Source organism: Ruditapes philippinarum, unplaced genomic scaffold, assembly GCF_026571515.1.
Source record: "Ruditapes philippinarum isolate M1 unplaced genomic scaffold, ASM2657151v2 ctg3926_1_1_1_1, whole genome shotgun sequence".
Lineage (NCBI taxonomy): Eukaryota > Metazoa > Mollusca > Bivalvia > Venerida > Veneridae > Ruditapes > Ruditapes philippinarum.
In genome coordinates, this window is record NW_026851937.1 from 5,158 (window position 1) to 142,448 (window position 137,291).

A 137,291-nucleotide genomic window follows, 5' to 3' on the forward strand; every position below is an offset into this window, starting at 1 on the left:
AACCACCAAAAAATCTTTAATAAATCTATCCATCTTTAAATATGGACAAAACCATTTATCATTTTTGACAAAATTTCAAAATAAGTACTGATTAAGATTTGTTACCGCCTTCCGACCAAAGGTTAATATATATGATTTCAATGTACGTGCACATTTGTTATTTTGATTTCTAAATACCATTTAAAAACTTGGTCGTATATCAGTGAAGAAAATTGCGGTTAAAAAAGCAATTTTTCTAAAACGACAAAAACACGTGAGTATTAATTATCAATTATACACCGTCTGACAAAATATGTCATTTACCTTGAGGCCTTATTGATATACAGAACATGTCCGAATCTAGCTAAGGGAAGCTATTATACATTATAAATGCAAGGTAAGTATATAAGTAATAAAATTACATACACTTAACAACATTTATGTCCTTTGTGAGAAAAAATATGCTAATATGACGTTATGTTGCATGAATAACAAGTTTATCGTAACATTAGATATAGATATAATGGTAAAACGCTTCACTACAATAAACTTTAAACTCCGCTTATAACAAAAACGCTTATATCGATATACCGCTTATAACGATGCTTTTGCCCCAGTTTCAGATTGGTTGTTTCTCGGATATAACGATATCCGGGTATGACAATAAAAATTCGGCGGTGTCCTGACTATCATTATAAGCGGAGTTTTAATGTGTGTACTATGTATTATTGAAATTCTAAAACATTAATGATATTTTATACTTAGTAAATATAACATACATTATTTTAAATTCTAATTTTTTATTATGAAAATGAAAGGCTATTCTGAAAAATGAAATGCACATCTATTAGCTATATGAAAATCAGTAAAGATGTATTGACTCTGTTGACACCGAATCTTAATGATATTTTAAATAATGACGTGTTAAAATTTGACCTTTGGAAACCATTTCTGATTTATTGTCCTAATATATAAACACATTAATTACCTTTTGAGAATTATATAAAGATATAATTTTGTTTACGATCTTGGTTAATGTTTTAAAGTCAATTGATATATAAAGGAAGGTCTGTAATACCTGAAATAATTATGTTGATATTATTTAGTATCATGCGTGAGAATGTATGTGTGTAGTTTATGCTTATTGAGGGTCCATCCGCCCTTTTGGGCACAAAATGCATCTTTCGCTGTCGAGCACGGACCCCGGACATGTCACCAGTTATGCCCTTTAAGAGTTACTTTTGAAGCATAAAGTGGTGATAATTTACCTCCATGCAATTTCCACGGAGTATTAGCCAAACATATGAATGTTCAGTGACCTACTTTTGGCTTAAAATTCATATATTTGGCTAATACTCAAAACCACGAAATAATTATATATCGAAGTCCTTATGACAATTCTTACTACCTTCTCGAAGTGTGATAAAAGGCTGTCTTTGTAAACAAAAGAATTGAGCTGAACATAACCACATTAAGGTGAATTGATCAATAATAGAAAATCTGTAATAACATAAATGATTATGTTGATAATGTTAAGTATCATACGTGAAAACCAACCCACGAATTATATATATGGATGTTGTTTGTAAATATTAGATACATGACCCGATATGAAATACCTTTATATAGCAGATAATAAAGTGCTCTAGAACAAAATATTATTTTTTCATCATATTGAAGTCTATCAACATTTTGTTTTTCATAAACATTTCACAAAAATATTCAAATTGTACTTTTCTATTGTTTTTATCAATATTTGAAATACTTCTGGATAATATGTCCATTGTAGACCAATCCACTTTAATGACTGCATTTTGAAGGTTATTATTTAAGGAAAATAACAACATCACCACATGTCGTTTAAGTATTTATATAGTTATAAAAAGTTAAATTTATTGACAATTAAAATCATATAAAAAATAATATTTTAATAAACTCATTGTTAACCGTTTTTTGTTTGCATTTTTAAAGGCGCCAAATTATTGCTTTATTATATAAAAACTTTCTTCCTGCTTTGCTACTTATTTGATTTCTTTTGTTATAGAAAGACAAATTCATTAGCAGTTAAAGTCATATAAAAAAGAGTTATGTTTCCTTATTCGTTTCCTTTGTATTCCATTTTTACTTTTTTCATAAAGTCGGATTAAAGAGAGATTCTTCTGTTTAAGTATTTTCTTCCCCTTTCATTTCGTTTTGTTTTCAATTTCTTTTCGTTTTATCCCTATCTTTTCGTTTTTTATTTTGCGACAGAAAGGAAAAAATGAAAGTGATAAGTCATTATTTAATAATGTAAAAAAATATCTTTAGTCTTTTTTTCTATCATTTCTTTACTAAATGACATTTACTGATTGTTTTCATCAATTTCGTAATAAATTATCATTTCTTATTTTTTATGTTTAACTTACTTTATTTCACTGTATAATTTACTTTCACTTACTTTCACTGTATTATTTACTTATTACAAATCAAATATCTTTTTTATCCAGCCATATTCATTAAATTCTTATTTTTCAGATTACTTATCCGAATGTCTCATTTTTCTCAATCTGTTTTTCCAAAGATTACTTATTTGAATATCACATTTTTCCCATAGTCTTAGTTTTATTTCACATCAGGTACAAATACATTGATTTCCACAAATACCATAGATGAAGTTATCATTTGTTTCATTAATATCATGGAAAAATTTATATGTCTTCATTTTTATGATGTACACATGTTTTAACTAATATCAGTTTTAACTAATATCAGTTTTCACTATTTTGGAGAAATTCATTTGTTTCATTAATATCACGGTCAAATGTATTCTTGTCACTTAAATCATGGAAAAATAAATGTGTTTTCGCTAATTTCATCAAAAAATATTTTGTTATTATTAATTTTATCGATAAATTTATTCAGTTTCACTAATATCATGGGTCAATGTATTTATTGTTTCTAATTTTATGGATACAATTATTCGGTTTAATTTATATCATGGACAAATGTTTTGTTTTCACTGATATTTCAATCAACTGTCCATAATTTGTATCTTTTTACACGTCACTTCGTTCCCAGTAGTGATGTAATAATACATGTCATAATATCCCTGGTATGTACATGTTCATGCCCCAATATAAATGTCATAAACACCGTTTGCCCACAATAAATGATAGTAAATTTTATCACTTTCTTATTCAACAAAATACAAATTAATTATCATTTACTCGAATAATTTACATGCGATTTATCTAATTAAGGACATTTTTTGTATGGCAGTCATTTGATTTTCATTCTTTTTTGTATAATGCTTTTATTAAATTTTCTTCAATTTATGGATTTCATAAAATGACAAGCTATCAATATAAACACAATTATAAATGCATTATTTCTTATTAGATACAGCAAGACAGAGGTTAATTAGATTGATAAATTTGTTTTAGGAGGAATTTCTTTTGATATAAAACACCTTTTATGGATATTTTATACCGCCAAAAAGGTTACTGTCATGCAAAAAACATAGAAATATTGTGTTTCGCATTTAGAAAAAGTAGTTAGAACTAAATAAAACGAATAATAAGATAGTAAAAAACGTTATATAATAAAAACGACAAAAACTTTTAATAGTTTTAGGATCGACAGTATTAATATGATTCACAGAAAAGAATTTAATTGAGTAAAGTTGCGGCCGTAAAATCACGCCCTGTTATTTAAGATTTGAAGTGCATGTAGTTTGAGAATCGTCATTCACAAAAGAATAAACTTGAGTTACGTTGCGGCCGTAAAATCACGCCTTGCAATATCTATTTATAGCGCTATTGTATTTTGTACGGATGCTTACCCCTTACATATAAACTTTTAAATTATAATTTTAATTAATAAACGGTCTATCCGTGTTAATGTTGCCTTAAAATTTTGCCCCGTTTTAAAAATGCTTAGGTATATTTTTCCATGTTTTTTTTTCATTTAAAATCGATACTGGTCCCTTTTAAAAATTCAATGAACTGGTTAAAAACTCAAAAAGTACTGATGATTTAAATAATTTGTGGGGTGAAATTATTGATCATATATAGATTGTAAAATTTTTAAAATAAAATAAAAATGAAAATTTTTTTGTTTTTTTTTGTACGTTTCGAAAATTTATTGTTTTTTTTTCGGTTTTAAGATTCGCCCAAGACGATTCGACCCTACGGTCGCCCCCTTTAAATGACAAATTCCCTCATTCCGAAACCATTGATTTACGTTAGGTTTTGAATAAATAGTTATAAATTTGTAAACAAATCTAACTATTCAATCATGGGCATATTGGGTGGGGTTTTTTTGGGTTTTTTTTAATTGTTTTGTTTTTACTCTCCAAAACTTTGACCTTAAAGCAAATTGCATGTAATTGTTTTATAACATTTATATTACATACTTCTCGTGGGTGAAAAAAGTTATTGAACATGTACTGTTGTTGGTGTGAGCCTTTTTATAATACAAAGGCATGTGCCTTTTATAATACGAAAGTGTGTGCTTTTTTATAATACGAAAGTGTGTGCCTTTTTATAATACAAAGGTGTGCGCCTGTTCATAATACGAAGATGTGTTTCTTTTTAAAATTCGAAAGTGAATGCCTTTTTATGATACGAAGGTGTGTGCTTATTTATAATACAAAAGTGTGCGCCTTTTAATAATACGAAGGTGTGTACCTTGTTATAATATGAAGTTCAGTGCCTTTTTTATAATACGAAGGTGTATGCCTTTTTATAATACGAACGTGTGTGCTTTTTTATAACACGAAGGTGTGTGCCTTTTTATAATACGAATATGTGTGCTTTTTTAAAATACAATTCTTAAACAATTTCTTGACAGAAAAAAGAAAGTCTTTGCTAAGTACTAACTCTAAATAGTTTATTGGGACACACTGAAAACATCTTGATAAACTTTGCAGGATGAAATAAAAATTAAAATAATAATCAACGAATTACTTCATTTTGAATTTACACTTTTTTTTATAGAGACGTATAAGGAAATAAAAAACCACCACTCTGTAAATTCATTTCTCATTTCGGAATTAACACTGCTTTATCAAATTTATTGACGCAAATTTAACAACACTTTTTCCATGACAAACGAGTTGACAAGTTTTTTTAATTGGTGCAATTTTAATTTTATCAAAATCTATGAAGTATCTCGTGTTGTTAGTTTTTCACTCCAGATCACGGCAGTAAGCAACACTGAATTCACCAGAGCACAGTTCAGCCACCGCATCGTTCCTGGACAGGCTGTCAAGCAGTTTACCAATACTAGTTGCCTTCACTTTCGCAATAAACTGAAATTTCTGTACATACCAAAAGCAGAGGTACAGTGCGAATGACCTTGGAATAGATAACATGAACAAGCACAACGAAAGTGACCTGCGCCGTCCAGGAATCGAACCTGCTGGGTCGCCCGAATCAAAGTCCAATGCTCTACATATTGAGCAAACGGCTAAAATAAATAAGGACTCATTTATCGCTGTTTTATTACGGTGTGATATCGTTCGTCATTTGACATGATAAAATTATCTTTTTATTACAGGTATGATATGAAAAATGCCGACTAATGATGAATGAACTTCTGGAATGTATAATACTTATAATTTTATAATCGCACATTAAACTGTACAATACGTGAATTTGTTATATTATTACATTATTATAATAAAAATATTGAATAATATTGATGAAATAAGATGCGTATTTTTATTTTTCCGTATTTTACTTTATTATTTTCTTATCCATGAAATATTGAACATATTGATGAAATGAAATGCGTATTTTTATTACCCGCAGGACTACTTTTTTCTTAATTCAGCCAATACACACAATTAAAGAGGAATACTTTCGGAAAGTAAGGTCAAAAAGTGAATAAATATATAATAATAAACCATAGATTCAAGTTTTTTCTTTAAATGCGGGATCTATTCTCATCTCGTGGTATTGATAAAAATCATATTTCACACCACTTAACGAAAATTAATCCCGTTTTTATAGGAAAAAAATTGGAATATCTTCTATATCTTTGACAATAATACTCAACCATAGAAAACGATATTTAACGAGTCTGATAAAATCCGTATTGCTCTGAAAAGTCTTCAATAACATATTTATTACATTCGGATACTTTTGTCGCTAACGGTGTTTATCATTGACAGTACATGACACACTAGTTTTCGAATATATGATATATTGAATTCTTCAATATTGAATAATCCAATGTTCAATATAGGAAATGTATTGGACGGACGAATGGTAAAAATACAAAGTAGCGATTCGGTGTACGTGGAACGTATCATATGATGAAAAATATTCTCTATATCAGTAACAAAATAAAACACATCTGTCATTCTTTTATGGTATATAATAGAAATTTGTTTATCAATAACAATAAAAGTGAATAATTGTTAACCAAATAATAAAAAATATTTGTGGTTGATAAATTACATTATATTGTTCGCACTCTGTAAACCTTATCTCGATACGTTATTACTTTCGCCTTTTTATTACAATTTATATGAAGTATCACAGACAAAAGTTACGCCAATGAAATACAAAGAAAAAGATTCGATGACATCAAAGTAATTGACATTTTCGGCTTACTGTTGTCAACATACAAAGCACAATGGCTTGTTTTAATTAATGATGAATATATATGTATGTAAACACCCACTGTAAGTTATTCAAGTTCTTTGAACTAACGGTGATTACTGTCTAAGTGATATTTCCATTTTCACGTTGTTCATGTGACTAAGAACAACCCGATGTCACTCACGTGATATCACACACCCTGGCATAAGTAACATGTTGTCTTGTAAGCATTAGAGTCAATAACATACAATTGTGCAAAAATCTCTAGGAACGCTAAGTGATACTTAAAAAGATGGAGCACCAAACTAAATACCGTATTTACCGGACAAAAGGCTTGAATATTTAAATGCTAAAACATCGCATTTTCACCCGCCGAAATGCGCTTTAAGACGTCTTATTCATCTATTCACATCGATATATGGACCATGAATATAAAATATAAGAATCGGTGAAAACATGAGCGATATTTATCTACTCGTGATCATTTCAGCAAGCGTCTAAAGGTACTGCTCAAACACTATAGTAAGATAGGTCCCTCTAAATGAGCATCTTAACTGTAAAAAGCAAGATGCTATGATTTACAAATATGCAAATATATGATGGTGATGAAAGGTTCACCCGGCACATAGAATAATCTTACGATAGAAAAAAATACAAAAATCATCTTCAGCAAAAAGGCTTTATAGACAAAAAAAAATTAAATAAATAATACGGGAATAAAAATGGCTACAATGAGCAAATAAAATGAAGTATATAATACAGACAACCTTATACTGGTTTACAACAAAACTCATTATGAATGTGTCTCATAATAACCAAGTTTGTTCCCGGCTTGGACTGTAATTTTAAAACAGTTAAATGTTAAGTAATTTTGAGTATTCAATTAATGTCAAGTAATTGTCAAAAGTAGCTAAAGATATGAATTTATTTGATTAATAAGGACATGTTTTACAACTTAGTCAAACAAAGCCAGGTTTTGACAAAAAGCTTGTTTGTAAAAACACAGTCGACAACGATATTTAAAAGGTTGTATTTGTGAATTTTCATGGCTACTTCAATAAATTAAACAGTTACGAGCCATTAAACGTCATTTTCAATAACAAAATGATGTTTTGTTTCAAATGCCTTCTTAAATTTATTGTTTTATACTTAGATTTTTAATTAAGACATGTCATTGTTTGTTACTTAAAGAATGTACCGTAAATATGGCTATTTTTTAAAACTGTTAATCAAAGTCACACGCAAGATATAGAAAATCAAAGGGCTGCAACCTCTGTGGTATTTTCTGATCTTTGCAATCTAAATCATACTGACTATCTGTATGTATTTTCCTATATAAGTTTATTTTTATATACTATAATTAATCTTACGCAGCGACTGCGTCTATAACAGTTTGAGATTGATACATATGGAATTTTGCATGACTAGAGTTGCATCAAAAAATCATTTTCATTTTTTAAGACAGCCATACTTTATCCTTGCATATCGTGGCTACTTCCTTAAAAAAGACACTTCAAAAAAAAAAAGTTGCCTCGACTAGGATTTGAACCTTGGGCCTCTCACACCCTAAACGAGCGCGCTACCTCTGCACCACGGTGAAGTAATACATATGTATCTTGAATAATAACAAATACATTGTAATTCTTAATTGAGAATTTCCATTCGTGTTTGTAATCCTTACTAATTTCGAGGTATTTTCTTCACTATAAACCTGTTGTTTAACACTGATGAAAATAATTTAGCGAAAATCTTCTCGCCAAAACAGTACGACATGTATATATTCCACTACTCGACAGTCAGATTTATTTGTGTACTACGCTCTGGAGTATTCGGTAATCGACATAGCTAAAAATAGCATTTTCATTGATTAAGCTTTACGAAAATAGCCGAACATTTTTCATTGGGTAAAAAAGATATTCATCCGCGAAATTTGTGATTGTAACCTCATATTTCTATTGACTACTCTAAACTTTTAATGCACTGTAATTCGTTAAATGCATACATTAAAAATTATTCTTTATTTTAAATTGCTGGTTTTTAAGCAGTTCTGAGTGAGAACTACTTTGCGTTGTTAGGTCTGTTAGGAAAATTTGTGTTAGACCGTGGATGTTAGCTATGTATTTACTGATCTTGCGATCAGAAAATACAAAAACATTCTTGTACTTGCTTAAAGGCACATTATGCCCGAGAAATACTTTGATTTTTATCTTTTACAAAAGCAGTGTCCTGTAATAATTTTCAAAAAGATACTCATTTGCTAATTACCCGAACCATCTTTTACTTCTTTTGCCTGTAGACAATTAGTACACTAACAGTGATTTAGTATTTTGAAATTTTGTATGGAAGTCAAAATACTGTTTTGTTTACGTTTTACTACTTTTATAACAAATAATTTCCCACTCAGTGCTACTTTCCTAATTGTTAAGCAGCTAACATGCCCTAAGAGACTAAGACTATCGTTCAAATGTTATAAAACTCATGTTTCTCCCTTTCAGTTGAAGGAAAAATGATTCATTTCTGAGGCATTATGCGCCTTTAATAAAGAAAAAATTGGAACATTCATCATTTTAAACATAGTTTGTCATTTAATGAAAGTCTACATGTTGTTACAATTCTATGAAAAAGAGTGACAAAATTTATATGAAAGGTGGATATTATTCTTTAAAATGTCTTGAACTAACATATGATTATAACTTCACACGAAGTTAATTATTCCTGAAAAAAAAAATCTTCACTTTTTTTTAAACAATTTTAGAACATTTTATAAATTTTCACTAAACGAACATGCGTCTTCTATAGCAACTTATTTTCCAGTACCATACGTTCTTAAATAGTGAAAACCATTTGCAAAGGCAAAATGCCCCATATCAGGACACGCTGTTACAAATATATCAATTGTTATGAATAGAAAATGATTTAAACAATAAAGAAAAGAATGCAGTCAATGCACATTTGGCGAACATAATAGATACCTTTCTTGCTTAATATTCAATTAAATATGCGTTGAAATTGATTGAAAGATGCAATGCATTATGCAAACAAGCATTTTAATGTGCAAACCTGTCAATCTAGGGCAACAGATTGATGTAAATTGACAATACAGATTGTTTTATGACTTTGTCAAAATATTTTGACAGTTTCTAAACAGAGATTTTTATATGTTTTTCAGCTATAAATTTGCGCACAAAAACAAAGAATTTATTATGGCGGCATTGCAGTTTAATTGATGGCAAAGACCCCACGTGACACTTGATTCATTTGGCGTTCACTCTATTTCGCGAGACAACAATACTGTAGCTATTTCTCGGGATTGCGAGAATCGACGTGACTCAAGCTATCGGCTGCTTGTGTAAAGATTTTCCCGCCAAATTTCTGCGATAGCTGGATACATTATTCGAAGTACAAACGTCCTGCAACGAAACCAAAATCAAAGTCGTTCCGAAACATACGGCAGATCTAACAATACAGTCACGTGCGACAGGTCTCCTTGAAACGTTGTTTTCTTATCAAATTATTATTCACAAAACTGAAGAGTTACCTAAGTTTAGGTTTTACTTTTTTACTTTTTAAGCGGAGGATACAAGAGCAAACGAAATATCATTTTGTGGTAAAGAAATGCAGATATATTGCCAAAATTTCGAGGTTTTAAACATCTAGCATGTCAACTTACAAATAAACAACAATTTTTCTACATCATAATTCACACTGAAGACAAAGTCAAAATGGGATGTTTGCGACATGCAAATTTGAGCCGTGCCATGACAAAATCAACGTAATGCGTTTGCGACCAGCATGGATCCAGACCAGCCTGCGCCTCCGCGCAGTCTGATCAGGATTCATGCTGTTCGCTATCAGTTTCTCTACTTGTTATAGGGTTTGTAAGCGAACAGCCTGGATCCGGACCAGACTGCACGGATGCGCAGACTGGTCTGGATCCATGCTGGTCGCAAACCCATTATGTTGGTTTTGTCATGACACGGCTCATTTATATCAGACTGCACTTCAACATCTTTTGCCAGTTAGTATGTTAATATAGTACAATTATAGAAATTCTTAATGCACGAACGTCTACAAAACATTAGCAAATAATTAATTTTCCACACAAGGTGGCGTCCGTAAATTTCATAATGTTATTATGAATTTTTAAAACAAATACACGCCGGAAAATATTGTTGTTTCTTCTCAAAAGTGTGTCTTAAAACGCACAACACTTTAAGATATTATAATAATGTTGGTTTAAAAACTATGTACAACAATGCCGCTTATTTATAAAAACTCTAATTGCTTATTATAACAATTTTAATACTTTTATAATAAAAGGAAATGCATGATATGTCAAGATGTTAGAATTCCACGAGCGTTACTAGGTAACAATGCGTTCAATTGTTGTAATGATTTTGGCATTAAAATGTGAACCGCCGCATATCTTATGAATTATGTTTTTTTAAATAATAGTTGTTTATTTGATGATTCCTTTTATTACTTAAAGTTTTAATAGACGGTATGTTGGTAGAATTTCGAAAAAAATTATTGTATGAATTTCATAAACAAATTTGATAATATGTCCCAAATGCTTGCACACATTGAATATAGATGTAAATTGTCTTAAAAGCAAATATCGCATACACTTATGCATCGCTAAACGCATAAAATCCTAATGAAAATAGAAGAGTAATATTTTGGTCTGGAACATTTTATTCTGTTAACTTACAATATTCATGTGTGTTAAATCACAGACATTCTTTGTTACAGTTTTTGTTCGGGAATCGACTGTAAGATAATTTCACTGTTGAAACAAAAAGAGAAAAAATAGGATATTCCATAAGATATAATTTCTTTTACTTTATCCATGTAATTCAAAAGTTACGTATGATTATGAATCACACGCGCTCAAAATGCCATGATGTCACTAAGCCTATACGTAAAGTCAATAGTCTTTTCACAAATTGCCCGTTAAACATTTTTTTTAACTCGATGACTGTTTTTGTGCTTTACAATATCTTGTATCATAGGAAATTTAAATCCATATAAACTCGGAGACAATGTTTGTTATAAAGCCAGCTTTGATGGTAAATCTTTTTAAAGAAATGGTATATGATTGGTGTAAAAACAAATTGTTTAAAATCACGTTTTTTCTTCGTTAGTAATTTTCATAAAAAAGATCGGAAAAAATAAACCGCAAAATAACCATCTGTTAAAACTTGTTAAAATATCGGTGTTTTTTGTGTGGTTAATGAGTGTGTATATATATATGTAGACAAGAAGGTAAAGTAGAAAAAAAAACATACAGGTTTTAATATGATACATGTAGAACTTGACACATTGTGACAAGTGCATATGACAATCATGGGCCTATTGTCGGCCTGTCTGTATAAATTATCACTGACCCTACGTTACCACTGCAAAAACGTACAAAATATAGAAGTTACTGTGATTTATGTAACGTAGAAAAGTAATTTACGTTACGCTATTATGGGAAATCTGTTTTTTACCGGAAATACAAGTAGATGATAAATATTAGAATGAAATAAATATGAACTGTCAAACGAATTACAGTGACTATAAATAGAAAAAAAAATAATCTGCAATAACAAGTTTTTTTATAAATAAGAATATGGTGACGGATAGATAAGTTCAGGTTCATAGGACTTAATTTATACGAAAGATACGTACATGCACAGTTCATAATATACCCTAAATAACAAATTTTCTAGTAAAAAATCATTCACTTTCAGTTAACGAAATATATACATTAATAATATTTTTTTTAAAGGCCCATTATGGATCAGAAATGCTACCATTCTTATTTCTCAAAAACGTTCTATTTTTGGTATCTTGCTACAGTTTCAAAAAAAAAAAATAATGCTCATTTGCCATATAGATGAACTTTCTTTGCTTCTTTTGCCCTGTTGACAATATAATTTTAGTAAATAAATGTTTTGTATGGTAGTCAAAATACTACATTGTTTACATTTTGCTACCATTACGATACTTTACTGTACATTCAGCGCTACTCCCTTTAGTTATTAAACATCTTACATGCTCTAAATCAAAAATTACATCATAATTTGCCATATGCTTGATATTTCTAAAGAATTTGATAAATATATATTTCTTAGAAATAATGCGCCTTTAATTTATGAAATAATGGAGTTTGTGGTTATTTTTTAAAAACGATATTTTTATTTCAACACTGCACAAGGTACATTTATCACGTTTTAATAATATTATTATTTATATAAATCTAATTTATTATTAACCTTATTTAATAGAAATATTATTTCGATCGTTTTATGCCAAAAATGCATTCATGGAATTTCCAAAAGGTGAATGGTCTCTTAATTGCACGTATCAAACAATAGCAATTACAACTACGAACAAAAAGAGAAAAAAAAAAAACAATCAGTTTTCCTAAAACATAAGATTACCAATAAAAGTTAAAAGGGCATCTATCAAAATATAAAGGGTTTTTATTCATTAAGGTGTTTAAAATCAACGCTGCATTTGTGAGGTTTCAACATTGAACCGGAAGTTGGTAAGCGTCATTTAATACAGAACGCGTGCATCAAACGACATAAAGAGTAGTTTTTACCGCCCATAAAACATGCATTTTTGCAGTGATAAATTCACAACGATACAACAAAGTTGCATACTAAACAAGCAGTGAACAATTCACGAATTGTCATATAAAGTTGATAATAAAATATTTTCAAGAAAAAAAAAAGTCTTGACAGAAATTTACCGCATGAAGTTAATGAGCAAACAAGGGTGGATATTAAGAAAGTATTCCCATGACTTTAGCAAAATTTTAAGAAATTATTTACAATTAATTATGTTTCTGTCCACCTATTGTCACTGTTTGTTTGACTGTAACTTATTAATTAATTATTAATTTCACGAAAATGGCATTAAATTGGTTATACATTTATGAGAAATCTTGGCTTTTACGATGACTTGTGTCCCAGTCTTTGATAAGCAATTTCCGCCTGAATGTCAAAGTTAACAGTCGTCTGCGAGACGGCGTCTCATAGAAATATATATGTAGTCTCACATTTATTATTTAAAGGCACTTTAAAGGGACCCCACTGAGATTTTTTGACATGATGGTACTGGAAATAATATTTTGAGTTTTTTTTTAACTAAATAACAATAATTTTACCAAAGAAAGTAAAATATGGCCAAGATGTCTGATTAACAAGTAACATCTCTAAAACAGGACAACACAAATGAAGGACATTTTGAGAAAAAAAAATGATAGCACTTTTAAGCGTAAATAGGCCTTTCAATGATTGGTTAATGTTTTCTGTGAAGTCATTAGTCATACTATTAGTTCTCGTTTTCTTGAAAAATTTACCTTAAACCCATTATGCCGTTTACATGTTCCGAAGTGTGTTTTACATGACAATGTATATGAGGTGACACTGTATTTAAGTACAAAACAAATGTTACCAAATATTGCTTTGGTTGTTAATATTGTATGTTACTTGTAAATATGTGTTTCGTGACACAACATTGTCTGTGACATTGTATGCGTGTGACAAGTATAACAAGATAATGTTTAGTTCATGACATTTGCTTGTTACGTGTAATTGTGCTTTTCGTGACACAACATTGTCTGTGGCAGTGTATGTGTGTGACACAAGTCACGAGATTATATTTGGTTCTTTACATTGTATGTTACGTGTAATTGTGCTTTTCGTGACATTCCGCTGAATGTGACATTGTATATGCGTGACAATTGTATAGAGAGAAAGTTTTGTTCTTGAAATTGTATGGCACGTGCTGTTGTGCGTTTCGTGACATAAAATGTATGTGACATTTTGATATTGTACACATTATTGTTTAAATTGTTTTGTTGTGTATTCCCGTAATATGTTTTGTTTCGTGCAAATTTGTTTAGAACTTGACAATATCTGTTGCAAGAACTAGATATTTTATATAACATGACATTGTTGTTTATTACTCGAAATAACATGGCGTTGATTTGAACCTGTACGGGCACTTGCCATCAGAGAAAAGAGGGGAAATCAAATTTTGTGAAATATATATAAAAGCATTATAAAACATTATGGAAAGAACGTACTGATAAATTTATAATGATTTGTCAGGGTCAAAAATATACATTTTTTTGAGAAAATATAGAATTGTAGTGATTATTGTACGTATTCATTTAATTTTAGAAATACTCATTTGTTCGACTCTTATTGACATTTTTCTTCTCCCCCGTCCCTCCCTATATTCCGTACAGACAATTTTGTTTAATTGGCACGTGTTTTGGAGAAATTTCATTCAGACACAAGTCTTAAAGCAACCACATTTTAAAAGAATCTAACATTTCAACTTCACTGAAAGTTCAACATGCCGAGAACAGAAACATAAATTGGATTATAAACTTGTAAAATTATAGAATAGAAAAAATGAATATCCAAACTGGGGACATGGAGTACAAAAATATGTGGCTTCCAAGAATTAAAGAAATAAGGTTTAGGAGCAATAAACTTGCCACACGTTGTTTTTAACTTTTTATTGCACGTCAGATCTGACCCGATTTATCTTTCTGACATGGTTTGTAACTGGGTAACTACAAATTATATTTTGAGTGATGCTATATTTAGTCATTTATGTATATCTGAACAGACTATTTCATTACAAAACGAGAATTAATAGCAAATCAGAAAAATAGACAGTTGATATGAATGTTTTACGGCCGTATGTCAGAATGTTTACTGCCAAAGCAAACAAAAAAGTGACAAGTTGGTCACGTGATAATACGGTGCATATGTATGCTATAATTGCTTGATGACCACTTCGCATCAGACTCCTAAATTTTTTAAAAGTTTGCTTATACTTCAAAGTACTGAAAGTACTTAACATTCGAAAATGAAAAACCGGCAAGTATTTAATAGATGATGAAGGTAGATTGACGAAGAAATGTGATGATAATTTTAAAGATATCGTTAGACCAAAAGCTGATTAACTGAAAACTAGAGAAAAAAATTAAAGGAATAAACCGGTGATAAAGATAATATGTTGATTTCGGGGAACGTCTTTTTTTATTTTTCCTGTTTAAGTTATGGTACATATATGTTCTGATATAGATAATTATTTTTTTAGTTCTTTTGGTATATTTTGGAAAAAAAAGGTAAATATAGATTAGTGGACAATATAATGCTATAATATCACAGTCATGAATATATATTTTAATATATGATTATCTAGTTTATGTATTTTAACAACATCGAACGAAAATTTCTTTGCAGAAGTACCCGTAAAGTTTATTTTGGATATAATTTATAAATTATTTGTCTTTATTTCTACTCGACCTTTTATAAATCACGCATGTTGCTCATTTAAGAATATTTTTGTTTCCAATTTTGAAAGAACATATATGCAAATGAATGTGTTTTAAAACTGATGCTTATTCTTTAAGTTTAAAAAAATGCAATTATTTTTTTCAAATAATGTCTCACGTGACTTTCATATGTTCTTCCGTTAAAGTTGTAAAATTACATTTGAAAGTATTTTACATCTATATTCCTTAATTTTATTCTTCCACAGTTTATATTCATATGATTTCTTACAACAATATATTTTTTTAAATTTTCCAACTCGATTTTAAAGGAATATCGCCACTTCCACGAACAAATATACCATATGATTTATATCTATTTTTACAATTTGTTACAATAAAAAAATAACGATTAAAAAAACACTGTTACTTACACCTATTCCTCCACAGTTAATTCCCATATAATTATATCCCGCCGAATTATAATTTGTACGAGTCCACATGGTTCCTCGATGTGAGGGTTTGAGCATAGCGGTAGCGTCCGCTGACAGAAAAACATTCCAAAAATAGAATAAAATCACGTAAAAAATCGAGATGAAATTCATCATCAATGTTTTGACTTAATTAAACACATTTAGTTCACTAAAAGTTACTAAGCTACTATTTTATCGTACTTTATATAACTAGCTTCACTTTAATTTTAAATATTTGTTTTCTCTTTCCCTTTTTTCCGTTTTTTTATTTCATAAAAGAATTTCAGTTTTATTTTGTTAAAAAATCAATAAGATAAATAATTAAAACAATAGAGCACGGAATGTGTCCCCCTGCCTTATACCACTGCTTAAGGGAAACTGTGACAGTCTAGCAGCTTACATGACGGATGACAAAATATGACATGATATAAGTTATTCTATTTTTGGCGCAACAATGACAACCAAATCCATCCTATGTAAGTGTTTTATTTTATGATGTGATACTATCAAATCAGTAACTTTCGTGCGGACTTTAATTTCGCCAATTTTGCGAATTAATGCATTTTTACAAAAATCACTTTCCGCTACGTATCTGCCATATAAATTAATCAACACTGAAAATAGACGTTCGCGGATATTTTAATTAGTTAATCATTCCTAACTTATAAGATTTTGAGAATTTTAACTCGCGAAAATATGTGATTTAACATAACATCGGGATTTATTTGCTCCGATGGCATATCATGCATGTGACATAAGTAAATGAAACTGGTCAGATAAAAAATATGTTATTTGTTTTGCATTAATATTTGAAGTTGTAAAACATGTTTTAGATAACAAATTTTGTTAATTTAATTGCGATATGTTTTATTTTAAGCTAATTTTGCTATGAAGTTAAGATTGGCGCCTAAATATAATTTACGTGCATTAAGTGAGGATAATTTAATAGATCATGTTAATTTTTGGTATTTTTTATTCTTGCTCATTCAGTTAGAGATAATTATTTTACACTTTGTGTTTATTGTCTGTGCGACATAATGATGTGGGTGGGAGGCAAGGGGTGGGGACGGGTTAATTCTGAACGCAACTCTCCGTATTTTATTTCTAGAGCATTTTGACCCATATGTTATACATCTTCGGATGTTTCTAAATTGAAAATTTCACCATTTTTAATGTTTAAATGTTGAATTCTGATTAAGCCTGTGCTATGGGGCGTGGACGGCTTGCACTTACCAGTATCGTCTATGAACAGGCTCAATCAAACCCAGCCTGCAACACTTTTAAATTATGTCGTTCAAGACAGTCTTTTAAGGATTCTGTTTTTTTCTTTTTTACTAAAATATTCATGCAATTAAAATATCGGCCTTAAGGTATCCTATAAGGCCAGAAAACTCTTCCTCCTTTTAGAGTTAACCTTACTACCATAAAGAAGGATGAAATGTTCTGAGGAATTCAAATATTTAATAACTTGTTCTTAATACACTAAAATCCAAACATTGACGTTCAATGTCTTTGATCAGACTTTAAAGTATAATATTTCACTGATACACCACTAGGCACTGCATAGTATTATTATCACGTATTCTTTTTTTTATTTTTTTTTTACATGGGATCATCGCTGATTGTTTGAATCAGACCAATGACTTATTCCAGTTCTGTCAAGTGAGGAGGTTATCCATATAGCTTTCTCCTATCTTGGGCCTGAGAAGATGCATGTGACGACGCATAAGGTCTTCAAATTTTTTTTTGTAATAAGCAATCGCAACTCCAACTCCCCAAGAATAGTTGGATCTTTGACATTAAGATTATTTATTAATTTATGCTGTCAACGATTTAAATCGAAGCATATCCACGATATATCGATATCGGATTACAAATATCAACGATACACCGATATATCTTTTAATTACCTATAATAACTTGTCTGTCATTCACTTTCATACCTGTATAAATGATTTCAGTAAAATACATGTTTTGTTCAGTTCCTTGTTTATAAAGCCCATTAATGATTTTTTTTTATCTGGCCATATATTTAACATCACAGATATAAAATGTTCCCTTTTCAACAGCATAGTGCTACACATATATGTTATGTTTCGGGTGTATTTTCATAATTTCTAGGTATTTTATTAATTAGTCAAAAACAATGATTTTTTTAAATGTGTATCAATTATTGATCGACAGAAAAATATCGACGATACATCACAGCTCTATTTGAGCTTTTCTCGCGCTATCGAAAAAAAATACAAATATGTTTTAAGCTTTTTTAAATGTTAGATATCAATGATTTGGATAAAGAATATCCAAAAGCAAACGATTAGTTAGTAGAAAGTTTTAATAGGTACATAATTAGGGATGAATGAATAAAACATATGTAAGGTGAATTTTATGTGCAAAGCAAAAACAAACAATATTTATAACAAGGAAATTGAAATTTAAGATCTGACAAATCTGCTCATACTTTAATGTGCAAGTGCGAGACATGAAAACTTTTAAATTTTCCTATATTTTGTATTAGTTTACTATATATGGATACATAATGGATCTTTCCTGCTTTGTTACAAAAATTAAACATCGACAAAACAAAATTAAAGTTCATGAATTAATCATAGTAAATAGCGGTGTCAAAATTATTAATATGTAATTAGTTAAAATAAGTAAAAAAAACCTTTTTTATGAGAGAAGGTTAGATTACATTAGCTTTCCCCCCCCCTACAATTCATTTGAATATTTTTAGTAAAAATGGATACCGCGGGAGAATAACAATAATTTGAGCCGCGTCACGACAAAACCAACATAGTGCGTTTGCGACCAGCATGGATCCAAACCAGCCTGCGCATTCGCGCAGTCTGATCAGGATCCATGCTGTTCGCTATCAGTTTTTTTTATTTGTTTGTAAGCGAACAGCATGGATCCTGATCAGACTGCGCGGATGCGCAGGCTGGTCTTGATCTATGCTGGTCGCAAACCCACTATGTTGGTTTTGTCGTGACGCGGCTCATTTATTTTCGTGTTTTTTTTTGATGTGGGTGTCATGTTTTGTTTTCTACAGTACTAATTATCATTATCGATATATCAAACATATTTTGCATCCTGTTATTTAAACGGGAAATATGATGAACAGGCAGGGTAAAATATAAATTTGACAAGCTTTTTATGATTGATACTTCTGTTTATAAAAAGACGACCTTGACTTTTACATTTTTTCTTATCAATACTATCATTCTAAAAAGCTGTTAACTTTGACACCTTGTTATAATCGATTCGTAAAGTTTCTATTATAATAAGGCTTATTTTGCATATACATAAAATACAAGAGCATTAGCACAATATTGTGGATAAAATATACAAAATCACAACGAATAATGATACACAACTAAGAGTGAACTGTCATATGCATGCGCGAAGTAAACGTTGAAAAAAGACCTTTTGAAATTGTGAAGCAGGTTTCAGTTTCAGTCGTATTATTGTGATGCGAGTCCGAGTCGTCCTCTAAACCAGGTTTTCAATGTTATTCCCTTACCGCCTCATTTTATTTGAAAATACTAACATAAGAATTTCAACGGGCGTCTGTGGCCGAGTAGTTAAAAATCTGGAAAAACAAAGTGATCCCTCGGAAGCACCAATCACAACAAAATAGCTTAAGAATTGCAGACTCGGTTTGATTGAGTCTGTACATGAGGGATAATGAATAAGTGCAACATCCCTCACGCCCCCTAGCACCGGCTTGAAGCCGTTGATCCCCCACCGCTGTGTTTTTGAATCCTTCCAAGGAGAGTGTCAAGAGGAAGGTGTCACATTGGCTAACCGAACGTTAATGATTATTCTCGCCCTTCGAAAACATATCTATACAATTCCCCCATTAGGAAGTTTGTTTTTTTACATTATATGCTCGCTCAGGAGCCGCTAGTAACATTTGGAATGAATAATCAACGGACTTTGAACACTAGCCTTCTTAAGCAACTTAAGACGGAGTTTTGGCTCCTTTCATCTTCTCGGCTTCAAAATGGCTTCATGCTAGAAAAAGATAATATGACTGTTTTTCAGTAAAGAGATTCTTGCAGGTCATTGCTTACTCCCCCCAATTCGTAACACAAACCGAAAAAAAAAACTTGAAAATTACTAGACAAAAGTGCAAATAAAAAACTCCCCATCCCCCCAAAAAAAAACGAAACGATTAATTCATCTTAAATAAAAAATCGAAAAAGGTCCAATTCTTTTTCTTTAGAACAAAAGCTGCACTTGTATAAATTTAAACTTTACATACAAGTATTATTATTTGAACACACGGACAATGTTTGACGGTCATTGTGTTTATCCCAATCCCATTCGAGCAGCCATCTCCATTTTATTTTGTGTTGTTGTCGACGTAACCGCGTTTGTTGACGTAGACGTCGGTGCATTAGATGTTGTCGTTGCAGGTGTGGTTGTTGATAATGTAGAGACACTTATTGACGATGTAGATGAAGTTGTTGATGATGTTGGGGAATTTATTGATGAGGTAGAATAAGTTGTTGACATTGAAGTTGTAGTTGTTAATGATGTAACAGAAGATGTAGATGATGTAGTAGGAGGTGATGACGATGTAGAAGGAGGTGTTAATGATGAAGAAGGAGTTGTTGATGATGTAGTAGAAGATGTTGATGATGTAGTAGGAGTTGTTGATGATGTAGAAGGAGTTGTTGATGATGTAGAAGGAGTTGTTGATGATGAAGAAGGAGTTGTTGATGATGTAGTAGGAGATGTTGATGATGTAGCAGGAGTTGTTGATGATGTAGCAGGAGGTGTTGATGATGTAGAAGAAGTTGTTGATGATGTAGAAGGGAATGTTGATGATGTAAAAGGAGTTGTTGATGATGTCGAAGAAGTTGTTGATGATGTAGAAGGGAATGTTGATGATGTAGAAGAAGTTGTTGAAGATGTAGAAGGGGTTGTTGATGACGTAGAAGGGGATGTTGATGATGTAGAAGGGGATGTTGATGATGTAGAAGGAGATGTTGATGATGTAGAAGGAGATGTTGATGATGTAGTAGGAGATGTTGATGATGTAGTAGGAGATGTTAATAATGTAGTAGGAGATGTTGATGATGTAGTAGGAGATGTTGATGATGTAGAAGGAGGTGTTGATGATGTAGGAGGTGTTGATGATGTAGAAGGAGGTGTTGATGATGTAGTAGTAATTTTTGATGATGAAGAAGGAGGTGTTGATGATGTAGAAGGAGGTGTTGATGATGTAGTAGTAATTGTTGATGATGTAGAAGGAGGTGTTGATGATGTAGAAGGAGGTGTTGATGATGTAGAAGGAGGTGTTGATGATGTAGAAGGAGTTGTAGATGATGAAAAAGGAGATGTTAATGACGAAGAAGAAGGTGTTGATGATGTACTTGATGTTGTAGACGTTGAAGAAGGAGATGATGACGTTGTAGAATGAGTCGATGACGCTATGGAATGAGTTGATGCCGTTGTTGAAGGAGTTGTTGACGTTGTTGAAGGAGTTGATGATGTTATTAAAGAAGTTGATGATGTTGTAGAAGTAGTTGACATTATTGAAGGAGTTGTTGACGTTGAAGTCGCAGTTGTTGACGTTGTAGTCGAAGTTGTTGACGTTGTCTGAATTTCTGACGTTGTAGATGGAAGTGTTGATCTTGTAGAGGCAGTAGTTGACGTTATAGGAGTCGATGACGTTGAAGACGGAGTTGTCGACGTTGTAGAAGCAGTGGAAGACGAGGTGAAAGAAGTTGATGATTGAGAGTTTGGAGGTATTGAAAGAGTTGTTGGTGAAGACAGAGATGTTGATGACGTTTGTGCAGAAGTTGTTGGTGTTGTTGATAGTATCCAGTTGGACTGAAAAAAAAGATTTCCTGTTAAGACTATGTATGAAAACATTACACTGGCTGGTTATTATTCAAGTGGTGACAGAACAGTGGTTGTTTCAGCTTAATTTATAGTTTAGCTGCTTTAAATGAGAAAAAATACACCCTTTGCAGATTTACTCGCATCTAAGAAAGTGAAATTTATGGTTTGTATTTGTATATACATACATACCATTTAGAAGTGCCTTAAATTTGTGAAAACTTAGACACCTTTGCTTTTAAAATAAACGATGAACGAAATAAAAACAGAATAAAAAATAGCTGAAATATTTGTGTGCATGAATATGCAGCCACAAATTAAAATTGTATCTTTAGAAATTAAATAGCATATAAAAGAAATATATATGAAATATGTGACGTTATGTTATTATATAAAATCTATCATTTTTACAAAAAAAAAAAAAAAAAAAAAAAAAAAAAAAAAAAACCCACACAAAAACAACAAACGACCAACAACCTTTAGTAAAACAATTATTTGTGTCTCAAATGATGCCGCGGCATAAACGAGAGGTTAACTTGTCGGCCTAGTTATTAAATGATCATTACCCTCATGGGTTCAAAGCCCATCAGGGGGCAAGTCGTTGTTTCCTTTACACTCATTGCTTAGTACTGTTTGGTTCCTGGAACGGATTCGAAAGTGTGTCTACAAGCTTATAGCTTCCTACACAATCGAATTAAAATAAATTCTGTATAAAGCAAAAGTCTTCAGACTGAGGTACTGTAGGCACTCAATGAATCAGCAAATAAATTAGCCAAATACGCCACTAAAGAGACAGATTACTACAACACATATATTGTACTACATTCAATAACGAAAACAAAATGATTTAAAAAAGTATTAGTAGAACAAATAAATCATGCAAGTTAATTTATTATGAACTAATATATATAAGTTAAAGAACCCGTTTAATTAAAGTGATGACATTTTTCTCTCCCAGTTAATAGGGGATCAAACAAAATCTGAAGTAAAGTTAGCATAGATCGACCGTTATATGACATTGTTTGACAGATCGTTCAAATCACTGTCTTCTATCTATTAAAATATTTTCATCAAAAGTACAACGAGTGATACTTGTCGCATTTATTTCAGTAAATGATACACGTTTACAATGTAGATTCGATATTCGACGGTGTCGCTTCATCATATTCGATGAAAATTCGACATAAATAGTATAAAGAATCGACGTCAATTAAACATAAACGGTGCATCAATAACAAACTGCTGGTTCGAAAAACCACAATATCGAAATGTGGATTCCATATCAATAAGAACCACAATATCGAAATGTGGATACGATATTAATAAGCATCACAATATCGAAATGTGGATACGATATCAATAAAGAACCGCAATATCGAAATGTGGATACGATATCAATAAGCATCACAATATCGAAATGTGGATACAATATCAATAAGAACCGCAATATCGAAATGTGGATACGATATCAATAAGCATCACAATATCGAAATGTGGATACGATATCAATTAGAACCGCAATATCGAAATGTGGATTCCATATCAATAAACACCGCAATATCGAAATGTGGTTACGATATCGAACGGCATCTCAGTATCATAATGTTAGTTCGATATTAAATAGTATCGTAACATCATAATGCTGGTTTTGTAAACGGTTTCGCAACATATCAATAAAGGGTAGATTTAAACGATACTGCAATATCAGAACGTTGCATGAATATGAAACGGTATTTTTTACATCACAATGCAGACTAGAAATTAATAAATACCGCAATATAATAACGATGGGTAAAAAATTAAACGGTTACATAGAATCACAATACAGGGCAGAAATGAATCGATACCGTAATATCGCAATGCAAAGCCGATATTTATCGGTATCGCAACATCACAATGTGGGCTCGATATTGAACGGAATCGCAGTTTCAAAATATGATTTCGATATTAAAAGTATCGCATTATCAATGAAGTTTTGAAATTAAACGGTTCCTCATTATCATATCACTATGTTTGGTCATCCATATGTAAACGGTATTGCAACATTATAATGCATGTTTGATAGTAACCACACACAAACGTGGAGACGGGGACCAAGTGAAACATGAGGCGAAGTGAAACACTCTCTGAAACTTATTTTATTCTCGTTATTACACCATTTGTTTGGCGTTATTACGTCTTAATCCGCGTTGTTACACCTTTATAAGCGTTACTTGGCCTTTTGTTTCGTGTAATCACGCCTTTTGTTTCACGTCATAACGCCTTTATCCGCAATACTACGTCTTTTTTTTCGCGTAATAACGTCTTTTGATTCGCGCTATAACGCCTTTACATTTTCAAGAATTTTATTTTATTTTGTACTCTTAGGCTTTCGTAGGATACAATTTATCAAGTTCAATCGTACTGAACGAAATATCTTTAATATACCGTTACTTCAGATTATCGATTCACCCACTGACATTTCTAGACTAAGGTTCGCTAAATTGATTGAACGTCTTATCAATATATCAGTTTTGCTAAAGACATTTTATACGGAAGCCTATACAGGCCATATATTTCAACAATAGCACGCGGCGGTAATCGTCTTATCGTCTTCGTTCGAATGACATAGTTACATGTTTATGTTTGATGAGCATTATCATCCAACATTAAGGCTACGTGCCTCCAAATGAGCCAATATGTTTGAGAAAATGAAAACAATGAAAATCAAACTGTACAAAACAACAACAACAACAACAACAACAAAACAAAAACAAACAACAACAACAAACAAAAACAAACAAAACAACAATAGCAGCAGCAGCAAAAACAACAACACAACCGACCCCATAAAACAACAAAAAATCCAAAACAACCCCCCAAAACAACAACAACAAAAAGCAACAGCAACAAAACAACAACAAAAACCCGGCATTATATAAAATTACATTATCTTATCTTAAATTGGTGTATATCAGTTTTGTGGACAAACACGTAGCTCTAAGTAGAACGGGTGTACCACCGTTTTGTTTTGCAACGTAAAAGTTTAAATGGCGTTTTCTCCCAATTGTTTCTGAATAATAATTTTGAACGATAATTATTTCTCAATAAAAATACTTATCTATATAGATATCTAAACTTGGGTGGTTCACCGTTCACAGTTAAGAACAACATTTGATAAACCTAAGCGAAACAGTTAATACTTAGTTCCAAGCGATAAGCTTAAAAACACACTCTCGAGTCCATTCTTGGAACCAACCAGTACTAAGCAATGAGTGTAAAGTTTTTTTGCTCAAGGACACAACGGCAGGGCAGCTATCCTCAGACTACGGGTCTAAAGGGTTAAAGCGGCCTTCAGCTTTTCTAAATATTAAATATGTTATTTTTAGATTAATCGTTTCATATAATTGTCAAATAAAATAGTTAAAGAGGAAAATGAAATATGACGACGATAAAATAAATAAACAATTAGGAAACCCCTTGATGATCTAATCTACCGGTCCGCTCTTTATATCTATATTAGTAGAGCGGGAGATTCGTTTCACGATCTATTTATAGAAACGATATGTCAGTGGCAAGTTATAAATAGCTCTCTTGGGGACGCTGCTTTGAAGAAGGCTTAACAGTGATATAATACACTTTTCCAAGATAAAATTACTGCAATACTTAGTTTGAAACAACAGAGAATTGTTTTTCCCCACAGAAAATAAAAGCTGGAGGCCGCTTTAACCTCTCGGTAATGCCGTCACTTTTGTTACTTACATTGTTCAATGGAATAAAATACCAAATGTGTCCCATTGTTAAACTCCCATTTACCGGAAAGGTAGATATATGTTCGTCTTGTACTTCCAGCACGTTATGCACGTGCAAACATTCCCTCGCCGAGCTGTTAACATCGCCATATAAAACAGATAAACAACCAAATGTGTGCAAACATGATTTGACGCATTCTAAGCGAGTTCTGAAAAGAATATATTGAACATGTATTGAAACAGTTCGTCACATTTGTGCAGTAACAGGTTTAATCCTATGAAATTATATAAAAAGTATTTTAGAGTAATATATGTATTTTATGGTCAGTTATTTAAAATGAAACTAAATACATTAACATTTGTATCAAGAAAAAGGGGCATCACTACAGAACTATATGAGCGACACTGAGGTCCAAAAACCCTTAGAGAATAAAAGGCGGGGGTTAGGGGATGGGGGTGTTTCACAGAAAGAAATAGCGGAAGATAATATAAAATAATAATTGGTAGTCGCTGTGTAATATACATGTATTTTATATTAACATCACCGTTTTTAGGATTGATTATTTACGTGACAAACGTACGGTTTTATATTGACTGAGTGTAGGTTCAATACATAACTTTTTCAGTGAATTCCATGAATTTAGAAATGAACCTCTATGCATATAATATTCCATTTATTACACAACAAAATAAGAACGGTTACATTTAAAATTAGTCATTTTCTTCACTGACGCGCCTATAGTGTAACGCCTATTTAGCTTCAATTACAGTGGAATATCGTTTTTATTTGTTTGGGTCGTCAGACCAAACAAATAATGGTAGCGAAATTCCAGACCCTGTTGCTGTTAATTGCAAATGCCGAAAGAAGTCCGCTTTTTTGAAGCGGTTACTTCCCTTTATATGTGCACTAACGCCGAAAAATTTAGCGGAGATCACTGCGTAAAGATGGTCAAATGACAGGCACATTAATTTTCAAGTAAAATAGTTCCCGAATAGTCGAAGATTTCTAATATTGTTTTATTCTTTATAGATATACATGCTTAAAGTAGCTCCATGATTATTTACATCTGTGTCATTTAGCGTCGAAATAATAAGGGTTACAAACCCTAATTTAGAATAATATGGTTTTCTTTAGGCCGTTAACTTATAACTTCACCGTGGTCGAGGGGTTTGCGTGCTCTCTTAGGAAGCGAGAGATCTGGAGTTCAAATCCCAGTTAAGGCAACTCATTTTTTTCAAATTGTTTAAGTCAAATAAACATTTAATTGAATATCAGTGTTGCAATTAGTCTTATAGCTAATTTACTACAATTAAAACGCTGGAAAGCATTGGTTGCACTATACAAAATAAATTGGTTTATAAACTCACAACCTTCACCTTTCTGACATTCTGAGACCAAAACAAATTCAGCGCCTTCTGTGCTTTGATTATTTATTGAGTTTATTACACTCATGTGCCATTTTAAAAAAGAAAATGTTAAAATGGATGTAAGTTCAATACTAAATTTATTGAACGAATAGGATAAAAGTATATTATGAGAGGCGAGCAAAAAAATTTTTTTTTGAATGAATCTACACGAATATAATATTTATACATGTATTAAGATATCAGAAATCAAATTTGAGCCGTTAACAAAGGACAATTGGTGATTTTTTTAATTAACATGCTTACACTACAACTGTTACAAAAAGCACGTTCTAAAGCTATGTTTTATATAAAGCAAATGACGTCACGTCAAAATAAATGCACAACCGTGCAATACCGATTTTATAGAGTCGCAAAAGCGGCATGGGTGTGTGATAAAAATAATCTTATATTTTACCTTGCAGCAACATTATAAGATGAACCGATAGTTAGATTCCTTTTGTCTAAATAATAAACATTCTGGTAGAAATCTGTTATTGTAAACACAAAATACGAAAATGACAAACATAAGCACATTTGAAGACGAAATTCCATTTCTCATTCTTGTAAATTTCTTTTATTTTTTGTTCCTAACTATTTGCACTATTCATTTTAAACGCGGAACATGTCTTCAACAGTACGAAACATATTCTTCAAAGAAGAATTTTCATGCCTCGTTTTCTTTTCGTATACTGATCATCCAAATGCGGTCTTTTCACGAAATAAATCCACTAAAATGATTAATGCTTTGTTTATTATTTGTTGCCTTAATCCGTTCCGGTGGGTATATAAATCCGGCCAAACAAAAAATTTGTTTTTTATACGATGAATCGATTTGAGATCAATAGTAATCTCGATAATGGAATCATGTGGTACTTTTATAAAATGCATGTAACGTAGCTAACTTTGCCCTTATGCACACAATGTATCAATCTACTTCCGGGAAGGGAACACTTTTAGTTGCTTCTGTCGATGACGGGGACATCACCTTTAGTTAAGAAGTTGTTGATGTTAATGACGTAATTGATGACATCATCGTCAGAGCTATGGTTAGTGCAGACGTTGTTTCCACGGTATAACAAAACAATTGCCGTTAATGGAGGAGTCGTAACGTTTGTTGAAATAGTTGTTGACAGTATTTCAAGAGCTTTTGTTTTTGATGGCAGATATAGAAGTTGGTAACAATGTGAAATGAGATCTTGACGTTGTTTACGAAGTATATCGCGTTATTGTAGACGTTGTTGACAATGCACAATAAGATCTTGGCGACGGTTACGGAGTATATCGCGTTATTGTAGACGTTGTTGACAATGTACAATAAGATCTTGGCGACGGTTACGGAGTATATCGCGTTATTGTAGACGTTGTTGATAATGTAAAACAAGATCTTGACGTTGATTACAAAGTATATCGCGTTATTGTAGAAGTTGTTAGCAATGCAAAATGTGGTTTTTGCGCCGGTTTCGGAGTTGGAGTTGTTATTGTGGAAGATATTGACAATGAAAAATGAAAAATGAGTTCCCGACGTTAATGACGAAGTAAATGGCGTTGGTTTAGAAATAACTGAACTTATTATTTGAAATCTTTTCGGTGATGATATTCCTGCGTATTTGAACTTAAACCGAACACTATTCTACAACAATGCATTCAAAATTGTTATCGTTTTTCCTAAATTAAATCGTTATTATGTTTTAATTAAAAACATATCAGCGGACTTTTCGATAGATAATATTCAAGATGACGTCAGTTGTCCAACAAAAATGAATAATAACTCATCAGGCATAATTACTTTTTATTTGACCGAGGTGTATAACAGAAAAATAATTCCGTAGAACAAGCATCATACTCGTTGAATGCTATTACTTTGCAGTACAGTTTACATGAAACATTTAAGTTATTTTGAGTAGCGGAAAAGGTGCAAGGGGGCCTTAGGGATGTTGCATTTTAAATTATCCCTCGTGTGCAGACCGAATCTGTAATTTTCATGTAATTTTGTTATGACTTCCGAGCGATCACCTTTTTTCCAGATTTTAATGTTATAGGTTAAGAGCAGCAATTGAAACATGATTATTTTGGGCTTTTAATTGTTCTATAATACCCTTTAAATTCATTTATTATATTTACCACGTGGTATTTCTTTTTTCGATGTGATGATTTTCAAAATACGTCAAGGTCAAGAATTCAATCAATGATTCCCTGCTTTCTTTCCTTTTTACCCCGAGTGTATTTTGTTTCTTTTCTATATAAAATAAAAGATGTTTTAGCTATATTTATATTACATAAAAAACATAATCAAAAATTCGGCGACTTTGTTAACACACATTATACAGTGAAAGTTGAGAAAACCGGGCGCTGAGAACATTGGAACTCTTTAAATGCCGGTCCAAGATAAAAAAAACGATTATCGGACATTCAGAAATCCTTATGTTTTATTGCAATGTTGTAGGTGTCCCCACTTTGCAAGCCGTTAAAGGCATTTTGCCATTGAGAACATTTTGCTTTTACAGTGTCTTATTTCGAAATCAAACCAAAAGCACTATTTTTAGAAACCTACAGTGAATTATATATTGTTTTTTTTTCATTACAAATGAACAGGTGCAATACCTCGGAGACTCAAGTTTTACTTTATTTTATGGCATAACAAATCTGACCGCCAGATTACTACGTGAAATCTATAATAATTATAATTACCCCCCCCCCCCCCCCCCAAAAAAAAATACAGAAAACCTAACACAGTTGTATTAAAAATCTAATTTAAGTTAAGTGCCATAATCGGCTTCATTTTTGTTCTGATTTAGTTTCAGATTTGGAAGTGCAATACCTTAGAGATTCATTATTCCTGCAAAATGTACTTGTTGCTTGCTTTAAACATTGATTCGAGATGTTCGCCTGGTAACGGACTTGACTGCAGCGTTTGTTCTCCAATGCCCTTCGAGAAGAAGCAACTCGTCAATAGATTGGAGTCTACAGCGATATGGTGACCTTTGCCCAAGATACGGTACATGACTTTAAAATGTTCGCATGGTATATGCATTTTAGCCTACAAGATGATTTCGTTTTAGGGTATAAACGCAATAAAATCTTTTGGTAGAAGAACACCCTGCAGGATCTACGAAAAATAAGGTTTCATGGTACTCTTAAAAGAAACAACGTCGAAAATGTTTGCGCAAAATGCTCATATGTTGTGAGCTCTAGTATGTATATAAACTCTTTGTTGTAACGTAAATATACACACACTTTAAGACCCAACTGTCATGTACTCATTTAGCTGATATTACTGCGACTCCGTCCATGCAATACTATTTACGCTCACTTTTACGGTAATATAAGACATATTGCGCTCGCGCAAGAAACAACGTCGAAGATATTCCATTGATTCGTTCTAGCCCTCGCGGCAATTCTTCTGTAATTTTATTTAAAACGATGTTTCCACATCAGCTTTTCCCATGCAATATATTTGAAGTTTTTCTTTACGTCAATTTAATGTACATGAAGTACAATGCTGCAAAACTCACATTGCATATGTTTTGTTGGTCGCTAAATTTTTGCACGTATAAAAACCTTACTTGCTTTCGTAGAAATACACATATACAAAAAAAAACTCTAGATACACATATACAAAAATACAAAGAGTTTTTGTACAAGAAATCGCCGCGCTAGCCATTGTCAAGGTTGCATTCTATATTAATTTACTAAGTAACTCTCTCATTTAATTTTATATGACCTGAGTTATTTGTTTTGAGGTCAATATCGAATTATTTGCAAATCTAGAGTAGATTACACGTATTTCTCACATCATTTTCGATTCATGTTCGATAAATATATAACAAAACAATAATTAATCGGTACATCTTTGTATATTTATTATATATCCATGTATAGGTCTTTGTCTAACGGTCTGATCGGTATATTGCAGTTGTCTGAAGTACAGCAATATGTACAATCATAGTCCAAGGTGATAATGTCGCTCTCCCAAAAGTTACGGCATTTGTTGCGGTCAGAGCTTCCTAAGAACCAATCCCGATAGCAGGTGTCAAAGTTGCCGCAGCTGAAATGCATATTTAAAGCAAGTTATCGTCATTGCTGAGTCTCATATGCAAACATGCAAACATGATTAATATTAAAAGAATGGTGATTATTTCTTACAATTATTGGCTTTGTTATATGGTATTGGCGGTGCGTCCGTCGCCGGGTGGTAAAGTTTTTTGCCTTTTGCCCCTCACAGCTGTGGGTGCGAATTCCGACAAGGACTTTCGATTCTTTCATGTGAGGAAGCTATCCAGCTAGCTTTCGGAACGTCGGTGTGACGATGTGACGTAAAACCAAGTCAAACAAACAAACAAACAAACAAAATATAGTCTTGGCATAGAGCAATACAATTTTCGGAACAATGTAATATATTTTTATATATGAAATATACAAAATACTGTTGAATTTTCAGGGTTTTGGTACCAAAGGAATGATATTTTTTTCGTTCTTTGTAGGGACAAAAATGGATTTAATAACGAAAATGGATTTAATAACGATTCATAATTGATTTAAAACATGTTTAATGCTTATCACTGGACATATGTTGTACTTAATATGGAATGATATTTCATAAAGCCAGTAAAACTGTGCTTATTGTCTAACAAACTAAAAGGAGTAAAAGATGTTTCTGCTGTATGATCAATGAATAGTTGTTTAAAAATTGTAATAAGACACTTTAAATAAAATATGATAAAAATAATAGCATTTACAGGCTTTAAGGCGTGCTATACTCCAAAAAATGTTTTATACTTATTTTTCAGAAGTTTTTTCAAATTTTGGTCAAAGTTTATAGTCATCAAAATTTCCTCCCGTTCCTCCTGGTCACTAAGTACAGTTACAGTGATTTAGTATATTGTATGGAATTTGTAGGAAAACTTTGTTCGTGTCTAAGACAGTATGTGCCTTTAATATGGACACGTCTACAATACGCTCATTTTTCATAAGCATTTTAATTTTTAATGAAAAAAATCCCCCCCTTGTTTTTAAACCCTTTTTTGTCACAAATTTTAAAAATGAAAACACATTTAATTTGATCAATAATCTATTTTTTCTGGAGGGAATTTCCCCAAATTTTAAAAAGTTATTGGCGAGGTTAAACCTGATTTTAAATTTTTGATTTTTTTCAGCCCGGCTAGTCATAATCAAAAGGGTTTTGCAAAAGCAGTTATCAGCAGTACTGTATTTAAAAAATGCATAATGATTTTTAAACACAATTTTTTTAAAACAAAATTTATAAATTTTTACCTGATTTTTTGGGGCCTGGGTTTAAATTGAAAAAAAAGGGGTTTGGGAAAAAAGTAACCTGTATTTATTTTTTAAATTTTTTGGTTTTTAATAAGAGAGGCTAGATCCATAAAAATTTTTGGTTTTGTTTACGGAACTTTGATGACGAGGCTAAATTGAGTAGATTGAATCTAACACTAATTAATATTGGATAAAATGTTATCAGTTTTCAAGTAAAATATCAAAACACATTATACGTACTGTCTTGTTACCATTCGTGATCCATCTATATGGTTGGTAAGTTTGTTAATGCAGTAATTGTTAGGAGGGTTACACGTTTGTGGTGCAAACAAATTTTCACACAGGAAATCGGGACCAGCACAAACATTACAAGTAACTAGAAAAAAAATTAAATAGAAAAAAAACAACAACAAACAAACAAAAAATCAAACAAACAAAAACATCATCACCAAAACAAAACAAAAAATCAAGTAGATAAAAAACGAAAATCATGTTGACTTCTTTCCTGAGTTTAACTGTAATTTAACATTTCCATGTTCCCCTTATCAAATTTAAGATAAAAACTTAAAAGCTTAAGTATAAATAACAAAAAGGAGTGGTGTTATATATAACAATGCATTTAAGAATAGAAAAAATACAGCTTGTAACCAGTCCCCTATATTATATGGATTATGTTCAAGGTTTTAAAGATGTTTCATGGAAAATACAGATACCTTTATCAATATAGATGTTAACAATTTTGTACAATTCTTATAATATATAAAACACATTTTGTATATATGCTGTGTTGGACACAGACAGAATGTAGATTTATATATTATACAAAAAAAAATGCAATAAACAAAAATGCAGAGAATGTGTTTGCCTATTTATTTATCATTAGTTTTGTATGAATCAACAAAAACAAAAATATTCTATTTACATTTTAAAAGAATGGAGACAGAAATGAGTGCAAAATCTAAATAGCTACGTGTCAGGGCGTCCGTGGTCGAGTGGTTAAGGTCATTAAGTTCAAGGCTCGCTGTAGGTTCTAGCCGAGCCAGCGTGTTAGATTTCTTTCATGTGTGAAAGCTCTCCAGCTAGTTTAGCGAATATAGGTGGCTCAGGCACCTGAGGTCTTCCTCCGTCAGTAAAGCTTGAAAGTTGCCTTATGACCTATAATGTTATTGTAACGGAACCCCCTTTCCCCCACGAAAAAAATCATAAATAAATAAAAAATCGGATCATTAATATATAGCTCTGCATGTCGTGGAAAATTGACTTGCGAAACTATTGTCAGGGTATTATCATTAAAAATACAATTCATTTTTAAAGAAATAATAAAATAATGATAAAAGATGACTGCAAAACTTTTTTGTATCTGAAAAGATTTACTTTGTCACAAGATGTTGCAGCGACTACCAAGCTAAATGTTAAAAATCGCTTCATGATAATTTATTTTGTAATCCATGTTTAAGTGTTTAAAGCTATATATGTTGTTTTTTATACAAAATTAATAAACCCGTTGAATAATGTTCTTTTTTCAACCCAATGGTGTGTCAAATAGAATAAAATCGCTTTCAGGGAAATAAACAAGGTATTCCTTATTCATTTTCATGTTAATATAAACAAAAGTCTAACAATCCACAGTCAACGAATATACAGCTTTATACATTTTAACATTAGAATGTAGTATTGTGAAGCAGAGTAATTTTTTAAATACAGACCTGCTACTGGCGGAGCTGTATGTGGCAGTTTTTTAGTTGTTGTTGTTGTTGCTGTATTTGGGATTGATGCTGCTGTTGTGGTTTCGGTTGTTGCCGCTATGGTTGATGTTGTTGTTGCTGTTGTGGTTTCGGTTGTTGCTGCTTTGATTGAGGTTGTTGCTGTTGATGTCATTGTTACTGCTGGGGCATCTGTATAAAAATAGGTGTTAATTACGTGGGTTGCTTTACTTGTTCCTACAGTTGTATATTTAACTGCGATACCCAATCCATTTTGGATTTTGTATAAAACGCCCGTTTGTTTATTTGGTGCTGTCATTGGGCATACTCTATTTGTACTCTTTTGATCGAGTTCATATGAATTTTGTGTAGAAACACTGGTTGATTTCTTTGTTAATTTGTACCCGTACTTTATTTTAGTTCATACACTCTTAATTTAGTTCGATAGTGTTGGATGGTTTAAGCTTACTGAAAAAGTCTTTAATTTGTTCCTGCAATCGATCAGTACTAAGCTATGAGTGTACAATATCTGAACCAAGGAAACAACGGCTTGCCTCTGATGGGGTTCGAACCAACTCAGACAGCAATTCTTAGATTGTTAGGCCGATTGTGAACCATTCGGCCACGCCGCCACTCGTATTTCGTATTTGTGGTTAAGGCTGTCATTTGGTCCCAAGTGAAGGAGATTCTAATGATATTATATTAAGAAAAACAACCCATAATTATTTTGTGTTTATAAAACGTAATGTTTTTTGTCAACAAGAAGCTAATCGGTACATTCTTTGTTATATTTATTATATCCCTTGTATAGGTCTTTGTCCAACGGTTTAATCGGTTTATTGCAGTTGTCTGTAGTGCAGCAAAATGTACAATCAAAGTCCAAGGTAATGATGTTGTTGTCATTAAAATTACGGCATTTGTCGCTGTCAGAGCTTCCTTCGAACCAATCTCGATAGCAGGTGTCAAAGTTGCCGCAGCTGAAATGCATATTTAAAACAAATAATAGTCATTGCTGAGTCTCAAATGCAAACATGTTTGATATTCAAAGATTGGTGATTAATTCTTTACAAGTATTGGCTTTGTTATATGGTATTGGCAGGGCGTCCGTGGCCGGGTAGTAAAGTTTTTTTTCCTTTTGCCCCTAACCGCTGTGGGTGCGAATTCCGACAGGCACTTTCGATTCTTTCATATGAGAAAGCTATCCAGCTAGCTTTCAGAACGTCGATGGTTCTATCCAGGTGCCCGTTCGGAGGTCTTCCTCCACCAGTAAAATTGGAACGCGATCATATGACCTATACTGTGTCGGTGAGACGTAAAACCCAATCAAACAAATAAACAAACAAAATATGGTCTTGGCATGGAGCAAATACAATTTCCGCAACACTGTTATATATCGTTATATATGAAATATACAAAATACTATTGAATTTTCAGGCTTATGGTTACAAAGAAATGAATATTTGTTTTCGTTCTTTGTAGGGACAAAAATGGATTAAATAACGATTCATAATTGATTTAAAACATGTTTAATGCTTATCACCAGAAATATATAGTACTACATATGGAATGTTATTTCATAAAGCCAGAATAACTGTACTAATTGCCAAAATGTCAAAAGGAGTAAAAATATGTTTCAGCTGTATGGTCAATAAATACTTGTTCAAAAATTGTAATAAGACACCTAAAATAAAATATGATAAAAATAATAGCATTTAAAGGCTTTAAGGTTTACTCAAAAACATGTTTTATACTTATTTTTCAAAAGGTTTTTTTTTTAAATTTTGGTCAAAGTTTATAGTCATCAAAACATACTCCCGTTCATTCTGGTCACTTAGTACAGTTACAGTGATTCAGTATATTGTATGGAATTTGTAGGAAAATTTTGTTTGTGTCTGAGACTTTATGCGCCTTTAATACGGACAGGTCTACAATACGCTCATTTTTTATAAGCATTTATGAACTAAAATACTTTTTTATAACGCTATTTTTGTCACTAATATAATGCAAACATTAGGTAATTGAGTACAATAATTTTTTCTTCTGGACGAATTCACAACTTTCAAACATACTGTATATTGGACGAGGTGGTAGCTGAGTTTAATTTTGATTGTTTTGCAGCCTGCTAGTCATAATCAGAATTGATTGCTAAGCAGTATCATCAGCAGTCATCTGTATTTAACAATGCATAATGACTTTAAACTACAATTGTTTAAACACAATATAAATTTTACCTGTACTTTTTGGCCTCGTTAAATGAAAACGAAGTGGCTGGACAAAGTACTGTATTTACTTGGTATATATTGGTTTGATAAGAGAGGCTAGATCCAGTATAATTTGGATTTGATACGGAACTTTTGTTTGGTCTGTAAATTGAAGACGAGGCTAAATTGAGTAGAATGAATCTAACACTTATTAATATTGGATAAAATGTTATCAGTTTTCAAGTAAAATATCAATGCATATTATACGTACTGTCTTGTTACCATTCGTGTTCCATCTCTATGGTTAGTAAGTTTGTTAATGCAGTAATTGTTAGGAGGGCTACACGTTTGTGGTGCAAACAATTTGTCACACAGGAACTCGGGACCAGCACAAACATTACAAATAACTAGAAAAAAAGAAGAAAAAATAGAAAAAAAACATAGAAATCAAACAAACAAAAACATCATCAACAAAACAAAACAAAAAATCAAGTAGATAAAAAACGAAAATCATGTTGACTTCTTTCCTGAGTTTAACTGTAATTTAAAACTTCCCTGTTCTCCGTTTAAAATTTAAGATAAAAACTTCAAAGCTTAACTGCATTGATAACTACGTATAAATAACAAAAAGGAGTGGTGTTACATGTAACAATGCATTAAAGAATAGATAAAATACAGCTTGTTACCAGCCCCAATATTTTACGAATTATGTTCAAGGTTTTAAAGATGTTTTATTGAAAACACAGATACCTTTATCAATATAGTTGATAACAATTTTTCAACAATTCTTATAATATATAAAACACATTTTGTATATATGCTGTTTTGGACACTGTTTTTCAGACAAACTGTAGATTTATATTTTACCAATAAAAGATTGCAATAAACAAAAATGCAGAAAATGTGTTTGCCTATTTATTTATCATTAGTTTTGTATGAATCAATAACAAAAACAAAATTATTCTGTTTACATTGTAAAAGAATGGAAACAGAAATGAGTGCAAAATCTAAATAGTTACGTGTCAGGGCGTTGTGGTCGAGTGGTTAAGGTCATTGAGTTCAAGGCATTTGCCTCCAATCGCTGTAGGTTCTAGCCGCGCCAGCGTGTTAGATTTCTTTCATGTGAGAAAGCTCTTCAGCTAGTTAACCGAATATAGGTGGCTGTTACTACTTGGAGAGGCACATGTGGTCTTCCTCCGTCAGTAAAGCTTGAAAGTTGCCTCATGACCTATTATGTTATTTTGACGGAACCCCCATTCCCTCACGCAAACAAATCATAAATAAATAAAAAATCGGATCATACATAGCTCTGCATGGCGTGGAAAATTGCCTTGCGAAACTTATTGTCAGGGTATTATAATAAAAAATGCATTTCATTTTTAAAGAAATAATAAAATAATGATAAAAGAAGACTGCAAAACTTTTTTGTATCTGAAAAGATTTACTTTGTCACAAGATGTTGCAGCGACTACCAAGCTAAATGTTAAAAATTGCTTCATAATAATTTATTTTGTAATCCATGTTTAAGTGTATAAAGCTATATATGTTGTTTTTTAAACAAAATTAAAACCCCTTGAATTATGTTCTTTTTTCCAACCCAATGGTGGTTTCTTTATGATTTATAACACAGAATATTTACTTCATTGATGGTACATGCATGTTGTGTTAATAGAATAAAATCGCTTTCAGGAAAATAAACAAGGTATTCCTTATTCATTTTCATGTTAATATAAACAAAAGTCTAACACTCCACAGTCAACGAATATAAAGCTTTATACATTTTAACATTAGAATGTAGCATTGTAAAGCAGAGTATTTTTTTTAAAATACAGACCTGCTACTGGCGGAGCTGTATGTGGCAGTTTTTGAGTTGTTGTTGTTGCTGTTTTTGGGATTGATGCTGCTGTTGTGGTTTCGGTTGTTGCTGCTTTGATTGAGGTTGTTGCTGTTGATGTCATTTTTACTGTTGAGGGACTCGGATCAACTGTATGAGAATAGATGTTAATTACGTGGGTTGTTATACTTGTTCCTACAGTTGTATAATTATTTAACTACGATACCGAATCCATTTTGGATTTTGTGTAAAAACACCCGTTTGTTAAATTCGTGCTGTCATTGGGCATATTCTATTTGTACTCTTTTTACCGGGTTCATATGAATCTTGTGTAGGAACACTGGTTGGTGTGTTTGTGAATTTGTTCTCGTACATTATTTTAGTTTATACACTCTTATTTTAGTTCGATAGTGTTGGAAACTTTTAGCTTATTGAAACACTTTTCAATCCGTTCCTGCAATCGACCAGTACTAAGCTGTGAGTGTAAAATTTCTGAACCAAGGAAACAACGGCTTGCCTCTGATGGGGTTTGAATCAACTCTTAGATTGCTAGGCCGATTGTGAACCACTGAGCCACACCGCCACTCGTATTCGTATTTTCACTGCGAAAAATATACTGATATACGGGAATATACGGTCCCGTATTTTTGACATATACGGGCGTGTACGGGATGTATTCGTCGAATATACGGACCAAGTATACGAGTCCGTATAGGGAACACCGGGTATACGGGAAGTCCGTATATGCATCAGGCATATACGGAATTCCGTATTTGCCCCATATACATGTACGTATATTTGTTCGTACTTTTAAAGTATACGGATAATAAAATCCCGTATACGGACTTTAATAAGGTTGCTATCCCTAGTATACTATAAATATACCAAGGATATACGGGACCGTATTTTCTACATATACAGAGGATATACGGACTCGTATTTTCTACGTATACAGAGGATATACGGAACCGTATATTCTACATATACAGAGGATATACGGACTCGTTTTTTCCACATATACAGATGATATACGGAATCGTATTTTCTACATATACAGAAGATATACGGAATGGTATTTTCTACATATACAGGGGATATACGGAATCGTATTTTCAATATATACAGGGGATATACAGAATTGCATTTTTTAGTTGTCAACAGGGAATACAGAACTGTATTTTCTTGATAAAAGAAGATACAGATAATATCAAAAGCATGCATTTACATATAAGTGACACGTATACATGGCCAAAATGCAGACTTGTACAATAAAACATGTTTTATTACACATTTTGAATGGGAACTGTAAAGTCATATGCTTAAGAACGTTATCTTCACAATTGGATTATTTCAAATAATAAAGTAAAAACCAAATCGAGTCACTCTTAAATATTTATTACTTCAGAAACATATATTCAATATGTATACATATATTAAACAAAATAAACATGTCTTCGCTACAACAGTCATATATTGTTGCAAGCCTTAGTCCTGAGGGACAAATTAATGTAGCGTTGCAACAGAACGGCGATATACCGGTATGATGCGAAACAGAATCATGAAATACGTATTACAGTAGAGAAAATCCGCACTTAGATATTTTCTTTAGAGATCGAGTTATACATGTACATTGTACATGTTTCGATATTTTCAAGCCGTAACCTTTATGAATTGCATGTCGTTTAAATGTAGAACAAACTATACCAACTTGAAGTTCGATTCTATTTATCTTAACAATGATTTTTATGAGCCACTTGTATTACACCCATAAAATATTTTAAAGATATTAATATCATTTGTTCGTGTTAACATTCACATATTATTTTAGGAAAATGAGTCCATAGCACAAATTTATTATTACAGAAAGTTTTAATAATAATCATTAAAACTCAAAATCCGTATTCACAGAAATTCGTCATTCAAACACAGTTCTTAAAAGCACTTAAATATATCAATCATCTATAGGAATGTTACGAAGACCAGTGTGACGGTGTCTATTTCGTGACGTAGGAAATGTTATCTCCAGATATTACAATCTTCTTCAGCATGTGTGTATCTGAAAAAGAGAGTTCAAAATCATGTTTAAATAGTGTCGTGAAATAGTTATCACAACAAAGTTGGTGCAAACTTATACGGAATGCATGATACTGTACACAGACTATTTCAACTATAGTTAAGTTTGCACGAAATACTATTGCACTGCAAAAGTACTATGACTGCTACATACTACACACTATACAGGATAAAAATCACTATCATCCGTGCATGTATATCTAAATTATTAAATATCATAACAAAACTGCCTTTCTATCCCAATTCATTTTTCTAATGTAAAATTTAAAAAAAAAATATATGGAAAGAAAAACGCAAAAAAAGTAAGACAACTTGAGAGGCTCGAACTTGTGATAAAATTTAATGTGTATGACATTCTAACTTTTCCATCAAGACATTTCAAATTTTGTTTCTTATCTGACATTATATTCGCTTTGAAAACCCTGTTTTACCTATTAAGACAAATGTTGTTAACTTTAGTGCACATGTACAAAAGAAAATGTAACGTCACTCTCACATTATCAAAGCGGCGTACTTATCGCTTTACGCACGTAGTAATTAAAAAAATACTATCATTAACATATATAAAAGTGATTAAACTGTAAAGAAATACATATTTTTTGATACAGTAATATGTTTAAGAAAAGAAAACTAATTTAATAAAATAAAGTCGCATGCACAGTGCATCTATATCAAACCATTGTGTGTGTTCGAGTTAATTCTTATATTTTATATATTTGATATTAAAAGCAAGTATGGTTTAGCATTTTTAAATGCGCGGCAAAATGCTTATATCATATATGCCTTAATTGACATCATTTTATGAAGTGTGACATCATTCCGCCTAAGAAATGATTCTAACAAGATATAAAAGAGAACCAATGTATTTATAACTAACCACATTTATTCTTGTCAAAATAAATGCGTGTAATTAAGGAAATTTGACTTTGCCTTGAGAAAGAATAAAACACATGATGTCAGTATAGAGTGGAATATATGAGCCTGGGTAACTCTTCTTTACCGACAGTACGTCCGTGTAAATGTCTTATTTTATTCACAAAACACAACAATGTATATAAGTGAACTTACATCTATATAACCTGCTACCATACTTTGCTTCATCTACAATTGCTGTAAAGAGGGCACAGCTGCATTTCTAGAAGATTTAACTGTCCTGAAAAATCATAATATAACTTCAGCATAAAATGATAAAGAGCACATTGAAAATATTTCATAAGTGATCACATGTGCGAAAGTGTTAATACTGTAGGAACGTGTTCACTTTTATGTGCATGTGTAGTTATGTATTTTGTGTGTTCGTGCGTGCGTGCGTGCGTGGGTGTGTTACCATATTGCTTTATGTGAAATATAAGTCAAAATATGGAATGTCGAAAAATGTGTGATGTACAAAGGCTCAATACAGTTTTTCAAGCGTTTAAATTTATGTATAATGAAATATTAAATAACTGTTTCCTCAAACAGGCGCGTGTTTGTGACTGACCTATGCGATATCACCTTATGCGTAATGTTTATTTTTTAAAACTAAACAAAGAGTTTTAATTATAATAAGAAAAAAATATTTAAATTTTCATTTGTCCAATAAAAATCCATTGAAAATGTCGAAAACTCAGTTCATGTATATACAATTTAAAATCTGGGTAATCCTGAATAACGTAGATAAATAGCCAAAAATATCGAATGAAAACCAAGAGTTGTCTGTCCTGAATTGCGAGTAAACTCGATCTTGCTAATTACTATTAATGCTAAAACAATACAAACAAAACCGTTTTAAAACTTCTGGTTCGTTGCGATATTTTATATTCACGAGTTTTAAAATTCTTACACCGACAACAGGCTCCTGATCTATGCTTCGTATCAATCTAAAAATAAACATATGAGCCGCGTCACGACAAAACCAGCATAATGGGTTTGCGACCAGCATGGATCCAGACCAGCCTGCGCATCCGCGTAGTCTGATCAGGATCCATGCTGTTCGCTTACAAACTCTATAACAAGTAGAGAAACCGTTAGCGAACAGCGTGGATCCTGATCAGACTGCGCAGATGCGCAGGCTGGTCTGGATCCATGCTGGTCGCAAACCCATTATGTTGGTTTTGGCGTGACGCGGCTCATATATTTTGACACCAAGGGTAAGTGAATTAACAGTTAACCGTTTAACTTAACACCTGTCGGCCATATTACATGCAATCATACACATTCTTTGTATTAATGTAAATAAAAAATTCTGACAATTATTTTCATTTTATTTATTCGTCTAAATGTATAATGATTTAAATAAAAAAAGAAATGTTTGTTTCCTATTTTTGTTTAAGATTTGTAATTATTTAAGAATAGGTTAATATACATAAGAAATATAACAACATGTGTACAGAAACTTAAAAAAAGTAAATAAAATTGAAAAGAGCGGAGTCTTTAAATTGACTTATGTTTGCATTAAATAATGGGAATTTGTATAAAAATAAAAAATGCGAACATAAAACAAGTATTCTGCTCGTTAAATTATGAAGACTGAGAAACAATTTTATCTTAAAATTTATAAACCTATTTTTTAGAAGTACTAACCAATTTTCTTTTAAAATATGTTAATCTGTTAAATCTGATAATTTTTGTTATTATATTGAATAGATAAAACATAACCTATTTTTCGGCTATCAATTTCATAAATTACTATTAAAATAAATAGAATTTGAGTGTCTCTTTTCGATATGATCTTTCTTGCACATAATAAATAATTTGATTCCCACCCCTGCTGTTAAGTGATAATTGAGATAGCTCAAGATTATATAGTTGACCAATCAAGCATACATAGGTCGTGTCACACACACTGATTAATCCCTTTGTACTACCATGTCCAGGGGCTGTAATACCTTGACGTCTTCGGTGTTTAAATGTCGTTATTTTTAACTCGGTGTCTTTTTTACCCTGAAGGGAAGTTATGATTAACGCATTTAACAAATGCCCTTTTCATTTTTTTTGTTTTTGCATTTTTCATACAAATTATCAATTAAACAAGATACAGTTTAGAAATCAAAACCAAACTCGTAACCTCCCAGTCTAAATTTAGGGATATATCCCTGCTTTAATTATCTAATCCGGCGGCCATATTGGATAGCGAAACAGATTAAAACAGTGTTTAAAGTTTTCTAAAAACAAATCAGTTTAACCCTGAAATAAGCTTTTGTTTACAAAATGCAACTATTCTATTGATCGCATAGTGATATTGTAACGATAAAAAAATAACTTTTAACCTACCTTGTTTTGCAATATTCTGAATTTTATTTACTATCCATTTCCAATCCCGGTTTTTCTTTTTTTCATTTCGCCCGCGCTATTTCTGATTGGTTGATAGGATTCACGTGATACAAAACCAACGCTTTAAACTCATTGGCTGTTTTGAAAACGCGTGATATGCCTAGATACCGTTTCAGAGACATATAAATACATGTATTTTAACGTCTCTGACCGTTTGTAGCATTAATAATGCCACTGATTTATATTAAGGTCGGTGATAATGCGGAAGAAAGCAGCATACTAAGACCTTTATTCGATCCAAAATAATGCAATATTACATGTATTAAATTGGAAATATCATGTATCCATAAACGATAACTGTGCATACATGTATAACATGACCATTGATACATTTTCATAGGCAAAACTTTGATTCTAATGCTCAATCGGTTATTTATTTTTTTGATAATAATTATAATAATAATAATATTAATAATAAATAATAATAATAATAATACTTTATGATGATGGTGATGATGATGATGATAATAGTGATAATAATAATATAATGATGATAATGATGTTGATGATGATGATAACGACGATGGTGATGATGATGATGATGATAATAATAATAGTAATAATAAAAATAGTAATTAAAACAATAATAATAATAATAATAATAATAATTATTATTAATAATAATAATAATAATAATAATAAAAAAATAATAATAATAAAAGACGTTTTAGAAGCGCTAAGAAATATTTATAAATTACACAAATTTTTGTGACAACAACAATAAGCGGGTAAAACAAAAGACCCACATTAAATTTACACATAGGACAAAAGCCCCCCCCCCCAGTCCATCAAACAAAAGCCTCCCTAAGGTTTATAGACCAGACAGATTACTATCTATTTTTGCACGCCCAGTAATCGGGAACTTGGGTTATACTTCAAATAAATCTAGACAAGTATGCGCCTTTCACTTTTATTTTCTTGATAAGCTTTGAAAAGCGATTCTCTGAAAATATTCATTTACATTTGTACTGTACAATATATAATAAAGTAAACATAAAAACATTCATATCATCAATGAATTATAAGTACGAATTACACAATAAATCAAATAAGAACTTTTGTACCTTTAAATTTAAATCTTAATGTAAATTATCTTTTAAAACAATTGCATTTATTTGTTAAAATACATCAAGTTCCAGATTTAAACTGACGAGATTCTCAATAACAATTGTTTGATGAACTTGGGGGGGGGGGCTTTTGTCCTACGTGTATTTTTTGATGGGGGGGGAGGGGCTTTTGTCCACCTTGTCATTTTTAGATGGAAGGGTGCTTTTGTCCGTATCCCCATTAAAATAAATAAATTACTTACTTACTTACTTATACACATAAATGAAGTATAAAGATCCTTTCACATTATCTGCGGATTTCATAATTAAAATAAAACTTTATTAGTATAAGAATATTTGGAGTATCGGTAAAAATTCGAAAGTCAAATTTAAAAAGTGATTTTACTATCAATATATAATTAAGTATGTTCTTAACTTGAGTTTTTAAATCAAACTACGATTTTTAAACAGAAATTTACTTTTACAAAAACTGTTTCCAAGATACATAATTTTATTTCAACCAGGTAACAAATGTTAATTTACATAGCACGGCCATGTTCCCCTGTCCTGAACATGTATGTTCAAGTCACCGAATTATGCAGAAACACGACTGATGGGAGACGAGGAAACTCGGAAGATGATGATGATGATATTTTGACATCATCTATCAACAATACATGTACATACACCCCAGTGACATCCATCTGATTCTAGCTTGTGAACTTAGATATAATTGGACCTGGCGGCAGGGTACTTCAAAGTTTACTTTAAGATAAAACTTAATTGTGTCTTGTTTAAATGACGAATTCCGCCAAATTAAAGGATAACAACAACACGACGCTGCAAAAGCATTGGAAAGAATACAGCAGCTATGTCTGTTTCATTTTAATATGTCGGGTTAGAGTCTTTATAATATCTAGAACAAAATCACATAGGATTACAATGTAATTCCCTTATTTCGTACATGAATTATATTAGAAATTGACAGTAAAAAATACCGTTAAGACATTCAACACCAATTGCGCTAACTTACCTAATCGGAGAAAACCGACACTCGATATACCCTGCTGCGTTTATGATCAATATCCGGATCAATATCCGGCTTAATCCGTATTGTATTCGATTATGACAATACAGCACGTGGCTATTACACAATATTATGTCATAAATGAGACCGCGCGAAAAGAAATCAAAATTGGGGAATTCGGAACTTCATAAGATTTCTATTCAAAACTTGTGTACAGAAACGCAAATCTTTGTTTCCTGAAATAAAAGATTAAATAAATAAATAAATAACTAAATAAATAAATATATGAATAAATGAATGTATGTAGTATGTATGTATGTATGTATGTATGTATGTATGTATGTATGTATGTATGAATGAATGAATGAATGAATGAATGAATGAATGAATGAATGAATGAATGAATGAATGAATAAATAAATAAATAAATAAATGAATGATTGATTGGTTGATTGATTCAATGAATGAATGACTGAATGAATGAAAGAAAGAAAGAATGAATGAATGAATGAATAAATGAATGAATGAATGGATGAATGAATTAATGAATGAATGAATGAATGAGATATCATTGTTGTTTTTTTTACATATGCAAGTACATGTATTAGATTATGTATAGCCTATTTTTATAGGACATATATCAACGTAAAATTTAATTGCTGTGTGGACAATCCCGATTTCATCTTCGTGATCCTACAATTATTTTAACTTTCACGATTTCAACTTCACAGATCCACGATTTTATTATAATTAATTCATGTTTTGAACATCACAATTTCAACTTTATCATTTTCTCATGTTTGGCTTATCATTATAAAATATTATAATGATAATGAAAAGGAAATTACAAAATAACATGATTCACCATAGATGCAAAATGCAAAACAGTACTATCTAATCGTGAATCGCAATTGTAAAGTATTCGCTATTTATCTGCGGGTGTATGCTAAAAAGAAAACCAAGCGGTATTGAGCTAGAATACCGCGTCTTCATATTAGAGGTGGATGTCTTACACGTTCTGTGCACTGACGATATTATTTGTACGCAATTGACGCGTTAATAACTCCAGGAAATTTTGCATTGTGTTAATTGTCAAATGTCTGACAAATATATGATCAGACTATTTCTTTACTCTTACAGGAAATAGGCTATTCAGAAGTAAATTTTCATTCGCTATTTCTATATACAGAATCCGTATTTGCACGAATACGGAATTTCGTATTTTAGTAATATACGGACTTGTTATAAAAATTCCGTATATTAGTAAAATACGGACTTCGTACATCAAAGTTCCCGTATATTACGAGTGTACGGAGTTCGTATATGAGTCATATACGGACTGATATAATATACGGTCCCGTACATCTCCGTATTTCAAGTTTCCCGTATTCTTACACGTATATTAATGATATACGGAATTCCGTACACTTCCGTATATCCATGTCTTTTTCGCAGTGTTTGTGGTGAGCTGTTTAATACTACCATCATGTTCCCAAGTACAGGAGATTCTGATGATAATATATTAAGAAAACAACATACATCATTGTGTGTATAAACGTAATAGTTTGTCAACAAGAAGTAATCGGTCCATCTTTGTATATTTATTATATACCCTTGTATAGGTCTTTGTCCAACGGTTTAATCGGTTTATTGCAGTTGTCTGTAGTGCAGCAAAATGTACAATCAAAGTCCAAGGGAATCATGCTGTTGTCATCAAAATTACGGCATTTGTCGCTGTCAGAGCTTCCTAAGAACCACTCACGGTAGCAGGTGTCAAAGTTGCCGCAGCTGAAATGCATATTAAAAACATATTTAAAACAAGTGATCGTCATTGCTGAGTCTCTAATGCAGACATGATTGATATTCAAATAATGGTGATTATTAATAACAATTATTGGCTTTGTTATATGGCCTTGGAGGGGCGTCCTTGGCCGGGTGGTAAAGGTTTTTGACTTCAAACCACTTGACTCACCGCTGTGGGTACGAATTTCGACAGGGACATTCGATTCCTTCATGTGAGGAAGCTATCCAGATAACTTACGGAACGTCGATGGTCTACTCAGGTTCCCGTTCATACAGTTCTACATATTTCCGGTGATAAGTATTAAACATGTTTAAAGGGATATTCAGGCAAAATAATGACAAAAATATTAAAATGATCTATGTACTCAAATCACGCTAAAATGACTTTTCTTGAAGGTTCAGCATGAATTTCTGTTTAAATTCTATATATTTTGGGTTTGAAGCGTAAATATATCTATATATGTTGAACAAAATTTAGACGCAAATAGAATCACCAAATAGTTTTAATACAAGTCAAGTGACTTGAACAAACCCTTGAAGTTACAATAACAGATATTGTGGATATTGTATGATTGAAACAAGTCTAAGTCATACATTTAACATGTTCTTTAACGTTTCCAGAGTTCACTTTGACCACTATTGTGAAATGTTAGCGTTCCAACCTGACCCACGCGGGTCAAGTTAGGAAACCATCATTTTATTCTTTATATGATGAACAGTTTGTCCCTTTGACTGTCTAGTATATTTATTTTGAGGGCATTTACAGAATATTAAATGAAAAATTCAAAACTAAGAAATGAAAATTTTGCTTGTGTCTCCCTTTAAAGCTTATCACCGGAAACATGTAGTACTGAGTGTGGACAAATGTGCCATTAAGGTAGCAAAACGAAAATTAAGTGGTATTTTGACTTCCATACAAAATACTAAGTGAGTATAACTGTATTAATTGCCAAAAAATCAAAAGGAGTTAATGGTGTTTCAGCTGTATGGTGAAGGAGGAGTTGTTCAAAAATTGTAATATGACACGTGAAATGAAAACCTTTTTTAGAAATTAAAATAATAGCATTTTCAGGCTTTAAGATCCGATATACTACAAAAATGTTTTATTCTTATTTTTCATTTTTTTTAGATTTTAGTTAAAGTTACCAAAATTTACTCCTGTTCCTTCTTGGCAGTTGGTACAATTATAATGATTTAGTTTTTTGTGTGGATGTCAAAATACAACAACATGAACTACTTTGGTTAAATTTTACTACTTTTATGATACATATGTTTACATTTATTGCTGCATACTCTAGGTAAAAAGCATCTAACATGCTCTTTAAACAGTAATTTCAACGTCATAAAACTCTTTGCTCTTTCTGAAGATTTTTTTCGTGTCTGAGGCCTTATGTGCCTTTGAAATATATAAGGTCTACAATGAACTCATTTTTCACCAGCATTTCAAATATTGACGTATACCATGGATTACATTATATGGATTTGTTTATTAAATATTTTTTGAAAAATTGTTGGTACCAAAGTACTAAATGAGTTAGTAAGAGTACTTAAATACGATGAATAAACATATTCTGTTCTGGAACAACTTATTATTTGCTACTTAAATATATGAAATATAGGATCATGTATCGCACCGTTGCCTACAACATTTAATATATATATTTCGTGATTTCTCTTTGCTGATACCAAATACTATTAATATAATTATTTATTGTATCATAGACCTTCCATTATAAACCAATTCACTTAAAGATCCTGCATGTAGTAATTGAGGTTGAATACCACACTTCAGTGAAAAATATATATATTTAAGAAATAAAACATGGCCTTGAGGGCAATATGCAAGTTTCCGGACTGATTGGTCAGACTGAGGAATGTATATGGTCCGAAGCGCAGCTGAGGGACATATAACTTCCGAGGTCTGGCCAACCAGTCCGTAAACCTGCATTTTGCCCGAAAGGCCATGTTTTATTTGTTATATTAAACCGAATCTAAATCCTTTCATCCCTTTTGTTGCTGTCATTTTTACTATAATTTGCTGTCAAATAATAATTCATTTGTTCAGTGTGTGAAATATCTCAAACCCTAGTCGGATTTATTAAAATTATTTTCAAGCGATACAGCAAAAAATCATGCTCTTCTTTTGTCATTCAATTTTTGTTAATCACATTAAACAGGAAAAAAACAAACAAACTAACTTTAAGATTTTCACAAACTGTATCAATAAAATTAAAAATTTATAAGCAATTTAAAGACATAATATGACGTTTGATCAACATGTAATACATTTATGTGAAACAAAACAATAAATTCAGTAAAAAGAATCATTTAACAACAAAATAAAATATTATACCTCATTTGCATACGCCCTTCTATATTTAGTATCATGTCATCCAGTCCATATAAGAATTATGGACCGCCCCCTGTCTGTATGGGGTTTATGGACCGGATGACGTCATACTAAATATAGAAGGGCATATGCAAATGAGGTAAAATATATGTATATAATTATGCTTAGTAAGAAAACAATTTTCAAAAATCGAAGAATATGTGAAATATGTAATTTAAATATTTGTAAATATTATATGTAATCATCAAAATATATGCATTCATTTCTTATTGAAAAATTTTACTTAGACTTTAAAGATAATGAATTATTACCTCCTTTTATTTACATGAAATGATAAATTCCATAATATCTTTATCAATAATGCTTTTTGGAATTTACAAAATTGATAAATCTTAACTTGAGCATCATATTGATGATTCAAAACCATAAAAAAAGTGTTACAGGATATTTAAGTGGGCTTTTGAAGTTTAATAATTATACATTCGTTATTTAACATGTCAGTGATTCTACTATATGAGAGTGCATTTTGATTTACTATATTATATCTATGCCAATACAATACTTTTATTTCAAATCTACATTTTTGAGTTAAAATAACTTTTTATTTAAAACTATTTTTGTCAATAATAATATAATTATATAATATTGATATAGTAAGGTAACTGAGTACAATATTTCTTTCTTCTGGACGAATTCACAGCTTTCAAACCTCTTATGGACAAGCTGGAAGCCGAGTTTAATCTTGGTTTAGCAGCAGTGCAAGCCAAGAGTATATCAGTATTGTATTTAACAATGCATAAAGATTTATTTAATTCACACCACAGTTTGTTATAACATTTTGTCAGAACTTTCGTAAATTAGAGATTTGAATCCTATTCATTTGGAATTGAAAAATGAAAACGAAGTGGCTGGACAGAGAACAGTATTGCTTTTGATAAGGGAAACACGAGACTAGATTGATTACAGTTTGGATTTGGTTTCGTAAATGAAGACAAGGCTAAATTGCTTCATTTGAACACCATGTTGTGCAAATGCTGGATTTTAATGGATCCATTTTACTAGGTGTGAAATAAATTTTATTAGATTTCATTTAAAATGCCAATGCACATTATACGTACTGTCTTGTTACAATCCGTGATCCATCTTTTTCGTTATGAAGTGTGTTAATGCAGTAATTGTTAGGTGGATTACACGTTTGTGGTGCAAACAATTTTTCACACAGGAACTCGGGACCAGCACAAACATTACAAGTAACTAAGAAAAAATATAAAAAAATAAGTGAAAATAAAAAAATTTAAAAAAAAATGAAAAAAACAAACAAGCAATCAAACAAAAAAATAAAAAAAACATCACTAACAATACACGACAAATAATCAAGCAGATAAAAAAACCCAGAAAATTATGTGGACTTCTCTCTGAGGCTAACTGTAATTTAAAATTTCCCTGTTCTCCTTTCCAAATTAAGACTTAAACTTAAAAGCTTAAGTGCATGGACTCCTGAATATAAATTACAAAAAAGAGTGGTGTTATATCACGCCTGGTAAATGATAGAGCTACCTCTTTCGGAGGTATGTGGTAAATTGCTCTATCGCAACCTCCGAGCTAGTGCATGTCGCTAAAATCAAGTGTCAAATGTTTCATTTTTTGTATAAAAATTATTTGTAAACTCTCTACCAGATATCGAAATCGGAGAATGCTATGCCATGTAGATATGATTAAAGTTTCATGAACACGTAAAGTTTTTATAATTGTGTTTAAAATGAAAATGTGGCGGCGTTTCCAAGTTAGCGAATCTAGCTTTGAAATGGACCGTTTCATCGTGAAACAGATTATTTTTCCTCAAATTTTCATATAAACAGCGATACAGATTAAAAACGAATACGAATCAAGTAGATATAATGACTAGAAATGAAATAAAATTGAAATCTGATCAAATTATTAGTTTATAAAGAAAATACAGAATATTTGTTCTCTGAGACAGCTCTGTCGTGAAGGAGGTAGTCATGTCGACAGCTCTATAGTTACGTACAAAGTATCTGATTGATTGTGTATATTTTATTCATAACATTCATGCACAAAAAATAAAAGAAATGTTATACTAATGTAACTATTATGCATGTTTATCATGACGTAATTTGCATAATAAAGCATTAATATTTACAGCGGACTCAATTGGTTTTTTTTACTGTACACAGCCTTGTGTTAAACAGCATATTATATTATCTATATTCGTGTAGTATTGAATTGAATTGGTGCTGTTTCAGTATCCTTTTAATTCATACATATCTAACCACTTTTGCCACGTTGCATTAAGAACTTAACTTAAAAATACATGTTAAGACTTAAACTTTTTGTACAAAACTTACAAAACATAAATATTTGTCTGTTTCAGATGACTGCCTTTACATTGTGTATACCAAGAGACGAGTAGTTTTGCTGATGTGTCGGGTACACCGGAAATCAAAATCCATAGTATAATATATACGATATTGTATTGAAAGATACGACAAGACTCAAAATTCAGATCGAAATTTTCACAAATGATCTTTAAAAATAAACATTATCATGGAAATATTTTTGCTGATGTTTAAAGAATAATGTCTCAGCAACCGTATGTTTTAATTCACTTCTTTCAATTTGATGTGCAATAAAGATATTAGTGCTTTTCCCTTTTTGGCCGCAGAATTGCACAATTCTGCGTTACATTTCACTAGGCCTTAAGTTTTTGCGCCACACTGCGTTACTGGATATTCAAGGTGTTTTAAAGATAAAAAAGAACCGTAGCTTTCTCGCAGGCTGGAAACAATGTAGATACTTGTAGGTTAGTTAAAATGTCAACTCACTGGGCATTTTGAATAGAGAACAAGAAAAAAAAGTACACCAAAAGCTCAATAAATATTCCTTGTCACAACTGTCACATTCATAGTTCCCATTTGAACGGTTATTATGTGACTCTTCAAACTCTTAGGCATACTACAGATCGTTTTCACCGCAAACATTTTACATTCTTTGCCCTTTCAGTTTTGGTCAACTTTGAAACCATAGAGCTATCTCCTTGGCGACATGACTACCTCCTTCACGACAGCGCTGTCTGACAGAATAAATATCCTATAAATATCCTATAATTTTTTTATTAACTAATAATTTGAGCTGATTTTAATCTTATTTCATTTCAAAACCTTATATCTACTTGAAACGTATTCGTTTTTTATATGAAAATTTAGATGAAAATTTGAGGAAAAATAATCTGTTTCATGAAAAAAAAAAAACGATCCATTTCAACGCTGAATTTGCTTACTGGGAAACGCTGCCACAACTATATTTCAAATACAATTATAACGACTTTATGTTACCTGGAAACTTTAGTCAAATTTACATGGTATAGCATTCATCGAATTTCGGCATTCATCGAATTTCGATATTTGATGTAGAGTTCACCAAATATATAAAAAATGAAAAAACTTGACACTTGATTTGAGCGACATGCACTAGCTCGGAAGTAGCGATAGAGCAAATTTATCGTATACCTTCGAAAGTGGTATAAAGCAGGGTATTTTTTTAAAGTACAGACCTGGTACTGGCGGAGCTGTATATGGCAGTTTTTGAGTTGTTGTAGCTGCTGTGTTTGCGGTTGTTGCTGCTGATGTCATGTTTACTGTTGATGGACTCTGACCATCTGTATGAGAATAGATATTAATAACATGGGTTGTTATTCTTATTCCTACAGTTGTATATTTAACTACGATACCAAATCAATTTGGATTTTATGTAAAAACGACCAGTTGCTTTTTTGGTGCTGTCAGTGGGCTTATTCTATTTGTATTCTTTTGATCGAGTTTATATGAATTTTATGTAGAAACGCTAGTTGGTGAGTGTGTTTATGAATTTATACTCCTTATTTTATTTTAGTTTATCAATCTAATTTTAGTTCGATTGTGTTTGAAACTTATTAAAACAGTCTTCAATCCGTTCCTGCAATCGATCAGTACTAAGCTGAGAATGTACAGTTTCTGACCCAGGGAAACAAACCTGCCTCTGACGTGGTTCGAACCAACTCAGCCAGCAATTTTTAGATTGCTAGTTCGATTGTGAACCACTCGGCCACGCCGCCACTCGTATTCGTACTTTGTGGTGAGCTGTTTAGTACTGTCACCGTGGTACAAACTGCAGGGGATTCTGATGATAGTAAATTAAGAAAACAAAATACATAATTGCGTGTATAAACCGAATAGTTTGTGAAAAAGAACCTTCCGGTAACATTATGAAAAGCTTAAATACTTCTAGTTTAGTTTTAGTGCAATAGAAGTACACATGATGTGCACTTTTCGTTTAGATCTTGGGCACAGGATGTACACTTGGTGTGCATGTTTCTAGTTTAGATTTAGTGCATTAGACGTGCACAAGGGTGGGAAGATTGGTTTAAACTCAACAGTGCCTTTTGTTGAATACTGTTTTTTAATCTTTCTGGGTTGCTCGGATAACGCTCTAGTCATATCATTTATATTATATGTTATATTACGAAAAAGTCGGACAGAAAAGTTCTTTTGAAACTTATTAGTAATTGAAATATAATTCCTGTTACTCTCATTAAGAAAAAACAAATAAATCTTAATAAATCATTCGAACATATGAGACAGAAAAATACGTAAATTCCAATATAGAAAAATATTATTTACTTTCAATTACCTTAAATGAACTAAAACATTCTTATAACAATAAAATAATAATAATTAAACTTACCTAATAAAAAACAGCATGTAGTTTGTATTCCTAACAGGATTAGGTACACATACGATTTGATATTAGAATTCATCTGGTCGAAAATATGATTTTATTTACGTGGTCTGTATTGCTAATACTCGTGTTTAAGATTTGAAATGAAAATTAAAGTGACACTGTGTCGTGTGAAAACACCATATGGCCCGTTTACTACTATTGTTAATTGTAAAGGTCTTTCTTGTATCTTAACATATAAATTTGCGACTCTCAAATGCCCTTCATTTTCTGCTTTATTAAACAAAACAAAAAAAAAAAAAAAAAAAAGAAAAGAATAAGAAAGATTATAAACAACAATGTATGAAAACATTGCTGCAAGGAAGTATTCTCTTCGACGACTTTGTTTACACACGAAATACAGTGAAAGTTGAGAAAACCACTATTTCAGGAGTCTACGGTGAATTATATATAAATAATTGTTTTTCCCATATGAACAGGTGCAATAGCTATGAGACTCAATTTTAACTTTAAAATATGGTAAAGCTCTATCTACCTACAAAGTTTCATGATAATACCTCTTGTTATTCCGGACAAGAAAAGCGGACGGACGGACGGACAACCGGACGAAGCGGCGACTTTATGCTCATCCTTCGGGGAGCATAAAAATACAGAAAACCTACATAGTTGTTTTAAAAATCTAATTTCGAGTGCCTAACGTGACGCAATGTTTGTTCTGATTTAGTTTCGTATCTAACCTTAGAGATTCATTAACACTGCAATATCAACTTGCTGCTTGCTTTAAATTTGATTCGAGATGTTCGCCTGGCTACGGACTTTGACTAATGCAGCGTGTGTTCTCCCATACCCTTCGAGAATAAGCATCCTGTCAATGGATTGGAGTCTACAGCAATAATGGTTCACGTGACCTTTGCCAAAGATACGGTACATTACTTAAAATGTTTGCATGGCATATGCACTTTAGCGAGGAGGATGATTTCATTTGAGAGTTAAACACAATAAAAACGTTTAGTAAAAGTACACAATGCAGGCTCTTCTATACGGCAAATTTAGATTTCATGGCGCTCTTTAAAGAAACAATGTCGAAACTGTTTGAGCAAAATTCTCAAATGCCATAAGCTCTGGAAATTATATAAACTCACATAATACACACACATATTAAGACCCAACTGGCATGTAACAATTTTGGCTGATATTATTTACTCCGCCCATGAAATAGTTTTTAAGCTCACTTTTACGGTAATATAAGACACATTGCACTTGCGCAATAAACAAGGTCAAAAATATTTCGTCACATGAGGCGTCCGAGGCCGAGTAGTTAAGATCGTTGACTTCAAACCACTTGCCTCTCACCACTGTGGTTTCGAATCCCGACTGGGAATTTGAATTCTTTCATGTGAGGAAGCTATCCAGTTAGCTTACGAAATGTCGGTGATTCTACTCAGGTACCCGTTCGTGCCTGAAATAATGCACGGACGGGCACCTGAGGTCTTCCTCCACCGGGTGAAACAAGGTCGAAAATATTTCGTCACATTCATTCGTTCTATCCCTCGCGTCAATTCTTCTTTATTTGTATTTAAAACGTTGTTTACGCTCCGGCTTAGCCCGTGCAATAGATTTTTTTTCTTTTCGTCAATATAATGTACAATACTTTAGCCGAAGTACAATGCTGCAAAATTTCCACATTGCATAAAATATGTTTTGTTGGTCGCTTATTTTTGCCAGTTGCTTTCGTAGAAATACACTTATACAAACAAAAAAGAGTTTTTGCACAAGGATTCGCCGCGCTAGCCATTGTCAAGGTTGCTTACTAAGTAACTCTCTCATTTAATTTTATATGACCTGAGTTATTTGTTTTGAGGTCAAAATCTAGAGTAGATTACACGTATTTCTCACATTTTGATCATGTTCGTTAAATATATAACAACAACAAGAAGTTATCGGTACATATTTGTATATTTATTATATATCCCTGTATAGGTCTTCGTCCAAGGGCTTAATCGGTTTATTGCAGTTGTCTGAAGTACAACAATATGTACAATCAAAGTCAAGGGTGATAATGTTGTTGTCCTCAAAATTAAGGCATTTACTGTGGTTAGAGCTTCCTAAGAACCACTCCCGATAGCAGGTGTCAAAGTTGCCGCAGCTGAAATGTATATTTAAAGCAAGTTATCGTCATTGCTGAGTCTCATATGCAAACATGCAAACATGATTAATATTAAAAGAATGGTGATTATTTCTTACAATTATTGGCTTTGTTATATGGTATTGGCGGTGCGTCCGTCGCCGGGAGGTAAAGTTTTTTGCCTTTTGCTCCTCAAAGCTGTGGGTGCGAATTCCGACAGGGACTTTCGATTCTTTCATGTGAGGAAGCTATCCAGCTAGCTTTCGCAACGTCGATAGTTCTATTCAGGTGCCCGTTCGTGCAGCAGGGCACCCGAGGTCTTTCGACACCAGTCAAGTTTCGATCTTGGTCATATGACCTATACTGTGGAGGTGTGACATAAAACCCAATTAATCAAACAAACAAAATATGGCCTTGACATGGAGCAAATACAATTTCCGCAACAATGTAAGCAAATTATGAAATATATTTAATACTATTGAATTTCCAGGGTTATGGTATCATAGAAATGAATATTTGTTTTCGTTCCTTGTAGTGACAATATAGATTTAATAACGATTCATAATTGGTTGACATGTAAAACATGATTAATGCTTATCAACTGAAATACATGTATGTAGTACTAAATATGGATTGATATGTCAGAAAGCCAGTATAACTGTACTTATTGCCAAACAAAATAAAAGGATTAAAATATGTTTCAGGTGTATGGTCAATGAATAGTTGGTCAAAAATTGTCATAAGACACGTTAAAATATATGATAAAAAGTAGCATTTTCAAGATTAAAAGCGTGTTATACTCCAAAAATGTTTAATATTTATCTGCAAGTTTTTTTTTTTAATTTTGGTAAAGGTTTATAGTCACAAAAAATTACTCCCGTTCATTCTGGGCACTTAGTACAGTTGCAGTTATTTATCATATTGTATGGAATTTGTAGAAAATTTTGTTCTTGTCTAAGACTTCATGTGCCTTTAATACGGACAGGTCTACCCTTACGCATATTTCTTATAAGCATTTATGAACTTAAACACTTTTGGTCTCGTAAATTGAAGATGAGGCTAAATTGAGTAGATTGAATGTAACAATAGGTCAGGGTATCGCATTGTAACATGGCCAGCGATTGGCTGAAAAAAAGTGCAGGGAAAACCGTATGAATCACTTTATACATGAGGTGATTGGATGAGAATGGGGTATTTTTAAGTATAAAAACTAATTTAAAAAGTAACACTACATTGATTTCTGAAGAAAATGAAATATTTCATGAGTCCCTATGATAATTTTGACTTGGATATTTGCATTTATAAAAAGTGTATGTCAGTCCTGTGATCAGCAGAAAATTTCAATGAAATGGGGGGTAATCCTCTTTGAAGTCATTTTGCAAAAAAATTGGTTGGCTAACACTATATAACAGGAACATTTTTATGTGTCAGGCATTTCATTCTGCTAGAAAAATCACCTCTTTAGCATGAAAACTCAATTTTAAGGTAGGATTAGGGACCATTTCTTATAATGTAAGTCTATAGAAATATCAATATGAATGTCTGACCAATATTGGATAAACTATGGTTAGTAAGTTTGTTAATGCAGTAGTTGTTAGGAGGGTAACACGTTTGTGGTGCAAACAATTTTTCACACAGGAACTCGGGACCAGCACAAACATTACAAGTAACTATAAAAAATAAAAAATAAAAAATACAAAAAACAAACAAACAAGAAATCAAACAGATAAAGATCGAAAATCATGTGTGGACTTCTTTCATGAGTTTAATTGTGATTTAAAATTTCCTAGTTCTCCCTTTCAAATTTAAGAAAAAAAAACTTAAAAGGTTAAGTAACGATAACAAAAAGGAGTGGTGTTATATATAACAATGCATTTAAGAATATAAAAAATACAGCTTGTGACCAGTCCCCGATATTTTACGGGTTATGTTCAAAGTTTTAAAGATCACGGTGAGAGGTCGTTTACCACAACTTTTCCGCGCAACGTCAACATATCATACTTCTGACCGAGACACCGTATATTTCTGGACAAAATATTAACCATCGAATTTTTGAAACAATTTATGGTTAATCTAGCACAACACAATTCACAAAAAATTACATACTTCGAAGAAACAGTGTGTTTCTATTGTAAACTTTAGGGAATATATGTTGGAAAAAGGCCCATTGACTCGAATATTGGAGCACCGTACAATACTGAATTCAAACACCGCATTCTTTTTCCGTTTGACCGATAAATACATGAACCGTTTTCATTTGCATCATTCTTTAAAAGTAACTGTTAATTCACCTGTTGATATGTTATGTTGCTGTTATCATATGTTATTTAATGGAAAACTTCTGAAGGTCTGGTCTATGTGAATAATACTTGTTAGATAAGTCGATATCTTTTCTTTTTTCGAACTTATTCAAACGGAAAAAAACCACATGGAAAGATAATTCTTCGATGAGGTTACCAAGTGTTACCATTGTGTTGTAGAAAGTGTTTCTTTCAATAATCATTTTCAAACTGATTCAGATGATTCCGCCGTGCATGTTGCCAAAATTATTTTGAAGGTTTCATCGGTTGACATTAAATCGGTTATAGGATTTTTTAAATGTAATTGTTGATGCAAATTATAAGATGAATTCTACTGAGCGTTTTAAAAGTTTATTTTTACGAAAACCCGATATGAATTGGATTTCCGTGTTTTTTAATCGTGCACTGAACCACAAAGTTTGCATCGGTTCACCACCTTGTACATGTATATACTATTAAACTGAATCACATTTTTCACTTGATTTTTGAATTTATTCACTTTGCTTTATCTCTTGCATCACATTAAAGTGATTTTATTATGTTTTTTTTCTGATTGGTTATTCGAAACAATTTTATCAATGCTTGGTAACCTCATCGAAGAATGATCTTTCATGAGGGGTTTATCCGTTTGAATAAGATTGTAGATACCATTGCACTAACCTTACTGGTATTATTTACATAGAAGTGACCTTCAGGAGTTTTCCATAAAATAACATATGATTATAACAGCAACATAACATAACAATAGGTCAATTAACAGTTACTTATAAAGTATAGTGCAAATGAAAACGGTTCCAGTATTTATCGGTCAAACGGAAAAAGAATGCGGTGTTTGAATTCAGTGTTGTACGGTGCTCCAATATTCGAGTCAATAGGCCTTTTTACAACATATATTCCCTAAAATTTACAATAGAAACACACAATGTGTATGGAACTTGAATTTATGCCTAATCATAATATATACACAAGCTCGTAAGGTCATAGAACAAATACATCGTCGTTTTAACACATGTTTTTGTGACAAGTTCGAGTCATTTTGAGGTAGTCACGATCGTTTGAAAACACTATTCCTACGAAGTATGTAATTTTTTGTGAATTGTGTTGTGCTAGATTAACAACAAATTGTTTCAAAAATTCGATGGAGTACCTAAACAATTGGAATAATTTCAGCAGGAAGATATTTTGTAAGCTATTACCTGCAATTTAGTTATCGAGCCATTAATATTTTGTACAGAAATATACGGTGTCTCGGTCAGAAGTAAGATATTTTGACGTTGCGCGGAAAAGTTGTGGTAAACGCCCTATCACCGTGAAGATGTTTTATGGAAAACACAGATAGCTTTATCAATATAGTTGTTAACTGTTTTGTACAGTTCTAATAATATATAAAACACATTTTGTATATATGCTTTTTTTGGACACTGTTTTTTTCAGACAAACTGTAGATTTATAGTTTACCAATAAAAATTGCAATCAACAAAAATACAGAGAATGAGTTTGCCTATTGATTTATCATAAGTTTTGTATGAATCAATAATAAAAACAAAATTATTCTGTTTACATTGTAAAAGAATGGAAACAGAAATAAGTGCCAAATCTAAATAGATGCGTGTCGGGGCGTTCGTTGTCCAGTAGTAAAGATCATTGACTTCAAGGCACTTGCTTCCAATCGCTGTAGATTTAATCCGCGCCAGCGTGTTTGATTTCTTTAAAATTCATGTGAGAAAGCTCTTCAGCTAGTTTACCTAATATATGTGGCTGTTATTACTTACAGTAATGCACAAAGAGGCACCTGAGGTCTTTCTCCTTCAAAGCTTTAAAGTTCCCTTATTACCTATAGTGTTAGTGTGACGTTAACAACCCCCTCCCCCACAAAATAATCAATAAAAATCAGATCATTAATATATATGCATGTCGTGGAAAATTGCCTTGCGAAACTTATTATCTGGGTATTATCATTAAAATGCAATTTATTTTGAAACAAATAATAAACTAATGATAAAAGATGACTGCAAAACTTCTCTGTACCTGTCAGAAGTTGATGCAGAGGCTATCAAGCTAAATAATAAAAATGCTTCATAATAATTTATTTTGTAATCCACGTTTAAGTGTATAAAGCTGTAGCTCATATATTTGTTTATAAAAAATCAAAAACAGTTGAGTTATGTTCTTTTTTAACCAATTATTGTTTCTTTATGATTTGTAACACACAATGTTTAACTTAATTGATTGTACATGCATATTGTATATAGAGTACAATGTTTCGGAACAAAATTTTCAGCTATTACTTTAGTAGTTTTGGCGATGATTTCAAGAATATTCAACTCGCTTTCAGGAAAACACACACTTGGTATTCTTTATTCATTTTCATGTTAATATCAACAAAACTTTTTAAAATCCACAGGCAACGGATATACAGCTTTATACACTTTAAAATTAGAATGTAGTTTTGTAAAGCAGAGTATTTTCTTTAAATAAAGACCTGCTACTGGCGGAGCTGTATGTGGCAGTTTTTGAGTTGTTGTTGTTGCTGTATTTGGGATTGATGCTGCTGTTGTGGTTTCGGTTGTTGCCGCTGTGGTTCCGTTTGTTGTTGCTTTGATTGAGGTTGTTGCTGTTGATGTCATCTTTACTGTTGGGGGACTCTGAGGAACTGTATGAGAATAGATATTAATAACGTGGATTGTTATTCTTATTCCTACAGTTGTACATTTAACTTCGATACTCAATCCATTTGGATTTTGTGTAAAAAAGACCACTTGCTTTTTTGGTGCTGTCATTGGGCTTGTTCTATTTTTACTCTTTTGATCGAGTTTATATGAATTATGTGTAGAAACGCTGGTTGGTGGGTTTATGAATTTATGCTCCTTATTTTAATTAAGTTTATCAATCTAATTTAAGTTCCATTGTGTTTGAAACTTATTGAAACAGTCTTCAATCCGTTCCTGCAATCGACCAGTACTAAGCTATGAGTGTACAATTTCTGAACCAAGGAAACAACGGCTTGCCTCTGATGGGGTTCGAACCAACTCAGTCAGCAATTCTTAGATTGCTAGGCAGATTGTGAACCACTCGGCCACGCCGCCACTCGTATTCGTATTTTGTGGTAAGCTGTCATGGTCCCAAGTGAAGGAGATTCTAATGATATTATATTAAGAAAACAACATACATTATTGTGTGTATAAACGTAATAGTTTGTCAACAAGAAGTAATCGGTACATCTTTGTATATTTATTATCTACCCTTATATAGGTCTTTGTCCAACGGTTTAATCGGTTTATTGCAGTTGTCTGTAGTGCAGCAATATGTACAATCAAAGTCAAGGGTAATAATGTTGTTGTCCTCAAAGTTACGGCATCTGTCGCTGTCAGAGCTTCCTAAGAACCAATCCCGATAGCAGGTGTCAAAGTTGCCGCAGCTGAAATGCATATTAAAAACATATTTAAAACAAGTTATCGTCATTGCTGAGTCTTAAATACAGGCAAGATTGACATTCAAAGAATGGTGATTATTTCTTACAATTATTGGCTTTGTTATATGGCATTGGCGGTGCGTCCGTCGTCGGGTGGTAAAGTTGTTTTCCTTTTGCCCCTCACAGCTGTGGGTGCGAATTCCGACAGGGACTTTCGATTCTTTCATGTGAGGAATCTATCCAGCTAGCTTTCGCAACGTCGAGGGTTATACTCTGGTGCCCGTTCGTGCAGCAGAGCACATGAGGTCTTCTTACATTAGTTCGAACGTCGTCATATGACTTATACTGTGTCAGTCTGACGTAAAACCCAATCAATCAAACAAACAAAATATGTTCTTGTCATTGAGCAAATACAATTTCCGCAACAATTTCAATAACAAATCATGAAATCATTGAAATATATATAATACTGTTGAATTTTCAGACTCATGGTACCAAAGAAATGAATATTTATTTTCTTTCTTTGAAGGGACAAAAATGGATTTAATAACGATCCATAATTGATTTAAAACATGTTTAATGCTTATCACCAGAAATATGTAGTACTAAATACGGCATGATATGCCATTTAGCCAGTATAACTGTACTAATTGCCAAAAAGTCAAAAGGAATAAAATATGTTTCAGCTGTATGGTCAATGAATAGTTGTTCAAAAATTGTAATAAGACACCTCAAAGAAATATGATCAAAAATAGCATTTACAGGCTTAAAGGCGTGTTATTCTCCAAAAATGTTTTATATTTATTTTTCAAAAGTTTTTTTTTAAATTTTGGTCAAAGTTTATAGTCATCAAAAATTACCCCCGTTCATTCTGGTCACCACATGTTATATGCATTTAAAGTGGATAGGTCAACAATGCATACATTTTTCATCAGCATTTATAAATATTTGTTATATAACGCTATCATTGTCAATAATATAATGAAAATATAAGGTAATTAAGAATTGAGTACAATACAATACCATTTTCTGAGGGACAAATTCACAGCTTTTTTTTTGACTCGGAAAATGAACAACAAATCGGCTGTTTAGATCCAGTAATTTGGATTTGATACGAAAAGTTTAGTCTCGTAAATTTAAGACGAGGCTAAATTGAGTAGATTAAATCTAACACTTATCAATATTGGATAAAATGTTATCAATTTTCAAGTAAATTAAATATCAATGCACATTATACGTACTGTCTTGTTACCATTCGTGTTGCATCTATATTGTTGGTAAGTTTGTTAATGCAGTAATTGTTAGGAGGGTAACACGTTTGTGGTGCAAACAATTTTTCACACAGGAACTCGGGACCAGCACAAACATTACAAGTAACTAGGAAAAGATAAAATATAAAAAATAAATAAATGAAAATTAAAAAATTAAAACAATTCAAACAAGCAATCAAACAAAAAAAATCAAAAAATCAAACACCACCAACAAAACACAATAATAATCAAACAGATAAAAAAACGAAAATTACGTGGACTTCTTTCCTGAGGCTAACTCTTATTTAAAATTTCCCTGTTCTCGTTTTCAAAATTAAGACAAAAACTTAAAAGCTTAAGTGCATGGACTACTAAATATCAATTACAAAAAGAGGTGTGGTGGTATATCACGCCTGGTAAATGATAGAGCTACCTCTTTCGGAGGTAGACGGTAAATTGCTCTATCGCTACTTTCGAGCTAGTGCATGTCGCTTAAATCAATTGTCAATGTTTTTTTTTTAACTATATTTGTAAACTCTTTACTAAATATCAAAATTCGGAGAATGCTATGTCATGAAGATTTGATCAAGAAAACATAAAGTTGTTATAAATGTGTTGTAAATGTAGTTGTGGCGGCGTTTACCAGTAAGCGAATCTTGCTTTGAAATGGACCATTTTATCGTGAAATTTTCATCTAAACAGCGATTCAGATTAAAAACGAATACGTTTCAAGTAGATATAATGACTAGAAATAAAATAAGATTGAAATCAGATCAAATTATTAGTGAATAAAAAATATAGAATATCTGTTCTCTGAGACAGCTCTGTCGTGAAGGAGGTAATCATGTCGCCAAGGAGATAGCTCTATAGTTACGTACAAAGTATCTGATTGATTGTGATTGATTTTATCCATAACATTTATCATGGCACAAAAATAATAAAAACAATATTTTACTTATGTAACTACTATGCATGCTTATCATGACGTAATTTGCATAATAAAGCATTAATATTTACAGCGGACTCAATTGTTTTTTTTACTGTACACAACATTGTGATAAACAGCATACTATATTGTCTATATTCGTGTAGTATTGAATTGAATTTGTGCTGTTTCAGTATCTTTTTAGTTTATACATATCTAACCACTTTTGCCACGTTGCATTAAGAACTTAACTTAAAAATACATGTTAAGACTTAAACTTTTTGTACAAAAGTTACAAAACATAAACATGGTATATATTTGTCCATTTCAGATGACTGCATATCGTGTATACCAAGAGACGAGTAGTTTTGCTAATGTGTCGGGTACACCGGAAATCAAAATCCATAGTATAATATATACGATATTGTGTTTAAAGATACGACGAAACTCAAAATTCAGATCGAAATTTTCACGAATTATCTTGAAAAATAAACATTGTCATGGAAATATTTTTGCTGATGTTTAAAGAATAATGTCTTAGCAACCGTATGTTCTAATTCACTTCTTTCAATTTGATGTGCAATAAAGATATTAGTGCATTTCCTTTTTCGGCCGCAGAATTGCACAATTCTGCGTTACATTTCACTAGGCCTTCGGTATTTGCACCACACTGCGTTACTGGATATTCAAGGTGTTTTAAAGATAAAAAAGAATCGTAGCTTTCTCGCAGGCTGGAAACAATGTAGATACTTGTAGGTTAGTTAAAATGTCAACTCACTGGGCATTTTGAATAGAGAACAAAGAAAAGAAATCAAGTACACCAAAAGCTCAATAAATATTTCTTGTCACAATGTTCACATTCATAGTTCCCATGCAAACGGTTTTTATATGACACTTCAAACTCTTAGGCATACTAAAGATCGTTTTTACCGCCAACATTTTACACTCCTTGCCCTTTCATTTTTAGTCAACTTTGAAACCATAGAGCTATCTCCTTGGCGACATGATTACCTCCTTCACGACAGAGCTGTCTGACAGAACAAATATCCTATATTTTCTTTATTAACTAATAATTTGATCTGATTTCAATCTTATTTCATTTCAAGACCTTATATCTACTTGAAACGTATCCGTTTTTTTATCTGAAAATTAAGATGAAAATTTGAGGAAAAATAATCTGTTTCATGAAGAAACGGTCCAGTTAAACGCCGAATTTGCTAATTGGGTTACGACGCCATAACTACATTTCAATCACAATTATAACAACTTTATGTTATCTGGAAACTTTAGTCAAATCTACATGGCATAGCATTCATCGAATTTTAATATTTGGTGTATAATTCACCAAATATATAAAAATGAAAACACTTGACACTTGAATTGAGCGACATGCACTAGCTCGGATGTAGCGATAGAGCAATTTACCGTATACCTCCGAAAGAGGTATAAAGCAGAGTATTTTTTTTAAAGTACAGACCTGGTACTGGCGGAGCTGTATATGGCAGTTTTTGAGTTGTTGTAGCTGCTGTGTTTGCGGTTGTTGCTGCTGATGTCTTGTTTACTGTTGATGGACTCTGACCATCTGTATGAGAATAGATATTAATAACATGGGTTGTTATTCTTATTCCTACAGTTGTATATTTAACTACGATACCAAATCAATTTGGATTTTATGTAAAAACGACCAGTTGCTTTTTTGGTGCTGTCAGTGGGCTTATTCTATTTGTATTCTTTTGATCGAGTTTATATGAATTTTGTGTAGAAACGCTAGTTAGTGGGCGCGTTTATGAATTTATACTCCTTATTTTATTTTAGTTTATCAATCTAATTTTAGTTCCATTGTGTTGCAAACTTATTGAAACAGTCTTCAATCCGTTCCTGCAATTGATCAGTACTAAGCTGAGAGTGTACAGTAAACAACGCCTGCCTCTGATGGGGTTCGAACCAACTCAGCCAGCAATTCTTAGACTGCTAGGCCGATTGTGAACCCCTCGGCTACGCCGCCACTCGTCGTATTCGACTTTGTGTGACTCAGAACCCCGTGGAAATAAGGCAGGGATTTTGATAGTTAACAAAGAAAAAAAAATCCCATAATTTGGGTGTGATAAACCGAAATTTTGTAAAAAAAAACCCTTTTCCGGGTACATTATGAAAGAAAAATTCTATTTTATTTTTAGTGCAATAGAAGACAAGATGGCACTTTCGTTTAATCTTGGGCCAGAGTCACTTGGTGTGTATTTCTACTTTAGCCCTAGAAATTAACTGCAAAAAGCTGGGAAAAATTCGTTTAAACTTAAAAGTGCTTTTTGTTGAATACTGTTGTCTAATATTTCTGGGTTGCTCGGATAACGCTCTAGTCATATCATTTACATTATATGTTATATTACCTTATCCAAAAGAACATCATTTACGGAAAAGTCGGACGAAAAATGTTCTTTTGAAACTAAATAGTATTTGAAATTTAATTCCTGTTACTCTCATTTAGAAAAAACAAATAAATATTTACAAATCATTTCTACATATGAGACAGAAAAAAAAATGTAAATTTCAATACAGAAAAAATTTATTTCAATTCAATTACCTTAAATGAACTTAAAACATTCTTATAACTATCAAATGCTAATAACTAAATTTACCTAATATAAAACAGCATGCAGTTTGTATTCCTAACAGTATTAGGTACACTTTTGATTTAATGTAAGAATTCATCTGGTCGAAAATATGATTTTATTAAAGTGGTCTGTATTGCTATACTCGTGTTTAAGATTTAGAAATGAAAATTAAAGTGACACTGTGTCGTGTGAAAACACCATATGGCCCGTTTACTACTATTGTTAATTGTAAAAGTCTTTCTTTTATCTTAACATATACAATTTGCGACTCTCAAATGCCCTAAATATTCTGCTCTATTAAACAAAAATAATAATAATAATAATAATAATAATAATAATAATAATAATGATAAATAATAATAAACAACAATATATGCTGCAAGGAAGTTTTCTCTTCGGCGACTTTGTTTACACACGAAATACAGTAAAAGTTGAGAAAACCGGACACTGAGAAAATTGGTACTTTCTAAAAACCAGACGATTGATTCAGTTTAATAATTTCAATTCGTTAAACTATTACAATAAACAATGATAATACCGGAATCTGTAAAAACCGAATATCGGACATTCGGGCTTTTACGAAATGATTATGTTTTATTGCAATGCTGTTAGTATAATAGCTAGGTCTCTCCTTTTTGCAAGCCCGTAAAAGGCGTTTGCCATTGAGACCATTTTGTTGTTTCTTTTTTCCCGAAATATAGCCAAAAGCACTATTTTAGGAGCCTAAGGTGAACTATTTATTGCCTTTTTTCCATTAAAAAAAAGAACAGGTGCAATAGCTCGGAGACTCAATTTTTACTTTATTTTATGGCCTCACAAACCTCACCGCCAGATGACCGCGTGAAATATGTCTTTGAGGCTGCGCCGAAAAGTTGTTATTTTTTACTCTCATTTATTTCATAAATATAGAACATGTAAATATGAACAAAGGGCAATAACTCCAAAATAACTCCAAATTGGGCAAGGCAGAGTTACGGTTTTTGTGCACTGCACATCTACCTAATGAGATCTATTTACCTACAAAGTGTCTTGTTCATATCTATTATACTTTCAGAACTATGTTATGGACAATGTTTAAAGTGTAAAATGGACAAAGGGCAATAACTTCAAAAAAAAACTAGGCAGACTAATGTTTCTTTGCACTGCACTTTTTTCTTAATGAGATATATGTACCTACAAAGTGTCATGTTGATATCTCTTATAGTGTTAGGGTTATGTCCCGGAGAATGTTCAAAGCATAAAAGTGAAGAAAAGACAATATCTCCAAAATAAGGCAAAGCAGAGTTACGGTTCGTGTGAACTGCACATATACCCAATGTGACTATCTACCTTCAATGTTTCATATTGATATCTCTTACTGTTTTAAAGTTATGTCCCGGATAATGTTCAAAGTATAAAATAAACAAAGGTCAATAACTCCAAAGTTAGGCAAGGCAGAGTTTCGGTTATTGTGCACTGCACTTCTTCCCGATAAGATCTATCTATATACAAAGTTTGATGTTGATAAATCTCGTTGCATAAGAGTTATGTTCCGGACAAGAAAAGTCGACGGACGGACATATAACTGGACGGATAGACAGACGGACGAACGGTCGGACGGACATAGCGATGACTAAATGCTCACCCCTGAGAGAGCATAAAAATACAGAAAACCCAACGTAGTTGTTAAAAAATCTAATTTTGAGTGCCTAACGTGACCTTATTTTTGTTCTGATTTAGTTTCGTATTTAACCTTAGAGATTCATTAATACTGCAATATATACATGATGCTTGCATTCAATTTGATTCGGACTTTGACTAATGCAGCGTTTGATCTCCCATGCTCTTCAAGAAGACGCAAACTGTCAATAGAGTAAAGTCTACAGCAATATGGTTCACGTGACCTTTGCACAAGATACGGTACACGACTTTAAAATGTCATCATGGCATATGCACTTAAGCCAACAGGATGATTTTATTTGAGGGTTTAAACAGAATAAAAGAAGAAAACAATGCAGGCATTTCATACGGACATTGAGGTTTCATGGCGCCCTTAAAAGAAACAATGTCGAAAATGTTTGCGAATAATGCCATAAGCTCTAGTTAATATAGATCTTTTTTGTTAAAAATACACACGTTTTAAGACCCAACTGGCATGCACCCATTTGGTTGATATTGCGTCCGCCCATGCAATAGTATTTTTGCTCACTTATGCGGTAATATAAGACACATTGCGCTCGCGCAAGAATCAAGGTCCAAAATATTGCGTGACATTCATTCGCGTCAATTCTTCTGTAAGTTTATTTCAAACGTTGTTTACGCTCCGGCGAAGCCCTTGAAGTACAGCAAAACTCCACATTGCATACAATTTTTTGGTCGCTAATTTTTGCTTGTTGCTTTCGTAGAAATACACTTATACAAACATACAAAGAGTTTTTGCACAAGGAATCGACGCGCTAACCATTGTTAAGTTTACATTCTATATTAATTTGCTTAGTATCACTCTCGATTCTATTTTGATTTTTTTATGACTGAGTTATTTGTTTTGAGGTCAATATCGATTATTTGCAAGTCTGTGAGAATTTTATACGTATTCCTCACATAATTTTTGATTCATGTGTGTTCGTTAAATAAATAACAAAACAAAAAGTCATCGGTACATCTTTGTATATTTATTATAAATTCTGGTATAGGTCTTTTGCCATGGGTTTAATCGGTCTATTGCAGTTGTCTGAAGTACAACAATATGTACAATCAAAGTCTAAGGTAATAACGTTGTATTCGTCAAAATTACGGCATCTGTCGCTGTCAGAGCTTCCTAAGAACCAATCCCGATAGCAGGTGTCAAAGTTGCCGCAGCTGAAATGCATATTTAAAACAAGTTATCATCATTGCTGAGCCTTAAATTCAATCATGAGTGATATTCAAAGAATTTTGATTGTTTTTTTACAATTTTTGGCTTTGTTATATGTCCTTGACGGGGCGTCCTTGGCCGGATGGTAAAGGTTTTTGACTTCAAACCACTTGACTCACTGCTGTGGGTGCGAATTCCGACAGGGACTTTAGATTATTTCATGTGAGGAAGCTATCCAGCTAGCTTAAGGAACGTCGATGGTTCTACTCATGTGCCCGTTCATTCAGTACTAAATATTTCCGGTGATAAGTATTAAACATGTTTAATGCTTATCACCGGAAATATATGTTACTGAATATGAAAAATGTGCCATTAAGGCAGAAAAACGTATATTAAGTCTGTTTAACTGTACTAATTGCCAAAAAATCAAAAGGAGTTAAAGATGTTTCAACTGTATGGTGAAGGAGTAGTTGTTCAAAAATTGTAATATGACACCTAAAAATGAAAACATTTTCAGAAATGGAAATAATAGCATTTTCAGACTTAAGGCTCCTAAATACTCCAAAATGTTTTATTCTTAGTTTTCATTTTTTTTAGATTTTAGTTAAAGTTACCAAATTTTACTCCTGTTCCTTTTTGGCAGTTGGTACAGTTATAATGATTAAGTATTCTGTGTGGAAGTCAAAATACAACAACACGAACTACTTTGCTTACATATAACTACTTTTATGATGCATATTTTTACATTTAGTGTTACTAATTCTAGATAAAAAGCATCTAACATGCTCTATAAACAGTTACTTCAACGTCATTAAACTCTTTGCTCTTTTTGAAGATTTAATTTATTTCGTGTCTGAGACCTTATGTGTATTAAAAGTATATAGTCGTTTAGTTTAAACATATTTATTCTCAGAATATGTACATAATAACATTTGAAATATATACACATACAAAATTTGACAATATTCAAAGAAGAGGATTAGAATGAAAGACTAGGTCTTATAGAATTCTTCTCCGTAGTCGTTTGTCTACAATGAATTCATTTTTCATCAGCATTTCAAATATTGACGTACACCATGGAATATATTATATGGATTTTTGAAAAATTGTTGGTACCAAAGTACTAAATGAGTATGTAAGGGTACGTAAATACGATGAATAAACATATTCTGTTCTGGAACAACTTGCTACATATAAAATATATGAAATATAGGATTATGTATCTCACAGTTGCCTACAACATTTATATTTAATTATTTCGTGATTTGTTCTTTGCTGATGCCAAATACCATCAACATAAATATTTATTGTATCATAGACCTTCCATTATCAACCAATTCACTTAAAGATCCTGCATGTTGTAATTGAGGTTGTATACCATACTGAAGTGAAATTATATATATGTAGTGAAATTATATATATGTATATAATTATGCTTTTAAAACAATTTTCAAACATCAAATAATATATACAAATATGTACTGCAAATGTTTGTACATATTATATGTAATCATCAAAAAACATGCATTCATTTCTTATTGAAAAATTTGACTTAGACTTTGTAGATAATGAATTTTTTATTACCTCCCTTTATTTACATGAAATGTTAAATTCCGTAATATCTTTATAAATAATGCTTTTTGGAACTTGAAAAATTGATAAATCTTAATTTGTACATTATATTTATGATTCAAAATCATAAAAATTTGTGCTACAGGATCTTTAAGTGGGCTTTTGAATTTAAATAATTATACATTCGTTATTTTAAAAGTAAGTGATTCTAGTATATGAGATTGCAATATGATTTACTATATTAGATCTATACCAAAACAATACTTTTATTTGAAATCTACATTTTTGAGATAAAATGTCAATGCACATTATACGTACTGTCTTGTTACCATCCGTGTTCCATCTCTATGGTTAGTAAGTTTGTTAATGCAGTAATTGTTAGGAGGGTTACACGTTTGTGGTGCAAACAATTTTTCACACAAGAACTCGGGACCAGAACATACATTACAAGTAACTAAAAATCATAAATAATAGAAATTAAAATTAAAGAAATATACATGTATAAAAAACAAAAAACAACAAATACAAAACAACCACAAAAATAAAACAAAACAAAAAACCAACATGGACAACATCTGAGTTTAATTGTAATTCAAAACTTTCCTGGCCTTTTGCCCTTTTCAAAATGAAGATAAAAGTAAAGTGCATGGACAACATCTTACAAATAACTGGACAATAGTTTTATATGTAACAATACATTTAAGAAAAGGTAATATACAGCTAGTTTCCATACGCGGTCGAGTTGTTCAGGTCATATACTTCAAGCCACTTGCCTCCAATCGCTGAAGGTTCGAGCCGAGCCCAGCATCTTCGATTTCTTTCATGTCAGAAAATTTTATGCAGCTAGCTTATCAAACGTCTTTGATTCTACTCAGGTGCCGTTTTCGTTTGAACTAATGCACAAAGTGGCACCTGGGGTCTTCCGCCACAAGTAAAGCTTGAAAGTCAATGTAGTACCTAAGTGTTAGTGCAACTTAAAACCTAACAAAAAAGTCGCTGAGTAACTTGGTCACAAGCTTAAAGTTAAAAGTTGCTTCTTAAATAATATATTTAATAACCCATGTTAACACCAGATATGAAATCAAACTGCATTAACTATATTTTACTCTTAGGTAAATATTTTATATTTAAAAATAAATACCAGAAAACCATACCAAACTTCAGTGAATTTTTAAATTATCTTAGATATAAAATTAGTTTAGAAAGACTTATTGCTGAAATGAAAAATAAGGTCGATGTCCATAACAACAAATGGAGCATATTCACATCATAAACATATGCGACTGGCTGGAGTCTATTAAATATTATTTACACGCTTACTATGAAACGCTTCTTTTTTATTAATGAAAACATAACTATAAATAATTAAAATTACATATATCATGCTCTAGATTACTTTTCCATTTTTACAATCATGTTAAATCAGTTTAAATCTACTTAGTCTTTATTAAAGTTTTTTTCTGATGTAACCATTGTTTATTCTTGCAATTAAACATTTGTAATATGTTTGTAAATTTGTATAATGTATGAAATGTATTGTTTGTACGAACTGGATAATAAAGAAAATTTAATAAAAAAAGAAAAAAAAAGAAATAGTGTTGTAACGCCTAGTTATTTTTTAAATTACAAACCTGGTACTGGTCGGGACGTATATGGCAGCGTTTGTGTTGTTGTTGCTGTTGTTGTTTCCGCTGTGATTAACGTTGTTGCTGCCGCTGTGGTTAGGGTTGTTCCTGATGTGGATGCTTTTGTTGTTGATGCTGTGGTTAAGGCTGTTGTTGTGGTTGTTGGTGCTGTAGTTGAGGCTGTTGTTGTGGTTGTTGATGCTGTGGTTGAGGCTGTTGTTGTGGTTGTTGGTGCTGTGGTTGAGGTTGATGATTCTGTGGTTGAGGCTGTTGTTGTGGTTGTTGCTGCTGTGGTTGAGGCTGTTGTTGTGGTTGTTGATGCTGTGGTTGAGGCTGTTGTTGTGGTTGTTGGTGCTGTGGTTGAGGCTATTGCTGCTCTGGTTATGGTTGCTGTTGGTGTGATTGCGATTGTTGCTGTTGTTGTCATTTTTACAGTCGACGGACTCTGAGGAACTGTATGAGAATAGTTGTAAATGAAACTGTGGCCACCCAATCCGTTCACTAAGGTTATTTAGTGCTATAATTGGCCTTATTCTATTTATTATTACCGGGTTCATTTCGATTTTGTGTTGAACATTATTAGTATGATTTTATCATATCATTAACACATATGAGACAGAAAACTACTTAAATTTGAATGCATCGTCTGTTATTTCATTATTACAAATCATTTGCATTTAGTCACCTTTAATAAACTGAAAACATTCTTATAACTATCAAACAATTATGATTAAATTTACCTATTTAAAAACAGTATGCAGTTTGTATTCCTAACAGTATTAGGTAAATATTTGGTTTAATATTGGAATTCATCTGGTCGATATTATGAAGCTTTATATGTAGTCGTTATGAAAAGAATTAGAGTAAAACTGTGTTGCGTGAAATCAACATAAGGTCCCTTAACTTATTTTGTAGATTGTAAAAGCCTGTTATCTTAACATCTAAAATTTGCTACTCTCAAATGTCCTACTTTTTCTGTGAAACGAAAAAATGACAATGAATCAAAATATATACATTGTACAAGAAATAAAAACACATGATTTTTTTTTAAAAACATAACTCTGAAACCACATGAGGTAGAAAGAAATACTTTCTTCATTGCATATCTTAACATTTTTATTTTTTCCAGCAACTACCCACAGCATAATACTTTAATGCTGAATAAGGCAAAGTCTTAATGAACTTCTCAATGTCCATAAGCTATTCAGGGAGCCTCATCCGGTTCGACTGGCTCTTGTGTTTGAGAGCTTTTATGCAACAATTTCAATATAATGTTCAGAAAGTGAAAATAAAATAAATTATAATAAAAAGTGTTTTATATAAACATAATCCAACTTACTACAACAGCCACATGTTACAGGACATGCCTCTGCATCATAAACACATAATGTTTTCGGGGTGTTTTTAAAGAAGTGACAGCCTACTCCATCTACGCATGCGTCAGATTTAGTATCTAAAGAAAACGGAAAACAAGGGCTGTCTGAAAAGTTCGTAGACAAGATTATAGGCAGTTATATTAATATGCAGTTCTGACCTTAAGTTTGCTTTTGGTACATATGTCTTTATGAATTAACATTCGTTTTATTCCCATCGCAGCGGTAACATGGTCTACGGTTCACGGGGAACTTCACTTTTATGTTAATACCTACTGAAACTAGCGCGAGTAATCTTATCACTGTGATGACATAGGGTGCTTTGGGTGATATTTGAAATACTGTAAATGTTTGTAATTATCATAATTGGTTTTTAGTAAATGTGTTTGCTAGATTATGTATTTTTTGCTTTCAAAATTCTTATACGTATAATTTCTTAAATGTTTACAATAAGGAAGATTATTAATTTGCCGGACAACCCCCAGATAATATAATCATATTCTCATAAATGGTAATTTTTTTTTCAGTTTTTATCTAAAACAACTTAAACAAATCTGAGATCTGAATGACAAGGGCATGACCTGTTGATTGATAGAATACATTTCTTGGTTTAGATTTAAATAACAAGAAAACGAATATTTTATACAATATATGAAAAACTATGATGCATTACTGTAAAAAGTTACAAATTAAATTATCCCTATTTTACTCGCCACATCAACGTTGTTTGTGCTGTGAATACGTCGTGAAACGTCGCCCCATATATACAATTACACAACATATAATCTTTTACTGTATCCTGTCTTGCGAGTCTATACAGTTTAATGTGTACCCTGTCTTGCTATTCTAAGCACGTATAACGTCCGATCACTGTACCTTACTCGGGAGCCTATATAGTTTAACTTGAACCTTTTTCACGATAACAGAAAGTAAACTTGTTTATAATCTGTAAAACAGAGATGTAATATTTTCGATCTTTAAAGATCGTTCAACACAACATTATTGTTGTGTTTATGGTACATTCAGTCCCCCCCCCAACTGGTGTTTTTTTTTCTATTCGAGTGGTTTCAGTATTCCTTAACTGAATATTATATAATCACCCTTAAATATGTGCCCTGCTTTTAAATGTGTGTTTTGAAGTCAAATCTGTGACACGCAGACTGACTCATAACCTCTGATTCCCTTTCAAAATTCATTTTATTTAGTTTTGTCTATTGTTTAAGGCACACGCATTCTTTTTCTTGGGGACCATACGTCTTTTTTATGGAATGACACCAACCTCTCTTATTGAAGGTTAATGATTACCGCCGTATGCGGATATTTCTAAATTCAAACTTTCACTATTACCGTGATTAAATGTTGAATTATGCTACAGCCGGTGCTAGAGAAGTGTGGACAGAAACTTTAATTTTCCAGACATTCTTTTTGATATTGAATATATTGGTTATAATAAGTGAACATAATAGCGGCTTCGACTCAAACACGTCTAAATATTTATCAATATTTTCAGTCCAATAGGATTAAGCCCATACTTTGTACGTAAATGATTTGAATAAAAAGAAATGAAAACATTACATTAAACATGCACTTAAATAGCATAAAATAATTACCCCCAACACGTTTAAAAATCAAAAAGCTTTTTTTAGAGATAATTTTCCATTTTATTACCTCGTTTTTACATAAATATCCACATAGTCAAAGCCATTTTATCTCCAGGACGATAACGTTTGTTACAATCGTATAGGTACACAGCAATAATGCATACAAAATATGCCTAAGTTCTGTGCATTTCAGTTTTACACCAGAAGACTTTGATGCGCTTTCCTTAATGAGTGAACCAAATTGCGTGACCAATATCAAATGGCCATTATTTAAATTATAGTTGTAAAAGTACACAAATCAATGTTACAAGCAAAATATCTTAGCTTTTAGCATTTTAGTAAAAAACGATAAGACTTACATGTATTCTCTATATTAGTTCTTGTACACTTAGCTAACACCGGAGCTGGGCATATCTCGATAAGGATTTCTGAGGATGCTAAAATACATTGCGGAGATAATCTTTTAAATAAGTTAATAATGATTTCACCTTCACCCGTGGAAGCCCAAATATGCACGCTGCATATCGTCTAATTACGATAATCACTGCTGCCGAGTAGTTTTAATTTCCTTCATTCGGTTCTAAACGTACAGAAGGGAATCCAAATTTCTAACAGACAGACGGACGAACGTGCAAATATAAGGGATTCTTGGGTTTTTCTCTGATTTTTATGTGGCATTTTTTTCCACATAAATAAAAAAATCCAACTTGTTGGGCAATTCTTTAGTTAACTTGCATAATTGACGAAATGAACTTATAAACTATTTGATGTTGGCCTTGGAAAACGGACGGACGGACGGACAACCTGGTACATAACATGATACTCGAAATTGTTTGGATGTATGAAATGTATAAATATGAATTGAATGAATTACATGAATTTTGTACCATTCTTATGTTGGTTAAAACTGTTTCAAGGTAGGGAATAGGCTTTTAAAGATAATGCGCGTTCTGTAAAGTTAATCACGGCAGACATTACTTTCGTCGTGAACAACTGTTTTTAAATAATAGTCAATTACACTAAGTTCTGAAAAAATAGTGAATAGGAATCCCTTAAGAAAGCCCAAAACGGCAATATTGAAAATATTGCAGGCTCGCCTTGATAGAGACTTTCACGAACGGTCATTGAAAGTTCAAGCTTCTATCCACGCCCCCATAGAACCGGCTTAAACAGTATTCAATATTTAACATGGAATGGTAAAATTTTATAGAAACATCCACAGGTGTGGTCAAACGGCGGCTATCATAGAACCTTCAACAGGTTGGTCTCATTCATGTGCAAACACTCACTGTAGAACTAAATGATACCTACTGTCAAACTACAGTCCACTCTCAAACCAACAAAGTCTGTAACAATGAAAAAAAAAAAACTATTTTGTGCAAAGATGTTTTTTTCTTCTATGTTTTAATACATAAAAGATATTAGTTATTTATACTTTATATAAATATTCTTATTTTTCTGAATTTAAATATCTAATTAAATATTTCGACTATAAAATGAAAAGCACGGGGCTTTAGGTGTTTTGATTTTTAAGAATCAATTATTAAAAAAGGAATAATCTTACCTTGACAAAGAATCATCTTACCTGGACAAGGAATCATCTTACCTGGACAAAGAATCATTTTACCATCTTACTTGGACAAGGAATCATCTTACCTGGACACATTGTACTCGAGCAATCATTTTCTTCATGTGACTGTCCAATACAAGGTGTTCTTTCAAAGCAGGTTCTATTACGACTCATTTTGCACGTATTATTTGGCCTTTACTGACATTTCCAGGCACTCCAAGATTCCCACTTGGGTTCTGTATTGTATATTGAATCTTTATTGCCTTTCATTCACCATAAAGTAATACATGCTTAACAATTGTATCTATTTTGTTTATAGAACAAGATCTAAGTTTTTTTGACTATTTGATGACACATGAGTAGCAATTATTTAACTTCCCTTATAATGAAACATGAAAATAACAATAACTAACAGTTAATATACGAACATCTATGAATATGTTTTAACTAATAACTACTACTTTTTAACGGTTAACATACTTTTTTCAATCCATATGCATTTTTAATGAATTACCTGGGCAAATACTTTCATCGCAAACAGCCTCTCTTTCCGAAACACCCTTACAATCAGTTTTATTCCCAGTAGAACATGTTCTTTTCTGTTTCATTCTACACATAGTGAGTGTTCTTTCACACCTCCAATCACTCCAGGGAGTCCATTGTGGATCAACTGTTTTGCGAGCAAATATTCGTATATTCCAGTTATATGTACAAGGGTAGAATGAATTTTGATGTTTTAATAAAAATCAATCATAATGGAACTAAAAGCATGTGCATTACTTGTTTTTATTTTCTTTTGTGTTTTATGTCAAACCGAAATAATAAAGCTCACATGACAACATTCAATCATTTCCGAAACACCATCCTTGCATAATAAAAGAGAGTATCTTTAGGTTTCTTTTGTTAATCCGGCGGTACAAATAAAGTATTCTTTTTACAATTATAACATCATCAAAATATGTACAAGACATTGACTTATCTGTTGTAAACGGAGGTGCACCGTGATGCATTAATAAAGTGTGTTGGAAGTGAGAGATTAGCTTTGAGAAAAACCACCGACTTTTATTGTGATTACTGAGCAACTAATTACTTCAGCTAATCCAAGTATGCTGGCAGGATTCGAACGCCGAAAAGTCCAGCGTATTTTGTATCAATTTTTATGCGTCGAAATTCATTTCAAGTACATATTTTAACAATAAAGTTCAACGACCTACCTTAATATGTCACTATATTCTAAAAGAAACCATGTAACATACTTAAGAAGTGAGCGTATCTATCAAAATATGTGTCAAAAAAGTTAAGGATTAATGAATCAAGTATGCAATAGATTTTTCATATAAAATTGTTGTTTTTGGTGCTTGTGATAAATCAACCCTTTTCAGGATTTTAAAACTAAGGTTATATGTGTACAGTATATATTAAAATTAAAAATGAACCAACATTTCTTACACAAGTTTTAGATTTTTTGTTGTTCGCTATTTTGAAAAAAAAATATTTGTTTTAAAATTATATGTCGGATGATTGTATTTTACCATGACAACATCCACATGCTTTTGGGCAAATTTTACTGGCAACGTGGGCATCTGCAAAACATATAAGTAGTATGTTTGGATTTTTGCAAGCTTCGGCGTCAGAACAATTGAAAGAATCTGAAATAATATAACGTCACATAATTATATTAACAAACAATCTGAGGTATACAAAGAAAATTGCTTATAAGATAAATAGACATTTGGCTTTTGTATTTAATTTTAACGGATATGTCTTCAAGTCACAATGTGATTTATTTGCAACAAAGTAACATTCGAAAGCAAATACGATAAAATATTTCAAAATGTGTCCAGTATTTGCCTCTTTGAGACAATGGCAACTATTTGGAAGAGATTATGATGAATGTAGGCAAATAAATCACATGATACGATTTTTATTAGCTTACATGAAAATGATAGATAAATAAGATTTATTTTCTTATCTTAAACTTGCTATTGCATTAAAATAACTTTCAAATTGACAAGCATGGGAGGTAATGCATGCTATGTATGTGTGTGTGTGGGGGGGGGGGGTAATTTTATACCGTGTTAAGCCGCATGCAGATATCATGATAACAAAAGTAGAAAAATATCGCTTTTTCCGCCGATTTCACTTTTTTCATTCATTTCCATATATAAATCTGTGTGACAAAATAAACATATATGGGTGATGTCACTGCAATTCTTGAATAATGAGTTCAATAAACCTTACCGAAATACTTGCAATGACCTAAGATACCAAGTTTCTTTAGCTCTGCAAAAGAAATACCGGTAATACAAAATTTAAAACTAATGGTTTTTATGTACACATGGCTAAATCATCATTCACCATTCACTAATGTCGGAAGTTTTTATAGAATAATGGAAGAATACTGCAGGATACCAATCTTTTAAGTACAAACGTGCTTCTGGCTTTATAAATTCCACATTCTTCACTTAGGATTTGACGACTCAAAGCTACGGAAGTTCACATATGCATTTTATTTGTTAAGGATCAGTGGCATGCATATCCACATGCTATTTGTATATTTGATCATATAGCACAAACTTAACTTTATTTTTTTCAATTACGCGTAAATGATCAGTTATTGCCTTAGTATAATTCTTAAAAAGTCCGGTATAATGCAAATGTTAGAGCTGCTACAAGTTATGCAGGTGAAACCTTAAACCGAAAGAGACGAACATATATATTTATGTAAAATATTTAAATTTCATGATAACGATACTCAATCGCTTGTCTTATTAATATTTTACGCGCTAGTTTCGGAACATTACTGTTAACACAAAATGTATATCAATCCACCAACAACGTTACACTGAACTTTTATACGATATTTCTTTAAGTTTCATACCGGGACACGTGACGTCATCACAAGGCTTGTGTTCAAGAGAATTGAATCCGCAGCCTGCATCAGGGCCAGTAGAGCATTTACGAGACCGTGTCATGTTGCATGGTCCAGTTTTCTCAATTCTGCATGTCCATGTATTCCAGTCTGACCAAGACGCTGTATGTGTAACATAAAACTTTGTACCTTTTAGCTACTCTGTTCATGGATTTGTGAAAATAACAAGCAACTTGCGGTATTTTGTCTACCATACTAAATTCCTTTATGATTCAGAAACAAAATTGAAGTAATAACATTTTTATTTAAGATAACGCATAAGCGCATAAGAGGATTAGCAAGGGAAAACTTTTTCACTCCATGTTACACTTTTACGAGTTTCTGATTGCATTGATGCATAAATGAAAAAATACATTAAGAGTATAAAGGTAAATCTTAATCTTATGAAATAGCGTAAGAAAATTTATAATTAAGTAAAATTATGTCGTTATTTTTTCAATAATCATATGGCTTGATACCAACGGAGTTGAAACATCAAATGTTTCACATGAATATTGTACATTACGAAACTACACTCATATGTGTTTGACATGACTGCACTTGAAAAAATGCTTATAGATTAATATTTAATATTATTGATATGGGTATAAATCAATAACCTGTGCGCGAAATTTAAGCTCATTCGCTAACTTTCAGAATAATAATTCTGACTGTAATTGTGAACAATTTTGCTACATCCATCCTTTTGTTACAGCAAACAAAACTAAGATGATTTCAAGTCCGATTTGATATTCTCTAAAACTCGGATTACTCCGGTAAAGCACATGGCAATACCAAAACCTGAGGCATTGACAGTTTAGATACGCATAAGGTGCTTGCTCTTCGTAAGGACACATATTAAGCTACGATTGGATTCAAGATTGCTGCTCTCAGATTCTCAGATTATAGAAAACAGAGTCAAGGAAATAAGGCGTCATTAAAATGTCAACCTTCAGTGTTGAATAAAAAACAAAATCCAGCCGACATAGCTAGCAGAGGATATGACTTATCAAATCTCTGTAAAGACAAGTTCTGGTGACATGGTCCTGAATGGTTGTTATTAACAAAAGATAAATAGCTAGACATAGTAAATGATACTAATGGTGTTGATGAAAATTATACTCCTGATGAAAAGGTTTTAAATTGTTTAAAACTGCCTCTGAACATTCAAAAGTAACAAAGGAAAGTGTTTTTAACGTGATATCAGTCAACAATGTTACACCATTTGGAATTAACGAATTCAATTCGTCCTCAACGAAATTGATAAGGGTCACAGCCTAGTGATAACGACTCGTTAACAAAATACGAGGTGAGAAGTGTCAAAGAAATTATCTTTCTAGTGACGAGTGTATATGGCAAAAATATGTACAAATGAAAAAAAAAATCCAATGTGTTCAACTCTATTGCCTCGAAGAAGCCGAACAATTTAGCTTAACGGCTAGATGTTTCTAACTGTATGTTAAGGTGCGGAAGGAGGCAACAACATGCTAATCAGAGTGAAGCTGCCAGATTTTCTTTACTACTTCCATTATGAAGACATTTACAATCCTATTAATTGTAAGAGTGAATTCAGTGAAATAAGATTCAATTCTGTATTCCGCATGGTAGAGCTAAGGTTTGCTAATTTGGCGTAATAAGTATATACTTAGTCTTCGGGAAAGATCATAAACAAAATTAAAGTCGCTAAGTGGACAGTCTCAATTTCTCCGGATGTTAATGACGTAATACTCATTAAAGATGACGTGCCGCGTGCACAATGGAAAATATACAAGGCAGTCTGAAGGACAGCTAAATTCCCTTCCGCAGTGAAAATGAATGTGAATATCTTGACCTTTTGCCAACCATGATCTTGATGATGTGTCATGCATATCATAAGCACATAGTCTCCTGATGGTGATTACTTGTGCCAAGTTATTTGAAATCTGGCATAAAGTCAAAAAGTTATGGAGAACATATAACCTTGACCTTTGGGGACGCAACCTGGTTGTTGAGCTCTGCAGATTGTGTCATAGGGGTGGTCATTTGTGCCAAGTAATTCTAAACCTTTGAATTGTTAATAAGTTATAGAGCGGACATGAAAAATATATGTTTTTACATTGGACCTTCGAGTGTGACCATGACGTTCAGGGTTATGACTTGATTATTGTGCTCTGCCAATGGTGTCATTATGGTGATCATTTCTGCCAAGTTACCTTAAAAACATTGCAGCGGTTTAAATGTTATGGACAGACACGAAATGTACACTTTTTAACATTTGAGTTATAAGAGAGACCTAGACCTTGGGTGTAGCAATTCAATTATTGGGCTCTGCACATCGTCTCATAATGGTGATCACTTATGCCAAGTTATTTAAAAAACTTTTCAGCGGTTTAAAATTTATTGAGCGGACACGAAATGTAGACCTTTTAACACTTGACCTTTAAGTGGGACCTTGACCTTGGGAGTAGCAACCCAATTATTGCACCCTAAACATTTTCTAATAATGGTGATCACTTGAGCCAAGCTATTTAAAAGTTATGGAGGGGACACAAAATGTAGACTTTTATACATTTGACCTTAAAGTGTGACCTTGATCTTGTAAATAGCAAGCGCACTAATGTACATGTTCTTAGAACGGTGATCAATTGTTCCAAGTATTTCTTTTTAAATGTAAGCGGATAAAATGTTATGGAGCGGACACGAAATGTTGACTCTTTAACATTTGACTTTAAAGTGTGACCTTCACCTTTTGGGTAGCAACCCAAATACTAAGCTCTGCACGTCGTCTCATGACGGTGATCAGTTGTGCCAAGTTATTTCAAAACATTTTCATCGGTAAAAGGTTAAGGAGCGGACATGAAATGTAGACTTTTATTATAAAATGAAGACTTTTAAACATTTGACCTTTAAGTGTGACATTGACCTTGGAGGTAGCAACCCAACTATTGTTGGTTGCTGCACATCGTCTCATTATGGTGATCACTTGTGCCAAAGTATTTCAAAAAAGTTTCAGCGGTTTAAAAGTTGTTGAGTGGTCACAAAAGAGTTACGGACGGACAGACAAACAGACAGACGAATGCCATTCTTATTATCCCCTTTCCGCTACGCGGAAGGGGATAAAAAGTACATGTCTGTTAAGATGGAAAAGAACAATCGGCAAATTCGCAAACATCCACAGGAATAAGGATTAGAGGACCCTTAAATTCGTTGTTCCAAATTGACACGGCAGTACATGGAACTTACCGGATCAAGCAAATGCACAATTTATCTCTCTTCCGCTAAAACTATAAAGGGAGAAATCATTTAGTATACTTATATTCGTGTTTTCAACGTGCTCTACCGGAGGATATTATATATTGATTATCAGAGCCTAAAATGCACGGGATTTTCGTTTTACATTTATCATATATAGTGCAGCATTCACATGTTAACTAGAGTGTAATGCACTGACTTTAAATATTCTACTAGCTTTACGTTATTGTTGAAGTTATATATCGATGTGATGATTATGGAAAAACTTACAAACAAACGTTATTTACAGAAAAATATCTAACTGTCAAGCGCTGACAATGTACTGTGGAGAACTGTTGTTTAGACTAATTCGGAGCAGGTATCTTTTTGAACACCTAATTGGTCGTCATGAATTTTTTCGTGATGAAGCTAGAACAGCTACGCTATTTGCTAAGCTTGAGAATGAATCGTAGACGCAGAATTACTATCTAGATGTTTCATTTGATAGCTTAGATATTCTTACAGAGCAGACTGAAAAGGATTTACAGAAAGGCTCTGAGGTTATTGATGACTTTGAAATTAAGCATTTAGATTCTTATGCAGATTTTAATAATGTCAACGACAAAGTCGACGTCGGTTAAACATTTAATATATAAATAGTTAATGACTGATGAAATTGACTTAAATCCATTTTCGATTGAAAATCGATTTAATTTTGAAATATTCAACAAAAACGTTAAAAATACGGAAAATATTTCTTCAAGGTACATGTCTTAGCGCTTCTTTTTGAATAATTCAAATATCGTCACCATTTAGTTGAATTGTTTTCCTTAATAACACCCTATAATCTTCAGTGATGACGCGTTTTTAAGTTTCAAAAAGAATTTAATATAAAGAAGAAATTTACGGCCATAGTTAGGATTTTAAACTTAATTGATCAACATAATGGTTAAATGCTAGTTTTGTTTTGTCTTAATTTGATTAAAATCCACCTTTAACTAACAAAATAAGGGCAAATTTTAGCATATTCTAAAGCATCATTTTAAGGATCAAGGCCATATAAAGGTATTAATTTAGATAATTTAAATAAAATTTAGATAAAGTTAGGGAATTGTGAAAAAGGTTGTTGATATATCCAAGTATAAATAAATTACGTCCATTTATAACATTATTAAGACATTGAGTTATAGCAAATATCGGAATAAATTATAGAATTAACCTGGAAGTTCAAGTTTCAAAGTTGTATTCCTAACGAGACACACAATTTGACTTCGTTACACAAATTGGTTGAAAGTTTTAAGAGCAGAAATCCACTTAGACGGCCGGACAAAAAGGTAAACAAACCGTCGGTTTGGCGGAAGGGCTTATACCCTCTTACAACTGAACTTAAATTGTGCAGGTAGAATAATAAGTCAGCCAAAATCATTTTGTGAGAAACCCGCTTCAAACCCCTGTTAGTATAAATATGTTACAATATACACAGAACTATGCCATTTCAAAGACTTTTCTTTGTTACATAAAGAAAGTCACTTATCTGAAGTATGCCTATGTAAAATACATTAGACAAGGTAAACAATAAACAGTGCCACAGAGGTTCCAATACCTGGACATATTTCTTTCTTACAAGGTTCCACATGAAAGTGATCCCCTCCAAGTTTCTCCTCACAATCATAGGTTTTAAACGTGGAGCAATTTCGTGTGCGAGACATCAAACAGAAGCTTGTTGAATCTTTGCATTCCCATCCCGTCCATTCAAGCCAGTAAATATAAGCAGCCGACGACATTCCAATGGTTTTACTTGTACTGAACGGTTTACTGGTTGCCGTGTTTGTTGAAATAGTTGAATGATTTGATGTCACATCAAATGTCGCAGTTGATTGAGTGGATGTCTTAAGCTCGGATTGTGGAGGTGAAGACTTCGACATGAAGGAGGTTGCATCAGATGTAGAAGGGGGTTTCTGACTAGACATTATTGACGCCATGGGTGTTATGGTAGTTGCTTCTGTAGAAGGTGGTGTATATAACCCTGAATTTACTGACGCCGTGATTGTAGTTTCTATTGGTACATTTGTTGTGCCTGTAGTAGTTGATATTGTAGATTAAAATGCAATTTGAGGTGTATGTATTGAATTTGATATTTTCTATGATATCAAAATGTAAAAACAATCTTCTCACTTAGTATGTTACTAAATCTATAACCAAAGGTAAGGAAAGGCATTCGTATTATTTCAGAAAAAAAAACAACATTTACTTTTAAAAAAAACTAAGTATTTACAATGTGAATAATCTAATTATGGAAATGTATCTATACATCATGTATCTTTTCCGACAAAACTTTCATTAAACAAATTTAGTATGTTACAAGATCAGTAGAAACAGATGAATCTTTTCAAATAAAATGTTCTTTAAGAAAAAAAAATAAACAAATGGTTCTTTGGAAAGAAATAACTTTTTCATTAATAATAATAAATAGTTATAAATAGCTTTAGTAACAAACCCACGCAATGCCGTCACTTCTGTGATAGCAGCTTGCGTAATATTATCACACAAACAACAACTTACTGTTGCAAAAGTTATCACAATAAGTCTCTTCATAGCTTTTCCCTTTGAGCATCAAGCAATCATTTTCTTTAAATCCGCTTATACAAGTTCTTTTGCGTAATTTCAAACATACATCGTGGTCTGTGTGACAGGTCCATCCGCCCCAAGGCGACCACTCTGCAAGCAAAAAAAAAAATGCTATATTTAATTATTCGTACACGCCTTTCCTTAATCTTCAGCAATCTCCATAAAAATGACCATGAGAAATATTGTTGAAGACTAACGTTAATATTTTTTTAGGGCCTGGAACGAATAAGGAATTTGATGTTTAAATATTCGTTTTCCATATTCGAATATATTCGAATATTCGTTTTTTACAACATTTGTTCCAATATTTCTCTTTGACGTATACATATCCGAAATTGATTGCGTCAAATACTTTACTACTTTAATATGCCTGTTATAATCGACGATTAAAAATACCTTTACTACTTCGTCAAAGTTTTTTTAATTTTATATTTTGTAAATCGACATATATATGTTTACAATTTGAAATGAATTCATAATTTGATTGCCTTTTGTTCAGTTAATCCTATTTGTATTATTAACGGGAGGTAACTCACGTGACTTGATTGACAGTAATATGAATCCCCGATAACAAATAATTATATTGAAACTTATCAGTATTAAATATTTTTTATTTTTTTATAAGGTTTAAAATATTATCAAAATTAATTTAGCTGTAACGCAGTAAATATCATACGTGTGTAATATCTACGGAATTAATATATTCTGACGGAATATAGACACTTTCCATGCTTTCATAGCGTGCCGATTTATTCTTCTTCACAAAATTTAAGACAATTATTGATTAATCGAAAAGATTATAGCACAGAAAACAATAAAAAAAGATAATTAAAATCGGAAAAATTACATTCTAAACTGTTAAACAGGTAAATTGCAAACTGTGAAAGGGGTGCCCATTTGATCAACTAGACCCCAAAGTTTTCACAGTTTATTGGCGATAATTGTTGACACTCGTCATAAAAACGTGTGAACACCCGGTCAAGTAAAGTTTAATGGTTTAATTTTCGATCTTAATTAAAATTTGAAAGTAATATATCTTTTTTTTTCCGAATATTCGTATTCGTTTTTCAATATTTCGAATATTCGGTAGTGTTTTGAATATTCGAATAGAATTCCCAGCCTTATTTTTTCATTAATGTTGAAAAGCCATTTCTTTTGATTTATTTTTTATGTTGCACATGCGGCGTCAATGTCAGAGTGGTTCTGGTCGTTGACTCTGAACTACTTGTCCCTGACTGCTGGAGGGTTTAAATGCCCGCAAGAGACTATTGCTTTATTACTTGTGATGACATTCTTTTTAAGGAACATCGGTGATTCAAACCAGGCGCCCATTTGTGCCAAAATAATGTACGAAGGGGAAACTAAAGTCCTTACTTAAAGGCATACATGACAGGCTAAGATTCACCTGTCATTCTACATTCACCCTTCTTAAGCATGTAATAAATAACTTTAATAAATAAACTACATGTATATACATCAATAAATGGGAAACGCTTAGAATAACCATTATGCATCATTTAATGCTTGACTCTTAATTGAGGCGGTAGGAAAGGGGAATAGCATACAGAAGTTTTGTAGACAAAAATCATACCTATACAATATGTTATATACGCATGTCCTATAGTTTGACTTTTAAAACATACTATGACCTTGGATACTATATTTAAAGCGTGCAGTAGACTCTCGTTCAATGTTCCACCTTCGTTGTGTAGAAAACATTTTAAGATCTTCGAAAGAGGTGGACAAGTGCAAGAACAGACTCGCAAGAATATTTTGCTGATTCTCGCGCGCAAATTTAACATACGAGTAGCATATTTAAATAAGTAGCAACTACAGGACGTTTTTGAATAAGTAAAACCTGTAAAAAATGATAAGAGTCCATCAAAACATTCACCATGGACATGTTCATACTTTTAAAGCCTCAGAATCCATTCCGAAAAAACATTTTTGAAACCTCTTTAAGTATATACACTGGTAGAGAGTTATTCCGAAGGCATTCGAATAGGCAACCTCGAAGGCATGACTTGATGTATGGATTCAACCAAAATTCACAAGCAGAGAGGTCGGGACTATAAGCGGGATATAGCAAAACCCCGATTCTCTGCTCCTCTAAAGAAGCTTGAACCAAGGCTGACCTGTACGCACCCCGGGCCTTGGATTCTTTGTAATGTAGTTATTAAGATCAGCAGTGAAAACATGGACACGGTAAAATGGTCCAGTAACACTACCCCTCTCAGGCACAAAGATACGGGCCAATATTCCATCACTGTCAAAAGAATATAGCGTACATAACTCTTTCTTTAACTTTAACTTTTCTTTCAAGATGAAAATCATACATGACGGTCACGCACTAATGCCCGATATGTCACTTATTTCCTCCACCGTATATATTGCATCTTCAACAACTATGGCTTTGACGGTGGTGATGTCCATCCTAAACATTAGTTTACTTCCCTTAAACAGTTTGACACTTAAACGATATAAAAATACATTTTGTCCATAAACTTAAGCTAAGCTAGATCCGTTTTCATTTCTGATGCGCATTTATTAAATAACCCACGAAATTTGATATAAATTCTTTGCTCCTCTCTCAAATCATAATAAATTCTACCATGTTTACAACCAGTAAACACAACCACATTTATTTGAATTATCTGCTAAAAGTTTATTTCACGTGCAATTCGTGCAAACATAGACTGTTGGTGATGCTCCCCGAATATATGTTTGACACAGGAAAGTTTGAAAATTTTATTAGCATCACATGGCGTCAAAAGCGACGACATAAAAAAGAAATTTATACCTGCAACACAAGGGCAGCTTGTTATATTTACTTCACTTGTCCTTGAACAATTGAAATCGGAAGTTGTATTACATGTACGACTTTTAAAGCAAATCTCTGCTTGTTTCTGACATTTCCAATCCGACCATCCGCCAATATGACCGTTTTCTTGAGAAATATCTGCAGTTATATCAACTCAGCGGTTCGTGAATTTTATTTTTAAATGAAAAACAATATTCAATAAAATTTAGAATTATCAATGATCTACCGAGAATAACTTTACATATTACATTTTCTTTGGACGGGAATTATCAAAAATGTTATTCACTATTCGTGAATCAATCCTTTTTTATGTATTTTACGATATCGCACTAAGAATTTCATTAATTTTCGGAAACTTACGTACTAATGTTAAATGGCCTCAATTTGTGATAGGATCCATAAACAATAACAGAACAAGGGATCTGATTAATCTTTCAATGAAGAGCATGCAAACTAATTGCCAAATAATTTGCTGTACTTCAGTCTGACAAAAGTTTTCAAAACCAACATATTTAAACATGCTTGCAATACAATGGTGCTCGCCCGCTATTCAGAATTAACAAATAATTATCACCAAATCATTTGCACATATGAGACAAAAAAATACTTAAGTTCGAATACAGATTTTTTGTCTTTTATTGCATTATTATACTCAGTCATTTATAATGAACTTACAAGTTAAATATTCTTAAAACTACCAAACAATTAAACTTACCTAATAAAAAACAGCATGCAGTTTGCATTCCTAATAGTATTAGGTACACAGTCGATTTTATATTGGAATTCATCTGGTCTAACTTCTTAAGCTTAATATGTTGCCTTAACTTCTGTATGTGGGTTTACAGTTCAAAATAACAATTTTACTTACACTGTGTCGCGTGAAAACAACATGTGGTCCGTTAATTAATTGTATAAATTGTAAAACTATTTCATTTTCTTATCATGTAAAACGCCCTACTTTGTCTGTACGATTTAAAAATGACAATGAAACAAACTATATGCTAGAAAAAATATCCAGTTTGTTAACACCAATTTTGATGAAAAAGGTTTAGGATCACTTTGATTTTAAGAGTTATTTCCAATGAAATATCTTATTATATGTATGAACATTGAAATATAATTCACGGAAAATCATGTTGGTTATTGATTATTTCTGCAAATTGAAATATAAAACGAATAGTACAATGGTAATTTTGGAGAATTTTATGCATAAGATCGTCATTATACCACTGAAAATTTGTTAATGAAAAGCACTCTTAACCCATTACTCGATATACACGCCCTTTACCGCTTTTTTACCCCCCCCCCCCTATTTGTTGTCTCAAATGGTTAAAAATGCCTTCTTTAGGCTCCCAACACTTGTTTTTGTTTGAGAAATGTTGTCTAAAAAAGTGAGAAAAAGTGAGCATTTTTCGGCACCGCCCCATATCCAAAAGATACATAAGGTGGTTGCCAGAAGGGGGATGTGCCCCCTTCTGTCTGGGGGGTTTGAAAGGGGCGGCAGTCCCTCTCACCGCCAAGAAAATTTTGGACCTGTGAGAGGCTAAAAATGACCCCAGGTCGATCATATAGTAACGTTTATCCAATGCTGAAAAGCCTTTGACTCTATCTCAATCAATTGAGAAGTTGCAGCACTTTGAAATCAATTTTGATGGAAAAAATCAAAGCAAAATATTGATCTTTGGCATTTTTGAAATGTCCCCTCGTTGCCATGGTAAGAGGAAATTTAAGACTGAGCATGTCGTTACAAAGGCAATTGTCCAGTTAGCATTTGTGCCAAGCTTGATTAGTATTGAAACAGTTTTTATAGTTTTATAGCAATTTGAACTTGTAACGGGAGACTTTTCAATGAAACCAAATGCTAATGCAGTAAAGGGTTAAGTAAATTTTTTGATAAACGTTTACGTGTGAAATTATAAGTAACTGCCTTAAACGTACTCCCGTACATATATCCCTATATAATAATGAACTCGAAATTTTGCAGTGTTTCTCGTAATATGATTTGCATTTACGTAAATTTTATGAATGGACTTAAGAAAAATATTCGCTTATGGTGAACAGTTTATATTTCAAAGGTATATATTTGAAGTACACCCGCCAACAAAATCTTTAATTAGCTCAGAAAATCAATACAACCCTAGTGCAAATGTTCAACCATATAAGTGAATCATTTATGGAAAAAAGTTCAAACTACTTCCAAAATATGTCAAACATATACTCCGACATAAATATTGATTTTAAACAATAGCTATCCAATTCAAAGATTTTTATTTAAAGTTTGGCAATGAAACAAATCCTTAGAGATATTTTTCTTAATGGTTGATATTCGCTAATGAAATCTCGAGCAAAGGCTCATTCTATACAACATCTAAGAAAGAATTTAAATTTGATCATCTACAATCCGAGACAGTTAGGCTAAATTTTCATTGATTAATGTTACCATGATAGTAGCACCAAACAGGTTATAACACGTATAGCTATATTAAATTGAGAGGAACTTCAAGTTTTCTTTGCATATACTCATGTATGATCAACAAATAAACTAAATTAAGTACATACGTATATCATTAGATAGACTGAAAAATTCAAAAGCAACACCACCATGCAGAATGACGAGAAACTATGTTGTAACAACTTAATGAAAATATCATTAAGTGGTGTTATGACCTAAAAAAGTTAAGTTAATATAATCCAGTATATTTTAAGTTTGAAAGTCCTTCTTTACAGCAATATATTGCTAAAAGCTCTTATGTAAGGAAAAAAACTATAGGACAGTGTAAAATTATCGCTTTTTGGACCGGCGATTAATTATTTAATATGTACATAAAGTTTTCAAAATTTCATAAAAAGGAAACTCAATTTTCTAGAGAAAACCGTTATCTTAGAAATTTCGTAAAAACCTCAACTTTCTCAAGCCAACCATTAAAACACCACTTCGGATTTATTTTTTTTCCGTCAGTTTAGTGGTGTCTTCTTTACAGCAGTATAAGGCACAAAGCCCTAAACGAAGCAAAATTGTCTGCAGGTATTCGCGTGTCATGGTCATTTTTTGGGACCAGCGGTTTGTTCTTTCTGTATATTTAGTGTATAAAATTTGTAAAAAAAACAGCAAAATGAGCGTTTTTCTATAAATTTTCTATTACTTTGTGGAATCTTTTGTACACAAACATAAGGTCAAAAACGCTTACCCAATAATAATGACCTCGTTCAAATACCACTTGTCTGATTCCGTCGCGGATTCGTTATTCCATTAGTTTGGAGAATGTTCTTTACAGTTTAAGGTCAAAAGACCTGATCCAAGCAAAATGTCCGTTAGACTTCCGCTTGGCATGGTCGATCTTTGGACTGTAAATTTGTTCCTTGTGTATATAAAGTGTAAATATTTTTTCGTAAAAAACACTATTTTTCTAGAATCAACTGCTAAAACCCCACTTGTCTTATTCCATTGCATATTAGTTTTTCCTTAGTTTTTGATGGGGTCTTCATTACAGCAATAAAAGGCTATAAGCTCTAAGTAAAGCAAAATATCCTAGGAATTTCCGCGTGGCGTTGTGATTTTTTTGGCAGGCGATTTGTTCTTTCTGTATATAAAGTGTATTAATTTTTGTAAAAACACCATTTCCTCGAGCAAACCTTTAAAATACATTGTTGTCTAATTCCGTAAAAATCGTTTTTCCATTAATTTAAAGCGTCGTTGTTATCTCTAGAAAATTATATGGGACATGTTGTAGGAAAAAATGTTATATCTTCAGAAAACCATCATCACAAAGTTGGATAGCAACTTTTATCAGATAATTTGAAACTCGTTAAAGATCTAAAAGAGGAAGGACAAGCAATGCTTAAAGAACAATAAACCAATAAATATATTCTGACCTTGATTTTAGAATTTCAGAACAAATATCTCAGTCTACCAATTCATTGAAAAACCAGAAATCTGCTGGCATTGACTCTATAACAAATAAGATGATCAAACATGGAAATATGCTGTTTCTTCTTGTTTTGAGAAAATATTGTTAACTGGTGTGTATTCATCTATTTACACAAATGGGTATATTATGGGCTTGTTTAAATCGGGTAATCCAAATGAGCCACGGTATATTTGTGATGATATTTTTAAGCTGATATAATAGTATGTTGAACTATTGATAATGTTGTAATAACTGAATCACATATTGGTTTCTATCCAAAAACTAAGACATCTAATAATATTTTATTGCGCGGACGTTAATATATAAATTCTTTAGCTGAGGAGCAAAATCAAATTACTTTTTTATTTGTTTGTTGATTTTACTAAGGCATTCGACACATTTATGCATTTTATATTATTTTATAAATTTTGTACCATAGGAATCAGTGGACATTTTACAGTTTTATTAATAATATGTTAATATGTTAAACAGGATAATATGACGCATGTTAAAATAAAAAAAGGTGCTTACATGATTGTTTGCCCAAATATTTGTGTAAGTCAAGGGGGTAACCTTAGTCCAAATAATGTTTTAACTATATATCAATTACCTCCCTTCTATACCCGTTAGCTCAAACGATCAAGTTACCACATACAATGTCAATTTCAAATGTCTACTTCATGCATATGATTTGTTACTCATATCAAAAGGTTTACAGAAATGTATAAATAAGTTACTATTATATTGTGAGTATAATGGACGGACATTATATATTAAAAAAGTAATGTCATAATATTTTGTAAAATTTTATCGAAAGACAAAATATGTATAATACAGAGGTGTTGAAATTAAGAATGTTTCAACTTAACCAGTTTTACCCCATTCTGTTTAATATATTATAGCATAAAATCGGCTATTTTCCCCTATTTTGCCCATGTTATAACGGGACCAAAACCATGTGTTAACATAGTCACGCGCTCTTGTTATAGCCCGGTTTCACCTATGCGCAATACATACAGGGCCCAGTAAACAAACAAACAAAAAATGACGATTTGGCCTGTTTGCCGAAGAGTCATGCGCTCTTGTTATATTGAAATTTATTGATTCGAGGGCCTCAGTCGCATATTCAAGTAACTATGCCGGAAAAACGGCGTATAGACATCGGTGCTAATCTTGGTTGTCGCCCTTTCTAGGAAACGGACAGTTGTCAATGTAAACAAATACAGTAGAATCTACCTGTCATTCAGTTTAACACTCCGATTAACTTACAAAACTAGATAACACAAAATTAATATGAGAAAATGTTTTTTATTTATGTTAATGTTGATAAATGCTCTTTATATTTCTTTGATAGAATAATGCTTAGTGCCTGATTTTTTATAAACTTGTTTGCTTGAAAAAAAAACCGATTCTGATGTCACTGATCTTTTTTCTACCGTCAATCTGAAATCATCCTAAGAATTTCTGAGGGTCATGTTTTGTCTTGGGTAGAGGGTAGAGTAATGTAACGTTTTTTTTTCTTGAGATAATAAATCTCCAAAGGGCAAGCTCTGTTAAATTAATTAAAATTCAAAATTTCGTTCGGTTCCGAGAATTTTCCATGTTGTTGGCCCCGGAAAAATGAAACGCATACGTAAAACATAGAATTGGATAAATACCGTCCAAGCACAAGACTTTAATGTAATTGTGTTTTGTATAAACTATACATCACGAATCTGTTTGAAAATTTTATGCTATAATAGCGTCAACGTACGTTTATTTCGTGTTATAAAGTCTGCAGAGTCCCTCGGAACTGTTTGAGCCCTCGCCCTACCGGGCTCGGGCACCAACCGTTCCTCGGGACTCTGCAGACGTTATAACACGGAAAAACGTGCGTTAACCCTATAATAAAAATTATATGATGAAAGAACATCTCTTTCAACAAAGTATTGTCAAACATCTTTATAAGATATTTGTTTGACCTTGTGGTTTCAGACATACGTTATAATTTACATGTATTTAATATGTGTCTTTTCATTGTTCCCTTTTTTAAAATCTTTATTATGAGCTATGTTAGTTGTGCCTAGACCATTATCAATTAAGCTTTGTTTACTTCAACATCTTTATCTGTTGTGTGAATCATGTTGAAACTCGCAATTATGTTGTGTTATAATTATAAATTATGATATTGTTTATGACCCTTGATTGGTTTATCTAACTTTTCTTTGGGTTATTCGATTAGTACTTTTACTACCGGATTCATTTGGAAATTTGTGTAGGAACGCTGGCTAGTGTCGTTATATTCTTTTTTCATAAGAACTATGTGGTGAGTCGTATACAGTTATAGTCCAAAGTTCGGGAAAAAACAACAACAACAAAAAAAAACAACAACAATTGCAAAGGTAATTGTGTATACAATCGAACCGATTTTTAAAAAATGATCTTCCCGTAACATTTGTCAAACTCCTGAAAAAGAAAAAGATTTGATCTAGTTTATATAAAAGCTTTTTTAGTTTAGCTCTGGTGTTAAGGAACCTAACAGCTTCAAGATACACCCTTCTCGAATGCGTTCATTGAACTAGCAAATGCTCATACTTAGAAATAATTGCTTGAATGAAATAATGGCTTGCCTTTGACATATTTTAAAACTATGCGGCCAGCAACCCTTAGACAACTAGTCGGACGTTTAAACTTTAGATTCATATTATGCATTAATTATTCGAAAGTGTTGATAATTCGTATTCTTGTATATTAACTCTAATGGTTGCACCCTTTTTCTGCTAGAATCAAAGCAAGAAACAAGTATGCTAGTATACAGTCATGCAACCCTTTACTTCCTAAGTAACAGACCAGGCTATTTGCTGTTTTTGAAGCTCTAATATAAATAAATATTTAAATATATCAAATAATTTTAATGAATTAACCATTATAAATATAAAGTTAGACAAACCTATTCTACACATTTAGCTCTTTCAATGCTTGTTTAATTGTCTTCTACAAAAAAGTCTCTAATGTCTATTCGAAAGCTTTAAATGTAACAATTTCGATATGTTGTTCAGAAAGTGAAATTAAAAAGAAATATTATAGTATAAAGTAATCCAACTTACAACAACATCCACAAGTTACAGGACATGCGACTGCTTCAGCAACACATACTAATTTCGGATCGTTTTCAAAGAAGTGACAACCCGCTCCATCTATGCATCCGTGAGATTTAGTATCTAAAGAAAACGGAAACCAGTAGAAATACAAGGGCTGGCTGGAAAGTTCGTAGACAAGGATATAGGCAGTCAATATCAGTAGGCAGTTGTGACTTTTGTTATGCTTTTGGTACATATTTCCTTACTGATAAACAATTGTATTATGCCCATCGTGACGGTTACATGGTCTACAGTTCATGGGTAGCATTGATTATATGATAATAGCAAATTTATCAATGTGATGACATAGGATACTATTGGGTGACATTCTGATAAACTAAATATATATGGAATCAGAAGTGATCAAGCAACATGCGTAACAAAAAAGACGCTAACTTTAAGGACAAAGCAACACAATGTCATAAATAGTGTGTGAACATTCATACGTTACCGACTAAGGCTTTGAAGTTCATTCCCAAAACATTATCGACCGGAAATTGGTCAAGGCAACTTGTATTTAAATGTCAAACATTTTAAGAAGCGGAGAAGACATGAAGTGTATATGTATTCTCATTCCGAACTGCTAACGGTAAATGTTGCTTAAGAGCATTGTCGGGGTTGAAAAAGTACACACCGTATAAAACAAGATGGTAAATATTACGTGAAAAAAGTTAATGTACACTTAAAATTTACGGCAATATTAGAAGCATAGAATTGGTTTATAATGTTTATGATTTTTTTATTAAATCCGCCACGATTATAAAACCGCAATTAGAAAGTAACGGCACGGAATATACATTAAGAAAATGTTATTCTACCAGGAAAAACGCACCAGTGCACTATAAGAGGAGTTGCTGTTTACAATTGACTTCTTGAAACTGGATTGTGTCGTTTTCCGAAATGCGCTGATATGAATAAATTACGCATTACGTCAATTTCTGGTATCTTCTTTGATCTAGAGTACAGAAGACGATATCGACAATGGGACGGCTGACAGTAAAAATAGGGAAAAAACATAACGTTGGCGCTCTTTCGAAGTTCATGGATTAGCCACTCTTATGCCGTTCTGAACGTGTTCCTTGACGATGTATATACGTTGCATGAAAATACTGTTACAATGTGTATGTTCATCTTAAATGTTATGAATAATGCAATATATAAATTCATTGACAACCGCCGTATATTGAATGTAATATAAAATGATTCAATCAATTATATTTATATAAAAATAGGTCAAAGACAGAAAAGGCCGGGTTGCATTTGTATACCAAATATCATGATGCTGTAATGTTACGAAAAAAGAATTTACCACTGGCCATTAGTGTAGTAAATTTAACTAAGTCATTAATAGGAAAAGAAGGAGCGACAGACCTGAAATCAAATCTCATCGTTTGGCACCACGTGTCTATGCTATATGTCAAATATCAAGATGCTGCCATAATTAGTTTCTAAGAAAATTGTTACGTAATTTTTTATCATTGACCATTAATGTCGAAAAATTAACTAAGTCAGAAAACAGGAAAAGGTTGAATGACAGACCTAAAATCAAATACCACGGTATGGGACTGCATGTCTATGCTCTATGCTAAATACCAAGAGGCTATGATAAGTAGTTACTGAGAAAACTGTTACGAACATTTCCTACCATTGACCATTAATATCAAAAATTTAACTAAATCGATAAACAGGAAGTGGATAAGTGACAAACCTAAAATCGTATTCCACGGTATGGGAACACATGTCAATGTTGTATGACAATTATCGAGAGGCTGTGATAAGAAGTTGCCGAGAAAACTGTTACGAAAAGGTTTTCCCCGCCCGCCCGCTACCAGCTACCCGCCCGCCGCCCAACATTCACCTGTGCATCCCGGTCAAAAATGTTTCATGTTCTGTCGTTTTACCTTCCTGGATTTAAAGTAATAAGGCCAATATTTTGAAACAGTTTATAAAAACAATGATGCCTTACTGTAAAAGAAGTTATAATGATATTGGTGAAATTTAGAATAATCCACAGATATGTTCATAAGGCAGTAATCATGGACACTTCAGTGAAACAGATTGCTGCTGTTCATGTGCAACTGTTTGCACATTGTATGTAGACGCTATATGATAGACCATTTACTTACTAAAATAACCAAATGATACCTACTGTGTAAACTACAGTCCACTTTAAATCCAACGAAGTCTGTAACAATAAAAAGAGAAAACTATTTGCTTAAAGATGATTTTTTCTAAGTTTTACTATAGTAAAGATATTGATATGTAAAACGAAATATTTATATTTTACTTAATTTAAGTATTTCGTCTATAAAAGCATTACATGTTTTTTTGAAACAAGCACACATTTTACCTGGACATTCTGTACTCGAGCAATCATCTTCTTCATGTGACTGTCCAATGCAAAGTGTTCCTGTAGAGCAGATTCTACTGCGACTCATTCTGCACGTATCATTTGGTCTTAACTGACATTTCCATGCACTCCAAGATTCCCAGTTAGGTTCTGTATCGTATAATGAATCTGTATTGCCTTTTTGCTCACCATAAAATACATGCTTAACAATAAATGATAACTGTTTCGTTTATAGGACAAGACCTCCGTTTTTGATTTAAAGTTAATAAGGCCAATATTTTGAAACAGTTTATAAAAACAATGATGCCTTACTGTAAAAGAAGTTATAATGATATTGGTGAAATTTAGAATAATCCACAGATATGTTCATAAGGCAGTAATCATGGACACTTCAGTGAAAACAGATTGCTGCTGTTCATGTGCAACTGTTTGCACATTGTATGTAGACGCTATATGATAGACCATTTACTTACTAAAATAACCAAATGATACCTACTGTGTAAACTACAGTCCACTTTAAATCCAACGAAGTCTGTAACAATAAAAGAGAAACTATTTGCTTAAAGATGATTTTTTCTAAGTTTTACTATAGTAAAGATATTGATATGAAACGAAATATTGATATTTTACTTAATTTAAATATTTTGTCTATAAAAGCAAGTGTTTTTTTGAAACAAGCACACATTTTACCTGGACATTCTGTACTCGAGCAATCATCTTCTTCATGTGACTGTCCAATGCAAAGTTGTTCCTGTGACAATTCAGGATCATGTGACTATTATTGTCTTGACTACATACAAATGAAAGATACCCAATAGTCATATCGTATAATGAAACTGTATCCTTTTTACTCGACTAAACCATCGTTAAATAATGATCTCATGTTCAGTGCAATACATTAATAATAAACTTTTTCGCAAACCATTTACCGATTAACATACGTGTCACATGTTAGATACAGTTTACAACATTGTTTACCATTCACTGCTGTTTAATCATGTTAAATAATTCATTTACCCTTTAATACGTATATTTTCTAGAATGTATTTACATGTAATACTTAATATGATGTACGATTTATATCTTATCCATGGTTTACAATTATTTAACCGTTTGATACATGGTTTACAATCCAGTTACTGTTTGACATATGATTAACATTTAACAATTCATTTACCATGTCATATATGGTAAAAAATTATTTTACAGTTTCACATATGGTTTACTATCAATTTACTATTTTAAATATGTTTTAAATGCTTTACGGTTTATTAACTGTTTCACATATGGTTTACAGTTCACTTACTTTTCATACATGGTTTAAAATTCTATTTTCGTTTGACACATAATTAACAATTGTTTTACCGTTTGACACATGGTTTACAAATCCTTTACCTGTCACACATGATTTACAATTATTTACAACTTGATTGTAAAATCATAAAACTGTGTAGATTTACATTAAAATAATGAAATAACACATAAAGTTAAATTCAACTGATTGTGCGAAAAAAATGAAGGTGATATGAAAAAATCAAATTATTCGATCTAAGCTCTAAAAGTTTGGAATTCTCTGATAATGTTGCAACAAAATGACTTTTTGTTCATTTTTACTATATAATGAATGAAATAGAGAACACTACTTAGAATCAACAAAGCATTGTATTGACCTCCCAGTCAGCCCCTCACATTAAAATTCATCGTTATCTATGAACGTCTATAACTCTATCGATTGTTTTTATAAGAAATAGATTACCTGGGCAAATACTTTCATCGCAAACAGCCTCTCTTTCGGAAACACCTTTACAATCAGTTGTATTCCCAGTAGAACATGTTCTTATCTGCTTCATTCTACACATACTATGAGTTCTTTCACACCTCCAATCACTCCAGGATGTCCATTGTGGATCAACTGTTGTACGAACATAAATTTAGGAGAAAATAATTGTACATTCAAGCAAAATACTTAGAACGAATTTTAAAAGTCAGTTTATTTAACTAAAAAACAATCAAAATGGAACAAAAAGCATGTACATTACTTATTTATTTCACACCAAAGCTCACATGGCCACTTTCCAGCCTTTCCGATACACAATCTGTACAAGTGCATAACAGACTTTCTTCGGAACCAAAACTATCTTTGGTTTCCTCTACTATTTCGGCGGTTTAAACTTTGTTTTTACAACTGAATTGGTGAAAATAAGTACTGCAGATTGACTTATCCACTGAAAACGGTAGTGCAACGGTTAAAGTTTGTTTCTACTGAGGGATTAGCTTTTAAAAAAACACCAACTTATGTTGCATTTACTGAGCAGCCTATTCATTCTTCTGATCCAAGTTTCCTAGCAGAATTCGAACCAGTTTAGAGCGTTTTAATCAATTTTCGGAAAAAAGGGATAAAGAGACATTTCAAACATTTTGTAAACGTACTTCTTTGAAAAATAAATTGTACGGAAAAAGTATCTGCGATATCTGAGATTTTACGAGCTACCCAAATATGTCGCAATGTTCTTAAAGAGAAAATGTCATGTACTTCAGAAGTGAGCGTAACTATCAAAAATGTTTCAATATATATAAATGGTGGTCAATATTTTCATATAATATTGCTGTTTTCGGTACTTTCGAGGGAACAACCCTTGTGTAGCAAACTCGGGTACCGTATAAATTTGACAATTAAACATGAAGTAAGTTTTCTTTCATAAGGCATTTTTTTCATAAGTTTTAGATTATTCATTGTACGCTTTTTAAAAAAATATGTATTTAAAGAAATATATCTCGGATGATTATCATTTACCATGACAGCAGCCACATGCTTTTGGACAAATCTTGCTGGCAACGTGGGCATCTGCTAAGCACATAAGTAGTATGCTTGGATTTTTACACGATTCGGCGTCTAAACAACTGGAATATACTGAAAAGAGTAACATAACACAATTGTATTAACAAGCATTTGGGGGTATACAAAGAAAATTGCTAACAAGTTAAGGAGAGGAAGTACGTGGACGTGGACTGTTGTATTCAATTCGGAAAATATGTCTTCAACTAATAATGTGATTTATTTGAAACAAAGTAACATTTGAGAGAACAAATAAGACAAGATGAATTCCAAACGTGCTCAATATTTACCTCTTTGACAAAATGGCAGCCATGGGAGGTAATGAATGCTTTGTAAAAATGCGTTTTTACTCACTACAGTTTAAGAGCATTACCTCAAGACGCTTGCAAAAATTATGATCGCAAATCGTTAATTCGACGATTTTGACACCTTCTTTTCATAATCGTATATAAATAAGCGTGAACAGATGAAAAGATGTCTTAAAGTGCATTTCATTTCGGCGCGTGAAAAGGCAAGATTCAAGCTTTAAATCATTCAAACGCGTTGTCCAGTTTATAGAGGAATACAATATTTGGTGTGGTTTTTAGAAGAATTCAAATAAATCTATATTACTTAAAAAAACGAATCCAATAAACTTTACCGAAATCCTTGCAATAACCAAGGTTTCCAAGTTTTTTCAGCTCTGCAAAAAAAATAATAAAAAAATGCAAGTTTTATAAAGAACTGCTATTTATTAACATATAACTAAATCATTACTACCAATTAGTAAATAATATATCTACGACGGATCGACAAATAACAAATTGTTTTAACATAATTACCATGAGGTTAATAGGTGTATCTGAAACATAACCATACATATTTATGTTATGAGTTAAGTCGAACCAAATCCCAAAAGGTAATATTGACATTTTTTCATAGAATAATGGAAGGACACCTCAGGATATACCCGTTCAGTTTTGTCCAGTAGAAGCGCGCTGCTTAATTTAAGTTTCATACCGGGACACGTGACGTCATCACACGGCTGGTGTTCAAGAGAGCTGAATCCACAGTCTGCATCAGGACCAGTCGAGCATTTACGGGACCGTGTCATGTTGCATGTCCCATCTTTCTCAATCTTGCATGACCATGTACTCCAGTCTGACCAACTAACTGCAATTTGTTACAATGTAATAACGTACAGTATTATTACGTAATATCCATATACTCCATGTGATAATATTTTTTGTACGTTTTAGTTACTCTGTTCATGAGAAAAGTATTAACTGGGCATTCAATATCGAATCATTTGAGAAATATTAACTTTGTTAAAATGTTTATACTGTTTACATTTTTAAAGAGGGTCCACTGAATTTTGCTTGGGCATGGGGGTATCAAAATATATTTATTTCATTTGATGTCGATTTATACTTATAACGTGTGCAAAATTGCAGATCATTTTCAAGAATAATCGTTTTTAATGTGAAAAAAAATCTAAAAAGGTTTTAAAAATATATATTTCTGTATTATCTTTTTCATATTTTCCGTTTAAAGTGAACATTTCATTATGTAAGAATTGAATATATATGGTTCAAGGGGTTTGGCCTTCAATGGAAATCTTTAAAAAACTATGCATTTCATAAAATGGAAAAATAAAATCAGATCAATTTTAGTAAAAATATGTAAGTTCAAAGCACACAAATTAATTTTTATCCTCAATAAAATGGGCAAACATATGTCTTGTAGAATGAAAACATGCATTTCATTCAATTTGAAAGAAAATAGTGCTGAATGTGAATTTGCAATATAAAGCAAAATTTTAACAAAGTCGTATTTTGTTTCCATGCAAAATAACTATATTTTGGTTCTTTTTACGAAATAAATAAAACAGTAACTCAGCTTTATTGCGGATTTTACGAGATTCTAATTGCATTGCTGAATTAAAAAAACTTTAATTGATATAGAGACATTTGATATAGGTAAAGATCTAGACCGTTACCATTTGTGCAAAATTAAATTTTTTTTTGCTCAGTCATTTCCCCCCAGAATAATTATAATGCGAAATATTTTTTCTGTTTTAGTGCCCCTGTTGATGTATGTAAGAAATTCAAATTTCATATTTTTAGTTTTTTTATCTGAATGATTTTCCTTAACATAATAAAATGTACCGGAACAAAATATTTCTCTGTTGGAATTTTACTATTTAGTGCTTGAACACTCGCTCTTAAAATAAATTAACATATTTCTTTCGTATGACAATAAAAAATTAAAAGTATGCCAAATTAGACAGAAACATTTAAATGTGAATATGCCCAAGAAATGCTTTTATTTCTCAAAAGTTTTTTTTTAATTATTTGGTGACCTTTTATTGTTACAAATATATTTCTCACTGGCCAACTACCTAAACTATATTTTGCATCACTTTTCACTTTGGCAAATCAGTACAGATAAAATTATTTAGTATTGTGTATGAAAGTCAAAATACTACAATGTTTACATTTTTGTACTTTTGTGTTTAACGATTTTCCATTTAGCGTTACTTTCTTCTGCTGATACACATTTAACATGCTCTTAAACCATTATTTATACATTTTTAAATTCGTGTGTGCCCTTTCTATAGAAAATATCCTAGCTAAGGCATAATATGCCTTTAAGTTTAACTGTTAAATAATCTGCATATGTGATCAACCTTTTAAGCTATTCCATGCACTCGGTTCAAATATGATGCATTTGTCCTAAACGAGAAAAAAATGGACATACGTATATACATGAATCTCTGATGCATGATCAGACACTTGTGGAGCCATATTGACACAGATTAACGATAAATCTATCCTAAGGGTGATCTTATATTGCAGTAGTACGTTGAGGTTTTTAACTGTCACCACAATGCTTCAGGCAGAAATTAATATTTAAAGATAAGTGTACTATTAAAACTTTTTACAAAAATTTGTTTTTCTATATATTTCGATTTCGAATTGTATACGTTTTAATAATAATATGTTATCACGACGTAAATCATGACAAATTATGCCACAGGATCACATCGGCCATTGAGCGCTTGAAAGAGGACACTTCTGAATAAATACTCATTCACTTATTATAAAAACTCCAATCATTGTCAAATACTAATTACGTGTAACGTAATACGCATTAAGGGACATTTTCTGACAGTTTTCTTTTGTACGAAATTTATAATGAGGTTGTCGGCTAATGAATATTCGAGAAATGTATTTACATTTCTGTAATGTATCATATAAACATCAATATCTGGACATATTTCTACCATGCAAGGTTCCGAATGTTGTTCTCTAACAAGGTTTTGCTCACAGTTCGTAACGTTTCATGTGGAGCAATTTCGTGTCCGAGATATCGAACAGATGGTGAAATATTAGCACTCCCACGCCGTTCATTCAAGTCAGTAAATATAAACTGTTAAATAATTAACCTTTACCAAGTAACTAGTCAGTCAAAATAAATTGCCCGCCTTACCATTTCATAATGTACTTGTAAAACCCCTGTTAGTATAAACTTCTTACAATACACGCATACATATGCAATGGCAGTGAAATTACTTTCCCACACGAAGGAAAGTTAAGTGAGGATTAGAATTGGTAAAATACATTTAACAAGGTAGACCATAAACAGTGCAATCGAGGCGCCAATACCTGGACATATTTCTTTCCTACAAGGTTCCACGTGAAAGTGCCCCTCTCCAAGTGTCTTCTCACAATCATCGGGATTATATGTGGAGCAATTTCGTGAGCGAGACATCATACAGATGGTGACATTTTTGCACTCCCATCCCGCCCACTCAAGCCAATAAGTGTAAGGAGTGGTTGGCGCCACTGATGTTTTTATTGTATTTAATACTGCGCTTGTTTGATAGCCTGTCTGAGATATCAAATAAACAGACGGAGTCGAAGATAATTGCCTGGCGGTTGAAGACGAGAACATCGGGGACGGACCTGTAATAGATTTTGATAGGGCAGGTAATACATTAAAAAAAATATTTTCATAATACTATTTGAAAATATACTATGCTTAACCTTGAGTAAAATATTTTAATTATGGAACTTTATTGAAAACTATGAAATTATTTCTAAACATATCTAATTTGAACAAAACAATGAATAAATTATGCATAGGAAGCTGTGTTCCCAATAATAGGACAAGTATAGTTGATCCTTTCTAACTACACTATATATTCATATTGTGACCAGCTATTTTGTGTAAAGTTTTAAACATTACATATTTATTTTGTATGAACTAAAATCGTTTTATTTTATATTTACAAAGAGACTCTGTAGCAATTATAAATATTTTCTTACATCAAATTTGAGCATAATTTATTGTTAAAGAAAGTAAGTACATGTAATATAAAATTTCAATGCATGTATTGTAAAGAGATCAGGTGCCTTTTTTACCAGAACCTCTTAAAAGAACACGTATATATTTTTTTGCAACGTGGAATCCAGACAATTAGCCCCAGACATTTGTCTTTAGTCCTAGGGGCAACTGTCCGGGGCAAATTTTCTAGAATCTTGTCATGTTTATGTAACAATCAAATAGTTTTCTACGCGATTTGTTATCACTAAAATCTTTAAATATTCCATACTTTATCTCGGAAACATTTTTGGTTAACTATCTAAGCCAAAAAGTTCAGGGACGCACTTTACGTTCATTACTTGAACGTTCAGCGATTCTTTTAGCCGCATAAAAGAATTTCGCCACATGCCGTTTAGGAACAAATTGTGCGTTTATAACTTATATACATAGGAATAAACTTATATACTGTAACATAGGAACCAATTGATTATCTGTCCTTTAAAAAATCAAATTCTTGAGGCACATGAACCGTGAACGAATAGCATTGACATAAATTGTCATCAAAACTATTAATTTAAAAGAACAAATATGTGGACAGATAGACAGACTGAGTGACATAAGTCAAGACAGGGATATTGCTTTAAGAACATCTGAAGGGGAATGGAACAGATCTAAAATTTGTAATTAATATTCAAAATGATGTCTATCAATATATGAGACGAAATGTAAAGATATTTGCCAAATGTCCATAACGTTTTTTTACCTTGAGAAATACACTTACATTCCCTGTTTCTATTTATTTGTATTTTTTTTATTATAGATATTAATAAAATAGAGTACACAGACTTTGTGCTAACATTTTATGTCTAAAAATATTAAAGAACTGACGATTCGTACGACAAATAATTGCAAGCCTGACATCCAAATTAAAACAATTAAAAATGTATTTGTATTAATTAAACATTGTATCCAAAACAGAAACAACAATACCTGTACATATTTCTGCCCTGCATAGTTCTGTATTGAAGTATACTCCACCAAGTTTAATTTCACAGTCATCTACTGTATGTGTGGAGCAATTACGTGTGCGAGACATCAAACATATATGATTGACAGTTTTACATTTCCAGTCCGACCAATCAAGCCAATGAACACCAAATGCCGTCGATAATGTCGGAGGTTTACTTGTACTTAACGACTCAGTGGTAAACGTACCTGTTTGAGGTAATATCATAAAAGACGACACATTAATGATGAATGGAAACAAATTTTACTTTAAAATACCGAATATCGGGGCTTTTGCGCAAGTAGATCTTTCTTGTTTCATGTAAATACTTAAGTTTTGTTTAGTTTAATACAACAATATCGCATGTTTTTATGAGTTGATTACCTCTTTTAGTTTTACTTTCGGTTACGTTGTGAATGTAACATGTTGTTATACCGAGGTGTACGTATTCGTACTTTCTTTCAGAAAAATAAAATCATTTGATATCGAAGCATAACACTTATCTATTGACATAATAATTGGCCATATGTCTTTGTTTGTTTTACTGGTTTTCAAATAAAAATAAAATCATTTAGACCTTGCAGGACCCGGTTGTTCAAAATATTGGTGAGTTATAACCGAAGGATAAAATCATTACCTTATCCATTGGTTAACAATTTGCCTGTTGGATAAATGTGTTTGTTCAAAAGTTATCTAATGGATAAAATGCGTTATCCAGTGGTTAACTTTAACCAGTCCTATAACCACTCGATAATGCCTTAAACAAGTGGTTAGCCATCATCATTACAACAGTAGTAAAAAATCATTTAAACTTGTTTAAAACCAGATGTTTCTTACAAATGTATGTTATTTTTCTTAACTAGAGTATCTAGATAAATAGCCTTGTAGAACAAACCAAGACAAAAAAATCCGCTCATGACAAGATAAATCACTGCAAAACTCTCAAAATTTGCCGTATGCCAATATGTCATAGGGAAATATAATATTTTAAAATTCATATATGTTGGACCTTTTTTCAAGGTCTAATTGTTTTTCAACAGTGACAGAGACATTTGAGCGTAATTTGTGTCGCCTCAACGGAGTAGTGGTCACTTCTCAGTCGTCTGTCTGTCCGTCTGTCCGTACAAACCAGAGCGCCATTATGGGGTTTGGTCTATTGTTCTCATAACAATAGATGTCTTTGATGTCATTCATTCCGTTTCTCTTGTGGGGTTATTTTCTGCATTGTGGGGTTAAAAAGAACAAAAGACATAATAAAAGAAAACCCCATAATGTAGCTCTGGTAAAAACGTCCGTCCGTCTGTCCGTCCGTCACAAAACTTGTCCGGACTACTCCTCATAAGATACTGGTGCAATTTTACCCAAACTTTACAGGAATGATCAGTACCAAGTCTAGTGGTGGATATTTTCAGCATTTTCCGGTTCAATGATTTTTGTAAGAGTTATGGCCCTTTAATAATTTTTATTTTTAAAGTTTGTCCGGACTACTTCTCTTATACCACTAATGCAATTTCAATGAAACTTTACAGGATTAATTTGTAGCTCAACTCCTTGCGCAGATTGCACGGGTTTTCCGGTGAAATGATTTTTGGCCGAGTTATGGCCCTTTGATTAAAAGGTGTTTTTTCTGTATGTTGCCAGATACACAAAAGCTTGTCCAGACTACTCCTCATCAACTACTGGTGCAATTTTATCCAAACTTTACAGGAATGATCAGTACCACGTCTAGTTGTGCACTGTCTGTCTGTCTGTCTGTCCGTCACAAAACTTGTCCCCACTACTCCTCATAAACTACTGGGGCAATTTCATCCTAACTTTACAGGAATTTATGTCGCCACTACTCCGATCACTTCTCCGTCTGTCACAAAACTTGTCCCAACATGAAATTGGCCACCATGAGGCGACACATGTGATCACTGATTGCTCTTGTTTTGAGAGTATGACTATAACAAACAAAAAAGGGCTTATCACACAAAACCGCTTCAAAGTCTTTCTCTAAGGTAAGGTAAGGAGAGGCATTCGCATTATTTCAGACAAAAACATTCATTAAAAACATATTAATCCCAAAATATTTGACAAAACTAATGACCCTAAGAAAATAAAAACGTATCTGTATATCATGTATAATTTTAGACAAAACGTTCATTAAAAAACATTAATTTTATTAAACTTAGTATGCTATAAAAAAGATATTTTAAAGTCAGGAGAGACATTTGAATCTTTTCAGACACAATTTTCAGTTAGAAAAATAAACAAATGCTCCTTTGTAAAGTATTAAGTCGTGTATTGATAATTATAAATAGTTTGAAATGGAAGACAGCTTTTGCGTAACACTCCAAACAATCCTTATTGTTTTGATAGTGGTTTTGCATAATATTATAACACAAATAACAACTTACCGTTGCAATGCTCATCACAAAAAGCAATTTCATAGTCATCCCCTTGGAGATTTAAGCAATCATTTTCTTTAAATCCGCTTATACACGTTCTTTTGCGTAATTTTATACAAACACTTTGGTCTGTGTGACAGGTCCATCCGCCCCAAGGCGACCACTCTGCAAACAAAAAATATATATTTGATTATTCATTAATCTTCACAAATAAAAGTGACCATAAACGATTTTATTCTGATTTTTATTTTTCACAGTCGATGAATACATGTTTAATTAGGCCAATTCTTTTTATGTTGCATATGCAGCATCAGTGACCAACTGGTTAAGGTCGTTGACTTTAAGCTACTTGACCCAGAATGCTTGGGGTTGGATACGGTGGTGGTGGGGTGTTAATAGCCCGTAAGGGATTTGTAATTCTTTTCATGACATTATCCATCTAATTTATGTACGTCGTTGATTATACTCAGGCGCCTGTTCGTGCCTGATATAATGTAAAAAGGAGCGCCTCAAGTCTTTCTGCACAAGTAATGAACTATACAGTGTGTGTCGGTAACACACAAGTTACACGTTTATACAGGAATGATGAAGTGTCGTATAGCAGTTGAAAGATAAACAAGGTTTTTCATTTTATTTGATTTTATAAAAGATGTCAAGTCAGTCTGCCCGTCAAAACCTTATTGACCTCTAATGAATACTCAAAAGTAAACATGACAGGCTAAGATTCGACTGTCATTCTACACTCAGCCTTTCGTATGCATGTAATTCTACACTCAGTCTTTCTTATGCATCTAATAAATAACTTTGGAACATAAACTATATACATTAATTAACTTCGAAACCCTTAGAATAAATATGCATCATTTAACTATTGACTCTTAAATGATGCGACGGGATTTGGGTTGGGGAAATAGTATACAGAATTGTTGTAGAAAAATATCATACTTATACAATTTATTATATACGAATTTCATATAGCTTGACTTTGCTATGACCTTGGATACTACATTTAGTGTGTGAAGTAGACTCTCGCTCAATGTTTCACCCCCGCTGTGTAGAAAGATCTTCGAAAAAGTAAGTGCAAAAATAGACACGCAATAGTATTAAGTATAGTAAGAAATACGAAAGTGTAAACGTTTAATGTCTTAAAAGATCCTGAAAATAAATTATAATAAAAAGAGATTTTATTTAAAATTTCGCTGTTAAATATGAAATACTCGTTTTTAAACATTGTCGCTAGGATACTGTGTTTTTATTTGAAAATACAAAATCAGAAGTCAACTGCAAATTCTTAAAATTCTTTGATATAAAAACATTTTGACTGACCAGCCTTCTTCAGGGTACAAATATAAATAATAAACAATAAACAGGAAAAAGACGTCAGCATTACATGAAGTCAAAAGCGACGATTTTAAAACATAAAGAGATATATACCTGCAAAATTCTGGAAACAAAGTGATCCCTCGGAAGCATTAATCTCAACAAAATAACATAAGAATTGCAGACTCGGTTTGATTGAGTCTGAACATGAGGGATAATGAAAAAGTGCAACATCCCTCACGCCCACTAGCACCGGCTTGAGCGGTACTCAATTCTCAACACTTTATAGTGTTGGCATCAATGATCCCGAAGGACCAGAAAATATAACAACACTGAAGTGAAGTACGGGGCAACACAAGGGCAGTTTGTTACAGTTACTTCATTTGTCTTTGAGCAAGTGAAATCAGCAGTTGAATAACATTTTCGACTTTTAAAGCAAAAGTTTCCTTGCTTTTCACAACTCCAAGTCGACCATCGGTCTGTATGTTTAAAATTGTATTATTATCTAGGGAAGATGGTACAATACATGTATATATCTAGATAAACAAATTATAACCACATACGTCATTATTTAGGCATTAGGCAGCAATAATGCACATGAATTTTGTGTACATACCATAATGTACGTTTTATGCTATTTTTCGTTCACGTTTTTGTCATTGTCTTTTCATTTTTTTCACAGTGACAGATATATTATTCAAACAAACTTAATAAAAACAAAAATAATGAAAAACCGGCGATTACCAGCCACTAAAAACTGGTTAGGTACTACATGTTTATGCGGCTCTTATGTTTTCTCCCTCGATTATAAAGATAACAAAGCATTTTGAAGCAACAATAATAACGCATTTTTATTGATATTTTCCGTTCTTATAATGTTTTCTTTCATATAATGTTAAAATAATATCTCACATACACTAACTCAACAGGTTTGATCCATATCGGTTTATATTTCTTTGACAAAACTGCGCCAATCCGTAATGACGTCATCCTAAGTATACAATTCTTTTAAACCGACAAAAATGATTAAACGAGCACCGATGGAAATACAACACAGCTCAATCTAACACGTAAGTTTAAATTAATATTGAATTTTGATGAAATTACATTTTTGTCTGATTATATTTCTTTTGTTTATTAATTTCTATATCTTAGCGACAGTAGGGTGCGAAATCGAACAGCACTATAAGAAAATCGGTACCGGAAGTAATCACTGTTTGAAAGAAAGCGTCGGTGATATCCAATTGTATCATGTAAGAATCGAAATGATATCAGTATAAGCAGTGTTTATCAGCTAATTAATACTGCTTTTGTCGTTCTGATGCGTGGTCAATTCATACGCATCAAAACTCCAAACCGGTTTTATTAGCCGTTAAACATAATTGATACCGATATAATTTCTTAATTATAAATCAATGTTAATATGTTATATCGGTAGGCTTTCAATAGTTGATATCCGTATAACAACATTACGGTGTCCTCTTTGGACCAATGCTGATATGCAAAACATTTGGTTAATCTCTTTCTACGCACTTTATGTTTAAGAGATAAAGTAGCGATATTTGAACAACGTCGCTCCGATACCGCGAGATTTAATAAGTAGTGAAACATAAAAAGTCGACCGCAAATTCTTGCAATTCCCTCAAATATACCTACATTATGGATGACAAGCCATACTCAGGATATAAAGAAATCATAAAAAACAAAAAGGAAAAATATGGCATTATTACATGACGTCATTAGCGACGACAAAGAATTTATACCTGCAACACAAGGGCAGCTTGTAATATTTATTTCACTTGTCTTTGTGCAATTGAAATTAACAGTTGGATGACATTTGCGACTTTTAAAGCAAAATTCTCCTTGTTTCTCACAACTCCAATCCGTCCATCCGCCAATATGACCGCTTCCTTGAGAACTATCTGCAATTAGTGTAATTTTAAAATAAACAATTCCATTCGCACAATGCACCAGTGAAGATTTTTAAATAACCTACTAAGACCTATTTACGTTATGCGTTTTTCTTCACAAATATCTCTCCTTCTATTTCAGACAAAAAAGAATATAAACAAATCATTAAACGCTAAATTACCAACACAAGCGTGCTTTAATACTTTTTGAATATCGAAATGACGTCACGTTAAATTGGTTTTACACAAGTGTAAGCATGTTTTACAGCATTACACTTTTGCCCCTCGATTAATGTAATAATTTTATTATTTTTATCCAGATAACAATAACATTTCGTGTGTCCAAAAACCCATACGTTGATCCTACATTGTACAATATGAATCATATGAGGGCTTGTTCGAAATGATTTTCCCAGCACTCGCCTAAATATATAGAGAATATTTGTTTGTTTTGCATGTTAGATTGAAATATATTTCACAGAGTGTCTTCCAGATATAATATTTTCACAAGTGACATTGGTTTATGAGTAAAGTATAGTTTGATATTACAAAAGAAACACATTTCCCCCTTACATTTTTAGGTTTTTTTATAATTTCGACTGATTTTGTCGCAAAACAACATGCGCTCTCATTTATGACGTCAGAAAAACATGACGTCAGAAATTTCTTGATTCAAAAATATTTCTATCAATCATACGAAATTTTCAAATGATTTGTACAGATGGTTATGTTCCTCTCATTACACTTGACTCACGAAGATGTCTGTTTCTGAGGATATTTCCACTTATTTAAGATACATGTATTTTCTTCTCCTTTACATACTGATATCGTCCGGCTTATTTTTTCACTGTTATGTTATGAAAGTATTATATTATTATTCATGTAAAAATCCCATATACTTCACGATAATTTAATTTTATCTACCACATTATGTAAGCAGCATGTTTTTATTTGAATTTCTTGTCTACTCTGTATGTTTACTTTCAAATGATGTTTTAACAATAAATAGTTTAGGCCTAAAATATATTGCCTTCTTGTGCAGAAAATGTGCACCTCTAGTGCACTTTAATATGCATCTCCAGTGCACTTTCAAGGGCACTCCCCATTATTTACTAGACAGTTTTTAGGATTGTTTTGTTTGTGGTAACCTTAAAGTTCAATATATATCTTTATCATAAAGGAATAGAAAGAAATAAGAAAAATAAAAATATATTTCAAATTTCATTTTTCCGTAACATAAGTTTACTATAAATGTTTGATGTTGAAATAAACACGTTTTATTGATATTTATTATAATTATTAGGTAATAATAGTATCATATGAAATGCTACTGAAATATTTAGTAGTAAATCTCATGTTTTCTTTTATCCATGTATAAAGCAAATCCAAAAATAAATTAAAACAGTGAAACCTAGACAGATCAACTATGTCATTAATTAATTTTGTCGCCTCTTCGGCGTAGTGGCGACATATAGGGACCAATTCTCCGTCGTCTGTCTGCCAGTCCGTCTGTCATTACCTTGTCCGGACTACTCATCAGAAAGAACTGGTACAATGCCTTCCAGACTTTACATAAATAAATAAAATAATGCCATGTTGTGTATATTGTCGGCTTTTTCCAGTACAAATGATTTTTGTCAGAGTTATGGCCCTTTAATGGCTTTTATTTTTAAAGTTTGTTCGGACTACTCCTCTTATAACACTGCAGCAATTTCAAGGAACTTTTTCAGAATTGATCTGTATAACAACTTGCGCATATTACACGGGTTTTTCGTTTGAAAGATTCATTTGTGGTGACATGGTCCTTGAATAAAAAAGGTGTTTTTTGTGTGTTGCCAACTTGTCCGGACTACTTCTTAGAAACTACTTGTGCAATTGCATCCAAACTTTACATGGATGATAAGTACCAACTCTAGCTGTGCACATCGTCGGTCTTTTTAGTTCAATATTTTGTTTGTAAAAGTTATAGCCCTTTAAGTATTTTCCATTTTCAAAAAATGCCCTACTTCTCTTATACTACTAATGCAAGTTCAGTTAAATTTTACAGGATTGATTGGTAGCTCAATTACTCGCGTATATTCCCCATTTTTTGCCATTTAGTTATTTTTGGTTTATTTAGTTATTACGCTTGAATAAAATGAAAGTTTGCCAGGAATTCTCCTCTAATACCACTGATGTAATTTCATTGAAACTTTATATGGTTGATTGGTAGCTGAAGTGCTTGCACATATATCACAGGTTTTCCGTTTGAATGATTTAAACGGAGTTATGGTCCTTCAGTAAAATAAGTTATTTTTGTGTTACCAGCTACTTGTTGGACTACTATTCAGATACTACTGGTGCAATTTCATCTAATCTTTACAGGAGTTTTCTATACTATTAGTCCAAGAAATCGGTGAAATGATTGTGCACCTTCTGTGAAAAGCATGAAACTTGGCACGGTGGCAGGAAATCGTATTTCAATTTATTTCAGCCTGGGGTCCACTTTTTAAAAATCTAAGATGGCCGCCAAAATTCAAGATGGCCGCCAAAATATACAATATACATGGGACATGACAAAATTTAGTTTTTTTATAGCATGAAAATGAAAAAAATTGACATTTAAGGTCAATTATAGTAACTTGTTGGAAAAATACTTAAGTAGCATCGGAAGAAATTCAATATGGCTTCAAAATCCAAGATGGCCGCCATTAAATGAGATTTTTTGACAAATTTCTATGATAAAGATAATTCATGTGATCAATACTTTCAAACATATAACACACTAATAAACTGGCATTCCTGCATAAAACCTGCACACACAGGTGTTCATTCACATAGAAAAAAAAACTTGCATTTATGGATTAAACCATGGGAGCACATTATTTGACAAGATATTTCGAATAATAGGCAGCGACATTGTACATAATGGAATAGGTAAAGATCTCATACATTTATTTGTGATCATAATAGAAAGTCAATGTTAAAGGCCAATAACTCTATCATGGATTTTGACAGAATTATGGCCCTTTTAAATATAGAGAATTTTTCATTACCCAGGTTCTTGTTTAGCTATCAATCAATGAGAACAGTCAAGCACTTTATCATTTCCTGTTAATTTGCGTGACTCTGACACAATACAAAACTGCTGATTGCAATGACAGTCCGGGAGTTACCTTATTATCAAACCAAAACACATACGTGAGTTAAAATCAATACGAAACCGGTTTCGTTATATGGAAAACAACATACAGTAGAATTACCAAATCAGTCGTCTACTTTTATACAAGAATGACTCTTATACACGTTTTTGTGCATCAACATCTGCAGAAATTAAATCTTGAGCCCGGAGGATGAGGGCTATTAATGCACGAAGAGAGTGTATTAATCCTCTATTGTGTGCACACAATTCCTTAGCTTATCCGAACCAAATGTTCAGTATGAATTATACTAAGACAGTGTTGGAGGTGGTAAGGGGTTCTTCGAAATCCTGTCTCTCAATTTTTTAAAATAAATTTGGTTTGTAGCATTTTGTGATCGTCTTACTGCAGATGCAAGTTTTTTTTTCATATTTTGTGTCATATATAACGGAATATTACTCTTATTATGTCAATATTTTGGCAAGGTCTTGTGAATAAATTAGAAAAATCAGAGAAAAATGTTGAACAAAAAGGATATCTTGGAATTTATGGTAATCAAACTAGAAGTGTTTGGTATTATTAACATTAGTCAGTCTTGACTTAATATGATATCAAATTTAGACTTTACAGCTCTTTATATTTGATAATAATTTTTATTTTGATATGAGATTCCGTCTGTAAGATTTATAACTAACTTTCTGACTACTGCGAATTTCAGGTCTGCGTTCAAGGGGCAACACTCTTAACTTTCATGTTAATTTCTTCCTTTTATATATTATTGCAGTTGAAAAGCCAGATTTCATACACATGTATTACAAATCGTTGCTTTTTCCACCTCAGTTATTTTTATTTCAGAAACATTTAAAAGAACTGAAGAAAGTAATAAATCTTAATCCTGTTGTCGTCGTTTACTTAGATAAAATCGTTTTCCTTTGTTTACTTCTTTCCACAATTGTCATAAAAGTACAGTACACAAAAACTAGTGAAATCATGCCTATTCTTTTCATTGGTTGTTGAAAATCAATGTAGCTTGTCATTTGTTCAACTTTTTTTTTGTTTTTATTTTGATAGTTTCTGTAATCACAATAATAATAAAAATCTGGAAACAAAGTGATCCCTCGGAAGCATTAATAACAAAAAATACAAGAGAATTGCAGACTCGGTTTGATTGAATCTGTACATGAGGCATAATGAAAAAGTGCAACATTCTTTATGCCCTATAGCATAGGCTCGAGCGGTACTCAATTCTGAACACTTAATAGCGCTGGCATCAATGATCCCGAAGGACCAGATAAATAAAACAACACTGAAGTGAAAACTTAATTGACCTTAACTTGAGCATCATTCTGTACTAGATCATAGGGTGTTAATTATGGATAATGACTAAATTTTACTTGTTTTTACTGATCAGTTTTAGTTGATAACACTTTAAAACAGTACCTTGCTTTATTTAGTATGAACACGACCCGATGTAAATGTTGAAATACACCAAAACACTCGGCAATCTGATTTATATTCGGGGGCTACATCCCCTCGTACAAATCAGATAGCCTCGTGTTTTGATGCTCTTTCTATTACTTTAACTTCTGCACAATAATCCAATAGGAGATCAGCTACCTACTTAATCATTGAAATAGCTTCATATTAAACCATTGGAATAATGCACTCCTTAGTTTGATTACAACGTACATGCCTTTAAAATTACCTAAATTAGCAAAGAGATTCTTACAAAAGGGCATGTAATAAAATTATGAGATGGTTATACATGTATATAGAACTTGATTGTGTTCAAAAACCAAATAAATAAATAAATCTGAGACAGTTTAATTGTGAGCATGTTTCAGTATGAACTAGAAATGTGTCCATAGGACACGGATGCCCCCACACGCCACTGTTCTGTCAATCTTATGACTCTAGGTCAAACATTTTTAGACTACATGTGCCACAAGTTGAAAACTTAAAATCAACAAAGGGCCATAATTCTGTAAAATTTGGTCACAGCAAAAATTCCTTCCTTTACTACCATCTACACATTAAGGTTGTTCTTCCCTGTAAGTTTAAGCAAAATCTGCCATCCAGTTTAAGAGGAGTTGCGTTCACAAAATTTCTTTATGGTATATAGTGAAAAAATTAACAAAGGGCCATAATTCTGTTAAATTTGATTGCAGCAAAAATTCCTTCCATTACTACCATCTACACATTTAAGTTGTTCTTCCCTGTAAGTTTAAGCAAAATCTGCCATCCGGTTTAAGAGGAGTTGCATTCACAAAATTTCTACATAGTATATAGTTAAAAAAAACAAAGGGCCATAATTCTGTTAAATTCGGTCGCAGCGAAAATTCCTTCCTTTACTACCATCTACACATTAAGGTTGTTAATCCCTGTAAGTTTAAGCAAAATCTGCCATCCGGTTTAAGAGGAGTTGCGTTCACAAGATTTCGGGACGTACGGACAGACGTACAGACGGACGGACGGACAGACGGACGGACAAGTGCAACGCTATATGCTCCCACTTTGTGGGGGCATAAAAATGAAATGGATATTTTAAAAAGGTTTTCATAATTATATAAGGTTTTACGGCCATTATCAGCTTTGGCAGCCATGTTGATATTTCATTTCTAATAGATTATCATCATGCTGATATGTTTAACAAGCATGTAATATAATGTATTTGTGCTATTTTATACTTATCTGAAAATGATAACAGCTGAAAAACAAAACTTATCTGAAAAATTTGATATCTCGGCCATCTTTGATTTTGTCCGCCATGTTGGATTTGCAAAACCTAGATCAGAGGGTTGAATATAAAAAAATAGGTTATTCAATAATTATAAATCGATACTGTTACATACTGCTCTGTAATGACGATAACAGCTAAAAAAACTACATGTATAACATTCTGAAAATTTTGATATGGCGGTCATCTTAGATTTTGGAAGCCATCTTGGATTTGCCCAACCTAGATCCAAGGCTTGAATTTAAATAAATGTGTAATATAGTAAAGTGGTGCTATTTCATACTGACCTGTCATGACTACGCTACGAGTACAACATAAAAACTTAATATTCTGATAAAAATAATGTATGGCGGCCATCTTGGATTTTGGTGGCCATCTTGGATTTGCACAACCTGAATTCGAGACTTGAATATAAATTAATGTGTAATTTAATAAACTGATGCTAGTTCATACTGTTCTAGTTAAGACTAAAGCTGAAATACTAAACTATTCTGAAAATTTTAATAAATGGCGGCCATCTTGGATTTTGGCGGCAATATTGGATTCGCACAACCCGGATCCCAGGCTTTAATCGAAAGGAATGAATCAACTTACAACTGTGCCAAGTTTCATGCTTTTCACAACAGGTGCACAATTCACCCTTTTTTATGCACTATATGTCTTGTTGTACATCTCATCAACATTGTTGGGATGAATGTTTATTTTTGTCAGAATTATGTCTCTTTAATGATTTTTTTAAAATTTGTACAAATTACATATCTTATACCATTAATTGCAATTTCACTGGAACTTAACAGGATTGATCAGTAGCTCGAAAACTTGCGCATATTGCATGTGTTTCCTGGTTTAAGGATTTTTAGCAAAGTTATGTCCCTTGAATAGAAATGTGTTTTGCTGAAGTAATGATTATAATTGCGTCTGTCTCCTGCTTCGCAAGAGCTACAACATGCAATTGGCTATTATGAGGTGACACTGATGGCCTTTCATATACTATATGTAACATTTTTGAGCATAGAAGTCATAGAAACATTCCAAATTCAGTGTTAATGACCCATTATTAAAAGTAAATTATAACAGAAACATCCCTGGAAAACGATATCATTTAAACATTTGATTAATTGTTGACCCACAATTATTACCACTAACTTCTTATTGGCCTAATCAAACAGAGCCTGTAGCATTTTACAGTTATGCTGTTCATGGCAATTTCTTTTGGGTTTCAGTTTTCGTCCATTTTAAAAGATGTTACGCATGTTTACTAAATTGTTTATCTGTCTATCTTAATCATTACTGACTGTTTTGCTGTATACAGATATGAAAATATATATTTTATAATAATGAATAAAATATGATAAAAGATTTACTAGTTAATTAAAGTAGTTCATCAAATGGATCGAGGTCAAGGAATGATATTTATAATTAGTCAAATTTTCAATATTATTTTTTGACTGGCTTTATATACCTTAAACTTGTTTTTTTCTAGTTGTTGCGACTAAGAATTTTACATTCATTCATTTAAATATGGTTTGTCAGTTAAGATTTCATAATAAAAATCTACAGAAATCTACATAAATTATTACTTGTTGGTTTCAGGGGAAATAAAAATACTATTTATGCTAAATCAAAGCCATGATACTTGACAACTGATTATGAACACCGAGCTAAATATTTTACTGAAAATAAATCAAATATACTTGTAAGTGATGAGAGTCATATTTCACTCTTCACTGGGACTATCCAAGGTCAACCCTTTTAACATTAATGGCTTTAATTTGACTGCCCATTCCATTATAAGCAAATACCCAGTCTCTTCTGGCTAATAGTTCTATCTATATTAATAATGGAGTCATGGAAATAGTTTTAAAGGTGGCTCAGCCTTAATGAGTGATGTGATTATATAGCGTCTACCTTTGGGGCAGCAATGTAGGAGCTTATTTGTCTCGGAGCACATTTGTCTCACGAAGTGTGACCGATGTGCTCGTAAACATTAATATTTGCGACAAATTGGAAATTAGACGGATGTGTTCAAGACTCTCGAAGCACATTTGTCTGTTTTCTGTATTTATTATACCGTTTTTAGGTCACTTGCGGCCAATCATAATCGTCCTGCCTCTGCATAGGAGACATATATTAACATAAAGAATATCCCTGTTCTGCATGTCACAATGAAATTTTTTATCAGTGCAGTATTCAGAACCCAAACACAAATGCTGCGAGTCCATGCATATCGCTATTAAATGTGTCACTTTTCCTTCCGATGCTTAAAGTTTTATAAATGATTTAAGAAATATTCTAAGCAACAAGAAGAAAGTATCATAAGTGGCATAAAAGGGAAAATTATTTTCTTATTTATTACGTGGCGGGGACAAGCTTCCTCGCATGAATAGTTCGGCGTACCGACTGAGTATCGGACCTACAGCGGTTAGGGGCTAAGGAAGAAAATGAGTAGTTCATCCCACACAAATTTTGTTTCATCATATATTTTGTTTAAACAATTTACAATATAAGCTTTATGAAAAAAAAACGTTTCTCATTAAATAATCGCTAAGAAACAAATGCTAACATTTAGCTAACAATCCGCACAAAATAACACATGATTTTTACTATTCAAAATTCAAAAATATGCATAAAAGTCCTACCTTACCCCACACATTTTTTATCATGTGTTTGACCATTCAAAACAATCCCTAAAGTTGACCAAAATGAAAATGACTATTCTCAGTTTTTCCTATTTTTCTATCACAAGGATAATTCACGAAAGGGCACCTGAGGTCTTCATCCACAAATAAAACTGGAACGTCGCCATATGACATATACTGTGTCGGTGTGGCGTTAAACCATATCAAACAAAACAAATTTATCACAAGGTTATTTGTTTATCTTATAAAATATCAAATACTTTTACGTGTAGTTTTGATCTTATTTGACTTTGATAATACCAAGAACCGTATTTGTTATAAGATTTAGAATTATTTAGTCAATCCCTATATAAAGTTCTTGAATTAAAATTAAACACATGTTTTTTCTGTCCAAAATAAATAAGAGATACAAGAACATAATGATAAAAGAACAAACAAAAGAGAAAAAAAAATGTTGACCCATCAGAGACTTGAACCCACGACCCTATGTTTCAATGCACTAAACAGTAATTATAGCCTATTTATTTACTCTTCAAAGCAGAGGTAATGCATTAGAATAATACACAATTATTTATTGTCTGTTAAAATTATCAAATGAGTTTTCATTCTAATGAATTAACATATTCAAGTACTCCCTCGGAATCAAACCAATGTATTATTTCGGAATCCGTGACAATCACAACGTTAAAAATGGTGCTCGCTTACATTTTAAAGCATAGTCCCCTATCAAACTTACGCGTAAAATAAGGGAAATAAACTCGGCCTGATGTATTTTTTCTTTCTGTTTAAAATTTCTGTAAATCATTCAAATAAGAGATTATTAATACTTTGTGTATAAAATAAATAGTGTCATCACCTTTTAAGGCTGATTTGTGAACTCATTTTAACTCAGGTCTCCATGCATTCATGACAAACTCGTCTAAAATTTAGGGCTTCCAAACAGATTTTGATATAAGTTAATATTGTGAAATTTCATTTAAACTTGTATCAAAGCATACAATAAAAACAAATTTGATTAAGACGTAGCCACGAGTGAAAAGCCTGTTTTTCAAGCTTACTCGTTGAAATAAAAATAAAATAAATAAAATTTCAAATAACACAAAAACAAATAAATTCGAAATGAAAACAGTCGTCTTATAACTATCAAATAAATGTAATAAAATTTACCTAATAAAAAGCAGCATGCAGTGTGTATTCCTAACAGTATCAGGTACAGATGTGGTTTCATATTAGAATTCATCTGGTTGAAGTTATGAACTTTTATATGTGCTCTTAACTCCTTTTTCGTGTTTAAGATTTCAAATTGAAAATAAAAGTGACACTGTGTCGCGTGAAAACATCATATGGTTCCGTAAAATAATTTTATAAATTGTTGAAATTTTATTATCTTAATATCTTAAATGAACGACGCTAATGTGCCCTAGTTTTTTCATGATTACACGAAAATTTGATAATGAAAATGTAACGGATTCGCTCGTCGGTAGAGCTATATTTTACCGCAGCTGATAAGCTGCTCCATGAAAACAATCCTTCTTTAATAATTGATGGACAAGCATAGGTCCATTGGAATGGATTGGGAACTGCGAAATAAAAGATATATCAAAGATATATAAACAATATTTATCTAATAGTTAAGAAAACACGTCTGGGTACAATACACAGTTAATGGCGAATGCAATGAATGATTGCATTCATGTACAATGAAAACAATCACAGGTTGGAAAGAAAGCGATTTATTGTTATGTAATATGCTATGAAAAAAGAAAAAGTATAGATTGGGAAGGATAGTTTGGATATTGTATAGGCATACAGGAAAGGTTTATTGGACTGTTTAAACAATTGTAATAATAAAGGGAATTGAAAATAAAAAAAACAACACGCATGATTTATTCAATAATTTATCTATTTGATATATTTATCAATTCAAACACATAACTCATTTCAATTTACAATTCGCCCTACGACACCGACATTTCCAAACCTAAAGATAAAAGGAATCGAAAATATGATGATATATGAGATAGCGTATGAAATGAAAGTGATTTTGAAACATGAAAGTATTTTGATATATATATCAACGACATAGTACTACCTTGTCGAATTTGTCTAAAACAAAACGGGACTGGTAAGTATATTAATTGTACTTGGAGTACGATCAGTATAAAGGTCAAACAAAATCATGTCCTGAAATAAGAAACAAAAACAACAGGTATTATTAATGCTAATTACAAGTGAACAACGTCATCAGAACACACATAGAATTGATGTTTTCATCTGAAATAGACACGTATGTTTCCACCTTAAATAGTTTTCATTTTGTTCGGGATAAATAAGTTTCACCAAATCTTTTTACAGAAAGTCAAGCAGAACATTGGGTTCATCTCTTTTGCTTACAGTTAAAGTTAACACAAAGACATAACATGCAGGGGATGGGCTATTAATATTCTATTAATATATAAGAGTTACGTTAACGTTTCATACGCATGTATTTGTCAAGACAAAAAAACAACAACAGGAAAAAAAACTACACTCAACCTTACTATGAATCGAATGATAATTTAAAAACGAATTTATACCCGCATCACAAGGGCAGTTTGTAACAGTTACTTCACTTGTTTTTGAGCAATTGAAATCAGCGGTTGAATTACATGTCCGACTTTTAAAGCAAAAATCTCCTTGTTTCTTACAACTCCAATCCGACCATCCGTCTCTATGTTCGCTAATTGTATCAGTATCTAGGAAAAATTGTAAAATATACATGAAGATAAAACATTACCTTAATATATTATTCTTTAGTACATACAAACATGGTTTGTATCATGTTATAATGCCCTTTTTACGTTTACATTTTTTCTTCTTTTTCATATTGATTTCTTAAAATGTCCCACATAAACGTGTTCATGTCCAAGTTTTTTCCCTAAAAAGCATGGCTTTTGTTCGTAGAGTAATTCCATGTATGTGACATCACTCATACAGTAAAATTGCTGCATTCCCATGTAGTCTATTGAAGCCAGTAAATTAAATAAGCAGCGCATATTTTAACAATAAACGTTTTGTTAGCTCTATCACTACGATGGTATTCCGTTCATGTATAATTCAAAAACGATGTTTTACCTGAAGAACAAGGGCAGTTTGTTACAGTAACTACACTCAACCTTACTATGAATCGAATGATAATTTAAAAACGAATTTATACCCGCATCACAAGGGCAGTTTGTAACAGTTACTTCACTTGTTTTTGAGCAATTGAAATCAGCGGTTGAATTGCATGTCCGACTTTTGAAGCAAAACTCTCCTTGTTGCTGACATCTCCAATCCGACCATCCGTCTCTATGTTCGCTTATTGTACCAGTATCTATAGCAAATGGTAAAAGATATATGTTATCAAGCAAAACATAACCTCAATGTATTATTTTTTGTGCAAAAAAAGGCAGTTTAAGTGCATACTATGTGTTAGTACACACAACAAAGGTTTCATATTATGGTATAATGCTTTTTTCATTTACATGTTTCCTTCTTCTTAAAGGGTCCCGTAAAACGTGTTCCCCTCCAAGTTTCTTCTCGCAGTCATTGGTTTTGTACGTGGAGCAATTTTGTGTGCTAGAATTCACACATACAGTGATTTTTTGCATTCCCATTTCGTCTACTCAATTCAGTATAGATAAGCAGTAGACGACACTCCTGTTGGTTTACTTTTACTAAGCAGTTTACTAGTTGTCATGTTGTTGGAGTAAGTGTATGATATTCTGCCATAATGAATGAAGCATGCACAGTTGATCGAGTTGATGCCTAAAGGGCCGACTGTGTAGGTGCAGGCTTCGACATTTATGTAGCTGCAGCAAATGTAGAATGGGGTTTCTGACTAGACCCTTTTGACGCCATGGGGGTTATGGTAGTTGCGTCTGTAATTGATGGTGTATATGACCTTGAATTAACTGACGCCATACTTGTATTTTCTATTGGTACCTATGTTGTTCATATAGTAGTTCATGTTGTAGATGAAAATGAGTTTTGAGGAGCATGTGTTAAATTTATTACCATGATATATATGTAAAAACAATCCACTTAATTAGTAAGTTATTAAATGTATAAGCCAAGGTAAGGAAAGGCATTCTGATTTTATCAGAAAAAGAATAACATTAATTATAGTTTTAAAAAACTACAATATGAGTAACTCGAAGTAAGGAAATGTATCTGCTCGTCATGTTTCTTTAAAGACAAAGCTTTCATTTAACAAATTCTAAACAAATTTACTTTGTTACAAGAGAATATCCCAAAGTCAGGAAAGACACTTGAATCTTTTCAGACAAAAATTCCATTTAGAACAAATAAACAAATGGTTCTTTGGAAAAAATAACGCTTGTTTTGATAACCAAAAAGAAAGAATACGGTCTTTAGAGTAGCTTCCAAAAAAGTGGTTTGCATAATATTATCACACAAACAGCAACTTACTGTTGCAAGACTCGTCACATGAAGTCTCTTGAAAGTGTTCCCCTTGGAGCGACAGACAATCACTTTCTTTAAATCCGCTTACACAAGATCTAGTGCGTAATTGTAAACATACACCTTGGTCTTTGTGACAGGTCCATCCACCCCAAGGCGACCACTCTGCAAACAAAAATATATATTTAATTATTTGTTCATGCTTTACCTTAATCTTCACAAATCTCCGTGAAAGCGACATCGACCGATTTTAATTTGAAGATAAAACTTTATACTGTCTATAAATAAATGATGAAAAGTTTGATTTCTTTTGTTTTGTTTTCACGTTGCACATGTGGAGGCAGTGACTAGGAGGTTGAGGTCGATATCTTTGAACTGTTTGTCCCTGACAGCTAGTGGTGGGGTTAAATCCCCGTAAGCGACTTGGATCTTTTCATGTGATAAAATTATTGGCGACACCGGTGAGCGGTGTCGTCTCTTATGAAATGCTTTTTATTTTGGCTTATGGAAGTAGCTTTTTGTTATTATTAGCAGTTGTGTTGTGTTAATTAGTTTTATTTTGATTCGTAAAAATCAAGTAAACTAATATGTTGTTATATTTGTATTTAATAACAACTTTATGTAAAAAGCATGTGCATTGTGATATTATTTTCACGAAAGTGCAGGCGCGGTTTAACAGCTTGTCCCTTAGATTTATTGTCAATACTATAACCCGGATTTCGAATATCGTTGCAAAGATGCAAAATGACCTTTATAGTGTCCGTGTCACTGACACTTGTGTTGCACGAACATTAATATATGGCAAGTGTGATATAGCAGTTGAAGGATAAACAAGTTTTGTTAGTTTATCTGACTTTACATAAGCTATTAAGTTAGTCTGCAGGTCAAACTCTGACTGAAATCTTCTGATAACCTAAACATAAATGTGAAACCTGCCATTCTACACGTATTCTTGGGGCGTCCGTGGCCAAGTGGTTACGGTCGTTGACTTCAAACCACTCACCCCTCACCGCTGTGGGTTCGAATCCCGACAGGGACATGAATTCTTTCATGTGAGGAAGTTATCCAGCTAGCTTACGGAAAGTCGGTGGTTCTACTCAGGAGCCCGATTGTGCCTAAAACAATGCACGGAGGGGCACCTGAAGTCTTCCTCCACCAGTAAAGCTGGAACAACGCGATATGACATATACTGTGTCGATGTGACGTAAAACCTAATCAAACAAACAAACAAACACTTATTCTTTCTGAAGGGTATAATAAAAGTCTTTGAAAGATAATCTGAATACATCTATAAACTTTGCAACTAAAACCTTTAGAATAAAATTGTATCATTTAATTATTGACGCTTATTTAATTATTAATGTGTGTACACATGTTCACATGGCATAAAATTTAAATTCAAAAATAATTCACATGGCATAACATTTAAATACAACATACGGTAAGTCAGCAGAGTGTGTGAGGAAATGGGATGGGGGCAGGGGAATTGCATTCAGGAATTTTGTAGAAATTATCTTTCTTATGCACTTAATCATGTATGCACTTCTTACAGCTTGATTTTTGTCACATACGATGACCTTGGACAGTATATTTAGTGTGTGCAATAAACTCTTGTCGAGATCTTCAAAAGAGGTACAAAGTGCTAGAACAGACTCGGGTATGATGCTGATCTTGTGCGTAAAGTTAAAGATACGAAAGAAATAACCATTTAATGTCTTAACTGTTTCCTAACGAGAACTTTTAATGAAAAGAGATTTTATTTCAAATATCGCTTTAGAAAATAGAAAAAAATCTATTTGGTTGAACGGAACATCGTAATATGTTACTGTTAACATATTAGCACATATTGTAACAATAAACGTTTTGTTAATTCTATCACTATGTAATTATTTCGTTCATGAATAAAATAAATAAATTTCGTAAAAAAAAATGTTTTCATGATACCCATTTGTAGACAAGTATGTTTCCACCTTAAATAGATTTCATTTTGTACGGGATAAATATGTTTCATCAAATTTTTACAGCGTGTCCAGCAGAACATTGGGTTCATGTCTTAAGCTTACAGTAAAAGTTAACACAAAGACATAACATGCAGGGGAGGAGCTATTAATAATCTATTAATGATATAAGAGTTACGTTAACGTTTCATACACATGTATTTTCAAGACAAAAGAAAAAACAACAGGAGAAAAAAACAAACACTCAACTTAACTATGAAGCGGGTGATAATTTAAGAACGAATTTATACCTGCAACACAAGGGCAGGTTGTAACAGTTACTTCATTTGTTTTTGAGCAATTGAAATCAGCGGTTGAATTGCATGTCCGACTTTTAAAGCAATAACCTCCCTGTTGCTGACAACTCCAATCCGACCATCCGTCTCTATGTTCGCTAATTGTACTAGTGTCTATATAAAATGGTAAAAATATATGTAATCAAGCAAAACATAACATAAACGTATTATTCTTTGTTTACGAAATGCAAATAAGAAAATTATGACAAATTTAGCCTTTGTTCAACGATCATAGACAAAAAGTGTAGGAAAAAATCCCTCAACAGAGGTGCGAAGTGCAAGGAAAGGCTCGCAAGGGTATGATCCTGATCTCGCGGCTAAAGTTAAGCACATGAAGAAAAAATAAACTTTTGGGATTCTTATTTCACTCTATTTTGTATGTCTTAATTGTTTCTTAGTGAGAACCTTAAAATGTCGTTTTCAAAAATGCAAACATTTTATTTGGTTAAACGGAACACATTACTGTTAACATTCAAGCGCATATGTTAACAATTAACATTGTGTTAACTCATTTAATATGATATTATTCCGTTCATGAATGAAATAAATCAATTTCGTTAAAATTTGTTTTCAGAATACTTATTTATAGACACGTATTTCTCTACCTTTAATATATTTCATTTTGTACGCCGGGATAAATATGTTTCACCTAATTTTTCACAACAAGTCCAGCAGAACATTGGGTTCATCTCTTTTGCTTACAGTATGAGTTAACAAAATGACATAACATGCCGAGGAGGAGCTATTAATAATGTATTAAAGATATAAGAGTTACGTTAACGTTTAATACGGATGTTTCATACGGATATGGGGCCTCCGTGGCCGAATGGTTAAGGTCGTTGACTTCAAACCACTTGCCCCTCACCGCTGTGGGTTCGACTCCCGACAGGGAATTTGGATTCTTTCATGTGAGGAAGCTATCTAGCTAGCTTAAAGCACGTCGGTGTTTCTACTCAGGTGCCCGTTCGTGCCTGAAAAATGCACGGAGGGGTACCTGAGGTTTCCTCCAACAGTAAAGCTGGAACGTCGCCAAATGACCTATACTGTGTAGGTGTGACGTAAAACTTAAAAATCAAATCATACGGATGTATTTGTCAAGTCAAAGAAAAAAACAGCAAACAACAACAGGTAAAAACTACACTTTACCTTCCTATCGAATGATAAATTAAAACCGAATTTATACCTGCAACACAAGGGCAGTTTGTAACAGTTACTTCATTTGTTTTTGAGCAGTTGAAATCAGCGGTTGAATTACATGTCCGACTTTTAAAGCAAAAATCTCCTTGTTGTTGACAACTCCAATCCGACCATCCGTCTCTATGTTCGCTAATTGTACCAGTATCTATAGAAAATGGTAAAAAATATATGTAATCAAGCAAAACATAACCGTAACGTATTATTCTTTGTTTACGAAATGCAAATAAGAAAAGTATTACAAATTTAGCCTTTGTTCAACGATCATAGACAAAAAGTGTAGGGAAAAATCCCTCAACAGAGGTTCGAAGTGCTAGGAAAGGCTCGCAAGGGTATGATCCTGATCTCGCGGCTAAAGTTAAGCACATGAAGAAAAAATAAACTTTTGGGATTCTTATTTCACTCTATTTGTATGTCTTAATTGTTTCCTAGTGAGAACCTTAAAATGTCGTTTTCAAAAATGCAAACATTTTATTTGGTTAAACGAAACACATTACTGTTAACATTCAAGCGCATATGTTAACAATTAACATTGTGTTAACTCATTTAATATGATATTATTACGTTCATGAATGAAATAATTCAATTTCGTTAAAATTTGTTTTCAGAATACTTATTTATAAACACGTATTTCTCTACCTTAAATATATTTCATTTTGTACGCCGGGATAAATATGTTTCACCTAATTTTTCACAACAAGTCCAGCAGAACATTGGGTTCATCTCTTTTGCTTACAGTATAAGTTAACAAAATGACATAACATGCAGGGGAGGAGCTATTAATAATGTATTAAAGATATAAGAGTTACGTTAACGTTTAATACGGATGTTTCATACTGATATGGGGCATCCGTGGCCGAATGGTTAAGGTCGTTGACTTCAAACCACTTGCCCCTCACCGCTGTGGGTTCGACTCCCGACAGGGAATTTGGATTCTTTCATGTGAGGAAGCTATCTAGCTAGCTTAAAGCACGTCGGTGTTTCTACTCAGGTGCCCGTTCGTGCCTGAAAAATGCACGGAGGGGTACCTGAGGTTTCCTCCAACAGTAAAGCTGGAACGTCGCCAAATGACCTATACTGTGTAGGTGTGACGTAAAACTTAAAAATCAAATCATACGGATGTATTTGTCAAGTCAAAGAAAAAAACAGCAAACAACAACAGGTAAAAACTACACTTTACCTTCCTATCGAATGATAAATTAAAACCGAATTTATACCTGCAACACAAGGGCAGTTTGTAACAGTTACTTCACTTGTTTTTGAGCAGTTGAAATCAGCGGTTGAATTACATGTCCGACTTTTAAAGCAAAAATCTCCTTGTTGTTGACAACTCCAATTCGACCATCCGTCTCTATGTTCGCTAATTGTACCAGTATCTATAGAAAATGGTAAAAAATATATGTAATCAAGCAAAACATAACCGTAACGTATTATTCTTTGTTTACGAAATGCAAATAAGAAAATTATTACAAATTTAGTCTTTGTTCAACGATCATAGTCAAAAGGTGTAGGGAAAAATCCCTCAACAAAGGTGCGAAGTGCTAGGAAAGGCTCGCAAGGGTATGATCCTGATCTCGCGGCTAAAGTTAAGCACATGAAGAAAAAATAAACTTTTGGGATTCTTATTTCACTCTATTTTGTATGTCTTAATTGTTTCCTAGTGAGAACCTTAAAATGTCGTTTTCAAAAATGCAAACATTGTATTTGGTTAAACGGAACACATTACTGTTAACATTCAAGCGCATATGTTAACAATTAACATTGTGTTAACTCATTAAATATGATATTATTCCGTTCATGAATGAAATAAATCAATTTCGTTAAAATTTGTTTTCAGAATACTTATTTATAGACACGTATTTCTCTACCTTAGATATATTTCATTTTGTACGCCGGGATAAATATGTTTCACCTAATTTTTCACAACAAGTCCAGCAGAACATTGGGTTCATCTCTTTTGCTTACAGTATAAGTTAACAAAATGACATAACATGCAGAGGAGGAGCTATTAATAATGTATTAAAGATATAAGAGTTACGTTAACGTTTAATACGGATGTTTCATACGGATATGGGGCATCCGTGGCCGAATGGTTAAGGTCGTTGACTTCAAACCACTTGCCCCTCACCGCTGTGGGTTCGACTCCCGACAGGGAATTTGGATTCTTTCATGTGAGGAAGCTATCTAGCTTGCTTACAGCACGTCGGTGTTTCTACTCAGGTGCCCGTTCGTGCCTGAAAAATGCACGGAGTGGTACCTGAGGTTTCCTCCAACAGTAAAGCTGGAACGTCGCCAAATTACCTATACTGTGTGGGTGTGACGTAAAACTTAAAAATCAAATTATACGGATGTATTTGTCAAGCCAAAGAAAAACAATAACAAACAACAACAGGAAAAAACTACACTTTACCTTTCTATCGAATGATAAATTTAAACCGAATTTATACCTGCAACACAAGGGCAGTTTGTAACAGTTACTTCACTTGTTTTTGAGCAATTGAAATCAGCGGTTGAATTACATGTCCGACTTTTAAAGCAAAAATCTCCTTGTTGTTGACAACTCCAATCCGACCACCCGTCTCTATGTTCGCTAATTGTACCAGTATCTATAGCAAATGGCAAAATATATATGTAAAGAAGAGAAAAAAAGTATTATTCTTTGTTCACGAAATGCAAATAAAAATAAATAAAATTGAAAATAATTAAAAACATCATTTAGCCTGTGTTAAACAATCAAAGACAAAATGTGTAGAAAAATCCCTCAGCCAATCAACGAGCATGCTCTATGTTTATCTCCGATGGACAGTGCGGTAGCTAGAGAGCGGGATAATTATACCTGCCCTCTTGTTAATGCATTGTGCTTTATGGGTATACGAGTTAATTTTGACACAGTCTCCAAACTTTGATACAATGTTGTTTGTACACCGGAAATGACGTCACGTTGCATTGTTATTAAAAAAGGTAAGAATAAAATCTATCAAACCAGACCTGCAACATTTTCATTTTTGGCCTTTTTGGGCGTTCTATAGGGATTCCGTTTTTCTCTAATTTACAGTATTACACTTCTGCACATCGGTTTAAGTCTGAGAACAAGAAATCTCATAGATTTTAATTTCGCGGAAAAGGATCCAAATTGAAATTCCTACCGGAACGTGTAATTGCCTCGGCGTTTATTTCTATTTATTCTATATTTTATTAATAAATTATAGAAAAAGGTAATTATGTACACGGCTATTCATCAATTATTGTATATTATTTATGAATCAGTCAGTCGAATGTTTTACATATTTTACGATATCGCGCTAAGAATTCAATTTTGGAAAAAGTACTTTCACGAAACTTCGTATTGATGTTAATCAACAAGGTGTTTCAAATGTCAATTTTGGATGTAGAACGAAAACAATACCGGAAAGAAAATCCTACTGATTCCATGCATGCTTGAAAAACAACAGGTCATGGAACCTGATTAACCAAAAGCATGCAAACTAGAAACCAATAATTTTGTTGTACTTCAGTCTGGCAAAGTCTTCAAAATCAACACTTATAAAGATACTTGCGATACCATAGTGCTAGCCGTATAAAGAATTACCAAATAATATTCATGAAATCATTAACATATATGAGACAGATTTTTGTCTTTTATTTCATTATTATAAGTTCATTTGCACTGAAACATTTATAATGAACTTACATGTTAAACATTATAACTACAAACAATAATAAGAAAATTTACCTAATAAGAAACAACATGTATTTTGTATTCCTAACAATATTAGGAACGCTTTGGTATAAGAATTCATCTGCTCAAAATTCTAAAGCTTTTTGTGTTGTCTTATATACTGTATACGTCTTTAAATGTTAGAAGTTAAACGACACTTTGTCGAGTGAAAACATCAGATGGTCCGTTTTCTACTTTTATAAATCACGAAATTCATCTATTATCTTAACATCTTAAGTGTCCTAGTTTATCTACATGATAACATGAAAATATTATAATATACATATAAAGGCTGAAAAATTATTTTTGTTGAAAAACACCAATTTAAGATTTATTAACGGTAAAATTATATTGTTTCTGTAATCTTACATTCAATACTTCAAAGAGGTGTAACATTGAATGTATCTATATAATAATATACATGAAAAATAATACCATAAATGTTTCGGAACAATTTATTAATTTGCTAATTTATGTAAGGTTTAAACCTTTTAGCGATATTTTTGCGCATGCGCCATTCCCTTTTTGAGATATACACGTATACTTTTATTATAACATATTTCTTTCATACTGGAACTTCGGGATAACTTTTTTGTCAGATTTTAAACAATGATCTTTTCAGTAGATACATATATTATATTATATTACATTATATTACATTACATTATTACATTACATTACATTCTATTATATTATATTATAGAAGCATGATATGCTGGTAAATTAATTGTATTCAGCTTATATATTATTCATTATATATTATTTTATATAAATTAAAAAATATTCGTTCATACACAATTTTGATTATTTATTTTTTGCATCATTTCATCACCATACATTGCTGTTGTTGAAAAATCTTTGGAAATTAAATGTGAAACATTGCTGATTATTGGCATCACATGTTTATATCTACATCTTATTATACTGTATTTTATGTAATAATAAATTATAACTAAACATCTGTTATTAGAAATATTTCACTTTTAATTGGTAAAATCTTCAGAGATGCTATATCTTTTGAACTTATATAAAATGAATATTATGTAATGATTTATGCATCGCAAAAGAAATTTAAAATTCCAAAATCATAACTTGAAAATATAATCGAATATAGTTGTCAGGTCACTATGCTACCTATTTCCCTCAAGGTGTGTACTTGCTCGTTTAGGACATTTTCATGATTTTTTTGACGATTTTTTCTCCCTGAAGCATGGTAATATATCCTGTACTTGTAAAAATAGTTATTTAAAGGTTTATATAAGAGCTAAAAGATGTAAGCAACCATGCCACGCGGGCCTCTTACGGCTTTTTTACATTGGTTAAAGAAAAAACTATATACTTATACAATGATAAATACGCAACGGCATCGGACAAATGGGTCATAACAGTTGGCTCTAGAAAATGGTGCTTTTTACGAAAAATTGTTGACTCTGAAAAGGCAAATGGTTTACGCAAGCAAATTGTGCATTTTACGATGACATACTTTATCTACAGAAATTGTCAAACCAAAAAGCGACCAGGATACACAGGCCTCTCGCAGAAATTTTCTTTGGTTACGAGATTTTAGTTTTATATTACTTTGAATAAGAACCCCAAAATCAATGGAATGTCTAATTTGTAATGACATCAGACAAAAGTGGGCATGACTGTTAGCTCCATGCAGAGATATATACATACAGAGGTTCGCAACGTCTTCTTTTTTCTATTTACCTTTTTTGCGAATTTTTATATATATATTTATACCTAAAAATCGACGCCACATTGTATCAAGAAGCTGTTTTGTCAATCAAAAAAGAAGTGTATTTGGAATAATTTTTGAATGATAACTTGTTTTGTTGAAAAATTTCACAATACAACTATCGTTATGTTGTTTCAGTACCCATCGAACGGAACTTATAAGAAACAACAGATTATTCAATGTCAACTTTTGATTATGAGCACGTTTTTATTACACTAAAATTATTTGCTTTTTACAGTTTAAGAAAATGTGTGAAATTTGCACATAACAGGGAAAAGAGTCATGTTTTAATTGACAAACATGTCACCAATTTTAAAAAAAAAATCCAGAAAATAATGACAAAATAACTTTTCTATAACAATGGGGAGGGTAATTCATTACTTGTTTCAATGGAGACAAAGCAAGTCAGTGTGGTTCGCACAGGTGTACAACAGTTCATCAGACAGAAGAAGGACCTACTGAGATCCGAGATACACAAGTTGAGAGAACTGTGCTAACTGAAGTTGAGAGTTTGAGAAATGAACATAGTAAAGAACCTACATGAAACTTGGTATTTATGAATGTGGACTAACTTATGTGTATGTTCATGACAAACGAGTAGCTCAGGAAAATTTCCTTTTGATCTTGTGCCAAAGAAAAATGTAAGAAGAAATTTAACGCCAATGTACTTCAAAGATCCAAACTGTTTCATGTAACGTACTAATTGTTTCATAACAAAACTAGGGTAAGGTGCAAATTTTGTATGACTGCAGGGAAATGCAAACTCCATGAAAGGCTTTTAAACAGTGATGTGGACATTACTTAATTATTATACTCACTCTCATGTGCCTCGTGTTTTCCTTTTTAGAAAATTGCAACAGCAGAATGACTATATTAGATTATTGCAAAATAATATAGAAAGGTTAGCACGTCAGATAAAATAGCAAAGTAACAAAGAGTGTGTGTCATTTGATAAGTGTTATTCTGCTAAAAACCCTGACCAAAAACATTTGTTAAGAGTGCTTGTATTAAACCATGTCCCCTGATCTTTCTTGGTTCGAATCCCGCCAAAGACTTATGTTGTTTTTTTTATGTGAGGATGATTTCAAATTTGCTTACGAAAATCGGTGTTCTACTAAGGTTCCCAAAGGCATCTGGGGTGTTCCCCCAGCAGTTAAGCTGGAAAGTCACTATATGATATTAACAGTTTTGGTGCACTAACAAAATACGTAACAACGATTGTAACAAAGGCATTGTATACATTATATAAATTGTATTGTGACATATATGCAGGTATGTTTAACATTTCAATCTTCCTTATAAAACCCTTTGTTTCTGCAATGTCAAACATTATTTATATATATGACACTTCGAAATATCATGATAATACATTATTGAAAAACATTTAAATAGAAAAATGCAAGCGTTAGCTAACCTAAACAACGTTATTATTACTCCAGATTCTTTTTATATATTCACACACTCAAAGGCGTTGTACAATAATGTTAATTTAACAAACAATAACACAAAGAAACAAAATAAAATACATAAAAAAATACAATATAAAAACAACAGAATATTTAAAACAGGTAAAAATAAAATTGTTATTGAAAATTAAGATATTATAAAAATCATGAAACCTTAAATAAGTCGTAAAAGCGATCTTAGGTATATATAGACACAAGATACATAATAACATAGATTTTTGTCGCTTAAGATTAAATAAAATAAACATTATAAAAGAATATACTCTAAAAACATATGTCGTCATGTTTTACTACGAGTACTATATTCATTGTCTAGTTATAATTGGCATGCAAGTTTAAACAGTCAAGTGTGATTTCAAAGATTTTTCGAAAGAGTCCAAAGTATCAGTTTCTCTAAGACTTAAAGTTAAAGTGTCCCATAGTTTTGGCGAAGCACATTGAAAAAATAACTTGAAGTCAGCTGGATTGTGCTGAGGCATATTTGTTAGTAACAATTTAAGACTAACGAGTTAGACAACTTTTATAGAAATCCCATTTAAAAAATTTAATATACGAGATATCGTAAATGCAGATTGTGAACAGTTTCTCAGGATTATAAGCGGTAGAGATGTTCAACTTTGTGGAACATTTTTTAGAACTGCTAACGTGCTCAAAATGTGACCTTTTTTGTTTTATAGCATACAGCCGAATGCATCGTATTATTTAAGACCTATTTAATACTAATGTTCCATGATCAAAAAATTATTACTTTGTTTGTTGAATAAAACATTTTGTTTTAAATTTTTCGTCATATCAACGTTGTTTGTACCTATGGAGAGGCAGTAAAACGTCATCGTCACATACATTCAATCTAAAAAGTTTTTTTACTGACCATGAAGATCGCTCAGCACAACTTTTTTGTTATCTTTGTGGTAAAGTAAGTTCTTCTTTTTGACATTTATCTAGTGGGATGGTTTCGGTTTCTTGCATGAATACTGTATAATCATTATAAGGATATATTTATTGTCTTCTTTTGTAAGTTTGCTTTAGACGTGTTATCAGTAATGGAAGCTTTAATTACATCTAACCCCCTTTCAAATTTCTTATTATCAAGTTTCACTCATTGTTTTCCTCGTTAAATGCACAGGAATGATTTGACTTGAATACCACACGCCACTTCGTCTCAAACAATGCCACGAAAGTGTCACAGGTTCTATGATATGTTGCACGGACACATCTGCGGCGGATGATGTTCAATTCAATAATTCATTATTTAATTTTTGTATATATTTCATAGAGTTTAAATGTTGCATTAAGCAAAGACAAATGCTATGGACGGTAGCTTGCATTTAAAACTATCGTCCGTAAACAGGCTCA

At 32.3% G+C, this 137,291-nt stretch overlaps 5 protein-coding genes and 1 pseudogene across 7 annotated transcripts in view; all 6 read right to left on the reverse strand.

Annotated features, from left to right (window-relative positions):
• Nucleotides 1–16,722, reverse strand: part of LOC132743477 (uncharacterized) — a gene marked incomplete at its 3' end in the record, with an annotated part of 17,605 nt that extends 883 nt beyond the window's left edge. The window contains 1 exon segment of the mRNA XM_060731997.1: nucleotides 16,290–16,722. Coding sequence (XP_060587980.1) covers nucleotides 16,290–16,463 — 174 coding nt within the window.
• A 3,920-nt stretch (nucleotides 16,723–20,642) lies between these two features.
• Nucleotides 20,643–31,115, reverse strand: LOC132743530 (uncharacterized protein DDB_G0271670-like; annotated as a pseudogene).
• Nucleotides 31,116–31,138: 23 nt separating this feature from the next.
• Nucleotides 31,139–107,196, reverse strand: LOC132743562 (mucin-2-like). Its single transcript, XM_060732095.1, has 21 exons — nucleotides 106,953–107,196; nucleotides 105,302–105,601; nucleotides 102,654–102,806; nucleotides 102,295–102,336; nucleotides 101,613–101,729; nucleotides 100,575–100,730; nucleotides 98,819–98,968; nucleotides 98,618–98,653; nucleotides 74,667–74,780; nucleotides 73,334–73,780; nucleotides 72,021–72,156; nucleotides 62,341–62,516; nucleotides 61,581–61,751; nucleotides 51,058–51,193; nucleotides 47,399–47,574; nucleotides 38,329–38,478; nucleotides 36,766–36,901; nucleotides 35,095–35,270; nucleotides 34,297–34,485; nucleotides 32,831–32,966; nucleotides 31,139–31,364 (listed from the first exon to the last, which is right to left on the reverse strand). Exons 1-21 carry the CDS (start codon nucleotides 107,194–107,196, stop codon nucleotides 31,181–31,183), a joined length of 3,525 nt encoding a protein of 1,174 aa, XP_060588078.1. The 3' UTR covers nucleotides 31,139–31,180.
• LOC132743541 (semaphorin-5B-like) lies at nucleotides 77,964–90,288 on the reverse strand. Its single transcript, XM_060732075.1, has 9 exons — nucleotides 90,157–90,288; nucleotides 89,421–89,579; nucleotides 86,555–86,710; nucleotides 85,596–86,069; nucleotides 80,753–80,905; nucleotides 80,113–80,154; nucleotides 79,404–79,520; nucleotides 78,386–78,541; nucleotides 77,964–78,107 (listed from the first exon to the last, which is right to left on the reverse strand). The coding sequence occupies exons 1-9, from the start codon at nucleotides 90,227–90,229 to the stop codon at nucleotides 78,067–78,069; spliced, it is 1,371 nt and encodes a 456-aa protein (XP_060588058.1). The 5' UTR covers nucleotides 90,230–90,288; the 3' UTR covers nucleotides 77,964–78,066.
• Nucleotides 107,197–109,344: 2,148 nt separating the features above from the next.
• LOC132743573 (uncharacterized) lies at nucleotides 109,345–122,481 on the reverse strand. Its single transcript, XM_060732108.1, has 3 exons — nucleotides 122,251–122,481; nucleotides 112,442–112,600; nucleotides 109,345–109,523 (listed from the first exon to the last, which is right to left on the reverse strand). The coding sequence occupies exons 1-3, from the start codon at nucleotides 122,321–122,323 to the stop codon at nucleotides 109,345–109,347; spliced, it is 411 nt and encodes a 136-aa protein (XP_060588091.1). The 5' UTR covers nucleotides 122,324–122,481.
• Nucleotides 122,482–122,967: 486 nt separating this feature from the next.
• LOC132743487 (semaphorin-5A-like) lies at nucleotides 122,968–132,934 on the reverse strand. Of its 3 annotated transcripts, none has more exons than XM_060732007.1 (10): nucleotides 132,747–132,934; nucleotides 131,461–131,619; nucleotides 130,231–130,389; nucleotides 129,003–129,161; nucleotides 127,775–127,933; nucleotides 125,536–125,691; nucleotides 124,303–124,438; nucleotides 124,198–124,220; nucleotides 123,660–123,818; nucleotides 122,968–123,064 (listed from the first exon to the last, which is right to left on the reverse strand). In XM_060732007.1, exons 1-10 carry the CDS (start codon nucleotides 132,811–132,813, stop codon nucleotides 123,042–123,044), a joined length of 1,200 nt encoding a protein of 399 aa, XP_060587990.1. In that variant the 5' UTR covers nucleotides 132,814–132,934; the 3' UTR covers nucleotides 122,968–123,041. The 3 variants fall into 3 exon arrangements, with proteins under 3 accessions (XP_060587990.1, XP_060588008.1, XP_060587999.1); XM_060732016.1 differs by lacking the exon at nucleotides 122,968–123,064 and adding an exon at nucleotides 123,125–123,267; XM_060732025.1 differs by lacking the exon at nucleotides 127,775–127,933.
• Nucleotides 132,935–137,291: the final 4,357 nt, after the last annotated feature.

Bases quoted from the DNA above. Each gene is read 5' to 3' on its own strand.
- LOC132743541 (XM_060732075.1), bottom strand. From the start codon at position 90,229: ATGAATTCCAATATAAAATCGACTGTGTACCTAATACTATTAGGAATG. The intron at 86,711-89,420 runs GTATAAATTTCT...TTTTGCTTGCAG, and splicing joins AAGCTGCCCTTGTGTTGCAG to AGTGGTCGCCTTGGGGCGGA. The intron at 86,070-86,554 runs GTAAGTTGTTGT...CAACTACTACAG, and splicing joins TTGTGATAACTTTTGCAACA to GCACAACAAATGTACCAATA.
- LOC132743562 (XM_060732095.1), bottom strand. From the start codon at position 107,196: ATGATATTACCTCAAACAGGTACGTTTACCACTGAGTCGTTAAGTACA. The intron at 105,602-106,952 runs GTATTGTTGTTT...AATCTATTACAG, and splicing joins CAGGGCAGAAATATGTACAG to GTCCGTCCCCGATGTTCTCG. The intron at 38,479-47,398 runs GTATATAATAAA...ATTCTCATACAG, and splicing joins GGACAAAGACCTATACAAGG to TTGATCCGAGTCCCTCAACA.
- LOC132743573 (XM_060732108.1), bottom strand. From the start codon at position 122,323: ATGAATTCTAATATGAAACCACATCTGTACCTGATACTGTTAGGAATA. The intron at 112,601-122,250 runs GTAAATTTTATT...CACTAATTGCAG, and splicing joins TGCATGCTGCTTTTTATTAG to ATAGTTCTCAAGGAAGCGGT. The intron at 109,524-112,441 runs GTATAAATTCTT...TTTTGTTTGCAG, and splicing joins AAGCTGCCCTTGTGTTGCAG to AGTGGTCGCCTTGGGGCGGA.
- LOC132743487 (XM_060732007.1), bottom strand. From the start codon at position 132,813: ATGAATTCTTATACCAAAGCGTTCCTAATATTGTTAGGAATACAAAAT. The intron at 124,439-125,535 runs GTAAGTTGCTGT...CATTTGCTATAG, and splicing joins ATGTGACGAGTCTTGCAACA to ATACTGGTACAATAAGCGAA. The intron at 123,819-124,197 runs GTAAAACATCGT...AATTTTTCCTAG, and splicing joins AAACTGCCCTTGTTCTTCAG to ATACTGATACAATTAGCGAA.